We start from the raw sequence: 144179 nt of genomic DNA, 5'->3' as shown, positions 1-144179 counted from the left end.
ATTTCGAGATTAAAGTTGACATTTCGTGCTTTTTTCCCCACTGTGTGCCTTTTTTTTTGTCTGTACCCTAATAAGCTTTCATACGACACTCAGACGGTCCGCTACGACTCGCTTTTTCACGGCGACTTTGATATGTGATTTCTTTTTTATTTCGGGCACTGTGCGACTTTGTGACGTTGAGCCTTCGAGTTTCTCCGACACTCTGTCACTCGATCAACTTTCTTTTATTGATTATCCCACTGTTTAAACCAACAAATAGTATGTTTTTCCTTTGCCTCCACTTGGTATTCGCCGAAATTCTTATATTTTCTCCCGTGCTTTTCCCATTGTCTTTTCACAGAAGGCTATTTATATTGATTTACATATTCAAAGAGGCGTAATTCTGGGAGGAGTTGGGGCGGGACAGAAGGCGCGTGCACGTGCGTTTCTTTTCACGCAAATCGGGATTTATGTAGTAGAAGAACGTGAAAGTTTGCGTGCGCACAGATTCCTGCATCTGGATTTTTCTGTGCGTACGCACAATCCCGCTTTTGTGCTTACGCCATGTTATAGTGTGAGTTCTACGCACGGCGTTATACATGAGGCCCCTGGATTGCAGTAACTACAGGGGGATAACACTGCTCTCGGTGCAGGGTAAGGTCCATGCTAGGGTCGTCCTCAATAGGATCCGTGATCACTTGTTCACCTACTAGCAACCGGAACGGTCTGGTTTTACGCCTAAGAGGTCTACCATCGACCGCATCCTGGCACTGAGGGTTCTCATGGAGCACAAACATGAATATCAGCAGTTTCTTTGCAGCCTTTGTCGATTTTCATAAAACATTCGACTCAGTTGATCGAGCTGCCCTGTGGGACATCCTGAGTGTTCACGGGATCCCCTCAAGGTTGCTGGATATCATGGCCGGCCTGTACACTGGTACTGTGAGTGCTGTGCAGAGTCTAGGCAGGACCTTTGTGTTTTTCCCAGTTGATTCTGTAGTTCGTCAGTGTTGTGCTCTGCTCCTACTCTGTTCAATGCTTGTATGGACTGGGTGTTGGGCAAGGTCAGGGGGTCCAGCGGCTGTGGGGTATCTGCTGGTGAAGAAAGATTCACTGATCTCGACTTTGCTGACGATGCTGTGATCTTCATGGAGTCAATGGAGGCTCTGAACGGGGCGCTCAAGAGACTGAACAAGTAGTCTGAATGTCTGAGCTTGTGAGTGTCCTGATAAAAACCAAGAGCCAGGCCTTTAATGACCTCTTGGGCACAGCCATCAGCAGTGTGTCTGTCTGCGGAGAGTGTCGACCTTGTCATTGAGAGGTTTACTTACCTTGGCAGTGACATTCATGTGTCTGGTGACTCTTCCTATGAAGTCAGTAGACAGATTGGGAGAGCATGGGGGGTCATGAGGATACTGGAAAGGGGTGTGTGGTGCTCTCGATATCTGCAAAAGGACGAAGGTCCAAGTCTTTAGAGTCCTGGGGCCTCATGTATAACGCCGTGCGTAGAACTCACACTATAACATGGCGTAAGCACAAAAGCGGGATTGTGCGTACACACAGAAAAATCCAGATGCAGGAATCTGTGCGCACGCATACTTTCACGTTCTTCCACTACATAAATCCCGATCAGCGTGAAAAGTAACGCACGTGCACGCGCCTTCTGTCCCGCCCCAACTCCTCCCAGAATTACGCCTCTTTGAATATGCAAAGCAATATAAACAGCCTTCTGTGAAAAGACAATGGGAAAAGCACGGGAGAAAATATAAGAATTTCAGCGAATACCAAGTGGAGGCAAAGGAAAAACGTACTACTTGTTGGTTTAAACAGTAGTAATATCAACAAAAGGAAGTTGATCGAGTGACAGAGTGTCGGAGAAACTCGAAGGCTCAACTTCACAAAGTCGCACAGTGCCCGAAATAAAAAAGAAATCAGATATCAAAGTCGCCGTGAAAAAGCGAGTCGTAGCGGACCGTCTGAGTGTCATATGAAAGCTTATTAGGGTACAGACAAAAAACATAGGCACACAGTGGGGAAAAAAGCACGAAATGTCAACTTTAATCTCGAAATTTCTTAAAATCGTTTATTTTACTACCGTAGTTTCTCAAGTAGCATGTTGAATGCTTTTTTCTGTGTTTGATCTTCTATGTGCTCTATGTGTGTGAATCACTACGTGCTTCCGTTCTTTCTCTTTCTCCGACAGGACACAGAATCCATTACATTCGTGATATTACAGCTCTCTGAATAATTAAAATACTGAGATGTATACGTGATATCATTTTCATGATGATAGGAATGAAAGCATGTTATTAAACATGGGAACACGGTGGCACAGTGATTGTTCATATCTCACGCAAGAGGCTTGCTGCGCCATGCGCGACCTTCGATGAAATAATTTATTACAGAAGTACTGTCTCTTTCAAACGTACTAACCTCCAATTCCTGTCCATACTTTTCTTTCTCCAATCGCCACACAATCAGCTCTGTAATAGACGTGAAGCCATTTGTAACCTTAGAATGCCGATTCTTCAAAACTTTTAAGGAACATTGAAATATCTTCGTAGTACATGTTTAATTATTCTATTCGTCTATCCTTCCAGTGTCGCGTCAGCACCAGCAAGAATACAGCGCAAGGCAGGAGCTATCCGTGAACTAGCTAGCGCTGCGGCACCGTGTCCTCACATGTTTAATTATTAACAATGCAGATTATTTAAATGAAGTTTTATCTGTATACTATAAGCAACATATTTTGCTGCATTTCATCTTAAAAATGATATTGTCATCATACGCGCTTTATAAAGTAGCGCAGGTTGTGCAATATTATAACTGTAGTGCAAGTTTACAGTGAGGTGATTGAGTGCGTTTATAGTTCTTGGGATGAAACTGTTTCTGAAACGCGAGGTCCGTACAGGAAAGGGTTTGACGCTTTTTGCCGTGGTTGAGGTAGTGTGTACTTGAAACTGTATACCGATAATTCTCTTTCCGATCATCTGCTGCTGTGATTCACACTCAGATACAGTGATATAAATACTCCGAGTGGTGCAGTGAGAGTAATGTGGAAAAAGATGATCTGCTGTGGCAACCCTTAACGGGATCAGCTGAAAGAAGATGCAGTGAGCGTAACAAAGCTAAAGCAGTTATGGTATTTGGAATACTATGGCTATTCCCTGGACCATTATATTGCTACAAGTTAATTACAATCAGATGCATTACACTAATAAACAATATGCAGTTAATTTCAGTGTATTTATAAAGCCGCGCCAGGAATGTGGGTCTAAGAAAGAAAGGGTGACCACACAGGAACAGTAGCACTGCTTTGACACTGGGTGCCGCCAGTCTGCAAAACCGGGCGGATAAATTGCGTACGCCAAGGAATGAGTTACCGTGGAAATGTGCGTGGCTTTACGCCAAGTTTAGGTTTTATACATCGCGATTTGAGCGTGGAAAGGTTCGTACGCAACATTTCTGTGCGTACGCACTGTTTATACATGAGGCCCCTGGTGATTCCTATCTTGCTATATGGTTACCAGATTAAATGGATCGATTCTTTTCAAATCTGGCGTGGGAATTCAGCCCACCTTTGGCAATTTGGTCACCTCTGATAGCATCACAGATACATAATTTAATAAATTATACATTATTTCAATATATGGACCACCTTTTGCCTTCAGAACTTCTGTAATTTTTCATGGCATACATTAAACAAAGTGTTGGAAACGTTCCTCAGGGATTTTTTATCCAGTGACCTGAGACAAAGACTGGACTCCTTTGGTACTGTGTCTCTCTGGAAAATCCTTGGGTACCGCAGGTTTGACTTTGTGTTGCTCGTGGAGTCCCGAATGAGGCACATGACCTGCAGTGTGAGGGAGCGTCAGTTACGGCACTACAGCCATGTGGCGCGTTTCCCCGAGGGTGATCAGCTCGTAAGATCCTCATTGTTGGGGACCCGAGTGGCTGGAGCAGCGCAAGGGATCACCCACGTAACACCTGGCTGCGGCAGATAGAGGGTCATTTCTGGAGGGTGGGACGGGACCGTGTGACTGCCTGGGGGTTGCAAACTGGGATCCCGAGTTGTTTCATTGTGTGGTGGGTGCGGCAACACGCTGTACCAGTGCATGCTCCCCAACTTGACTTGACTTGACATCCGAATGTTGCAACAGAAATCGAGACTCAACAGACCAGGAGACCATTTTTCTAATCTTCTGTTGTCCAATTTTGGTGAGCCCGTTAAAATTATACAGTAGCTTCAGGTGCCTGTTCTTAGCTGACAGGATTGGCACCCGGTGTGGTCTCCTGCTACTGTAGCCCAGCTGCTTTAAGGTCTGACGTGTTGTGTGTTCAGAGATGCTCTTCTGTACACCTTAGTTGTAACGAGTGTTTATTTGAGGTTATGTTGCTTTTCTATCAGCTCACACCAGTATGGCCATTCTTCTCTGACCTCTGGCATCAACAAGGCTTTTTCACCCAGAGAACTGCTGCTCACTGGATATTTGACCCATTCTCTGTAAACCCCAGAGATGGATGAGTGTGAAAATCCCAGTAGATCAGCAGTTTCTGAAATACTCAGACCAACCTGTCTTGCACCACCAACCATGCCACCTTCAACTTTACTTCTCTCACCTTTCTTCCCATTCTGATGCTCAGTTTGAATTTCAGCAGGTCGTCTTGACAATGTCTACAGGCTGAAAAGCACGGAGTTGCTGTCATGTGATTGGATAATTGGATATTTGCCTTAACAAGAAATGGAACAGGTGTACCTAATAAATTGGCCGCTGAAAGTTTGTGTGTGTGTATATATACAGTACTGTGCAAAAGTTTTAGGCAGGTGTGAAAAAATGCTGTAAACAAAGAATGCTTTCACAAATGGAAGTGTTAATCATTTATTTTCATCAATCAACAAAATGCAGTGAATGAACAAAAGAGAAATCGAAATCAAATCAATATTTGGTGTGACCACTCTTTGCCTTCAAAACAGCATCAATTCTTCTAGGTACACTTGCACACAGTTTTTGAAGGAACTCGGCTGGTAGGTTGTTCCAAACATCTTGGAGAACTAAGCCCAGATCTTCTGTGGATGTCGGCTTCCTCACATCCTTCTGTCTCTTCATGTAATCCCAGACACACTCGATGATGTTGAGATCAGGGCTCTGTGGGGGCCATACCATCACTTCATACCAGGACTTCTTGTTCTTCTTTATGCTGAAGATAGTTCTTAATGACTTTGGCTGTATGTTTGGGGTCGTTGTCCTGCTGCAGAATAAATTTGGGGCCAATCATACGCCTCCCTTATGGTGTTGCATGATGGATAAGTATCTGCCTGTATTTCTCAGCATTGAGAACACCATTAATCCTGACCAAATCTCCAACTCCATTTGCAGAAATGAAGCCCAAAACGTTCAAGGAACCTCCACCATGCTTCACTGTTGCCTGCAGACACTCATTATTGTACCGCTCTCCAGCCCTTCGACGAACAAACTGCCTTCTGCTACAGACAAACATTTCAAATTTTGACTCATCAGTCCAGAGCACCTGCTGCCATTTTTCTGCACCCCAGTTCCTATGTTTTCATGCATACTTGAGTCGCTTGGCCTTGTTTCCACGTCGGAGGTATGGCTTTTTGGCTGCAACTCTTCCATGAAGACCACTTCTGGCCAGACTTCTCCAAACAGTAGATGGGTGTACCTGGGTCCCACTGATTTCTGCCAGTTCTGAGCTGATGGCACTGCTGGACATTTTCTGATTTCAAAGGGTAATAAGCTTGATGTGTCTTTCATCTGCTGCACGAAGTTTCCTTGGCCGACCACTGCGTCTGTGATCATCAACGTTGCCCGTTTCTTTGTGCTTCTTCAAAAGAGCTTGAACAGCACATCTTGAAACCCCAGTCTGCTTTGAAATCTTTGTCTGGGAGAGACCTTGCTGATGCAGTAGAACTACCTTGTGTCTTGTTGCTGTGCTCAATCTTGCCATGACATGAAACTGTCTTCCACAACCTCACCTTGGTAGCAGAGTTTGGCTGTTCCTCACCCAGTTTGAAGCTGTTTCTGTTTCAGTTAATGACTGTGTTTCAACCTACGTGTGACATTGATGATCATTAGCACCTGTTTGGTAGAATCGGTTGATCAGACACCTGACTAGAATCCTACAAAATCCCTGACTTTGTGCAAGTGGACCTATAAGAATTGATGCTGGTTTGAAGGCAAAAGGTAGGAACACCAAATATTGATTTGATTTAGATGTTTCTTTTGTTCGCTCACTTTGCATTTTGTAAATTGATAACAATAAACAATCATTATTTATATTTCAGAAAGCATTCTTTGTTTACAGCATTTTTTAACACCTGCCTAAAACTTTTACACAGTACTGTATAGAGTATATACAGTCATATGAAAAAGTTTGGGACCCCCTCTCAGCCTGCATAATAATTGACTCTCCTTTCAACAATAAAGATATCAGTGGTATGTCTTTCATTTCCTAGGAACATCTGAGTACTGCGGTGTTTTCTGAACAAAGATTTTTAGTGACGCAGTATTTAGTTGTATGAAATTAAATCAAATGTGAAAAACTGGCTGTGCACAAATGTGGGTCCCCTTGTCATTGTGCTGATTTGAATGCCTGTCACTGCTCAATGCTGATTACTTGGTGTGATGAGCTCGTTAAGCCTTGAACTTCATAGACCGGTGTGTCCAATCATGAGATATAAAGGGATTTAAGGAGGTCAATTACAAGTTGTGCTTCCTTCCCTTTGACTCTCCTCTGAAGAGTGACAGCATGGGATCCTCAAAGCAACTCTCCAAAGATCTGAAAACAAAGATTGTTGAGTCTCCTGGTTTAGGGGAAGGCTACAAAAAGCCATCTCAGATGTTTAAACTGTCAGTTTCAACTGTAAGGAATGGAATCAGGAAATGGAAGGCCACAGGCACAGTTGCTGTTAAACCCAGCAGGTCTGGCAGGTCAAGAAAAATACAGGAGAGGCATATGAGCAGGATTGTGAGAATGGTGACAGACAACCCACAGATCACCTCCAAAGACCTGCAAGAACATCTCGCTGCAGATGGTGTATCTGTACATTGTTCTTCAATTCAGCGCAATTTGCACAAAGAACATCTGTATGGCAGGGTGATGAGAAAGAAGCCCTTTCTGCACTCACGCCACAAACAGAGTCGCTTGTTGTATGCCAATGCTCATTTAGACAAGCCAGATTCATTTTGGAACAAAGTGCTTTGGACTGATGAGACAAAAATGGAGTTATCTGGTCAGAACAAAAAGCGCTTTCCATGGTGGAAGAAGAACATCGCATTCCAAGAAAAACACCTGCTACCTCCTGTCAAATTTGGTGGAGGTTCCATCATGCTGTGGGGCTGTGTGTCTAGTTCAGGGACTGGGGCCCTTGTTAAAGTCGAGGGTCAGATGAATTCAACCCAATATCAACAAATTCTTCAGGATAATGTTCAAGCATCAGTCACAAAGTTGAAGTTACGCAGGGGTTGGATATTCCAACAAGACAATGACCCAAAACACAGTTGGAAATCTACAAAGGCATTCATGCAGAGGGAGAAGTACAATGTTCTGGAATGGCCGTCACAGTCCCCTGACTTGAATATCATCGAAAATCTATGGGATGATTTGAAGCAGGCTGTCCATCAAATTTAACTGAAATGGAGAGATTTTATATGAAGAATGGTCAGAAATACCTCCATCCAGAATCAGACACTCATCACAGGCTATAGGAGGACAGCGTCTAGAGGCTGTTAGATTAGCAAAAGGAGGCTCAACTAAGTATTGATGTCATATCTCTGTTGGGGTGCCCACATTATTGCACCTGTCTAATTTTGTTATGATGCATGTTGCATATTTTCTGTTAATCCAATAAACTTAATGTCACTGCTGAAATCCTACTGTTTCCATAAGGCATGTCAGATATTAAAAGGAAGTTGCTACTTTGAAAGCTCAGCCAATGAGAAACAAAAATCCAAAGAATTAAGAGGGGTTCTCAAACTTTTTCATAGGACTTTATATACATATTCACATACACACACACATACATATATACAGTATATATATATATATATATATATATATATATATATATATATATATATATACTGTATATTTATTTATTTATACATACACATACATACACTGTGCAAACGAAGGTCTGCGATACAGTTTGCATATTTATAGCTAGAGATCCACAAAGGGAAAAAACAAGTCTCATATCTTAAAATATACTGCTCAAATGTCTCTGAGCAAACAATCAGAAGCAGACTTCATGAGGGTGGCCTGGGGGCCCAATGTCCTCTAGTGGGCACTGTGGAGTTTGATTGGCATTTACCATAGAATACCAGAATTAGCAGGTCCACCACTGGCAGGCGCCCTGTGCTTTTCACAGATGAGAGCAGGTTCACCCTGAGCACATGTGACAGACGTGGAAGGGTCTAGAGAAGCCGTGGAGAACGTTATGCCGCCTTTAACAACGCTCAGCATGACCGTTTTGGTGGTGGGTCAGTGATGGTCTGGGGAGGCATATCCATGGGTGGACGCACAGACCTCTACAGGCTAGACAACGGCACCTTGACTGCCATTAGGTATCAGGATGAAATCCTTGGACCCATTGTCAGACCCTATGCTGGTTCCTCCTGGTGCACAACAAGGCCCAGCCTCATGTGATGAGAGGATGATGGAATTGATCCCATTGACTGGCCCCCCACACTCACTCGCCTGACCTCAATCAAACAGAACACCTCTGGGTGGGACATTATGTTTGGGTCCATCTGACACCTCAGACTGTCCAGGAGCTCAGTGATGCCCTGATCCAGATCTGGGAGGAGATCCTCCAGGACACCATCCATCGTCTCATTAGGATGTTGTCAGGAATGCATAAAAACATTGGGAGGTTGTGGGGCATACAAACTACTGAGTACGATTTGGAGTTGCTGTAGTGAAATTTCGGCCAAATGGACTCACCTGCCTGCCTCGTCATTTTGTTCCCTTTGATTTTCGGGGTGTCTTTGAATTCAGCCCTCTGTCCGTTGAACATTTTCATTTCCATCACACAATGTGCCGTCCTTTTGTTCCTAACACATCACCAGCCCATAGCAGCAGAGAGAGCCAGCAGGATATTTTTTCCCATTGAGATCTGATGGCTTTTTAAATTGTTCCTTTAATTTTTGTGAACAATGTAGTTTTTTTATTCATATTCATGTTTTATTTTATTCCACCCACCCTCCCTTAAAGAAACTCCCTACACCTACTATACTATATATTAACTTTGATTCCTGTATGTCTAACCATTTTGGATGATGACACCTGGTTGGTTGTCGAAAGCTTAGGTGTAAAAAAACTCTTAAGATACGCGAATCATTTTCTCCTTTTTGGGATCTCTGGCTACAGATATATACTGTGTATATATATATACAGTAATCCCTCGCTACTTCGCGGTTCACTTTTCGCGGATTCACGACGTCGCGGGTTTTTAAATACAAGTGATTGCCCGCCTATTGCTGAAGTTACGTTCCAGACCCATCAGCGATATGTGAAAATCTGCGATATAGAAAAACATTTTTATAGTTTAAGCCTTAAAATACCCATCCCACATGCTTTAAACACATGTAAGCTTATAAAACACACTTTGTTAACACACATGATATGTGGATGTCGGGCTAAGGATATGAGTAACATCTCACTATTATAAAACATTTTAACTTCACGCAAGACAAGACAGTGAGGCAGGAAAATAGGTGCTGTACAGGCTTTTAAATTATTGACACGCAGAGCGACAAGCAGCACAAAGTCCACTTCTCCTTAGCGTTCATTCAGCTCCCCACCCCCTTGACAATGTGAACTGCGCCTCTGGGGAGGGGGGTTTGAGCAAATGTGCGTTCAGCCCGCACACACCCACACACACCCACACATACACTCCTCCTTCTGAACGTGCAGAGCGACAAGCAGGCATTTTGGCAGAAGCAGCACAAAGTCCATTTCTGCTCAGCGTGAGTTCAGCTGCCCCCCTTCACAAAGCGAGTGCAGACACATTGACGTCTGATCGCTGCGTGCAGTGTGCAGTGTTGGTCTGAGGTGTTTAAGAATGTAGAAAGTGTTTAAGAGCATAGGAAGTGTTTATAAGAGTGTGGGAAGGGTTTATAAAGCCTTAAAATATGTATAAATAATAAAATAAATATAGGTCGCTACTTCACGGATTTTCACCTATTGCGGGGGGCTCTGGAACGTAACCCCCGCGATAGGTGAGGGATTACTGTATATATATATATATATATATATATATATAAATATATATATAGGGCGGCACGGTGGCACAGTGGTAGCACTGCCTTCTCGCAGTAAGGAGACCCTGTGTGGAGTTTGCATGTTCTCCCCGTGTCTGTGTGGGTTTCCTCCCACAGTCCAAAGACATGCAGGTTAGGTGGATTGGTGATCTTAAATTGTCACTAGTGTGTATGTGGGTGTGTGTGTGTGTGTGTCCTGTGGTGGGTTGGTGCCCTGCTTGGGGATTGCTTCCTGCCTTGCGCCCTGTGCTGGCTGGGATTGGCTCCATCAGACCCCCGTGACCCTGTGTTAGGTTATAGCAGGTTGGATATTGGATGGATATATATATATATATATATATATATATATATATATATAGGCGGCAAGGTGGCGCTGCTGCCTCTCAGTTAGGAGACCTGAGGTTCGCTTCCCGGGTTCTCCCCGTGTCTGCGTGGGTTTCCTCCCACAGTCCAAAGACATGCAGGTTAGGTGGATTGGCGATTCTAAATTGGGCTTGGTGTGTGGGTGGGTGTGTTTGTGTGTGTCCTGCGGTGGGTTGGCACCCTGCCCGGGATTGGTTCCTGCCTTATGCCCTGTGTTGGCTGGGATTGGCTCCAGCAGACCCCCGTGACCCTGTGTTTGGATTCAGCGGGTTGGAAAATGGATGGATGGATGGATATATACAGAGTCTCCCACTCTGTGGGCCATGGTGGCATTGCAGTGGGGCCAAGTCCAACCCTGAACGAAAACCCCGACCTCCCAAACTCCCTGGCTCTGACAATCTCGCTTGATTCATTAATTCCAGTGGTTCCCAAACTCAGCTCTGGGGACCCCCTGTGCCTGCAGGTTTTTGTTCCAATAAGTGATAATAATTTGATAATAACTGATCTCATTTAGTTAGCTGACCTTTTTTTTTTCCTTCCTCTCCTCTTATTCTGCATTCAGAAAAGCACAGCAGTCTGATTTTTACATTACGATACATTTAGACATTTTTTTTTGTGCTACAGTGTTAAATGCTTAACTCTTTTTTGTGGTTTTCCAGTTATTTTCCCCTCTTTCTGTGTAGTCTGCTGCTTTCATTTTATCCTAATAGTGACGATTAAAACCAAGTAAAGCAGACAATTGGGCGTACAACACTAAATGATGAACGGCTGCAGGTGCTTCAGTAATTACTCAGTAAGGAAAGGAAGTGGAAATCAAGACGAACATAAATAAAATGTATAAAAAAATGACAGTAACCAGCAAAGAGATTTTAGATAAGTGTGGTACACAATGTGTCAAGACGCTCCAGCTAGTTTGGTAATGGCACGTTTGCGTTTCCAGTTAGATCGTGTGAGAGACGCCCGGAACACAGACAGAGACGGACTCCGAATGTCCCAAAACAGTTTTTCCTGCACACAGCACAGTGCACCAAACAACCCAACCTCACACTCCTTTCCTTTCTCTTTATTTTCTTTTTCCTTTGCCACCTCCTCTCCTCTCCTGTAAGCTCCACTAATGGAGTGATATAACACTCCAGATGTGCTCCAGGTGCTTTGTGATGATCTTCCGGCAGCACTTCCAGTTGTGACGCAAGTGCAGCAATCCAGGGCTCCACAATCCTCCAGGTGCCCCCTGGCGGTGGCCAAACGCCTCAACAGGGTTGAGCTTTTAAGCTCTGATGCCATGACCCCAATTCAGACCAGGGCGGCTGCCCTCGCGTGGTCATGGAGCGATATTGTCCCTCTCTCTCAGCTGGTCAGGATCTCCAGCCATCTGCCACAACAGTCATATTAATTTCCTTTAGTCATTCGTTTAAGGTACAGTCAGAAGGTGGATGTTGCTGCACCCTCGTCTGTGCGTTAGGCAGATTTGTCGATTTAGATGTTTTGAGTCCTGAAATCTGCATCTCCTGTGGCTCTTCATTATCCTCTCCCTTTTGATTGAGTGTGGCACACCATTTACTTCAAATGCATATTTTGCAGTTCACATTTTCATGTCACAGATACCAATTCTTTCAAGCTTACAAGCACTCTGACACTATCGACGTAGAGCAGGGGTCACCAAGTCCAGTCCTGGAGGACCACCGCGGCTGCAGGTTTTCATTCAAACCCTTTTTCTGAATGACTGACCTGTGTTTGCTAATTCACTTCTTTTGAACTAATTTTAATTGATTCGCTCTTGAAGACTCAGACCCCTTAATTAGCAGCCAAACAATACTGAGATACAAAATGAGCCAAAACAACTGGTGTCCATCATACAATATCTGAAAATAAAGAAAGAGGAAGGTCACAGGAATGCTGATCTGCTCAGGTCCACAAAACATTTTAACAGAAAAGAGAAAATCAACAATTTCAGAAATATCTGCTAATGCACCACGAGAACAGCAACAAACCACAGAAATAAAGAACGAGTTTAATTAATTACAAGAATCGGCACCTCATTAAGCAGCTGGTTGGAATGAAATTGGTTGGAGTTTGAGGCCCTGACTTACAGTCATGGCCGAAATGATCGGCACCCCTGGAATTTTCCCAGAAAATTCACCATTTCTCCCAGAAAACTGTTGCAATTACACATGATTTGGTATATAGTGATCCCTCGCTATATCACGCTTCGCCTTTTGCAGCTTCACTCCATCGCGGTTTTTATATGTAAGCATATTTAAATATATATCGCGGATTTTTTGCTGGTTCGCGGATTTCTGAGGACAATGGGTCTTTTAATTTCTGGTACATGCTTCCTCAGTTGGTTTGCCCAGTTGATTTCATACAAGGGACGCTATTGGCAGATGGCTGAGAAGCTACCCAGCTTACTTTTCTCTCTCTCTCTCTTGCGCTGACTTTCTCTGATCCTGACGTAGGGGGATTGAGCAGGGGGGCTGTTCGCACACCTAGACGATACGGACACTCGTCTAAAAATGCTGAAAGATTATCTTCACGTTGCTATCTTTTGTGCAGCTGCTTCCTGAAACGACATGCTGCACAGTGCTTCGCATACTTAAAACCTCGAAGGGCACGTATTGATTTTTGCTTGAAAAACAAACTCTGTCTCTCTCTCTCTCTCTCTCTCTCTCTGCTCCTGACGGAGGGGGTGTGAGCTGCCGCCTTCAACAGCTTTGTGCCGCGGTGCTTCGCATACTTAAAAGCCAAACAGCCCTATTGATTTGTTTGCTAGAGATTGTTTTCTCTATCTCTGTGACATTCTCTGCTCCTGATGTGCACTCCTTTGAAGAGGAAGATATGTTTGCATTCTTTTAATTGTGAGACAGAACTGTCATCTCTGTCTTGTCATGGAGCACAGTTTAAACTTTTGAAAAAGAGACAAATGTTTGTTTGCAGTGTTTGAATAATGTTCCTGTCTCTCTACAACATCCTGTGTTTCTGTGCAAATCTGTGACCCAAGCATGACAATAGAAAAATAACCATATAAACATATGGTTTCTACTCTGGAACGCAACCCCCGCGATGGAGGAGGGATTACTGTACATGTTTATTTCCTTTATGTGCATTGGAACAACACAAAAAAACAGAGAAAAAAAGCCAAATCTGACATCATGTCACACAGAACTCAACAACCAGGCTGGACAAAATTATTGGCGCCCTCAACTTAATATTTGGTTGCACGCCCTTTGGAAAAAATAACTGAAATCAAGCGCTTCCTATAACCATCAACACGCTTGTTACACCTCTCAACTGGAATTTCCGACCACTCTTCTTTTACAAACTGCTCAAGGTCTCTCAGATTTGAAGGGCGCCTTCTTCCAACAGCAATTTTGAGATCTCTCCATAAGTGTTCAATCAGATTTAGATCTGGACTCATTGCAGGCCACTTCAGAACTCTCCAGCGCTTTTTCTTCAACCATTTCTGGGTGCTTTTAGAGGTATGTTTGGGGTCATTGTCCTGCTGGAACACCCATGACCTCTGACGCAGACCCAGCTTTCTGACACTGGGCCCTACCCCAATATCTTTTGGTAGTCTTCAGATTTCATGATGCCTTGCACACAGTCAAGGCATCCAGTGCCAGAGGCAGCAAAACATCCCCAAAACATCTTAGAACCTCCACCATGTTTGACTGTAGGTACTGTGTTCTTTTCTTCGTAGGCCTCATTCCGTTTTCTGTGAACAGTAGAATGATGAGCTTTACCAAAAAGCTCTACCTTGGTCTCATCAATCCACAAGATGTTCGCCCAGAAGGATTTTGGCTTCCTCAGGTAAATTTTGGCAAACTCCAGTCTGGCTTTTTTATGTTTCTGTGTCATCAGTGGGGTCCTCCTGGCTCTCCTGCCATAGTGTTTCATTTCGTTCAGATGTCGACGGATAGTTCGAGCTGACACTGTTGCACCCTGAGTCTGCAGAACAGCATGAATATGTTTTGAAGTTGATTGTGGTTGTTTATCCACCATTCAGACTATCCTTCATTGCAGTCTTTTATCAATTTTTCTCTTCCGTCCACGTCCAGAGAGATTAGCTACAGTGCCATGTGTTGTGAACTTCTTGATTATGTTGTGCACAATGGACAAAGGAACATGAAGATCTCTGGAGATGGACTTGTAGCCTTGAGATTGTTGATATTTTTCCACAATTTTTGTTCTCAAGTCCTCAGACAATTCTCTGCTTTTCTTTCTGTTCTCCCATGTTTAGTGTGGCACACTCAGACACACAACAGAAAGGTTGAAGCCACTTGTCTCCATTTTAACTGGCTTCAGGTGTGATTGCTGTATTGCCAGCACCTGTTTCTTGCCACAGCTGACTTCAAATGATCATCATATGCTTGAAATAAAACGATTTACCCACAATTCTGAAAAGGTTTTTGGAGTTCTGTGTGACATGATGTCAGATTTGGCTTTTTCTCTGTTTTTTTGTGTTGCTCCAATGCACATAAAGGAAATAAACACGTGGATACCAAAAAACATTTGTAATTGCAACAATTTTCTGGGAGAAATGGTGCGTTTTCTGGGAAAATTCCAGGGGTGCCAATAATTTCGGCCATGACTGTATATATTAACAAATAGTTGTGCCCATAGCACTGACACCTGCTGGACACCCCTGTTAACATCGCCCATTTCTGATAAGATTCCTTGCCTCCCATGCCTGAACCAGTTATGCATCCATCTACACACAACAAATTTAAATGTTGACTTTATTGTGAAGGAATGAAGCCCTTCAGCTTTCCTCTTGCATCCCAAACACGTGTGTTAACTTCCCATTCTAAACTGGGTGTATGTGAATGTGAGGAACTGGTGGCCCATCCTGGATTGGGGCCAGTTTTGGGCTTTATGAGGCTGGAATAGGCGCCTCCTCTCACAGATTGATTGGATTTAAAGGAATTGAGAAATGCTAGTGCATAGTTGAGGCTTTACGTTTACATACACCTTGGCTAAAATTTCCCATCTTAACACATCACATTACCAAATGTTTTTAATTTTCATAAAGCACTGATTAAGAGCGATTTATTTCAGCTTTTAAGCACTAAACTGCAACAACACTTTCACCTGTGTGTTTGTGTTTTTGGCTGTCCACTTCTTGAACCTCCCACTCTTCAGTGAGTGCGTACATCAAGTTGACTGTCCCTTTAAACTGCAAGGATGACTCCAGGAATTGATGTGATTACTTTTAGCAGCTTCTGATTTGCTAATTGTCGTACTTTGTGGTTCTTTGAGACACCTGTGGCTGTATATGATGGGCCTAGTTGTCGTAGCTGTATGCACACTCTGTTCCAGATTTGTGTCAGCCAGCTGCTTCACTTCCACCCGATTATCCGATCACTTTAAGACGTACCCAGACTTGGGTCTGACAACGCAAGATTCATTTTTCAAACGCTGTGACAAATGTCAAGACCTAAAAAGGAGAAGGGCTTCAAACTATACAGTGCATCCGGAAAGTATTCACAGCGCATCACTTTCTCCACATTTTGTTATGTGACAGCCTTATTCCAAAATGGATTAAATTCATTTTTTTCCTCAGAATTCTACACACAACACCCCATAATGACAACGTGAAAAAAGTTTACTTGAGGTTTTTGCAAATTTATTAAAAATAAAACAACTGAGAAATCCCATGCACTGTATGTTTCAAGTTACATCTGCAATTCTGAAGGATAGATCGGGACATATTGGCATGTTTGTGTACCAGCTAAGGCTAACGTTGTGATACCGCTAAGGTTACGTGTCTGTCAGTCACTGTTACAATCTTCCTAACATCTATGTCAGTTTCAAACAAGGATTCAGAGAAAGGAGAGGTTGCCATTAGTGCTCAGTGGTTCCATCCATCCATCCATCATCTCACCCGCTATATCCTAACTAGAGGGTGACGGGGGGTCTGCTGGAGCCAATCCCAGCCAACGACTCTGGGAGGAAACCCACGCAGACACGGGGAGAACATGCAGACTCCATGCAGGGAAGACCTGGGAAGCGAACCCAAGTCTCCTAACTGTGAGGCAGCAGCGCTACCCACTGTGCCACCGTGCCGCCCTCAGTGGTTACAAATGTTACAATTTAGAACTTGTGTCTAATATGAACTTACAAGTATGAGATTACATTCGGCTTCTTTAAAAAATAAAAATTGAATTTCAGTAATTATCCATTAAACTTTATTCAGGTGGATATGTATTGTGATGCCCAAGGGGTGTGTACAGCCACCGTAGCCCAGATACAGACAGGCAGGAGACGGGTTTAGCACCCAGCCCACGGTTTATTTATACCGTCCCCAAATTAATAATAATAATTCATTACATTTATATAGCGCTTTTCTCAGTACTCAAAGCGCTATCCACACAGGGAGGAACCGGGAAGCGAACCCAAAATCTTCCACAGTCTCCTTACTGCAAAGCAGCAACACTACCACTGCGCCACCTGTGAGGACGAAATTACCAGCACACAAGGCTCACAGCCCAACGCGCAGTACCTTCTGCCTCCACTCCTCCTCAGGTTTTGTCCTCTTCCTCCCGACTCTGGCCGTTGACTTCTGCTGACCAGCCCCATTTTATGGGGCAGCCAGAAGGGCTCCAGGTGCCCAACAAGTTTTTTCCGGCCGCACAAATAGGGCTGTGAAAACGGCCATGGACCCCAGCAGGGTTGAGCTCCCATGCTCGTGATCCGTGGCCAAGGGGGCTGCCCTCTGTTGGTCTCGGGTAGAAACGGTCTTGCCAATACTCTCTCCTCCAGTCCTTCCATACTCGGGGCGTCCCTGATGTCCGCCTCAGAATGTAAGCATAATACTTAATAACATGAGGCGGCTGGACATCATACCTTGTAAAAAAAAACGAATGTCTCAGGCTGAGCCAGCAAAACAGTGAATGCCAAACCACTGCTTCATTGTAAGGGTCTCAACTTGCTTCTCCTCTCTAAGAGACATGTTCTCCTCAAGCGCTAGGTCGACAACTGCTGGATCCAGAGCCAAAGTGTAGTTGTGGTCCCCGAGGATTTTATCCTCCTCCTTCTCACCTGGTGTTTCGTTCTCTGTCCAGACGCTTTCTCCTCTAGCAAAACCCCGGTCTTGAAAGTGGAACAAAGAAATTGTTCCCACTCAAACAACGCAGGAACCAGTCCCTTCTTCAACAGTCACCACCCGGTCTCGGACTCCTCTGTTTTTTTGCAACTAAAAACTCCAGTTTGGCAATTAACCGTAAAGCTCTCTCTGTCAGGATAGCGATGATCCATTTACATTGGGTTTCCACACCTGAGGGAAATGTATAAAAACTAAGGACCTTGTTGTGTTTACTGGAAACTGAACAGAAAGGTACACAACAATGCTAAGCTGTGGAGCACTCTGTACGATGAAACTTAAACTGCTTTTTCTCGGACATTGTCGCCACTAAGCAAAACTCACAATGGAAGTGACTGAGCTAGCTGTGATTTCATTGGAAGTACGTCAGCACTACCTTGTGCGTGTAGAGAATTTAAAGATGCGAAGATCAGAGGTGCTCTTGAAAACCTGGTCTGACAGACAGCAAACTTCTGATTACGATGAAACATCTAAAGTTGAAAAGTCTCTTAAAAAAACCCCATTAGATATATAAATGAGACCTGTAATAACAAAAAAAAAAAAAAGCGGCGTGCGGCATCAGATTATACATTGGCATTCAATGGCATCAATGAACGAGTGGGAAACGTGAACAATACTGTACGTCGTCGCAGGTACTGTGAGTGCCCTACGTCAGGGGTCGCCAAGTCCGGTCCCGGAGATCCACCGAGGCTGCAGGTTTTCATTCTGACCCAGGGGTGGGCAAAGTCATTCCTGGAGGGCCACAGTGGCCGCGGGTTTTTGTTCCAACCCAGTTGCTTAATTAGAAAATAATCCTTGCCAATAATTACATTTCATGGCTTGTTAGTGCTTTAACTCTGCTATGTCAAGTCATTCTCATATTCTAGATCTTTTTTCCATTCTAAGGATATCATCCCAATACTTGGAAGTGTAAAACGGATGGGTAATTCTCAATCCTTCACTTTTTTCTCTTCTCTTTCCTTCCAAGTATTTAATTAAACCAAATAGTGCACGATAAATACACACAGGCGTAAAGGGTAACAAGCAAAATGGATAACTGCTGGTTTCTTTTGTCATTTGCATCTTATTGCTAATAAGGAGCAATTAAAAACCAAGAATGCAGCTGTTTAAGACTTAAATAAGCAATAAGGGTTCAAAATCTTAATGAGGGAGATAACTAAAATGAAGCAGACGTGTTTCTAGACCAATAAGTGCTTCTTATTAAGCAAACTGGGTTGGAACAAAAACCTGCAGCCACTGCAGCCCTCCAGGAATGACTTTGCCCTCCCCTGGTCTAACCCTTTCTTTTAATGTTTCCCTGTTTGTGCTGTTAATTAACTTCTTGTGAATTTATTTAATTGAATTGTTATTTTAAGATTTGTTCCCCTGAATTTCTTCATCGTTCCTCTGATTTGCTTCATTTCTTTCCTTAATTGGCACCCGAACAGAAATGAAATGTGAAGTGAGGGAGCCGACAGAAGACCAGCTACAATCATGGCTGAAATTATCAGCACCCCTGGAATATTCCCAGAAAACGCACCATTTCTCCCAGAAAATTGTTGCAGTTACAAATGTTTTTTGGTATCCACACGTTTATTTCCTTTATGTGCATTGGAGCAACACAAAAAAACAGAAAAAAAGCCAAATCTGACATCATGTCACACAGAACTCCAAAAATGGGTTGGACACAATTATTGGCACCCTTTCAGAATTGTGGGTAAATCGTTTTATTTCAAGCATATGATGCTCGTTTGAACTCACCTGTGGCAAGAAACAGGTGCTGGCAACACAGCAATCACACCTGAAGCCAGTTAAAATGGAGACAAGTTGACTCAACCTTTCTGTTGTGTGTCTGAATGTGCCACACTAAACATGGAGAACAGAAAGAAAAGCAGAGAATTGTCTGAGGACTTGAGAACAAAAATTGTGGAAAAATATCAACAATCTCAAGGCTACAAGTCCATCTCCAGAGATCTTCATGTTCCTTTGTCCACTGTGCACAACATAATCAAGAAGTTCACAACACATGGCACTGTAGCTAATCTCTCTGGACGTGGACGGAAGAGAAAAACTGATAAAAGACTGCAATGAAGGATAGTCTGAATGGTGGATAAACAACCACAATCAACTTCAAAACATATTCAAGCTGTTCTGCAGACTCAGGGTGCAACAGTGTCGACATCTGAACGAAATGAAACGCTATGGCAGGAGAGCCAGGAGGAACCCACTGCTGACACAGAGACATAAAAAAGCCAGATTGGAGTTTACCAAAATGTACTTGAGGAAGCCAAAATCCTTCTGGGCGATCGTCTTGTGGACAGATGAGACCAAGGTAGAGCTTTTTGGTAAAGCTCATCATTCTACTGTTTACAGAAAACGGAATAAGGCCTACGAAGAAAAGAACACAGTACCTACAGTCAAACATGGTGGAGGTTCTAAGATGTTTTGGGGATGTTTTGCTGCCTCTGGCACTGGATGCCTTGACTGTGTGCAAGGCATCATGAAATCTGAAGACTACCAAAAGATATTGGGGCGCAATGTAGGGTCCAGTGTCAGAAAGCTGGGTCTGCGTCAGAGGTCATGGGTGTTCCAGCAGGACAATGACCCCAAACATACCTCTAAAAGCACTCAGAAATGGTTGAAGACAAAGAGCTGGAGAGTTCTGAAGTGGCCAGCAGTGAGTCCAGATCTAAATCTGATTGAACATTTATGGAGAGATCTCAAAATTGCTGTTGGGAGAAGGCGCCCTTCAAATCTGACAGACCTTGAGCAGTTTGTAAAAGAAGAGTAGTTGGAGATTCCAGTTGAGAGGTGTAACAAGCTTGTTGATGGTTATAGGAAGCGCTTGATTTCAGTTATTTTTTCCAAAGGGTGTGCAACCAAATATTAACTGGAGGGTGCCAATAATTTTGTCCAGCCTGGTTTTTGAGTTGTGTGTGACATGATGTCAGATTTGGCTTTTTTTTCTGTTTTTTTGTGTTGCTCCAATGCACATAAAGGAAATAAACATGTGGATACCAAAACATTTGTAATTGCAACAATTTTCTGGGAGAAATGATGCATTTTCTGGGAAAATTCCAGGGGTGCCGATAATTTCGGCCATGACTGTATATACATACACACATATGTACACACATACACACATTACTGGTCAAAAGTTTTAGAACACCTCAGTTTTTACAGATTTTTTGGGCATGAACACAGCTTAATGTCTTAATGTATCATGAAATCAAGGCAGAGAACCAATTAACAATGGCAAACAAAAACAAGTCAAGGAATTATTAGGAGTACAAAATTGTATTCAAATTTTTAATTAATCAATCAAAGTAGCCTGCACCTTTTACTGATAAAACAGTCAAACTGTGGTAGCCCTTTGGAATCAGAATGCCAGTCGCCAACTCTGCCTCCAGCCAAAGAACCCCAGACCATCATACTTCCTCCTCCATGTTTGACAGTTGGTGTCACACACTGAAGAACCATCACCAACATCCTGCGTGATGAATCAAAGATTTCAAATCTGGATTAATTGGTCCATAAGACTTTCTTCCAATCTGCAGTAGTCCACAACTGGTGTTTCAAGGCCCCATTTTGTCCTTAAAAGGGATGGCTTTCTTGCTGTTATTCACCCTGTCAAAAAAACTGACACCTGCTTTTTGTTTACCTGCATTATTAAGCTGTGAGGCACCTGTGGTCACGCAAGACCACAAGCATGAGGTGACCCTCAGAAACTTGTCTTCTGATTGGGTTGTGACTTTGGTCTGCTAGATCGCTTCCTATTAGAGTTACTTCCAGTTTCCAGTTGTGTTTGGATTGTGTAGGACACCACTTTACTCACTGAAACTTGCTTTTTGCAGTTTCTCTAAATGAGAGAATTCTCACTTGAGAGGGTGTAGGAACATGGAACAGGCAGAGGGTTTTTAACACTAGAATTACCAAAGCCTACAAAAAAAACTTGTAAATCCAGCCCACCTTAAATCCGTTCGCACCTCTCCATCAGCGTCTTTTGTCCTGTAAATGTGCCGATAAAGACAAGCAGCAAGCAGCCTGCTATTCCATCCCCCCATACGCTGCAGACCGTGCACACAGTTCTCCCAGCTCATGCCTTGTGATTGATTATCTGGGAGTGAAGTGCTGGAGTTTTAGAGTGGAAATAAATAATAGATTGTTATGTGTGTTCCGTTTCTACAGTAACTAGGGGGCTCCGCCCCCTGCTCGCTTCGCTCGCCAACCCCTGGTCTTGGGTAACCCGAAATACATTTGAAAGAGATTACTGTCTGTCTTGGTAATTGTTACATATGTATCATGTCCACTGTCACGATATCTGTAGGTCTATGTAATACTGTATATGTAAATGAGAATAGCAGTGTAAGTGTTATGTTATGCAAGTACAGAATGTCTTTGAGTTTGCGCAGATCTATGTATGAGATATATTGGAGTGTAAAGGTGTAGATGACGTACATAGGATATCTTTATACACAACATTTGTAGTAAAGATGGTGTGTTGTCCTTGAATGAGTATTACTTGGTATGGAGTTATTATAATCTTAAAATCACTTATTTACGTTAGTTGAGCTCTTTCGTTTCTGAGCCGTGGCTACTTCGCTTGCGGTGTATAGGTGCATGTGCCCTCTGTACTATCTTGGGTGTGACCATGCTGTGTTTTGTGGACGTGTGGGGACTCCGTACTTTCTCTGGTTTGACTGTGGGGCGGGACGCCGAAGCCTCTTCTGTTTGTGTTTTCCGTGAGTACATATAGTATTGTATTACTGTAATGTGATTCACATATGCTGTGGAGTCCGGATCTTTGGGGCTTCTGTACTATCTCGGGTTATTGCTTGCGGTGCTTTATAAGCTTGTTGTAGGCGCCTGCACCTTCCGTACTATGTCGGGTTTGACTATCCTGTGTAGTGTGGACGTGTAGGGTTCTGTACTCTCTTTTTGTATCTCCGTCAGTCGTGACCGTGTCTCCATTAGTTATACGTTGTTTACCATTAGTAATATGGATATTTGCACTTACTGTTAATACGGAGCGTTTTCTGTGGTTGTACTGTCAGTAATGCATCACTGTAATGTCATTCACATATGCTGTGTAGTTTGGACGTGTGAGGATGCCATATGTTTAATACGGAGCGTTCGTTTATTCTTATTACCCATCTGGTGTCGAGCCTGTGTTTTCTGTGGTTGTACTGTTAATATTGTATTACTGTAATGTGATTCACATATGTTGTGGAGTCTGGATATTTGGGGCTTTTGTACCATCTCTGGTTTTTGCTTGCGGTGTTTTAGACGCGCGTGGACCACACTGTAATCCATATTACTAACCCAAGAACTGTAATGTGATTCACATATGTTGTGGAGTCCGGATCTGTGTGGTTTCTGTACTCTCTCGTGTTTATGCTTGCGGTGTATTAGAAGCGCGTGGACCATGCTGTGTAGTGTGCACGTTTAGTTGAGAAGCACGTTGTAGGCGCCTGCGCCTTTTGTACTTTCCCGCGCCTTCCGTACTATCTTTGTGGACCTGTGGGGCCTCCGTAGCCTCTTCCATTTGACTCTGGGGTGCTTGATTAGATCCTGCCAGGTTTTGAAAAAATTTTGTACAGATCTGAGAATTTTTTTTTTCCAATTTCAAATTATATAAAACATCGGTTTCCCACTGACTTATCAGAGGAGAGTTAGGATTCTTCCAATTTAACAGAATAAGTGTGCGTGCCAAAAGTGTAGTGAATGCAATCACCGTTTGCTTGTCCTTCTCCACTTCACATCCATCTGGAAGAACACCGAACACAGCTGTTAATGGGTTAGGAGGGATTGTGACCCCAAGGCTGTCTGAAAGGCACTTAAAAATTTTGGTCCAAAATGATGTTAGGATGATGTTGAGGAACACTCAATAAAACTGAATAAAATAAAAAATCAAGTGACGGTGAGATACAAAGAAGGCAGATTCACCACAGTTTTGTGTGTGTCAGCTTTTATCCATCCTGATCAGAGAATGTCCAGTTCCATTGCCTCAAAACACCACTCACATCTACAGTTATTCCCAGTTTCAGATAAAAAGTAACAGCATCAGATCCCTGGGTGGGAAGTAGTATGCATCGTGACCGAGAGAATAAAAGTGAAAAAAAAAAAAAAAAGGTAACTTTTACAAGTCCTAGAAATGTACACTGGCTGTTACAGATGCAAACCAAATGCATGTGTTTACTGTATAATAATAACAATAAAAGCAGCTCACAACTGAAAATGGTAAATATAGTTGGCAGTCAGGATCGAACCGGGGCCTCTTGATTACATGTCAGCAAATCTTACCGCTACGCCATGTTAGTTGTTGTATCGTCCTTGAACCTTTTGTGAAAGGGTTTATTTGATATTTGGACTTCAGGCTTCACACATTATATAGTTTATGCCTAAATTTTGTCATTTATTACTAAAATATGAAAAAAACGTTTGTTTTAACAATGTGTTTACACAGATTATTGTAGAAATGGAACACATATGAAATGCATGTGTTACAAATAACTATTATTTCCACTCTAAAACTCCAGCACTTCACTCCCAGATAATCAATCAAGGCAGGAACTGTGAGAACTTTGTGCACGTTCTGCTGGGTTGGGGGGATGGAATAGCAGGCTGCTTGCTGCTTGTCTTTATCTGCACATTTACAGGACAAAAGACGCTGACGGAAAGGTGCAAAGGGATTTAAGGTGGGCCGGATTTACAAGTTTTTTCATAGGCTTTGGTAATTCTAGTGTTAAGTAAACAGAATTTGTAACACCTGTGCAAATTGTTTGCTTCACTTGTAAAGTTTCATTTACTTACTGCAGAACATCTGCATAGGGTTTAACCTATTAGGAGTTCCCTGAAAAAGGCCCATTTGTAAAATTCTGAAATTTCATTTATTTCAGTTTTTGCCAACTTAAACTTTAAATTTAAACCTCTATCAGTTTACTGCTTATCTTTTCACCATTTTAGGTCATTAATTGCATTTCAACTGCTTAAATTTGAAGAAAAACTGAGGTGTTCTAAAACTTTAGAGCAGCAGTCTATATATAAATAATGATTTGGATAGGAATATAAGGAACAAGCTGGTTAAGTTTGCAGATGACAACAAGATCTGGAAACTGTTGAATCATTACAGAGGGACTTGGACAAGATACAGGCTTGGACAGATCCATGGACGATGACATTTTATGTCAGTAAATGTAAAGTATTACACGTAGGAAGTAAAAATGTGAGGTTTGAATATACAATGGGAGGTCTGCAAAATTTAAAGTACCCCTTATGAGAAGGATTTAGGAGTCGTAGTAGACTCGACAATATCAACTGCCAGACAGTGTTCAGAAGACATGAAGAACGGGAGCAGAATGTCAGGTTATATAGCGTCTTGATGCATGGAGTACAAATCCAAGGAGGTTCTGCTTAAGCTTTATAACACACTGGTGAGGCCTTATCTGGAGTACTGGGTGCAGATTTGGTCTCCAGGCTACGAAAAGGACATAGCAGCACAAGAAAAAGACGAGAGAAGAGCAATAAAGCTGATTTCAGGGCTACAAGGGAGGGATAACGAGGAAAGATTAAAAGAGCTGAGCATTTTCAGTTGAAGCAAAAAAAAAAAAAAATTTAAAATGTGTACATCTAGAACACGGGGACACAGTTGGAAACTTGTTAAGGGTAAGTTTCACATAAACATTAAGTTTTTCTTCACACAGAGAGCCAAAGACACATGGAATAATTGACCAAGTAGTGTGGTAGACAACAGTACTTTGGGGGCTTTCAAAAGTCGACTTGATGCTTTTTGAGAGGAATTAAGCGGATAGGACTGGTGAGCTTTGATAGGCTGAATGACCATATCTTATCTTATCTAGACTGTTCTAATGTTCCAATTTAAGAAATGTTCGACAGAGTGAGAAACTTCATTTTTAATAAGGACTAGGTGCGGCATTCAAACCTAGGGGGGTGGATTGTTAGAAAGCAATGGTAACCACTTCACATCTAAAACAGATTTGCAAAACCACAAATAAAGGTAAATGTAAAAAAAGTCCATGGCACATCTTACATACTTACAGATGCAGGGATGTGACGTCATTCCATCACAGTGCACAATGATCTGGAAATCTGTAGGTGTCAGCTCAGATATCATTTAAGAGGCCTTTCCTTTAACTACATAGATATGCACATATACTGTACACATAAAGGGTCTCAACTGTTGTATATAAAAGAAGGCCACATTTTATAAACAGAGGCCTACGTTTTTCACCTGAATAAACTACAAGGAAAAGCCAATGGGAAACAATTCTTTATTCTAAGGAATGCAGATAACAACCTAACTGTTTGCAGTTTTATGTTCACGGAAAGTGATGAAAATTTGCTGTTACTAAAATTTCCAAAACCAGGACTTAATTCCTTCACAATAAAGTTAACATTTACATTTAAGAAATATATATATTTTTTAATTAAAATTTGTCAACTTGCCAACCCCCTCAAAAATAAACAATACTTGGCTAGTGCATACATTTTGCTGACCAGTCTTTTTGCCTCTGTTAAATTAAAATAAACAGTGGATGCAGGCAAGTATAAATAAGGTTCAACTGCTGTAAAAAAAAAATAAGAAAAACGCAGAGCTTTTCACAAACATTAACACTCTCTAAAAAAAGAAGAGCTTTTGCTGCCAAATTTGGACAAGTACTTACTTTGTGATTTCTGTTCAAATCTGGCAACAGGGACTACCAACAGTCCATTTCTTTGCACGTAATGTTACACATGGCAAGATATTTTTGGGTTTATGCAGAAAACCAGCGTTAAACCATTCAAGCAGAGTGAGCCGACATTTTCCTTATAAGGACAGTCAGCTTGTAGCTGCTTGATTTTGTCTTTTGGTGTACAGTTATATAGGAATTGTAAAAAAAAAAAAAAAAAAGAAAAGACAAAGATTATATATGAAAAGAGCTGAATCTCCAACACGAGTGGCTGATCAACCCATTAAAACTGGTCAAGAGTTCTCTGGACTCTCTTAAACGACTTTTAAGCAATTTTATTCAACTTCTGAAAACAAGGCACATTGATGCTACTGATGTGATAATATTGCAGCAAAAATTCAATGACATAGTTGTTCTGAGGCAACTAGGTACTGCGCTATTTATTAGATATACTTTAAAGATTAATTTCCTAGCCAGAACCTGGGAGCCATTTCTACTTATGACTTTATTTATTAATGCCAACAAATGCTTAAAAATATCTTCATGAAAAAGACAAAAAAACACAATGTTACCGTCCATAAAAAGCCTCAACGCGTTTTTGTTGGACACAATGCTAAATCAAAGATCAGCACCTTAGGTGATTGCACATTCACTCTCTACACGGTACACAAATATCATTTTAATTTCAAACAAAATCTGTAAAAAAGAACTACAGATCGTGACCCATTTATTCAGAGTCAGGAGTCGGAAGTTTATCCTGGTCATGTCAGGAGCATGGTTAGCGGATGTTCGGCACAGTGGGGCTCGACCCTCAGATGTTAGAAAGGCGCTGGCAGCAAAACTTCTTCTAGATATATTTTTTAAATCTGAAATGTCAAAAAAAAAATGCCCAAAAGGATCCTTTCTTTAGTTAAAATATTGTCATTATTTTTGCTCAGCACTCACACAAATCAAAAAAACAAACAAACAAACAAAAAAAAAAAATCACAAATATAATCTATTTAAAAAAATATTATTTAGGCTTGTTGCAGAATAAAATAATTATTGTCTAGCATGGGAAATGACAGACATTTGTATTCACAGTGGTTTATGAGGAATTTAAACAAAGATGTGTTCCTTATGTGCAGAAGCAATGATATATCCCGATATTATTGATGGACCGTTTTCAAAATGAGATTCAGTCAAAAAAAAAAAAAAACTGTGAAAAACAGAAGTTTCATCAGCAGACCTCCAAAATAACCACTAAAATTTGGTTCTAAAATACTGACAAAAATTTTGACAAGTGGTAAGCATTTTGCAAAAATGCACCGTCTTTATATAAAGTCCAACCTAAAAAGTGTAACTTTTTTATATATATATATATATATATATATATATATATATATATATATATATATATATATATATATATATATATATATATAGTTTGGCAGATCACAGGATGAACAGAAACAGAGAATTGAAAAATGATTTTGTTGTGAACGAGGAAGGGAGTAAACCAAAACCAGAACAAAACATAAAATAGAAAAACCACTTAAGTCATTGAAACATGGCAGACATCCAAAAACTTTTGCACAGCTACATCATTCCCAATTGCATCAATGTATTAGCATACGCCATTGGCTTGACATTTGGATGAGGCTGTAAAATAGAGAGAGAGAAAGAAAGAAAATGAGAAGCATTCAATGTCACACCCATATACCCCACCACAGGTTAATAATGACCAACACAAAATCTGAAAACTACATAAGAAATGATCTGACAAGGAAGAAGAGTTGGGCACACTTACCACAGCTGTGAACTGATGAAACTCTGGTATAAGATTAGATCCCCTGAGGTGGATGTACGCCCCTTTATTTCCTATTTGATCACTGAGAAAAGCAAAAGATAAAACTTTCATTAGCTTCAGCGAATGCTCTATTTTGATTTCAAAGGTAATTATTTGAAGAAACTCTCAGGGCTGCAAAAGGCAGCTGTTATATCCAAGTAGACAGTTTCTACTGCAATAACATTTGGCCAATAACTTCCTAAAACATTTTTTTAACCATTTAAAAAAGTAACAATGTGACAATTCCGAGAACAAAAATGTAGAAAAGACGTCTGCGAATCCGTGTACTAGCGGCTACTGACTCTCCTTCTGTAGCTATGCATTTAGCTAAATGACATCACCATGTGATAGTTGGTATGATAAGAGAGGTCCGTGGTGAAGCACGATTTTGAATAAATAATCGGGAGTCCCAGAGCACGCTGACTCTAGGCGGATTACAGATGGATTCACACACGCCACTCCACGGTTGATTGGGGTGCTTGGCTAATCGTGTATTTCACATGTAAATGTGATCAGGTCAGTGAAGTCCTTCATTCATACCTCGGAGCAGGCAGAGGAAATCGCCTGCAGCCAATTGGTTCTATAAAGAGAGTCTGCACAATGAAATGACTGGTCAAGGAAGAAAGAAGGCATGAAGGTTAAAGGTAAGTGAAATGTAAAAAGGGCAGGAACAGGAAGGGTGCCGTTGATGGATGTGAATGGAAAGCAGATGAACAGGAAAGTGAGTCCTGTGGAAGAAGCAGATGGCCAAAAGCTCAAAAGGTGTTGGAGGGGCCACTCATGCTGCCCATCATATGGGCAGTAGCGACTAAGTGCTCTGGGTGGCTACCAAGAAAGCCCAACAAACTGTGGTGTGGAGGCAGCAAGGAGCAGAGCTCAATACTGCGAATGCTGCGAGACTGACAACAGGGACCCAAGCAAGATGTTATACGTAGATGTCTACGCCATTTGGTGGATGTCTCCAAGTGCTGAGGAATCCAGAAAGGATAAGATTGGGTTGGGTTTTAGTTTGAAAATATGACCAAACTGAATTTGTAATTGAATAGCCCTGTCCTAAATAACTGGATTTAAGGGATTTTTCAAACTAGCAGTTTTCTTGAATTCATATAACTAGTCTCCAATCATGCAATCAGTCATTCACCCTATTTAAATGCAGAAAAGTCATCACTCTGCTCTGCTGTTTGGTGTTACCGTGTGTCCTACACTGAACATGGACCAGAAAAAAGCAAATCAGAAAGAAAATGACAGACAAGCATAGTTAAAGATAAAGGCTAGAAGACCATCTCCATGCATGGCCCTTTGACAACATGCAAATATTTTTTTAAGATGGGATTGTAGTCAGCCTTCCAGGATGAGGACACAATGGAGGGAAAAAAAAAAAAAAAAAAGCAGCCAAAACACAAACATTGGCTTTTGTTATTATTACCTTTTTTTATCCCATTACATAATTAGTTTAGAATAAGTTTCAAGTGCACTCGGTGAGTGCAATGAGTTTCAGTTTGTACTGTCCGAAAGTTGTAAGAGGAAGCAAAATGATGGCATAATAAATCGTTTTTTTTTTTTTTTTTTTTAATACCGTGATGTACATAGTCCTTATAAAGAAAAAATTAAAAAAAGAACGCTTTGCATTCATTCTCCAATTGTGTCAGACATGTCCATAGATGTGCTTATAAGCATCCATTGGCTTGCCCATACCAACAATGAAATGAATTGCACCATTTTTAAATACCAAAGTAAAACTTATTTAGTGCTTTGAAGGAGAAACCACAGGACATTTATAGGATGGGCAAAACAACAAACTTCATTGTTAATTACAGAACCTCAAACTCTAATGTGTCATTTGATTTGTTTCTGAAGCCAAACTAATGTCCATTCATATATTCCCTAAAATGTGACAAATGTAGTTGAAAGCAGTATCATATATTTGAAAGGTACACTGGTAAGTGTAATGCAGTCTACCAGTTAACCTGCAGGTCCAGTTAATACTCCACCTCTGTACTAGTACACAGGCTAAGAAATAACAATCACTCACATAAAAAAATATTTGAAAACAGAATATGTACAGGCATTATGAATCAATGGATTAATATACAGTTGACAAGATTACTGTCTAGCATGAAATCAAAGTTTGGACAAATGGTGGAAAAAAAAAAAAAAAAAAAGAAGAAAAGGACAGATCTGGAAAATTATAACTCCAGGATTTTGTGATTTTTGTGACATTTTAAAATTGAACCAATCTGACTCATCCGTTATTCTTTGGCAAGTTTTAACCAGGTAATGAGGTAAATATAAATTTTACAATAGCAAACATTGCAAACCTAACAGAAAAATTATATGACAATGCAGATTTTAAAAGCATGTTGTTACAAAAATAGACTTTATTTAAATTAAAATACTAATCATCTCAGAACTCACAAAAAAAAACAACACAGACATATTGAGTAAGCAACTCAACTTGAGTAAGTTGAGGTTTAGCGCATTAGAGAAGCTCTTTAAATAAATATAAACAAACGCGCGCACACACACACAAAAATGTCAGCACAAACCAGAATGAATAAAAACCTATGACTTGGCTGTCATAGTGAGAGCTATACAGACGTAATGCTGTTGGTATGAAGGAGCCCCAGTCACATTTCTTGATACACTTCTGCAGAATATTTTATTGGGTGAAAGTTCTCAGTGTTGGTGTGTCAGAGAGGGGATGTGCAGCATTCTTTATAATGGCACTCAGTAGCAAAGGAAAGAATGAAGGCAAAACTATCTCCAGCAGAGTTATCACATCATACTTTATAAACCCATCCATCCATTTTCCAACCTGCTGAATCCGAACACAGGGTGGTCACTGGGGTCTGCTGGAGCTAATCCCAGCCAACACAGGGTGCAAGGCAGGAACCAATCCTTCGCAGGGCGCCAACCCACCGCAGGACACACACACAAAGCACACACTAGGGCCAATTTCAGAATCGCCAATCCAACCCACGCAGACACGGGGAGAACATGCAAACTCCAAGCAGGGAGGACCTGGGAAGCGAACCCAGGTCTCCTTACTGCGAGGCAGCAGCGCTACCACTGCGCCACCGTGCCACCCTACTTTATAAACCTTATGTCAAAATCCCCTAAAGATTATAAAATTTCCCCCATTTGTTGTTACACTGAGGGGGATGCCCATGTTCATCATACATTAGAATTTGCATTTGCAATTTAAAGAGAAGATCTTGATAGAAGTTGTAATTATTTTAAATTACACAAAATATGTAACTTACCAGTAATTGGGTGCAGAGAAGACTGTGATGCACTTGCCCGCATGAGTGACCTCATATCCCTCTGCCTTAACCTCATGGCTGCGGATAATATATTCTAGTTTGTTCTGTTCAAGGAACTTTCTGGTTACATCTGGACCAAACTGGCAGCTGACGCCCCGCTTACTAACAGATCGACCATCCTATGGACAGAAAGATAATCCTGTGATTAAAAGGTAATGGGGATGTGCTGCTTATCTGAAGTAAAACACTTTTCCAGACAAAGTTTGGCATTAGGTCTGCTATGCATTTCAATGATGGATCTCAATAAATAGTGCTGTATGTAACTAACAATAGAGGTTTTAAATAAGTACAGCATATCAAATAATCTTGGACGAATGCCTTCAAGATTCTAAATGTACATGAATAAAAACTTGGCACCACCAAAGCAAATAATGTTTTCAGAGTAAGATACAACAAGTCTTGTATGAGACAAAGAACAATTCATATAATAACTACGTCAATAAGTTTCTTCAATTAAATCTTACCTGGGGTTGGGGATCAGACCATAGCAAATCACACATTGGTCCTGTTACAACAACAAAACAAAAAAATCCTGTTAAAATCTGGGTCCTTCATGTAACAGCCACTGCATTATCAAAGATTTAAAAAAATAAAAGCAAAAATAATTTCAGACAGAACTTTACTTGTGCCCAGGCAGAAACGTATTATTATTTTTTTTTTTTAAAGGAAGCTCTATAAATAAGCAAATAAACAGATTTAATCAAACGCAACTCATTTTCTCCATTTGTGGACCTCTAGCTACATATATATGGTCCTAGGGTTACGACACAGTTCCGTTCCTACGACAGTGATGTAACCCGAATTGTGGTGTAAGTCGAAACATACCCTAGCCTAAGTCACTTACCTATCCTAACACAGTTGTAAAATAATAATCTAGAACATAAAAGCACAACTAAGCCACAAAAAAAGGTAAATGATATACTGTACTGTACACTGTACAGTAGTAACAGAAAACATGACAAAAAAGACTGGACTGGCCAAATGTTCCATTCTAGCTTTATAAAGAAAACTAGAGGGGTGGGAATTCTCATACATAGAACAGTTCCATTTGTAGCATCAGAGGTAGTGTCGGACCCTGAAGGGAGATATGTGATGGTCATGGGCAACTTATATAACAGTAAAATGATTTTGATAAATGTTTATGCACCCAATGTTGATGATAAGGAATTCATGCAAAATCTATTTGCATCCATTCCCAATGTGAACACTCATAAAATTATAATGGCTGGGGACTTTAATTGTGTTTTAAATCCACTCTTAGATAGGACTCCTGTGACAGGGGGGACGACATCTAATACTGCAAAGATAATTACACAGTTTTTAAATGATCACAACTTATCAGACCCCTAGAGGTTTCTTAACCCAAACTCAAGAACATATTCGTTCTACTCACCAGTGCATTATAGCTACTCAAGAATTGATTATTTTTTTATAGATAATAATTTCCTGCCTACAATTAAATCATGCAAATATGACACAATTGTTATCTCTGACCATGCCCCTCTAGTCTTGGAGCTAAAATCAATAAGCCCCTCATACTCACCTCGCAGATGGCGTCTTAACCCTCTTTTATTGGCAGACGAGAACTGCACAGAATTTATATCCAAACAAATCAGCTTCTTCCTAGAGACAAACACGTCCACAGAGGTTTCTGCAGGAACACTCTGGGAAACTCTAAAGGCCTTCTTAAGAGGCCAGATTATTTCATATCTTTCCCATAGAAATAAATTAGAAACCAAGAAAGTGTCAGAGCTAAGAAATGAAATTACTAGAATAGATGAAGAACAAGCCAGGCGTCCAAGTGAAGCTCTTCACAGGAAAAGGCAGGCCCTGCATACAGAACTTAACATCTTAACAACTAAAGAAACTGAACAACTTATTTATAAGTCTAGACAGCATTACTATGAACACGGAGAAAAAGCTAATAAGCTTTTAGCTCAACAAATTCATAAACAAGAAGTTCACAATGCAATACCAGTAATCACCAACAAGAATGGAGAAGAAATCATCGACCATAATAAAATAATGCACACATTTAGAGATTACTATAAGTCTTTATATTCCACTGAGCCCAAAGAAGACAACACGCAATCTAATGCATTTCTGGATAATTCACAAATACCACAAATAGATGCTTTAAGTGCTGAGGAACTGGATAAACCTCTAACGCTAACAGAATTACTAGACGCTATAAAGTCACTACAAAGTGGGAAATCATCAGGCCCTGATGGTTACCCCGTAGAGTTTTATAAGAAATTCTCCACTCAGCTAGCTCCACTCTTATTGGTAACATTTACAGAAGCTAAAGACCACCAAATACTACCTCAAACATTTCGACAAGCATTAATCACCGTCTTTCCTAAACAAAATAAGGACTTGTTACAATGTGCATCATATAGACCAATTTCACTCCTGAATAATGATGTTAAGATACTCTCAAAAATCCTAGCTAGAAGGATGGAGAAAGTGCTGCCCTCGGTAATATCACAAGATCAAACTGGATTTATTAAAGGCCGACATCTATCTTCAAATCTCCGACGCTTGTTTAATGTTATATATTCACCAGCAAAATCAAACACCCAAGAGATATTACTATCATTAGACGCAGAAAAGGCATTTGACATGATCGAATGGAATTACCTTTTCACTGCACTGGAGAAATTTGGGTTTGGCCCGAATATTTGTGCTTGGATCAAACTACTGTATACCAGTCCAGAAGCTTCAGTTTGTATTAATAAAATTTGCTCAGACTACTTTAAACTAGAACGTGGTACCAGACAAGGATGTCCCTTGTCGCCACTGTTGTTTGCAATCGCTATTGAACCACTGGCGGTTCGCTGCCGAAATTCTTATCAGATAAAGGGGATTGTCAGAGAAGGACTGGAACAGAAAATTTCTCTATATGCAGATAATATGGTCTTATATATATCGGACCCAGAAAACACTGTCCCTGCTGTTTTAACAGCACTAACAGAATTTCAAAAGATATCTGGTCTTAGAATTAATCTGAATAAAAGTATACTCTTTCCAGTGAACTCACAAGCATATAATATTAGATTAGACACCCTACCTTTTATCATAGCAGATCAGTTTAAATACCTAGGGGTAAATATCACAAGTAAACATAAAGCTCTTTATCAACAAAATTTTGGCGTCTGTATGGAAAAAATTAAGCAAGACTTGCATAGATGGTCAACCCTTCATCTCACTCTAGCCGGAAGAATTAACATTGTTAAGATGAATATCCTTCCTAAACTTCTCTTTTTATTTCAAAACATTTCAATATATATCAATAAATCGTTTTTTAAACAGTTAGATTCAATAATAACCTCATTCATTTGGAACTCAAAACACCCACGTATCCGAAGAGCGACCCTACAAAGACCTCAGGCAGAAGGTGGCATGGCTTTACCTAATTTTCAGTTATATTACTGGGCAGCAAACATACAAGCCATAAAAACCTGGACACAAATAAATGCACATACCCAGGCTTGGTCTGCAATAGAAGTAAAATCCTGTAGTACTTCTTTATATTCCCTGCTCTGCTCTCCAATAAATGAAAGTTATCGCAAATATACTAATAACCCAATTGTGCTTTACTCACTCAGAATATGGAACCAAATTAGGAAGCATTTTAAGATGGAAAATCTTTTATTAGTGGCACCTCTGCAAGGGAACCACCTCTTTCAACCTTCGCAAGTATATCCAGTTTTTAATACCTGGAAAAGTTTTGGGATTAAAATGCTCAGAGATCTTTATATAGACAACATATTTACATCTTTTGAACAATTACGTTCAAAATTTAACCTCCCAGCTACACATTTCTTTTACTATCTTCAAATTAGAAATTTTGTTAAACAGAAATTGCCCGACTTCCCCCACCTTGCACCCTCCACAATGCTGGAAAAAATACTGTTCAATTCCGAGGAAACAAACACTATTTCCGCAATATATAAAATCTTATTAGAGTCCCTACCTTTCAAAGACCCAAGAGGACATTGGGAAGAAGATCTCTTAATCAATATATCAGAAAAGGAGTGGAAGGTAGCAAAGCAGAGAATTCACTCGAGTTCTATATGCGCAAAGCATAGAATTATTCAACTAAAAATTATATATCGAGCTCATCTGTCTCGCTTAAAACTGTCCAAAATGTTTCCAGGCCAGGATCCAACCTGTGAGCGCTGCAACCAAGCTCCTGCCTCACTGGGTCACATGTTCTGGGCCAGCACCAAAGTAACATCATTTTGGACAAAAATGTTTAAGTGCCTCTCAGACAGCCTTAGTATCACAATCCCTCCTAACCCATTAACAGCTGTGTTTGGTGTCCTTCCAGATGGACTGGAATTGGAGAAGGACAAGCAAACGGTGATTGCATTCACTACACTCTTGGCACGCAGACTTATTTTGTTAAATTGGAAGAATCCTAATTCTCCTCTTATAAGTCAGTGGGAAACCGATGTTTTATATTATTTGAAATTGGAAAAAATCAAATTTTCAGTTAGAGGATCTGTACAAAATTTTTTCAAAACATGGCAGGATTTAATCAATATTATTTTAGAATAAGAGAAATAACTATTATTGCATTTAACTCCCTTCTCCATCTCTCATTTATATAGATATTTACTTCTCCCCTTCTTTTGTCTAATGTTGCCTTATTAAAAAGCTTAAAGAAATTTTCCTTTAGCTAAGCTCTCCTTCTCAGGGGTGGGGTTTGATTTGTTTTCCAATTTGTTGGGTTATAAATTGATCTGTTTGTATGGAATGATTACAATGAAAATTAATAAAATAAAAATATTTTAAAAATGAGTGTAAAAAAAATTCCTTTATTCCTGTGGTTGTCTTGTACACTGGAAGGGGCATTGCAAGGTGGGAGAGAGTGACCTACTGGGAGGAGGAAGCTGGAGATGATTCTACCTGTACTACAGGTGTTTCATCTCGAGAAGCAGCTGATGTAGAGGGTACAGGATCTGTTGCAGGCCTCTCTACCTTCTTAAAGAATTGTTCCAGGCTAGTCTGGAAGGTTGAGGACTTCTGATCTTCCAAAACATTGCAAGGCATCCATAACAGCTCTGTAGACCTTACTTAATCTGTCATCACTGGGGTCCTCAGCCTGAAATTTTGCCAACCCATCCTCTATTACAGAAAAACTTTCTGCCAAACCCTTGGTGGTAAATCTCTTGGGTTCTGGGGTTTCTATTTATTCCGTTTCAATCAGTTGCTTCTCCAGCTGAATGAGGTCTTCAGCAGACAGCTCCTCTCCATGTGATGCCAGTATCTCTGTGACATCCTCAGCCTCCACATCCATATTAACCTGTTTACCCATGGCAACAACCTTCTCTGTTACAACCTCCACTGACTCCTCAAAGCCATGGAAGTCATACACAAACTGGGGGCACAGTTTTTTCCACACTCCATTTAAACGGGGTGGAGTGGTGGCTCTGAGGCTAAGGATCTGCGCTGGTATCCTGAAGGTTGCCGGTTCGAATTCCCGTCACTGCCAAAAGAGATCCTACTCTGCTGGGCCCTTGAGCAAGACCCTTAACCTGTAATTGCTCCAGGGGCGCTGTACAATGGCTGACCCTGCGCTCTGACCCCAAGGGGTATGCGAAAACTAACAAATTTCTAATACGAGAAATCGTATAAGACGAAATAAAGAACAAAAAAAAAAAAAAAGTTTGTTCACCTCACTTCATCCCAGGCAAAAGCAATGTTTTGTAAATGTTATAAGACTTCCAAAAGTCTTTGAGTGTCAAGTTCTTTTCCTTCTCAGTTGCATTACGAGCCATAACAAATGTCCTCCGGAGGTAGTACGTCTTGAAAGAGGCAATGACACCTTGGTCCATGGGCTGTAAAAGGGCAGTGGTATTAGGTGGAAGGTAAACCACCTTGACATTAGGATTAAAGTCACTCAAGGGAGCAGGGTGACCTGGGGCATTGTCCAGCACTAGCAACACCTTAAAAGGTAGTCCCTTGCTAACACAGTAGTCCTTCACTGCTGGCACAAAATGGCTGGAAAACCACTCCTCAAAAATATGAAGTGTCACCCATGCCTTCTTGTTAGACCTCCAGACAACAGGCAGTTGACCCTTCCAAATGCCCTTTAGTGCCCCTGGATTCTCTGCCTGGTACACCAACAGAGGCTTGAGTTTGAAGTCACCTGCAGCACTCCATCCAAGAAGCAAAGACAGTCTCTCCTTGCCAGCTGTATGGCCTAGTGCTGTCTTCTCCTCCTTGGCGATATTGGTCCTGTTAGGCATAGGCTTCCAAAAAAAGTCCTGTCTCATCAACATTAAACACTTGTTCGGCACAGTAGCCCCCCTCTTTAATTAACTCAGCCAACCTATTAGGAGATGTGCTTGCTGCTTTCTCATCCCCACTAGCAGCTTCACCCTGTACCTTAAGGTTATGCAAGTTGGCACGAGCTTTAAAATGCTTGAACCAACCCCTACTAGCCATAAACTCTTCACTTTCACTCCCTTCCCCCTTTTCACTTTTTATTGTCTGAAACAATCGTTTAGCCTTCTCCTGAATCAACATTAGACTTACTGGTATACACCGCTGATGCTGGTCTTCCAGCCACAAAATTAGCAATTCTAAATTGTGAATTTCCCCTTGGGATTAATAAAGTATCTATCTAACTATCTATCTTTCCATTTCAATAATTACGCCACTTTGCTGTTTAGTAATCACAGTCAATTTCATAAGGACTGACCCCTTTACATGCTCTAGGATACAGTCTTTATCCTTGAAAATTGTTGCTACGGTAGAGCGGTTAAGGCTTAGCATGTGGCCGATGTTCGTTGCTGATTCTCCTTTTTCTGATCTCTTTAAAATATCTAATTTCACTTCCATCGTGATGACTTTTCTCTTCTTCAAAGTACTACCATCTTTTGTTTAGAAGCCCTGTATATGTATGTGTATATATATATATATAGCTAGAAATCCACAAATTGAGAAAATGAGTCACGTATATTAAAATAGTTTTTTGTTCCTAAGCTTTCAACAACCTACCAGGTGTCATCATCAGAGGAAAAATGATTTGACATGCAGGAACGACTGGCAAACTGACTGAGGATTTAAACAGATTTCAATTTAGCTTAAAGATAATGATCAAATTTACTGCACAAAGGCATCTGACATTCCAAGTGCAATATGAGAAGCCATCAGCAGCAAAACAGATCTGACTTTCTATCTGTTTCACCCAACCCACAACATCAACTGTTGTTTGGCATAGAATACTTCTCTTTCACTCTTAAGTGTCCAGAATATAATCTTTATGGTATAAAATAGGTGAACAGTACAAAGAGGAGTTATGTTTTATGAATTGAGAAATTAGTATTTTTGAACATCTGCATAAACTAAAACTTAAAGTGTGATCAGATCTTTATGTATGTCATAAAAAATAGAAGAGAACAGGATAAAACAGCAAACAAGAAGTTGTACTTATTAATTAATTCATCAAAATGATCTCACTATTAAATGTCTTTGTCATTAAAAATTATCTGAATCTATGCTTAATTTAATATGAAATAATTGTTCAAAGGAAGTGAAACATGTAACGGGTTAGCGTTAGTTCCTCAGGTTCATTACAAAAAAAAAAAAAAAAAAAGAAACAGCATCTCTAGAGAAAGACCAGATAAGAGTGACAGAACACAACAGTAAGGTATTAGTTTTTAAGAAAGGCTGAAGGCGCTGAATCTTTTCAGTTTAAGCAAATGAAAAATAACAGGTGACATGATGGAAGTTTTCAAACTCATGAAAGGAAATGACACATGCAATCCAAGGGATCAGGTGTTAGAAGGGGATGTTGATATAAAAAAAAACATTAATACCCTGAACCCTTTTTTTTTTTTTTTAAAGAAGATTTCCCATCCCATTGCCACCTTCTTCCAAAGAACATGCCCTCCACATCACCCCTACTACAGCAACAACTCTTACCACGTCACCTGGAATGGCCAGTGACAAGACCACCTCTGACCATCAAGTATTTGCTGTCCATAACTGAAGACCAAGTAAGGAGACAACTGAGAAGGCTACACCTAGGAGAAGCAGTGGGACCAGATGGAGTCAGTCCTCGAAATCTTAAGCTCTGTGCTGACCAACTTTGTGGGACCGTCCGTCACCTAATCAGTCAGTCCCCAAGGGTCCAGAAAGTGCATCAAGGCTAGGAATTATTGTGAATACACAACTGTCTGATAGATGAGCAAAGATTTTATTCCAATAAAAATAAGAATAATAAGAAGAAAATAAATCAAATAAGAAGAAAATGAATCCAAGGAAGGAGGTACATGACAATATTACTTAAAAAAGAAGGGTGTGATGCACAATACTATTTTAAGTCCTGATACCAACAGTCTTCCATATATCATTTATTCCTACCAACTCCAAGGTACAAAATATATGATTGACTTGTAAGGAAGTGATTGACAGTGACCTCTCAGCCTTCAAGTGTCTCTTGCATTGGTACCATTTGCTGTCAAATTTCTTTTTTGTTGGCGGCAATTAGTGGTAACTGATGCATAGAGCAAAGCAAACAGGAAGAAATGAATGCATGATTTATTTCTTCATGGTTAACCAAGCAAGTGGAAGTCTCATAGTATATGGCATGTTTATGTACAATCTAACTGTAGAACTATAAGATAGGCAGGACACTATGCCCTGCTTTAAATTAAATCGCTTAAGGACTTTTTTTAACCTGAGCCTACTCTATTCCAAATGAACAAAGTTTCAATTGCATACGATTTTTTAAAGAAAGATTTGTTGATACTGGTACATTAGCAGTTACTGTAAAAGGTAGAAAAATGAGCAATTCTGTCATTCTGACAGGTGTGAAAGCCCCATTCAAAGGGCGAAGTTACATGAGAAATGTGGAGGAAAGACATTACCTCCCAAATCACCATGCATATATAGATTCCCTTCTGTAGGGGATTTATTGTTTAATTTTAATGTACTGAACTGTACAACTAACAGCACAAGATACACTTTACTAGCAAGCTCAATGGTTAAACACCATAAAGGAAGCCAACTGCCAAACAGTTGCCAGACGGTACATTGTGTTGTATTTCTAAATATTACTATATTCAATACTTCCTGGAAAAAGTATTCACATTACTAATTACTTTACTTGTACATTACTCTCTAAACTTCGGTAAATATGTATTAATTGGAAAGTACAAGGAGAACACTTACATGTCACTTCAGTATTCAAAATAAAGAGGAAATAATCAATAACAGTAAATATGAATTTAGCAGTTAAACAAGTAAACGGCTTCAGTAACATTAGCAACATGCCATTTCAAACATGTGAACATGCATTAGTGAGGCCTTTTATTTCACATAAGATTTTTTTTTTCTTTTGGAGAATTTCTTAACTATTACAACTTCTGGTATTCACTTGTGCACTATGCACTTATATTGCACTTTACAGATGGGGTTTGTGAGTCGAACACTGTAAAATCTAATACAAGTCTAGTCTTCACTTATGTCCAGCATTGTTATCCTAAATGTGTCATGTGCACAGCCTGTACTTCACTTTGCTGATTCTAATGCACACAAAGAAGCAGTCAGTAGGACAAAAACTAAACTAATAATGTTTGGCGTGATTTATGTCATTGAACACTTAAATTATATTATCTGGTTGAACAGGTCAATTATCTAGAATGCACTGAAAACAACAAAGTCAAACATGTACTTACAGTCAGAAGTTTGGGTTGGACAGCAAAAATATAAAGATAGATAAAAAGTGGGCTCTCGGATGGTGGTGCTGCAACGGTGAACCTTGGCAACTGTCACTACTTTCAGCTTGATTTGTGTGCTCACACTTCTAATATTAAGTGCTTTGGTTGTTGTGCATTCACCTGTTTTATGATTCTGAACAGATCCTTTCACCTAATTATTCTTCTGTCCATTGCATAATCAAATTTGTAATGCAAACCTGTGTTAATTATATTCATCATGCCTTTTTTGAAGTTCTTTTCTGCCCACAAACCAAAGCTGAGCTTTACAGGGTGGTAAAGCACAATAAACTACAGCCCCACAATGTTGTGCACTCTTGTGTGTGTTTAGGAAGCAACACACTAACACACGCCTGACATTTTGACTCTTTTAAAAAGCAGTTGAGACACCATGAGGAAATATAAAACAAAAACTATAAGGGCAACTGTGTTTCTATTGGAGACAACTGAAGACTCCGTAATTTCAGTAAACATATAAATGACCAGGAGATCTAGAAAGTCTTTGCATGCCACATATTCCAGCAAAAAATGGGTGCTGACTCAGCTGCTTTTTGACATGATCAATAAAGCATGCTTTTTATACAAGTAGAAAGAAAATTAAAACTATTTTCTAATCAAATACTAAAAAGGGGTAAATAACCAAACAACTCAGATGAATGCCATGTTTGGTAGAATGTTGCATGTAATGGTACAACAGTTGTATCTAAAGAATAGCATGAATTGTGAATTGTTGAAGCAAAAAAAAAAAAATCAAATTTTGATTAATAAGCCAACATGTGAAGGTCCCTCATGTCCTCTGTACAGCACTACTTGAAAATTTATTCCATGATGTACTCTGCTCTCTGTGTGAAGAAAAACATTCAAACTTTAGCCTGAAATTTACCCTTAACGAGTTTCCAGCCGTGCCCCTGCATTCTTCTGGTTGAACTCATTTTAAAGTGACAGCCTGGATCCACTGTACTAATTCCTTTCAAAATTTTAAAATCTTCAATCATGTCACCTCTTAGCCTCCATTTGCTTAAACTGAAAAGATTTTATTCCTCATACCTCTTAGTCCTGGAATCACCTCACTTCCTCTTCTCTAGACTTTATTCAGCACTGCACAGTTTTGTGACCCACAGACCAAAACTGTAGACAGAACTCCAGATAAGCCCTCACTATTACGTTATAAAGGGTTAGTGCCTCGACTTGTATTCTTCATATTGTGATATACAGTCATATTAAAAAGTTTGGGAACCCCTCTTAGCCTGCATAATAATTGACTCTCAAGAAAAAAAGATAACAATATGTCTTTCATTTGCTAGGAACATCTGAGCACTGGGGTGTTTTCCGAAGAAAGTTTTAGTGACGCAGTATTTAGTTGTAGGAAATTAAATCAAATGTGAAAAACTGGCTGTGCACAAATGTGTGTCCCCTTGTCATTGTGCTGATCTGAATGCCTGTCACTGCTCAATGCTGATTACTTGGTGTGATGAGCTCGTTAAGCCTTGAACTTCATAGACAGGTGTGTCCAATCATGAGATATAAAGGTATTTAAGGTGGTCAATTGCAAGTTGTGCTTCTTTCCCATTGACTCTCCTCTGAAGAGTGACAGCATGGGATCCTCAAAGCAACTCTCAAAAGATCTGAAAACAAAGATTGTTGAGTCTCCTGGTTTAGGGGAAGGCTACAAAAAGCTCTCAGAGGTTTAAACTGTCAGTTTCAACTGTAAGGAATGTAATCAGGAAATGGAAGGCCACAGGCACAGTTGCTGTTAAACCCAGCAGGTCTGGCAGGCCAAGAAAAATACAGGAGCGGCATATGTGCAGGATTGTGAGAATGGTGACAGACAACCCACAGATCACCTCCAAAGACCTGCAAGAACATCTCGCTGCAGATGGTGTATCTGTACATCGTTCTACAATTCAGCGCAATTTGCACAAAGAACATCTGTAGGGCAGGGTGATGAGAAAGAAGCCCTTTCTGCATTTACGTCACAAACAGAGTCGCTTGTTGTATGCAGATGCTCATTTAGACAAGCCAGATTCATTTTGGAACAAAGTGTTTTGGACTGATGAGAGACAAATTGAGTTATTTGGTCATAATAAAAAGCGCTTTGCATGGTGGAAGAAGAACACCACATTCCAAGAAAAACTCCTGCTACCTACTGTCAAATTTGGTGGAGGTTCCATCATGCTGTGGGGCTGTGTGGCAAGTTCAGGGACTGGGGCCCTTGTTAAAGTCGAGAGTCGGATGAATTCAACCCAATGTCAACAACTTCTTCAGGATAATGTTCAAGCATCAGTCACAAAGTTGAAGTTACGAAGGGGTTGGATATTCCAACAAGACAATGACCCAAAACAGAGTTGGAAATCTATAAAGGCATTCATGCAGAGGGAGAAGTACAATGTTCTGGAATGGCCGTCACAGTCCCCTGATTTCAATATCATTGAAAATCTATGGGATGATTTGAAGCAGGCTGTCCATGCTCGGTAGCCATCAAATTTAACTGAACTGGAGATATTTTGTGTGAAGAATGGTCAACAATAACTCCATTCAGAATCCAGACACTCATCAAAGGCTATAGGAGGACAGCATCTAGAGGCTGTTAGATTTGAAAAGGAGGCTCAACTAAGTATTGATGTCATATATCTGTTGGGGTACCCAAATGTATGCCCCGTCTTAATTTTGTTGTGATGCATACTGCATATTTTCTGTTAAACCAATAAACTTAATGTCAATGCTTAAATACTGTTTCCGTAAGGCATGTCATGTATTAAAAGGAAGTTGCTACTTTGAAGGCTCAGCCAATGATAAACAAAAATCCAAAGAATTAAGAGGGATTCCCAAACCTTTTCATATGACTGTATAACCCAACATCCAATTAGCCTTCTTAATGGGTTCTGTATGCTGTATGGATGTTGATAGCGACCAGTTCACAAGACTCCTAGGTCCTTCTCATAAGGGGCACTTAAGTTTTAGACTTACACATAACTCGAGTTTTACAAAAAGAAAAAGAAAAAAGTTCAAAACAAATCAATACCCACACCTGAGAAAGAGAGCTAGGCCAGCAGTGTAAAACTTTATGCTAGTAAAGACAAATGAATAGATAAAATAATAAATGAATAAAGATAAATGGAGTAAAAGAAGGGAGAGAACCTGCTTCCTCAATTTAAATGCTTATTAAATGATTAGATCCTGCCAGGTTTTGAAAACATTTTGTACAGATCCTCTAAGTACGAATTTGATTTTTTCCAGTTTCAAATAGTATATAACATCAGTTACCCACTGACTTAGAGTAGGTGAGTTAGGATTCTTTCAGTTGAGCAACATAAGCCTACGTGCCAATACTGTAGTAAAGGCAATCACAGTTTGTTTGTCCTTCTCCACTTTAAGCCCTTCTGGAGGTACACCAAACACAGCTGTTAGTGGATTAGAAGGGATTGTGACATCCAAGGCTGTCTGAAAGGCATTTAAAGATTTTGGTCCAAAATTATGTTAATTTGGTGCAGGCCCAAAACGTGGCCGAGAGAGGCCAGAGCTTGATTGCAGCATTCGCAGGTTGGATCTTGCTCTGGAAACATTTTGGACAATTTTAAACGAGAGAGATGCGCTCGATATATAATTTAAGTTGAATAATTCTATGCTTTGCGTATATGGAGCTCGAGTGAATTCAGTGCATTGCTACTTTCCACTCCATTTCTGAAATATTGAGTAAGAGATTATTTTTTTTTTTTTTTAACATTTTATTAAAAACAAGTAACATTCCATACAAGCAAGTCAAACTTGACAAAAACTAAATTCAAATCAACCCTCCTGAGAAAGAGAGCTAGGCCAGAGTAATACTTTAAGCGTAGGAAAAAAAAAAACGAGGGGGATCCTTTTCCCCAATTTAAATGCTTATAAATGTTATTAATTAGATCCTGTCAGGTTTTTAAAAAGTTTTGAACTGATTCTTTAAGTGAGAATTTGAGTTTTTCCAATTTCAAACAGTATACAACATCAGTTACCCACTGACGTAAAAGAGGTGGGCTAAGATTCTTCCAATTGAGCAAGATAAGTCTACGTGCCAATAGTGAAGGGATGAGAGAATTATTCTACTTTTACATAACTAGTGATCCCAATCTTAGGACACAGTGATTGAACCTGTTACTGAAATAAGATGATAATGTTATATTGATGTAGCTTACAAAACTCAAAAGGAAATCTTAAGACTATTTTGTCTTACCTGAATCTGGTGGTTGTCTGTTCCTGTTTATTTTCCTAATATCTTCAAGTGTTATGCCATCTTCACTGAAGAGGCCTCCATGCATTACCTTAAATACAAAAACATCTTAAGAATGGAATGTTAAAAAAGCAATGAAGCTTAGATCAAATATCAGGGGAAAATAAAACAAAAAACATTGTGTTGTTTGATATCAATACCTAAATAAAAACAAACAGTTTGGGAACCACTGGGTCAAGGCAACCTAAAATATCGTACCATCTGGTCATGGCACCCCACTGGTATAAAGCTAATGCCGCAAAGTGGAGCATGATCTTAGATCTAGGTTACTGGCAGCAGTAGTCAGATAGCACGATTTCATATAATAGCAGACCTGTTAATCAATCAAGTGCTTAATTCTAGCTGACCTCAAGAAGCTTCTGTGATAAAATGTCACATGATATATCTAGATGTTGGCTACTGACCCCATTTTTTTGGGATGCCATCTCCAGAAATGTAAATGTTTTGATGTACTACCAATTTTTCAGTCTTAAATTGTTAACTACTGAACTTTAAGTAGGCACAACTAGAAGTGATATTTACTTAATTCTCCCCCTTCCCATCAAGTATTGCATTTGGGGTATTTTAATAAGCAATGAAAGATTATTTTATGTGGTTGTGTGTCTTAATTCTTTTATGTAGATCAAATACTTTTTAATTAATTATTTTAAATATAAGTACAGTGATGCAGTTTGATAAGTAAAAAAGAAAAACCTAAAATTTTTATAGGTTTAAATTAGAAAAACTAAACATTTACAAGGCCAGTATGGTGGTGCTTGCTACTGCCTCACAGTAAGGAGACCAGGGTTGGAGTCCCGGATCTTCCTTGCGTGGAGTTTGCACGTTCTTCTCGTGTCTGGGTGAGTTTCTTCCAGGTGAATTGGTGACGCTAAATTGGCCCTAGTATGTGGTTGGTGTTTGTGCGTTTGCTCGGTCATGGCCTGGCGCCCTGTCCAGGATTTGTTTGTACCTTGTACCCTATGCTGGGTTAGAAAATGACTGATTATACATTTACATATGAATTTTGGTAAAAAAATAAGTAGAAAAATAACTCCAAGGGTATGTACGATGTCAGGTCAATAAACAGGAACATAATTAACTCTTTTAGGGCAGGTGTCAACTTTCGTCGACAGGAGGGGTTGAGGGCGCATGTCGACAAAAGTTGACATCCAGGGGTAGAGGACGACAATCAGCTGTTAATGGCAACAAAACTCACTGTTACGTCACAGGCATTCCCTCTCTGCTTGGAGAAATGTTAGATTCATTGACCAAGATGGACATCACACAAGGGAGCAAAGCGAGTGCAGAAAAGAAAATACTCAGCAGACGATATTTTGCTTATTATTATCGCTGAGTCGGACTCTGATTTTTCAGAATCTGATTTTGTTGAGAGTGAGGAGGAGATCGAGCAAGAGAGTGAGGAACTGGAATCAGCTGATCGGACACCAGCCGATGCCGCCCCAGCTGATCAGATGCCAACTGAGCGCATTCGCGCAGCCGATGTACATAAGGCAAGGTTTGCATGGAAGGAATACCCAGACATTGATCCGTGGGAGCCAAACTTGCTACCGGACTTCACAAGACAACATGGCTTGCTATTCGACACGACAGATTACCAGTCGCTGGTCTACTTCATGCTGCTCTCTCCCGATGCTGCTTTTTAGCTACTGTTAGACGAGACAAACAGGTATGAAGAGCAATTTTTTGAATCGTGGGCTGCTTGCACCGCATTCTCGTTTTTCAAAATGGAAACCCACAACAAAAGACGAGATGAAGGGCTTTGTGGCATTACAACTAGAGATGGGACTAAACTGGTGATATAACTTCAGGGACCATGGTCCAAACGTGCTTTGACCCCTGGTGGCTTTGGACAGGTTATGCCGCATGATGATAGGTATGTGCTGCTGCAAAGTTTTATTCACTTCTGTGAAAACCAGAAGCAAATCCCAAGGGGTGAGCCAGGCTATAACCCCATGTATAAAGTTCAGCCCCTGCTTGACATTGTGGAACCAAGATATAAACAATTTTATCGGCCTGACTGTGATTTGTCTGTGGATGAATCTATGATAAAATACAAGGGACGCCTTTTTGTCCGCAAATATATGCCAGACAAGCCCACAAAGTATGGCATAAAGGATTTTGTACTGGCAGAAGCAAACACTGGTTTCTGTTACTAGTTAGGGTGGCTGATTCCCAAGCTCTACTGATCCTGGACTATGGAGGTGAGGAGCATGAGGGTGTTACCTCAGTCACCATGTCCGCAGAAGGAGAATTTGAATTGTCACTGGTGATGGACACAGAAGAGGAGAACAAAGCTCGTTGAATGAGACAAGAATGAAGTCTCAAAGAAGTGTAACTGAAGCCCTTCAGAGCATGGGAACTCAAGTTCAGCAGGTGTGTTCCCTTGTTTACGATTGTACAGCTGCTAGTGTACCACACAGGTACAAAACCCCTGCTCTGTTCTATAACTACACTGATAAAGGGCTACTTTTATGCAACAACTGAAGAACATTGAGTTTATTTACTTAAAAACACAGCAAGATCATTTAAAATGGTCTTTAAAACTGGAATCGATTTTGTTTATGAAGAGTGTCAACCTCACCATGCCTGCCCTGGTACTGCCTACAGTTTGAAAACCTTTGCTTTAAATAATTTTCTACTTTTTAACTTACAAGCACTTTGCCATTAATGCACTGTGCCAAAGGCAACCACTGGAAGACTTCACTGAACAATTCAAACATTTGTGGAGTATATTTGGCCTTTACTTCTCCTTCAAATCCATACATTTGGTTCATGTTGTCAGTTTCATGATTCCCTGCAGAGAGATAGAGAGCAGAGAAAATCAAAAAGAGACTGGATGACTTGTATAGCATTTTAAGCTATGAAAATACATTAAAAAGCTCTAAACTACTACACATTATGCAATTATATAAAAATCAGCAATGCAACTTCTGAAATCTTATATAAAATGTATACAGGAAAATTTCACACATTCAACTGCTGCCAACTAATACTTGAAATCTATAATTATTTAAATCAATTGAGAAAGTGGGGACAACATGACAACTATTTTTATTATAAAATGTGACCTTTCCTCACTTCACTAGCCATACTATTTCAAATGTACACTATGATGGAGAGCAGAGATGGATATGCGTTTTGACCGGGATGGCTGCTGTTCCCTTTCCCAATTGGAAGGCCAATACAATGAATGAACAGGCTTTCGTTTCAATTCCTTCCAACCCACTGAATGTCACTGTAAATCACTGATTTTTTTTTTTTCATTTGGAACTTGACAACATTAACCTGAGGAGCAAATGAATACATTATATTCTACAACTGTGAAAATTACGTTACTCCCTTAGCAAGAATGTAGAGAAACACACAAGATGGAACTGGAATGTGATACTTATTGCCCATAGACTGATAAGTGAATAATAGTGTTGTAGCACAATCCCACTTTTGGATGTATATCACTTGGGACTTAAAATCTGAAGCACTCAGCATATAGCCACATTACTCTGACTATGAGTATGAGTATGACTATTATATTCTGTAAGTGCCTTGAGCATGGGAAAGGCGCTATATAAATAAAATGTATTATTATTATTATTATTATTTACCTTTAGGTAAAAGATACAATAAATGTGTTTGTTTAACTGCCTGCCTTGTTTTCAAGTAATCCATCCATCCATTATTTAACCTGATTTAACTGGTTGTGGAGGACTATCATCATCATTGGGAAAAATACCTCTTGCTTAAATTTATACCTGTATGAATGTTCTACCACGCAGGAATGACTAAATGATGAAAACAACTGGAGATGCTGTGGTGAATGTTATCCAGTGATGGTCTGAAGGGTTGTACAGACCTCCATGTGCTAGACAGCGGTACCCTACAAGCTGTTGGATACCGGGATGAAATCTTCAAATCCTTAGTCAGACCTTGTGCTGATGCAGTGAGCCCTGGGTTCCTCCTGGTGCAGGACAATGCCCACCCTCACGTGGCCAGAGTGCGTAGGCAGTTCCTGGATGATGAAGTCATTGATGTTATTACCTGGCCTGCATGTTCCCCAGACCTGAATGCAATTGTAAACCTCTAGGACGTTTATGTATCGGTGCATCCGACACTACCAAGTAACACACAGACTGTCCAGAAGCTCAGTGATGGCCTGATCCAAGTCTGGGACAAGATCCCCCAGGAAACTATCTGCCGTCTCATCAGGAGCATACCTAAACATTGTTGAGAGTGCACAAAAGCACGGTTGGCCATACACACTACCGAGTTACATTATGAGTTGCCTTTAAGAAATTCACACGAGTTGGATCAGCCTGTGATTTCAATTTTTGGTGTGATGTTGAATCAAGCCCTCAGAGGGTTGGTGATCTTGGTTTCCATCGACTGTTGTTACATTGTCTTGTTCTCAACATATTACACGGTTGAATATTTTGTTCATTGAGATCCAATGTGTGATTTACGTTTTCTCCTAATATTTAAATGTGTTATATAAATTCCCTAATTGAAAAGACATGCTCTGTTAGATTTATTCAGTGTGCCATGTTGCATTAACAAGAACATGTTGGACTCTACCAGTTGGTATTAATAAAGGAAGTCCAAGCTGGAGTTCATTTATAACAATGGCTTAAGACTCTAATAACCGAGGTTTTTCCACAACAGTTTGATAAGATATGCACTACCAGTCAAAAGTTTTAGAACAAACCCATTTTTCAAGATTTGTTGAAGTTTAAGCAGTTCAGGTACAGTGAACAGCCTGAAATGGTAGAAAGGTGAGAGGTAAATTGTCAAAGGTTAAAAACTGAAAACTATAATTTATAGTTAGAACAAATGCCTTTTTTAGGGAACAAGTAATGGGTTAACAACTTACAACAGCCATGGAAGACAATAAAAACTTGAAAGTTGATACAAACAACTCCTACAGGTGTCCCAAATTTTGTTGAGTACTAACAGACCCTTCTGTCTTATAAATGTTGGATCAAACTGTTTTCCTATACCCTCTGAAGTATTACTTGGACAGTAATGCACTACGTATTATTATCATAATGGCAAGAAAATAGCAATTAACAAAGGAAGACCTACGCCTAAAAATGGTAGGTCTTCTCTTTAGAGAAACCACAAAGGAACCCAATGTGTCGGTGTGTACAGTTTCCTACACCAGCAAAAGGAACTTGGAAAGTGGAGAAAACTAACAGGAACAGACCTGTCAGACCCAAGGCCATAACAGAATAAAAAGATAAATTTGTAAAACACAACAGCTTGTGTGATAGACACCACACAGGACAGTGTTCGAAGTAAGCAAGTGTCACTTTGAACTGTGAGGAGAAGACTCCAAGCTGTAGGTTACAGTGGCAGTAAGAAAGCCATTGCTCAAATTGCAACATAAGAAAAAGAGGCTTGCTTAGGCCACGAGTCTGAACATACTCTTGAAATGAAACCATGCAACACAAACAATTGAAGATGTGAGTTCCAAAATCTGCTAATTACACCTTTGGTAAAATTTAGTGAACACGTGATTGTGACTTTTCATGCAGTTGGTCATGCGCCGAAAATATGTTTGAGCTTCAAAACCTGCTAATTGCAACAGTGTAGCGCTATAGTTTTAGGGATTTAGTTTCAAAATCTGCTTACAGACCAAGATTTTCCTATTTATCTCCAAAATGTATCTTTTGTACTTAGCTGATTTCGGAACTGAGCTCTTCAATTGGAAATTGTACAGCTTAGCTATTAAGCTGTGCTTGAAGCTGTTGTCCCGTGAGGCACCTATCACCCCAGCTGCTGACTCTCAGAAGCTTGTCTTCTGATGCTCATGTCAGAGTTTTCTCCAGTTTCCAAGATCCTTTTGATGGTGTAGTGTAAGAAACTGTACTCGCTAATACTCTGCCTTTCTTTCCAATTTCTCCAAAGGAAACACTTCAATTAACTTCCATTGCTGCGGAGAGGTTGTTAACCTATTACTTGCTCCATGGAAAAAAAAGCATTTGTGCATAATTTTGAAAAATATATTTCCGGTTTTGTTAACCTAATTTTTTTTTTTTTTTTACACCTCTGGCAGTCTACCACCCAGCTTTGTGCCATTTCAGGTTATTCACTGTACTTTAACTACTTAACTTTACAATTAAAAACACTGGAAAAATGGGGGTGTTCAAAAGCTTTTAACCAGTAATGTACATATTCACAAATAAACAAAAGTACAAGCATAAATATATACATTTTTTTTCTTACCTCTCAAAAGATGGAAGCAATCAGGATATAGCAGCTTGAACCCAAACAAGGTGAGGATGACTTCTACAGAAAAAGAGCCTCTGTCTACAAAATCACCATTAAATAACTGATGTCTAAGGTAAGGAAAACTCTGAGAAACATAGTAAACAATAAATTACAAGGCTTGAAAGGGAAAAAAAGGAAATCGATCAAATGAACAGTCAGTCATTATCCAACCCGCTATATCCTAACCAAACTAACAGGCATTAGATTTTATTTACTGTCGTGCTGTTCTTTGTCACCTGTTCAGTTTGTCTCTAGGGCTCCAGAAAGTGCCGCTGCTGTGGACAACATCCTGCATTGTTCCTGTTCTAAAGAAGGCAAGCGCCTCTTCACAGACCAGTTGCACTTACAGTACGTCTCATATCAAGATGACCTCTCAGAGGCTGGTAATGGACTATATGAGTCCTCTTGCGGTAGACCACCTGGACCCACTGCAGATTGCCTATTGGACAAAGATTAGAGTGGAAGATGTAATTATCTGTCGCACCACAAGGCCTACTGTCACCTGGACAAAGCTGGCCGCATTGTGAAGATTATGTTTTCTTGATTTCTCCACTGCGGATGAGCCTACAGATCCTTGATAATGGACTACCAGTCAGACAGACCGCAGTTTGTAAGACTTGGACTGTGAGCAGCACTGGAGCACCACAGGAAACAGGCCTGTTTCTTTTAGTCCTCACTCTGTACGCAACCAATTACAAATATAACACCAGGTCATGTCATTTGCAGAACTCTCAGATGGTTCTGCACTTATGGGATGTTTTGATGAGGGGGTGAGAAAGAGTATAGGTGGAGAACTTTGTTTCTTGTTGCAAAGAGAAGTGTTTTTACTTTACCAACAGCAAAACCAAGGAACTAGTTATAGATTTTCACCTCACCAAAGAGCTTCTATGTCCGGTCACTAAACAGGAAGTGGTTGTAGAGATAGTACACTTGTACAAGTACTTGGGGGTCCACAACAACAACAGGTTGAAGTGGTCTCAAACACAGAGGAACTAGAGAAGAAAGGGCAGAGACTGTGTTCCTTTAATGTGGAAAGTGACATCCTTCACATCTTCTACAGCTCTGTGATGGCCAGTGCAATTTTCTACGCTGTGGTGGGCTGGGCTGGTCACATCACTTCAAAAGAGGCCTACCAAATTAACTAGCTAATGAAAAGGGCAGGCTCCGTTATTGGACATACTCTCTACCACCTGGAGGTGGTAGCAAAGGGGAGAATTGAACCAAAACTGACTGCCATTGTGAACAATGCTGTACATCCTCTCTCTGACACACTGACACTGATCGTTCAGCAAAAGTGTGCCAGAAACACTATGGAGTCTCCTTTATTCCAAAAACAATATGCCTGTATAGATAGCGCCTCTCAGTGATTGCCAAGTCAGAAGTTTTCTTTTCTATCTTTCAGACTTTTTCTTCCTTTTTAGTCATTCTGGTGAGTATTCAGACCATAGTGTGTGCATAAATATATTTATCTGTTTATGGTTTTATTTAAAGAGCTTCTGGAAAATACTAAATTTCTCCCTTGGAACAAATAAAAGTTGTACCTATCCATCCATTATTCAAATAAATTAAGCTGTTATACATACAAAAAACTCTCTCTCTCTGTCTGCATATCTTCTTCTATAATATGCTACTGTGGCTGTTCGTTTGTCTGTCCAGGATTTTAAATCACCTGTAGCTCGTAAACCGTTTCACCTATTGACTTGAAATTTGGTACACATATACTACGTGACGTCTACCATCCGCTTTCGGGGGGGGGGGGGGGGGGGGATGATTTTTATTACTCTTCATTTTTATTTTATTTTATTGTAGAATCAACTCTCGGCAGTGCACAGCAGGGTGGCTGTGCGATGCATGCGTATGGGTGCCGTTCTCATTCCCCACCACCTTCACTAATCATTCTTGAGGCAGAGTGAAGACTTAAGTGTCAGCTTAAGTGAAAAATTAAAGAAAACGTACTAAAACTAACTTAATCAGTTTTAACGTGAAAAGATGCCGACGAAAGAAGAGAAGCAGTGGGCCGCTAGGGTGGAGAAAAGAAGAGCTGCTCAGGAAGCAGCAAGCGCAACAACCTCTAAGCAAACGAATGCTAAACATACAGAGAAAGAAAGAGGAGGAAAACTAGGAATGCAGTACGGCGTTACTGGTTTTATATAATGTGTGTACATACAGTGCATCCGTAAAGTATTCACAGCGCATCATTTTTTCCACATTTTGTTATGTTACAGCCTTATTCCAAAATGGATTAAACTCATTTTTTTCCTCAGAATTCTACACACAACAGACCCCATAATGACAACGTGAAAAAAGTTTACTTGAAGTTTTTGCAAATTTATTAAAAATAAAAAAATTGAGAAAGCACATGTACATAAGTATTCGCAGCCTTTGCCGTGAAACTTGAAATTGAGCTCAGGTGCATCCTGTTTCTCCTGATCATCCTTGAGATGTTTCTGCAGCTTAATTGGAGTCCACTTGTGGTAAATTCAGTTGACTGGACATGATTTGGAAAGGCACACACCTGTCTATATAAGGTCCCACAGTTGACAGTTCATGTCAGAACACAAACCAAGCATGAAGTCAAAGGAATTATGTGTAGACCTCTGAGACAGGATTGTCTCGAGGCACAAATCTGGGGAAGGTTACAGAAAAATTTCTGCTGCTTTGAAGGTCCCAATGAGCACAGTGGCCTCCATCATCCGTAAGTGGAAGAAGTTTGAAACCACCAGGACTCTTCCTAGAGCTGGCCTCTTTGGTGTGAATGCCAGGCGTCACGTTTGGAGAAAACCAGGCACCGCTCATCACCAGGCCAATACCATCCCTACAGTGAAGCATGGTGGTGGCAGCATCATGCTGTGGGGATGTTTTTCAGCGGCAGGAACTGGGAGACTAGTCAGGATAAAGGGAAAGATGACTGCAGCAATGTACAGAGACATCCTGGATGAAAACCTGCTCCAGAGCGCTCTTGACCTCCGACTGGGGCGACGGTTCATCTTTCAGCAGGACAACGACCCTAAGCACACAGCCAAGATATCAAAGGAGTGGCTTCAGGACAACTCTGTGAATGTCCTTGAGTGGCCCAGCCAGAGCCCAGACTTGAATCCGATTGAACATCTCTGGAGAGATCTTAAAATGGCTGTGCACCAACGCTTCCCATCCAACCTGATGGAGCTTGAGAGGTGCTGTAAAGAGGAATGGGTGAAACTGGCCAAGGATAGGTGTGCCAAGCTTGTGGCATCATATTCAAAACGACTTGAGGCTATAATTGCTGCCAAAGGTGCATCGACAAAGTATTGAGCAAAGGCTATGAATACTTATGTACATGTGATTTCTCAGTTTTTTTATTTTTAATAAATGTGCAAAAACCTCAAGTAAACTTTTTTCACGTTGTCATTATGGGGTGTTGAGTGTAGAATTCTGAGGAAAAAAATGAATTTAATCCATTTTGGAATGAGGCTGTAACATAACAAAAGGTGGAAAAAGTGATGCGCTGTGAATACTTTCTGGATGCACTGTATGCTGTGTAATGTTTAAACCACAAAAATAAAGTTCAGCTCCACTATTCAAACAGGCTATAAGCTATTGTGCCTCTGTTTGAGACAGAAAATCCTGGAATAAATCTTAATAAATGGGCTGTTGGCTACCAGCCGAAGAGCGAAAGCTCACCAGTTAGCAGACTCTCCTGTGATTAAAATCAACAGATGTCACAATGTATTACCTCAGATAAACAAAAACACATGCAGAGTTTGTTTCTATCTTCTTAACTGACTTGGTACAGCTTTACCATTTCTTTTCATTTGAGTCTAATAACAAACCTTTCTTTTTAGGAAGTAGAATCTTTCCTTAAAGTTGTTTATGAAAGTCTATGCTTCTAGCTTAAAGATCATTAAAAAAAATGGATAAAGCAAACCACATACTCGGAGCACCAAACAGCTCAAATATAATCTGTGAAGAAACAACAAACCCTTTAAGAAAGAACTGCATCCATGATAAAAGGTTGCATCTCATTTAAGTTCAATTCAAATTTTATATTATGCCAAGGGAAAAATGCTGTTCATCAGCACATCACAATAAAGGCAAAACAAGTTTTGTACAAATAAATAGTAAATTGGAGTACATTTATATTTTATATAATCTTACGGAGGTAACAAAGTTAATTCTAGAATAAAGAATCCGCCATTTACTACCAGGAATGAAAATTATAGGAACAACAAGATAGGCAAGGAGCCAAATATTAAAATAAACATTACTGACAATATTAGGAGCAGCAGAATGAAGAAACATTTGAATCAATTATTTTCTACACTTGTCGATTTTGAGCTTCTGACTTGGTCCCAAAGGTTCAGTGTTTGAAAGTCGTGGCTAAATTCTGTCTGACAAAACATACTCGGCTTTCCGCCACACTTTCTTATACATAGTTTTGGCAAATTCAATTGCTGGGACAGTACTGTTTTGTTGCACCTTTCCACAATTCAATTCATGCGGTTTGGACACTTGCACTGATTTTTGATAAGTAAGAAAGTATAGCATATAGTATATTAAAATGGATTAGATTTATAAAAAGATGACAATTCATGTGAGACAGCACATCAGTTGCAATAACATTTGCTGCGGCTTGCCACTGCTTTATTTTACTGATTACCCATTCCTTTTAGTCATTAAATACTGTAATGGTTACCCCACTGAACTGTACGTTTTCTGAAGCTTCCCAAGTATACAAAGTAACCCATGTATCTCAAAGAAAACAAAAACTGAAAGAATATTAATAGAATAAAAAGATAGATGCCATGAAAAAGGGCGGAGTGGTGGCTCTGAGGCTAAGGATCTGCGCTGGAATCCCGAAGGTTGCCGGTTCGAATCCCCGTCACTGCCAAAAGAGATCCTACTCTGCTGGGCCCTTGAGCAAAGCCCTTAACCATCAATTTCTCCAGGGGCGCTGTACAATGGCTGACCCTGTGTTCCGACTCCAAGGGGTATGCGAAAACTAACAAATTCCTAATACAAGATTTGTATAAGGTGAAATAAAGAACAAAAAAAGGATACATATGGGTTGGTCTCAGAAGGTAAGCCATTTAATTCAAATATATTCAGCAAGTCATAGTACTGGCCATGTGTGTCACCACATATAGTTATTTTGTCTGCCTAAAGGGGAAAAACAGATAAAACAAAATCATTTTTGTTCATGCACTGTTTGAATGGGGAGCAGATTATTAAACAGTTTTAGATCCAGCTGAGCTGACTGCAAGAAATAGACATCAACATAAAAAAGAGTGGACTAAAGATTTTGCTCTTATAATTCCATGCACATACCTGGAATCATCTGGACAGACACAAACTATCAGCAAATCAAAAAAAAATGGTCAAAAGTTTTAGAACATCTCAGTTTTTCCAGGTTTTCTTCAAATTTAATCAGTTGAAATGTAATGAATGACTTAAAATGGTGAAAAAGTCAGCAGTAAACTTTACATTTAAAGTTTAGGTTAACAAAAACAGAAAAATAGGAAATTACAGAATATTACAAATGGGCCCTCTTCAGGGAACAAGTAATAGGTTGCAACCTACAGATGTTCTTAAAGCAATGAAAGTAAATGAAGTCTTGCAAGTGGAAGCAAACAATTTGCACTGGTGTCCCAACGTCTATTACTTTAGAGCCCTTCAACTGATTAAATGTGAAAAAAACTGAGGTGTTCTAAAACTTTTGATCAGGAGTATAGTTTCAGGGCATACAGTGCATCCGGAAAGTATTCACAGCACATCACTCTTTCCACATTTTGTTATGTTACAGCCTTATTCCAAAATGGATTAAATTCATTTTTTTCCTCAGAATTCTACACACAACACCCCATAATGACAACGTGAAAAAAGTTTACTTGAGGTTTTTGCAAATTTATTAAAAATAAAAAAACTGAGAAATCCCATGTCCATAAGTATTCACAGCCTTTGCTCAATACTTTGTCGATGCACCTTTGGCAGCAATTCCAGCCTCAAGTCTTGTTGAATATGATGCCACAAGCTTGGCACACCTGTCCTTGGCCAGTTTCGCCCATTCCTCTTTGCAGCACCTCTCAAGCTCCATCAGGTTGGATGGGAAGCGTCGGTGCACAGCCATTTTAAGATCTCTCCAGAGATGTTCAATCGGATTCAAGTCTGGGCTCTGGCTGGGCCACTCAAGGACATTCACAGAGTTGTCCTGAAGCCACTCTTTTGATATCTTGGCTGTGTGCTTAGGGTCGTTGTCCTGCTGAAAGATGAACTGTCGGCCCAGTCTGAGGTCAAGAGTGTTCTGGAGCAGGTTTTCATCCAGGATGTCTGTGTACATTGCTGCAGTCATCTTTCCCTTTATCCTGACTAGTCTCCCAGTTCCTGCCGCTGAAAAACATCCCCACAGCATGATGCTGCCACCACCATGCTTCACTGTAGGAATGGTGCCAGGTTTTCTCCAAACGTGACACCTGGCATTCACACCAAAGAGTTCAATCTTTGTCTCATCAGACAAGAGAATTTTCTTCCTCATGGTCTGAGAGTCCTTCAGGTGCCTTTTGGCAAACTCCAGGTGGGCTGCCATGTGCCTTTTACTAAGGAGTGGCTTCCGTCTGGCCACTCTACCATACAGGCCTGATTGGTGGATTGCTGCAGAGATGGTTGTCCTTCTGGAAGGTTCTCCTCTCTCCACAGAGGACCTCTGGAGCTCTGACAGAGTGACCATCGGGTTCTTTCTCACCTCCCTGACTAAGGCCCTTCTCCCCCGATCGCTCGGTTTAGATGGCTGGCCAGCTCTAGAAAGAGTCCTGGTGGTTTCGAACTTCTTCCACTTACGGATGATTGAGGCCACTGTGCTCATTGGGACCTTCAAAGCAGCAGAAATTTTTATGTAACCTCCCCAGATTTGTGCCTCGAGACAATCCTGTCTTGGAGGTCTACAGACAATTCCTTTGACTTCATGCTTGATTTGTGCTCTGACATGAACTGTCAACTGTGGGACCTTATATAGACAGGTGTGTGCCTTTCTAAATCATGTCCAGTCAACTGCATTTACCACAGGTGGACTCCAATGAAGCTGCAGAAACATCTCAAGGATGATCAGGGGAAACAGGATGCACCTGAGCTCAATTTTGAGCTTCATGGCAAAGGCTGTGAATACTTATGGACATGTGCTTTCTCAATTTTTTTTTTTATTTTTTTAATAAATTTGCAAAAACCTAAAGTAAACATTTTTCATGTTGTCATTATGGGGTGTTGTGTGTAGAATTCTGAGGAAAAAATGAATTTAATCCATTTTGGAATAAGGCTGTAACATAACAAAATGTGGAAAAAGTGATGCGCTGTGAATACTTTCCGGATGCACTGTATATGAAATTCTGCACCTGTATTTAGGCAAAAGAAATGTCAATTATATCAATAAATAAAATAGTGATGGAATTTATCCTATAACTCAAGAGGAAATAAACAATATATAAATCACATACAACACATTGTAACAGAATGTTACAAAACAATACAATTGTTCTTAAAGTAATACACATTAAAAAATACATTTGGTAATAAAATTCAACATTTTATGTGAAATGTGGCATATCCAAGCAAATGAATGTGTTCAGATATGCAATAAATAAAAAGAGGGTTCTGTCCATCTTTGTTCAAAGACATCTTCTAGCCCCAATAAAAAAAAACACAAAGTCAAAAGAGAACAGAAACCAAGCATCATTACAGAGTCCAGAAAGTTATCTTGCCAACAGTTCTTTGCATAATGCATCTCCCCAGCTCTAAACACAACATCAAGGCATTCATCCAGATTATTTTACTTTAAAAAGCTTCGCAATTGTTCAATTGTTGGAGTATGTGGTCTCGTGTGTTCACAGTCCTGGGAAGGTTGGGAATTAAACCAGCACCAATTCTTAGAAAGGTACACTCAACCATGTAGAAATAAAGCCAATAATTAACGTAAAACATCCATGTGGGAGGAAACCCCAACACAGCCATGGTGGGAAAATGCAAAGCTCATATAGAAAGTAACAAAGATTTGAATCCTCCCAGAAAACAGTAAAACAAAGATCAAATGTCAGATCTGCTTTTAATTTAAATCAACAGGATATTAAAAAATGTCGGCACTTCCCACATTGCCCATCCCCCTTTACCAGTATCTTATATAAAACCAGTTCTTTGCTCCGAGGCTATGGATCTGTGCTGGTATCTGGAAACCCCATTATTGCCAGAAGGGATCCTATTCCGTTGGGCCCTTGAGCAAGGCCATTAATCTGAAAATTGCTTCAGGGGCTGTACAATGGCTTACCCTGGATTTTGACTACCAAAAAACAATTTCCCCTCTGGGATTAATAAAGTACATCCAATCAAATAAAAAAAAAATAGAAAACAAAAACTTTTCAGCTAGTTTAACAGCTATGTTAACTGATGTCCTTGGCAATTTATTAATGAATGCTTTGAGATACAGCGTGCACATACTCAGGTGGCCACAAACAGCATTCTCTAGATCAGGGGTCTCTAAGTGTGCTAAGTGTAGAGTGCTAACTGTGGCTTCAGGTTTTCACTGCAACTCTTTTCATTAATAGTGTTGAATTTCTGCTGTTCATTAACTTCTTTTCCTATCATTTTAATACCTTTTTTTTTTTTTTAAGATTCAGTCCTATAAATTGCTTAATTTATTCCTTAACAAGCACACAAATAGAAATGTGATATGAAGTGAGCCAACGGATGAACAGCTAAGTTTCACTCCAACCAGCTTCCTAATCAGAATCCAATTCTTGTTGTTGACTAAACCTGTTATTTAATTTCATGGCCTTTTGATGCTCTTATTCTGCCACAGGAGGCATTTCCAAAACGGTTGATTTTTCTTTTTTCTAAGAATATCATCAAAAAGTTTTTTTGTAGATCTGAAAAGATTAACATAAATGAGACCTTCAACTGTCTTTATTATCAGATATTGCATGATGGATACTGGTTGCTGGTCATGTGTTGGCTCATTTTGAATGTCATTATTGCTTGGCTGCTAATTAATAATAAAAAAAAGAAATAATGAAGAGGTCAGACTTAAATAGCAAGTTAAAAGTGTTAATAAATGGCAAAAACTGGTCACTAATTAAGAAAAGGGTTAAAATGAAAACCTGCAGCTGCAGTAGTACTCCAGGACTGGAGTTGGGAGACCCCTGCTCCAAATAACCCAATAATGGCAAACAGTGGACAGCGGTTTGAAACAATGAAGGTTATCATTACATTAGCTACAAAAATAAAGACAAGAGAACTACACACCTACCTTAAGGGTGTATATTGCAAGTCAAAAGGAATTTCATGACATCCAAGCTGAATAAAAGTATCTCCTGCCAAGTATAGTAACTTAATGCATGAAACAGGCATGCTGACAAACACAACACTGTTTCTCAAATTGCAGTCCACAAAATAACTAATAAAATGTTAGGCATTTGATAAATATAATGTATACAGTAATCCCTCGCTATATCGCGCTTCGCCTTTCGCGGCTTCACTCTATCGCGGATTTTATATGTAAGCATAATTAAATATATATCGCGGATTTTTTGCTGGTTCGCGGATTTCTGCGGACAATGGGTCTTTTAATTTCTGGTACATGCTTCCTCAGTTGGTTTGCCCAGTTGATTTCATACAAGGGACGCTATTGGCAGATGGCTGAGAAGCTACCCAACTTACTTTTCTCTCTCTCTCTTGCGCTGACTTTCTCTGATCCTGATGTAGGGGGATTGAGCAGGGGGGCTGTTCGCACACCTAGACGATAGGGACGCTAGTCTAAAAATGCTAAAAGATTATCTTCACGTTTCTACCTTCTGTGCAGCTGCTTCCTGAAGCGACATGCTGCACGGTGCTTCGCATACTTAAAAGCTTGAAGGGCACGTATTGATTTTTGATGTTTGTTTTTCTCTCTCTCTCTCTGTCTGCTCTTGACGGAGGGGGTGTCAGCTGCCGCCTTCAACAGCTTTGTGCCGCGGTGCTTCGCATACTTAAAAGAACAGAAACAGCCCTATTGATTTGTTTGCTTTCCTCTCTATCTTTCTGACAGTCTCTGCTCCTGATGCGCACTCCTTTGAAGAGGAAGATATGTTTGCATTCTTTCAATTGTGAGACGGAACTGTCATCTCTGTCTTGTCATGGAGCACAGTTTAAACTTTTGAAAAAGAGACAAATGTTTGTTTGCAGTGTTTGAATAATGTTCCTGTCTCTCTACAACCTCCTGTGTTTCTGCGCAAATCTGTGACCCAAGCATGACAATATAAAAATAACCATATAAACATATGGTTTCTACTTAGTGGATTTTCTTATTTCGCGGGTGGCTCTGGAACGCAACCCCCGCGATGGAGGAGGGATTACTGTACTCTGTGTACTACCAGTCGGGTTAGTTTCTTCTCTTTTGTTCTCCATTTCACATATTTTAAACAATCATCAAGTGGTATCTGATTAAAATGCAAAAAATAGTGACCTTCATTAAACAAACCAATGAAGCATCAAAATAATGTACAACCTTTACAGACAGTACAGCCATGTATGCATGCACTGTCAATATATCCAACAAACACTGTTATCCAATGGCCAATCGAATCTTGACTGTTACCCTACACCACTCTGCCCAGTGCATCTGATTTTAAAGGGGAAAACAGTAATCTAAATGACAGACCTTTAAAACACATGCTGAGACCACCTGCACCAAGCATGAGCTTAAGCACACAAGTTTACACTTGTGCCAGCCAATCCCATAATGTTCTGAGCCAATAAAAATTATTGTGAAGCTTTGAATCACTCATTTTGTATATACTGTCAAAATGAGTGTAAGTCACTCATGACTGCTTTGCTTAGTTGCATTAAAGCTAGAGGGTTAGATTGGTGTGAGAATGGGGGGGGATCCTTTTAAGTAATGGAAAGATTTTTGGATCATGTGTCTACACCATCAAGTAAAAACAAGCCAACTGAAGCTTAAAAAGAAAAAAATGGTGATAATTATATATAGCTTGGTTTTGTGAGTCCTCAGTGTCAGCAATGACTGCTATCATTTTTGATATTTGTGATTTGTGATTTTGGGCTATACAAAAATAAACTGTATTGTATTGTATTATATCAAGACAAGTACAGGACACGTTTGCATGTAGAGGATGATCTCAGAGCCTGCCTATCATAATTCATCACTCCCAGAATTAAGAAACTATGCAATCAGACCCCACTTATTTACCAGGTACATGATCATTCAAAGTACAGTCATGGCCGAAATTATCGGCACCCCTGGAATTTTCTCAGAAAATGCACCCATTTCTCCCAGAAAATTGTTGCAATTACAAATGTTTTGGTATACACATGTTTATTTCCTTTATGTGCATTGGAACAACACAAAAAAACAGAGAAAAAAAAGCCAAATCTGATATCATGTCACTCAAGACTCAAAAACCGGGCCGGACAAAATTATTGGCGCCCTCAACTTAATATTTGGTTGCACGTCCTTTGGAAAAAATAACTGAAATCAAGCGCTTCCTATAACCATCAACAAAGCTTGTTACACCTCTCAACTGGAATTTCCGACCACTCTTCTTTTGCAAACTGCTCAAGGTCTGTCAGATTTGAAGGGCGCCTTCTCCCAACAGCAATTTTGAGATCTCTCCATAAGTGTTCAATCGGATTTAGATACGGACTCATTGCAGGCCACTTCAGAACTCTCCAGCACTTTGTCTTCAACCATTTCTGGGTGCTTTTAGAGGTATGTTTGGGGTCATTGTCCTGCTGGAACACCCATGACCTCTGACGCAGACCCAGCTTTCTGACACTGGGCCCTACATAGTGCCCCAATATCTCTTGGCAGTCTTCAGATTTCATGATGCCTTGCACACAGTCAAGGCAACTAGTGCCAGAGGCAGCAAAACATCCCCAAAACATCTTAGAACCTCCACCATGTTTGACTGTAGGTACTGTGTTCTTTTCTTCATAGGCCTCATTCTGTTTTCTGTAAACAGTAGAATGAGGAACTTTACCAAAAAGCTCTACCTTGGTCTCATCTGTCCACAAGACGATCGCCCAGAAGGATTTTGACTTCTTCAAGCACATTTTGGAAAACTCCAGTCTGGCTTTTTTATGTTTCTGTGTCAGCAGTGGGGTCCTCCTGGCTCTCCTGCCATAGCGTTTCATTTCGTTCAGATATCGACGGATAGTTTGAGCTGACACTGTTGCACCCCGAGTCTGCAGAACAGCATGAATATGTTTTGAAGTTGATTGGGGTTGTTTATCCACCATTCAGACTATCCTTCGTTGCAGTCTTTTATCAATTTTTCTCTTCCGTCCACATCCAGGGAGATTAGCTACAGTGCCATGTGTTGTGAGCTTCTTGATTATGTTGCGCACAGTGGACAAAGGAACATGAAGATCTCTGGAGATGGACTTGTAGCCTTGAGATTGTTGATATTTTTCCACAATTTTTGTTCTCAAGTCCTCAGACAATTCTCTGCTTTTCTTTCTGTTCTCCATTCTTAGTGTGGCACACTCAGACACACAACAGAAGGTTGAGTCAACTTTTCTCCATTTTAACTGGCTTCAGGTGTGATTGCTATATTGCCAGCGCCTATTTCTTGCCACAAGCGAGTTCAAACGAGCATCATATGCTTGAAATAAAACGATTTACCCACAATTTTGAAAAGGTGCCAATAATTTTGTCTGGCCCATTTCTGGAGTTCTGTGTGACATGATGTCAGATTTGGCTTTTTTTGCTGTTTTTTTGTGTTTTTCCAGTGCACATAAAGGAAAAAAACATGTGGATACCAAAACATTTGTAACTGCAACAATTTTCTGGGAGAAATGGTGCGTTTTCTGGGAAAATTCCAGGGGTGCCAATAATTTCGGCCATGACTGTATATGCAAACACGTGACGTACATTAGAACAATTTGGACGAGAAGAGGCCATTCAGCCCAACAAAGTTTGCCAGTCATATCCAGTTAATTCTACTAAAATAACATCAATTTGAGTTTTAAAAGTCCCTACTGTCCTACTTTATACAACACTTCTTGGTCACTTATTCCATGCGTCTATAGTTGCAGTTCCATTAACTTCCTTAATGTGAAATTTTAAATTGTAAAATAAAAAAAATAAGAAGAATAATGGAAATACGTGAATTTCAAAAAAACTCTCCAAACTTACAATCAAGTTTATATGCTCACTTGAGGTGGTTTTTCAGGCGATTCGACAAAGCAGTAATTCACAAAACTGCAATGGAAACACTTTTTTTGCATTTATGTCACATGACTTGAATACATTTTCAAATTCCTGTGCAAATGTAATGCAGCTCATATAGCAGTATCACGAGCACTACCGGATGACCCAACACCATAGATGTCCAGCCTTTCCGGTTAACATAATCCCAATACCCGATAATTGATGCACAAATAGAAATATGTGACCTGTCGATTGCACCATACACCTGAGGTACTGAGTGTGCCTCGTAATTGCGCTGCAAAAAATGCTGTGACTCTTCCACATAAGGTAAAGTGATGTATTGCCTAATTAGTTTGGAGCATATGGCCTGACAAACCCCATACACACACCACCGAAGAGTGTTTTTGTTCAAACCAAAAGTCTCAGTAACAACCCTGTACTCCTCACAGGTAGCCAGTTAATAAAGCATGATGGTTATGCACTTCTCGGTCGGAACTGGTTCCCTTGTGCTATAGCAGGTGGCATAAGAGGGCCTACTGCGCTGCATAATTCCATGACTATTGAGCTGCTCACCCTAAAATTTTCTACCCACAGCTCCTCAATAAAATCACTGTATATGATTTCAAAGAACTCCCTAATACATGGTCTCTGCCAAGTATAGGGATTTCGCCTTCCCTTTATTGTATTCACTCGCTTTCATTGCCTCCAACTAAAAACGAAAATGCCAAATGCAAATGCAATTGAAATAACAGAACCAACACCCATCATATTGGTCATCATATTTAATTTCAGGTGATAAAACAAACTTTATTCGCATAAAATCACTCAATGGAAATGCAGACAATTCGCATTTGTGTTTTGTTGACTTTTAAGAAGTATCGCTTCCGTTTTGAACATAACTGCAATGGAAATGCGGCTTATGATTCTCTGTGTGAAGAAAAACTTCCTAATGTTTGTGCAATATTTACCCTTAAAAAGTTTCCAACTGTGTCCCTGTGTTCTTGGTGAACTCATTTTAAAGTCACAGTCTTGATCCACTGGACTAATTCCATTTATAATTTTAAACACTTCAGTCAGGTCACCTCTTAATCTTCTTTTGCTTAAACTGTAGAGGCTCAGCTCTTTTATTCTTTCCTCATAACTCATCCCCTGTAGCTTTGGAATCAGCTCAGTTGCTCTTCTCTGGACTTTCTCTTGTGCTGCTATGTGTTTTGTTGCCTGGAGACCCAAACTGTACCCAGTACTCCAAATGATGCCTCACCAGTGTGTTATAAAGCACTGTAGTGCATTTCTAAATCTAAACAATCTGACAAAGTGTTTTACTTTCACTAGTTCTATACTCATATTTCTCCAATTTTAATATCACTTCACTGGCTTCCAATTCAAAAAAGAATTTTTAAATTTAAATTGATCACTTTCAAGGTTTTCCATGGTTCTGCTCTAAGTTATGTAACAAAATTGTTGATACCGTATCAAACTATGAGACCCTTAAAGTTGTCAGATGAAGGCTTACTTACTATTCCCAAATAAAGACCAAAGACGACAAAGCACTTTCTGTGATGGCCCCTAGACTTTGAAACAGCTTATCATAAAACATTTCATCAGCCGAGTCTCATTTAAAAAAAACACATTTTTACCGCAAATAATTCCATAATGAACAAGTTTCTTAATTTGTATCTGGTTGCTGGATGAATTGTTGGTTAGATTATATTTGTTTGTGAATTTATTATTTTTAATCATTTTAACCATTTTGTCATTTAATTTTATTTCTACTAAATTTCCTTTCCTAGAGTTTATTTATTCTGGATATTATTATTATTATTATGATTTATTTACAGTCAACCCTTGATATACGACCGGCCTGACAAGCGAACAACTTGGTTTATGACCAAAATTTTTGTTTTGAATTATGACCCAACGTCTTGTGTTACGACCCGAATGCGGTCATGTGTATCCGCTTGTGTGATTGTAAACAAACAGCCGAGAGTGTTTGTAAGCGTCAGTTGGAGCCCAGATACATGTGTTTGTGGACGTAATTTCGGTCAGTGCAGTGATTTATATAATTTATTTCGATAATTGCTAGGGAAGGAAGAGAAGGTAACGAAGGTAAAGAAAGCAATTACAATCGAAACGAAGAAGGAAATTGTGTGGAAATATGAGAGTGGCGTTCGTGTGACCAATCTCACTAATATGTGCAGCATGTCGAAATCCACTATCTCGACAATTTTACAAAGAAAAGATTTGTATAAGGAAGCTCCTTCCAAACAATAACCACCTTCCATTTTATTCTCCTCCTCCTTCCTTCCTGCAAGCCAAATATGTCAACTTAAATGGTGAGTACAGTATGAAATTGTTGTTTCTGGTAGGCTAGGCACTTTTTGGTTAGTACATTAGAAAAATTATTGGTGTTTTTGGTAAATTATGCACATTATACAACCCTTTTTTATTAAAAAAAGTTAAGTGTTGCTGTGGGAGGTTCAGAACACATTAAGGGCATTTCCATTATTTCTTATGGGAAAAATAGTCTTGACTTACAACCAACTTGAGTTACAACCAGCCCTCGCGAACGAATTGAGTTCGTAAGTCAAGGGTCCACTGTATTTCATTTTTTTAACCTATTATATTTTATACCTATTTTGTGTTTTCCATGTTCCATGTGAAGTGTCGCCTAGCTTGAAAAGTGCTATATAAATAAAATTATTATGATGCATTTTGTGATAATAAATTATTTGTTTGGCTACTACATTGTCTCAGCATTACTACTGTTGTACTAGTCCAGAAGTTAATCTTACAATTGTAGCAGGTGAGCAGAGGAGAAAAAGCCACAAATAAACAAATTCTGGTATTACATATGAAAGTAGAATAAAAAGTTTCATACATGTATATTCTGTCATTTTAATAGGTCCACAGGCAAATTAAAAGTTTTAGACTTCAGGTTCCTAGTTCTCATTAGCGTACCCGGCTAATAAAGAGAATTCTGATTCCAATTCTGAAATCCAGCTACTGACATGACCATTCACAAGTTACTTCACCTGCTTGTGCTCCAATTCGAAAAACAAATGAAATGTAGCCAAATGTATCTCAAAGTTGTAGGCTGCCTTGGATAAAGATGTCAGAAACATAAGTAAATGTCTTACAGACCTTAAACTAGTTTTGTACTATATAATGAAAATGATTTGAAAGGCCTGCAAAATTGAGTGTATGGCTATTCTATTGTTTTGCTTTGCTAGTTCTGGATGGAAATAAGCTACTGTATACTAATTGACATTTACCAGAAAACTAGCTGTGCTACCTGGCTTCACCTGGGAAATTTCCAAGGACAATGTTACTGTGCCAATGGTCAATCGGGTGTATCAGAAGTGACTAAGTACTTGTGTGTATGCAGTATTGTAATTTTTTTTTGTTTTTTTAAACCATGTGCTAGTATTAGTAGGTCACTGAAGCCATTCATTTTTGAACATCTTGCATATAATTGCCTACGGCTAATAGATTCCGGCCATAGATGAATTTGTGGTTCTCCTGCTGACTGACCTTGGCTTTTGTCGATGGTCATTGCAAAGCACAATTTTGCCAGAAACTGTGTTCTCCCAAACTGAAATGGGTAATCAGTAAGAAATAATAATATATACCAAAAATTCACATCATTATCCGTTTATAAAAAATAATAATTCTTTACATTTATATAGCACTTTTGTCACTACTCAAAATGCTTCAGTATGTGGGGAGCCACTTCAACAATCACTATAGCATCCACCTTGATGATTTGACTGCAGCCATTTTAAGCCAGTACGCTCACCACACATTAGCTATTAGGTGGTGAAGTAGTGAGAAAGACTGCTAATTAGAGACAGGAGATGATTAGGGGGCCAGAATGACTATGCGATTTAGCCTGGACTTCAGGATACACCCTACTCTTTACGAAGGATGCCCAGGGATCTTCCCTGATCACAGAAAGTCAGGACCTCAGCTTTACATCTTATGTGAAGGCCAGCGCCATTTTTACAGCACAGTGTCCTCTTCACTGCACTGAAGCATTGGGATCCACATGCAGACCACAGGGTAAGCACCCCCTGCTGGCCTCACCAAATATGTCTTCCAGCAGCAACCTAAGCTTTTCCTATATGGTCTTCCATCAAAGTACTGGCCGAACCTGAACATGGTTAGCTTCAGGTGGATGACCTGTTCTGAAGTGCAGGTGGTATGTTTATATCACTAACTCGAGCATTCCTTTTCAATTTTTTTGTCATTGGAACGTTCAAACATCAATTTTATTTTGCAATTTGTTTCTTAAAATTTAATAATAGGGATTTAATCTAAAATCTATAGCCAGACATTAGAGTAAAACACGATTCTGTGTTAAAACTTTAACTTTCTACAAGAAACAATGATGTTTACAGGCTGCACATTTACGCGGCACATGCAATGAACTTAACATTTTTATTTTTGTGTTGTCATAACCCTGCAAATTTATTGTAGTGGGCTCTTCGTGAGTAGAAGTGAAGAAGACCTGGGAGTCGTAAATGTACACAATCAGTTTAAGAGCATTTTATGAAGGAGTGAGGCTGAAACAGGAGAGAAGTTAGGGCTGTACAGAAATGATTATACAAAAAAATAATATTGCAAACTACTTTATGTATATTGTCTACCCCCTCTCTGTTCTGACTTTGGAGGACCGGTTAACAGTGTAAGCGTTTAAGCTGACCAAAAGAAGCCATCGCTCCCAGCTTGTCATAGACCTGAAGATATGATTTCCCTATCTACTTGACCTCTTTCCCTCCCTTTTTGCTTCTTGCAAAGCAAACACTTAAGTTCTCATTCACAGTGCATGGCACCCGAGTTTCATATAGTGCTTGCTAACCAAACCTTTCTTGAGCTTCTCCAAGCATCCCTCCTCCCACTTCACAACTCACTGTACATAGCTAATGTGACCATGTCTCATTTTCCCATTCAGAACACCTCTCCTTCACTCATCTACCTACCGTATTCCTCAGTACCACTCTGTGAACCCCACTCGTTGCTTTTGCTAGGGGCCCCGAGTATTGTATATTAAGGCTTTGGCATATTTCACCTTTATAAGACTTTGGGGTGTGTCACTTTTTATACTGGGATTTGACTACAGAGATTTAGATAAGAATAGCAGACCCTTAAAAATGTTTTAAATGAATAATTTATCAATATTCTTCTGACAGTTCAGACTTAGTGCGGTATTACATCAGTTTTAGCTTAGATTTGAGAAGTGGCATTTTTAAAAGGTCTATTACTAGACAACTATAATAACCTATCTTTAAGGGGGTGAAGGAATGACAACCTTGTAGAATTAGGTTAAATTTTGAAGACGTATCAAAGTGACAGAATGAAGTTTTGAAAGTAGACAAGAAAGCATATTGAAAGCATAGGCTTAATAATGACTCTAAAGTTACTTCAAGGAAAAACGGAATATATGGTAGATTTGAGGTGCAGGATTTCATAAATTTGCTGAAGATTATAAAAGAAATTTTTTTTTTTTTTTAAACTGTATTTAATTGTGATAGTATGTAGGTGTAAGAGATGCGCAGAAGCCCATGTAATAACATTATGGTTGGTGGTGAGCTTTCTACGGATAGAGTGCATCGAGAAGTCATTTTTGTGCAAGGCATGGATGTCAACCACTTATGAACTTTAAGTAAGGTAATGCCACAGAATCATAAAACCATGTGGGAGCTTGAATAAGTAGAAAAGTGGGACAAAAACAAAATCTTGCAAGACACCACAGGAGGAAGGTGTCAGGGAACTAGACTCACCACCAAAGATGACCGACTACATGCGGCTAGAGATGCTAGAGACGCACAGCCAATATGGGCAATTACATCTAATTGGTGGGATCATGGGCATGTTGACGTCTTCCTTATAAAACAAGCACCTGAAGATAAAAGCCAGAAAGTACAGCAGATTACAAAGAAAAAAAAAAGTCTGACGTGTTGGGCAAACGATTTCCTTATATAAAGCTGTAATTTCAGCAGCAAGTTATCTGTAAGCCGGTATTTAACCAAAAAATCATAATTTCATGAAAACAATTGTATAGCTATTTTTCCAAATTATGCACAAAAATGTTTAAAAATCACTAGGTCTGCAAACACAATCAAAAATTAAAGGAGTTCTAGCATTTTATTGCACTAATGAACAGAGTGATTATTTTAATCCACAGACAGACTCACTTCCTGACACATACAGTATAGAGATCCGTCTAAAAGTTGTGCTTGGGGATGCCTTAAACAACTGTTGAAATTGAAATTTTAAACCTGTCACAGTAATACTTTCGTAAATACTGTATAAAACAATGATATGTATCAAATATATTGTATATATTTCTATGTCTATTGTTGAAGAAAAAAAAAATATTTTTTATAATCCAATGTGGCCGTATGATAGGTTTCCAGTTATGGCAGGATGCCTGGTCTGAGACAACTGGAAGAATACTGGATTATATGATCAGTTAACCTTTACTTAAAGACACCACAATCACAGATCAAGAATAGAGAACAATACACATTAGAAACACAAAACAACTGAAAAAACAAGCATCTTAATCAAGTATATTACAATCAATTTTAAAGAATTATGAGACACCAAAAACTGTTTTAGTAGGGAGCATCCACCCTGTTAGCTTAATTATTTAAAGGTTTAGGGCAATATGATGAAAAATGAACAGCCTCTGATAGATAGTTAAAATAAGGCGCCTTTCTAATCAAAGTGAAAGGGTGTGGGAGGGTCAGGTATCATAATAAAATAATGCATTACAAGATATTTATTGATTTGTTGACTTACTAGCATGACACTTGTGTTGATATTTGGAAATGAACATGTTCAAAATGTTTTGCTTACTTTTAGTGACGGTACCACAATCTGGCGAATATAGGAAAGGTTATAGAGAAGGCAGAATATGAAAAGTTTTCTTGTAGTTAAAAGTGCAAGAACTGTCAGTTTTCTTTTTTTTTTAACCCCATATTGTCATGATCATTATTTTTTCTCTGCTCAGCATGATGAGGGTTATGGCAGCAATATACTAAGCTGATCTGTCCAGTTCACCTTCTCTCCTGGGGAATGCCCAGGTGCTCCAAGGGACAGTTGAGAGACATAAAAATCACTCCAATGTGATGCCCTTGAGCTTTTATAATTATTTTGCTTATAACTGTTTCGACTAAATTATTATGACTGTAGAAAATACATATTACAATACACATATAAAAGTGAGAATATTTCAGTGTTAACATTTGACTATTTATTTAACAATTAACCTGATTACAAACCTCTAGGACTGGATGGGTAGACTATATTAACCAGAGGGAAATTTGTTTGCAGCAGGAAAGTACAAAACATAAGGCATTGTTACACAGACACAAGAAAACTGTGACTGTCAAATCAGACATTTTCACTGTTTTTAATATTTAGTTATTCTAGCTTGTGTGTATATATATTCGTTTATCTATGTATTTATTTAAACAGCATCTTTATAAAGCCAAATTTCCCCATGGGGATGGATAGATAGATAGATAGAATAAAGGTACGATAGATAGATAGAATAAAGGTACGATAGATAGATAGAATAAAGGTACGATAGATAGATAGAATAAAGGTACGATAGATAGATAGAATAAAGGTACGATAGATAGATAGAGATAGATAGATAGATAGATAGATAGATAGATTGATAGATAGATAGATAGATAGATAGATAGATAGATAGATAGATAGATAGATAAGAAAGGCACTATATAATAGACTGACAAGGCACTATATATCGATCTAAAATAGTCCAAGACACAATAAATTACAATCAGTGTTATTGTATATACACAAACTTCTTCTTTGTACAAATCTTAACAGTACACAATAATAATTCAGAATTCAGCAGCATCCATACAAGTATCAGAATTCTAAATTTTTATAGCCCAGGGAATATGCTCTTAAATCTATTGCTCTTCACCCTTGGTAACCTAAATCTCTAGCCTGATGGCAACAGCTGAAATTTAGACAAAAAGAAGATGACGACAGAATTGAGTCAGCCTTCTTTTTGACTTTCTTGCAATACAGATCAGTGACTGGCGGCTGCTGCAAACCAATAACTTTACCACTAATTTTTACACTAGTGTTAAGATGCTTTATATTCTTAATGCTGAACTTTTCTAACATTCTTGGCGTTAACCTCAAGCATGACTTGGGCTCAGAATTCAATGCAATTACATTTAACCATGAGTCAGGCTCGAAATAAATGTGTAATGATCCACTTTACATTTTTAAGCCCAAATAACACTCGGGACAGAATCCTGCTGTTACCTAGTGAATGAAATAACATCATGCTGCAAATAAATCAAGACTATTTCTATGTGTTTTGCCACGCTAAGGTAATTCATTAATACTTCATTAGTTGTGCAGAGCAAAAAACACAACAGCATACAAAAAACGTAGACAATTTTAGATTAAACTGAAGCTGAATCATTGCTCAATTCAAATCAAAGTGATGACTATGTGAATTGGTCATCATACATTGACACCAAATGTGGAGCTGATGCATGATGTGGCACTGTATGACTAAACCACCATAATAGGACAAGTAAATTCAGTCATGTGAAGCTTCAGTGTGGTGTGATGGTAGCTGTGTGACAAAGAGGCAAAATAACTGCGACTGAGTCCAAGGACATGCAAGACATTTGCCCCCTAAGCACTGCTCACAATGTGGCAACTGTAAATGTTCATGTCAGGGGAAATGTGGAAGTCACATTAACAATAAACAATAAAACAATGGGCACATTACTCATGCAGATTAGGCACTGATATTCTACCCTCTCATGTACAAGTATTAGCAACAAAAAAAGGCATAGCAGGGCTACAAAAAGTCCAAAGAACAGCAGCTAAGCTGATTTCAGGACTGAAGGGGTATGAGTTATGAGAGAAGATCGAAGCAGCTGCAATTAAGAGCAAACAAGAACACTGTGACATAGTTGGAAACTTGTGAATGGTACGTTTTGCACAAATGTTAGAAAGTTATTCTTCACACACAGACACAATAAAATAAATTACCAAAGTAGTATGATAGAGAATAGGACGTTAGTCAGTCAAAACTCAATTTGATATTATTTTAGGAACATTGGGTGGATAGGATTGACAAACTTGACCTGTTTTTGTCAAATGTTTCTAATTTGAGGAGGATTACGGGTATTCACATATTAGAAGGAGTGTGACATTTACTGCTAGTACCAAATTAGATCAGCAGGGTCGCAAAAATGTTCATTATGACCAGGAGAGTTGAATCAATGTAATCTAATCTGGAATGGAGAAAAATATCCACTTTAATTGTTATGAATTAAATGTATTAATAATATAAAGTTATTGATTTAGACTACCAGATTTTTACTTTAATTTGAAACAGATAAGGAGGTACAATATTTACAAAGTGATTCAAGGCATCTCCATTAAGTGCTTTTCAGTTTGACTGGAAAGGATTTGTCTTTGTACTTCCAACTATAACACCAGGTTATGTCACTTGCACAGATCCTCAGATGAATCTGCACTTATGGGAGTATTGGTAAGGGGGATGAGATGGAGGTGAGGAGTCAGGGGGAAACCTTTGTGTCTTGGTGCATAGGGAACTGTCTGCATCTTAACAACAGCAAGACCAAGGAACTGGTTATCTATCGACTTTCTTCCTCTATGTCTGGTCAATATTCAGGGAGTGAATGTAGAGTTGGTCCACTCCCACAAGTACCTGGGGTCCACATCAATGACAGGTTGGACTAGTGTCAGAACACAAAGGAACTATATATAAAAGGATAGACCCGGCTCTTCTTCCTTAGGAGACTGAGTTCCTTTAATGTGGAAGTGACATCCTTCACATCTTCTAAAACTCTGTGATAGCCAGTGCAATTTTCTACTCTGTGTTTGACTGGGCTGGTAACATCACTTCAAGGGAGGCCCACCAAATTAAAAAGCTAATTAAAAGAGTAGGTTCAGTTATGGGACACACTGTGGTCCCCCTGGAGGTAGCAGCACAGGAGAGGACCATTTTGAACAATGCAGAACAACCTCTGTCCGACACACTAAAACTGATGATTTTCAGACAACAAATTATTCAGCAGATATGTGTCAAGACACACAACTGGGGCTCATTTATACCAAAAGCAATACGCCTGTACAGTGCCTCACTGAACTGAGACGGATAAGTCAGAAGTTTTCTTTCTTCATTGTCATTTTGGTGAGTTTTCAGACCATTATGTATTTATTTAAAGAGTTTGTGTAAAAGGCCAAATATCCCCATGGGGACTAAAAGTTCTATCTATCCATAATGTAAAAAAACTTTAACAATGCTTTATGTAGAGCTATGAAATAGGCCAAGCAGAGGACAATGTGTGGAAAAAAAGAGTGTAGCAGAAGCAATGCAACTTAAGGCAAGAAACATCTGAACGGCTTGAAAAGAGTAAAAGATTAAAATAAGAGCAGTAGCTACTCCCCCAAAATAAAGTGGCAATTAAAACTGCTTAGTAAAAAAATTACCCAACTGAACATTACTTAAATAGTCATATTGAACACCTCTTACCAGTACTTAAGAGACATACCTCTTTCAATGTAATTTCTACAAGACTAGGAAGTTTGGCCAATACTTCTTTTACTTGTACCAAAATCTGAAAAGGAATATCAAAAAATTGTATTAGGTTCAATAGATGGGTTACTTTCATTTAAAAATCTGAGAAAAATTCAACTTAAAAATCACTAAATTTCACTAGTGAGATATAGTAAAAATTGCACAATGGCAACACAGAATTATCCAAATATAATACTGCATAATAAGATATACCAAAGAACTTCCACCAAAGACTCATTTCTTATTCATATTGAAAAAGTAATTATGTTTATGCAGTAATGATTTCAAACTAGTGTAAAATATTAACCTAAACATACAGGATTCATTAAAAACAAATATGGACTTACATATTTAAAATGCAATACAGGCAGCCCCCGGGTTACGTACGAGATAGGGACTGTAGGTTTGTACTTAAGTTGAATCTGTATGCAAGTCGGAACAGGTACATTATTTTAACAAATGCTATTGTTGACCGACTGTAACCAAGTGCTCTGCCAATGAATGATGGAGTTTCACCTCTTTCTGACCTTTTTATTATTTCTACTTTATTTTCAATGGTGAAGGTTTTTCTTTTCTTTACTGTATCACCAGCACTTGCATCAGATTTGTGTTTCAGAGACATTGTTGAAGGGTGAAGACAAAAGGTTAAGATGAGCTCTTCTGCACAGCACTATACAGCTATCACAGCAGGAAGGCACCAGTCGTCAACACGTCTGATGTATAGGGTTGTCCAGATCTAATTATGCAATTTTCATTATGCTATAACTTATTCAGTTTATTACATAGAAAATCACCCGAAAAATGAAGAATCGTCTTTGCGCCGAACTGGAATCGTCCCTGCATAAATCAAAGTCATCCAGACGATCTGGATCTGCATAATTAGATCTGGACCACCCTGTACTGACAAGAGACAACTTCCTGCTATGTGCGTAAATGTACAAGCAGGCTTGCTATTGAGATTGAATGGGGGCGGCGAGGGGCGGTTCATCGCCAGCCCACCTCACAGTCACCTCCACTACAGTATGCTGCCTGCAGTGTACGCAACACCACCGCCCCCATGCAACACACAGCCATCCGAGGCACACTACAATGCTACCCCCCGCTGTCCCGTTCAGCCACAACTGGATCACTGCTTGCAGCATTACTAGCCGCACACCTAGAACGAACGGGGCAGCCGTGTGTGGTGGGGGGGCAGTGAAACCGCCTGCCGCCAGGAGCCACCCGAGGGACACTACACTGCGCGAGACAGCGAAATCGCCCCCCTCCAGCCTCCGTCCAGCCACCGCTTGCGGCGTCCGCAGGCCAAAGATGATGGAGCGGCAGTTACTAAGGCGCATGCGTCGCAGCTGCGGCCCCGTTCGTAAGTCGTAGGTCAGATGTCCATAACCTGGGGACTACCTGTAGTTAATCGCCGATCATCTTGTCACATTTTGAAGTGTCAAGGCACTTAAAGTCGAGGGGCTAGTTTATAACAAAAAAAAAATTAGATTAATTTTGGTTTAAAATGGAAGTAAAAACTATCATAAAGCTCAGATAAAAACATTTAAAGGATGTGGCATGTTATTTAATTTAAAGGTTCATTTTAGCATATTGAGGTAAACTATTTTCATTTAATAGCCTAGCATGTTAATTAAAACAAGATGTATTTTAGCATACTGCTGAAGTATCTTGAATTTTCACAGTTGTGTTGTCAAGTACAAACAATTAATGATTATGATGGCATAATGAATTACTCCAATCTTACATAACATGAAACAAAAAATCTCCGAACACTTTGATAGATCTAACAATGGATTGATATAAACATTATATATACAGTAAATCCTCAATGTTTGCGACTTCAAGTATTCGCACTATTTTATTCCTAACCTCATTTTTTACTTCTGTGTTTGGCAACTGTGCAGATTCGCAGGCTTAAGCAGCTATGCAAAATATAGGAATAAATCAGAGGCGCAATGTATGCAAATTTGGGGAGCGGCTGGTATCCTACTAGGATATTTTTTACCAAGATGTTAGCACAAAGAGACACAGAACAAGTAAGGAAAATATTTTGTATGTTACCAATTTTATTTTGTATACTGCACTCTATGTGTTATTTCAAGGTGCCTGTACAGTGATCCCCCGCTATATTGCGGTTCAGCTATCGCGCCCTCGCTACATCGTGGATTTATTAATATTATTATTATTATTATTGCTACTACTAGGGGGCTCTGCCCCCTGCTCACTTTGCTCGCCCACCCCCGGGTTTGGTTTACCGGATAAACAATTTAAAGAGTGTTATTTTCAAGGAAATTGTTACATACGCATTATTTTTATTTTTACTTTACAACTTTTGTAAAAACAGTATCTGTCCTTTATTTCCTGCCCCGGGCATGGTTAAATCTCTTTCTCGCAGGACTTATAACACTCCTCGTGTTTTGAAGGGGGGGGGGGGTCTGAAAGCACGCTGAAGAGATGCAATCGGTTCAGCTGGTGTCTTGCTGCTGGCCAGCTGTGTGTTGTGCTTGTCGCGCTTTGCGTCAATCACTTAAAAGCCTGTACAGCAGCTGTCCTTTTGCCACTTCACGTCTTTGCCACTAGCGTTCTGAAGGAGGAGGAGGAGTGGGGAGGGGGGGCGTTGGTGTGAGGGCTGAATGCACGCTGGCTTGCTGCAGCTGCTGCTGGCAAGCTGCGTGTTCTGCTTGTCGTTGTTTTAAGAGCTGGGAGCACCTGAAGTGTGTCTGCCAAAAGCATTCCAACAACTGCCAGGTTAGATGTCAGTGAACTTGTTTTAAATTGTAAGTAGAGCGTGACGTGCAAAGGTCACCATCTCATGGGTTTTGCTTCCTAAGGTTGTAATGTCTAGTCTCACGTGACGTCAAAGTGTCTCTCCAAGATGATCTGGTCTCGATTGCTTCGCTCAACCCCCCCGGAGGCACACTACACTCCTGCCACTTCGCGTCTCTCCGGCTCGTGTTGTGGGGGGTGGGGTGGGCATAGGGGCTAAACGCACACTAAGCAGAAGTGGACGGATCAGCTACTGGCTTTGTGCTGCTTCTGCCAAGATGCCTATTCTGCTTGTCGCTCTGCGCATCGATCATTTAAAAGCCTGAGCAGCAGCTGTCCTTCTGTCTCACTGCCTTGTCTTGCGTGACATTAAAATGTCTCTTGCGGAATGTCAAATTGTCTTCTGAGAAGATCAAGCCTCTTCTCCCTGGTCTCCCTGCCAAGATTTTTTTTTTATTAAAGAGAGATGCTACTCATATCCTTAGCCCGACATCCACATATCATATGTGTTTACAAAGTGTGTTTTAATAAGTTTACATGTGTTTAAAGCATGTGGGAGGGGTATTTTAAGACAAACTATAAAAAAAAAATGTTTATTTATATGGTCTTTCTATATTGCGGATTTACACCTATCGATGATGGGTCTGCAACGTAACTTCTGTGATAGGCGGGGGATAACTGTATTATTAAAAGTTCATATTATAAGAAATAATGTTTTGTTATATAGAAAGAATTCTATGCAGAAAAGTATTTTCAGCAATCTCATGTGAAAGATTAGTTTTTGGAGGTCACAGAAACCTAACCCCCGATTTTCTGTAGGTTCAATGTATTAACATTTGTGTCTTTGACTTTTGTGTCATTTTCTAGCAATGTTAACCCTGTGAAAGTTGAGGACTGCCTATACACCGTGTTTTTCTGTACAAAATTTATTACTAACCCTGTGCTCCTCTTATACAGGTGTCACCAATAAATAAATGTCAAAAATCTCTTTTCACGACAACAAAGGAATAGACACATTTCTTGTTGAACCAATATAAAAATATACCCACAAAAAAGTATAAAGAATTTTAAACCAATCACATTTTTTAAACTTACAATAAGAAGTACAAGGTCACAACACTGTTGTTTGCTTTTCATTACAAGGTAAATTATTAATATGTGGTGAGGAATGCATTTCTGATGAGGCAAGGGGAGATCACATTAGTTTTACATCTCAAAACAGCTCACAATGCATTTTAGATGGAAGGCATGTCACATTTAAGGACTGGAGGAGCGGAGTTTGCTGCATTCAAGGTTTTTTTTTTTTTTAGGGTTTTACTGCAGTATTTGTAGTATGCAATTACTAGATAAAATCGGGTTTAAACATGTCTTTACTGTTCTACTTAGTATTATTCTTTATGTTGCTTCAGACTGATTTTCTTACATTGAAATTGCTTTGTTGATGATCGCAACTGTGATGTTGCTAAACCACTAGAGCATGAAGCATAATTGTAAGAGTCAATCCTAGAAAGTTTTGTGTTAAATTCACATAACTGGCTGCTTGATTTGAATTGAATATCAGTTTCACATAGTTACTTAGATTATGGTATAATGTTATGTTAGTTAGGAAATAGTGTCACTGCTAGAAGCATGGACTGTTAGTTTAGAAATAGACCATTAGCTTACAGTTTTCTGACCATTTTAGAAAGTGTGTGCGCAAAACGAGAAAGTATTTTAAGAACAGGGAAAAATATGAACATGTGAAACATCCGTAATGTAATAAGCCACCAAGAAAAGTAACATTGCAATAATGCATGCTACGTTCCGATCACTGTAAACAGAAGTGAAAACAAAATCTAGCCCGGTGCATTCTTTAACTGCCTTCTCTGCCTTGTAGCGCAGTGGTAGTGTTGCTGCTTTGCAGTAAGGAGACTGTGGAAGATTTTGGGTTCACTTCCCGGATCCTTCCTGTGTGGATAGCGCTTTGAATACTGAAAACACCGGTATATCAATGTAATGAAGTATTATTATTCTTATGCGTCCAGCGCTCTCTCTCTCACGCGCACGTGTGTGTGTGTGTGTGTCGCTCGCTGCACATGTTCCTGCAGGCATACCAGTAAGTGAATGAAAAGATGGAACTCTGGAGAGAGCAACATACAACTCTCCATGACTGAAAACTGGTTTTGGCAGATACATGCATATCTTTTTGAAAGTTTGGCCCTGTGCCTTATTAATTGTCATCGCAAAAGCAAATCTAACAGGAAATTGTCTTCGTGTAAAAGTAAAAGGCAAATTATCCGCGACAAACAAACTGTTTTACACGCTGCATATAAACCCGCGGCGTAGTATACGCCGCATAATCATGCCAATGTTTTCATAATCACTTAATGTTTTTTAAGCAGAGGGAAAAAAATGAACATTTGCAAAATCTGTAACGCTGCTTTCAGTAAGTACAATGCACACGCGTTTAATTTGTCAGCCACTTTTTGCCAGCCATCTTTTCTGGTTTGGGCGGCTTTTGCAGTGTTACCGCTTGTGCATATTAAATCCTGAAATCCTTCGAGTAACTAATTAACTAACTAACACCCACCCACCCAGCTTGTGTGAAAAAAATACGCCCGTTCTTTCATCACTTTGTTGCAGCCTATCAAAGACTTGCTGATCATGTTTTCTAGACTCAATATACATTGGTTTTTCACTCAGCGCGGGGGCACGCACTCATCTCGGATTATTACATCCTGCTAGACTAATCTGCTACACGGCTGCGTTTGAAAAACCAACTTATCCCGGATGAGTTTCACCGGCATTAATGATTAGGAATCTGGTTGGAACAAAACCCTGCATCCACAGGGGTTCACCAGGGCCGAGTTTGGGAAACACTGCTGAAACCGACTCAGGTGAGGAGTTGGGGCGGGCAAAGTAGTTGCAGCTATTGATTATTCAGTGTTGTTTGCCTGGGTGTCTGATCTGCTCGACGGGATCAGAAATAAAAGGAAAACAATGTGAAGGCAATGTCACAGGTGATCCTGTGGTATAGCGGTTCCACAGCTCCCCTTCAAAAGGCCATTTTTAAATAAATAATCCTCGCACTCACAGCGTAGCGAGGGGCGTGGAAGTGTGTCTGAAACGGTTTCCGGGTGGAGTCGTGCTGCGGGCATTTCTCCCCTGTGCAGTGTGCGAGCGAGTGAGGAGAGAGAGAAAGCCGGTACGTTAAGAGTGAGCGAGAGCAGGCTCGAAGACAATGTGTTCCTGTGGTATAGCGGGTCCATAGCTCACCTTCAAAAGGCCATTTTTAATCAGGTGACTGACAGTAGTGGAGTCAGGCACAGAGAAGGTCAGCTGCTGAGAGAGCGTCAAGACTGTTGCAGGGCCTGCATCGGTGAAGCAGGTGAGACGCTAATGAAAAAGAGGCACAGGGCTTTTTGGTTTTTAAAGACTGCTTCCTTCATTGTGTTTTAACCTCAGTTTTAAAGGATTGTTTTAAGGATCCCATGGGATACCCCTCGTAAACTGTTTTACACGCTGCATACAGCCATTCACATCCGCGAGAAACATCCCTCTATGAACAGTCAACGTGGCTCAGAGGTGCATGTGGACTCTAGCACAGACGAACATAAATGACGCCGTATTTTCCGAGTCGTCGCGTCCAAGTTGGTAGGCGTGGCTCTGCAAGTTGTCGTCGTATCCAATGGTCTTAGAGTTGGTGGGCGTGGCTCCGTCCTGCATGCACCATGGGTGTCTTACTTGTCAGCGGCTTAGTGAATTCTATATATATATATATATATATATATATATATATATATATATATATATATATATATATATATATATATATATATATATATATAGATGCATAACCTTAATTTTCAATTCAAAAGTAATGTACAAACATACAGTACATATGTCTATGGATTTTGTTAAAGATGCTTTTACTGTTCAAGAAGCAACATAGCCTACATATTTATTTTAAGTTTTGTCTTCTCACCTGGTAAGCACATTTTCTGTGTAGTTTTTTTTGTTCCTTAAACCACTTCATCATTTCCTTCATAAAGGTCAATGTGACCTTTCCATCTTCCAACTTCGGTCCACAATAATCATCTTCAATTGCTAGAGAAGGAGAAAAAAAGGAAAAAGGAAATGATCAGAAGTCTTTATCAGATTGCCCAATTGTGATATTATGGGAATTAATACAATCTGACTACTTTCTGACTTCATTGCTCTTCAATATTTCTGGAAATGGGCAGGGTGAGTCCATTAGCAATATAACATGAATAACTAAACCCTTGAATAAATTATCTTTAGAGCTGAAAAGCTCTAAAAGCTAAATCAAACAAATTCTGCAAAACACTCATAAAGAATCAGAGAGAACATTAGTGTTTGGGCCCAAGTATAAATTAGCATCTAAACATGGGTACATTTATGTAATATGGGCCCTGAACTGTGAAAAGGAAATAATGTGGCTTCAAAAAGTATTCAGACCTCTACAGTTTTTTCATTATTTTGTTATGTTGCAGCTTTGTGCAAAAATCATTTAAATCCATGTTCCCCCCTCATCAAGTAACACTCAATACCTCAGAATGACAAGTGAGGACAGGATTTAGGATTTTTTTGCAAATGTATTAAATGTAAAAAAACAAACAAAAAAAAAAAAAACACATTGCCACTAGTATTCAGACCCTTTGCTATGGCATTCAAAATTTGGCCCAAATGCAACCCATTCTCTTGATCATCACTGAGATGCTTCTACAACTTCTTTGGAGTCCAAAGTACACCCATGGTCAATTCAATGGATTGGACAGAATTAGGAGAGGCAGCCATCTACCTATAAAAGGTCCCACAGTTGATATTGTGCATCAGAGAAAAAAACAAAAACGCAGCAGATAAAAGTATATTTAACTAAGAAATGCACTCAAGACGATTATTTTTAATAATCCCACATTCACTATAATGTGAATGCTTTCCTGTATAACAATTAATGAACGGAGAGATATTTTTAGGTTCCATTTATGATAAAGCTTCAAACTACCTTGTTTTTTCTGTCTGCTTAAACAAATCTATGTCTTTACGTATGGTCATTATTTAATGAGAAATTTGTAAAGTGTGTAGTTGCATTTACCTGTGAACGTGTGAGACTGAACTCAGTGAAGAGTGTTATACAAACTTAACGAGAGAAGACAGACATTAGCACTGCCCTTTCCAAGGAAAAGCCAGTACAATTAAAAAGGGTAAATATATGATTCTGATTGCTCAAAAATATAATTAATGCATAACCTTAATTTTAAAAATCAAACTCAGGGTGGAGGACTATAGGTAACTTCATTTGTGGATATGTTTTAATTCTAAACACTTATAAAGCAGACCTAAATACCAACTATTCAGGACAAATTTAACATGCACTGGAAAAGTTGAAACATATTTATCTTCTAAACATTGCAAAGTTAAACTTAAACTGTATACAAATTTTTCAAGAAACTGAAAAAAGTTATGATCATATTTTCTATGTTTTTAAATTTAAATTGAAACCCCAAAAGAGTGAACTTGAAAATACTCACTCATACTCTCTATGTCCAGTGAATCAACCACTGACCGCTTGAGCTCGTCACTGGCGATGGCACGTTCAAATGCTTTTTGCTTGACTATCTTACTGCACTCTTGATACTTCATCTTGGCATCCTTGTCATTTGGTCTGACTTTTACAACCTAGGAGGCATATAAAAACAAATATACACTAAAGGACACACATCAAGAAACTTGAGGTAATCCCTCAGGACCGTTTAAAATGAGAAATACGCACACGTGTGTGTAATGGAAAGCACCTAGAGTTTGCAGTAAAGAGTGTCTCCTTAATTCTTTTGTGAGTACTATAAAAACAGATAAAAATGAAATAAAACAGTAAGCAATTACTCCATTATACCGTGAAAACAGTAAGACATATCAAGTGTGAGCAAATACACAAGATTACCTTTCACTTGGTTATTTAACTGCATTAAACAAAGACGAACATAAGGAAAATAAGAAGTGCTTAATGAAAACTGAGTAAAAAATGCATAAAGTTGCTGACATTGTTAAAATAAATAAAACCACTCTGCACCTCTGCAAAAAGAAGGGGGCAAGAAAAACCGCAAAAATAAGTATCCAGATGGAGCCATCTTGAAGTTAAATTAGAATAACTAGTGACTCAGTCATCTCCAGATCTTAGTGAAGTAAAAAACTACAGGAACTAAAGACCTTTACTCCTTCTACATTTAAGTTCCCATAGTGGAATGACTCACAAGTTGCACCCTATTGGTCTACATCCATTATGAAAAAGAACTGAACAACCTCTGCTCTCTCAGGAACAAAAGAGTTCTGTGAGATGGGTTGCTGTCATTCCATTGTCTGTTACAGGACTGGGACACACTGAGTTGCATCAGGAACCCGAAAAAGGAGAAACAGCCCGACATTTTGTAATCCTGTCAGACATCACAAAAGTTACTATCATAGGAAAATATTCCACAGTATATTGCTCATGTGCCTCGGGTTTGATGGATGAAGTCAGCCTCTGTATAAAACAGCCATCCGACCCTTGCAGAACTGATATTGGGGAGGTTTGGGTGAGGTGCATGTGTGCAGTAAAGGGACCAGGGGGTACCTATGGTGTTTCCTGTCTAATGAGCCAGTCTTTCGGATAAAATGGAGGTGGGGATGGTTCCCTTTGGGATTTCAAGTCCAATGGGCATCTTTTGGTCTCCTTTGGGATTTCCAGGAGGGAAAAATTTACCATACTTACATTTTTACTCAATTTTACTGTAAGAATGTATGTCTAATTAATAACAATAACACAAACAGTGAAATGGTACACTGCACTCTATATTGAAATTGCACAAAATACGTGCATACAGTCATATGAAAAAGTTAGGGAACCCCTCTTAGCCTGCATAATAATTGACTCTCCTTTCAACAAAAAAGATAACAGTGGTATGTCTTTCATTTCCTAGGAACATCTGAGTACTGGGGAGTTTTCCAAACAAAGATTTTTAGTGAAGCAGTATTTAGTTGTATGAAATTAAATCAAATGTGAAAAACTGGCTGTGCGCAAATGTGGGTCCCTTTGTAATTTTGCTGATTTGAACGCCTGTCACTGCTCAGTGCTGATTACTTACAACACCAAATTGGTGGAATGAGCTCGTTAAGCCTTGAACTTCATAGACAGGTGTGTCCAATCATGAGATATAAAGGTATTTAAGGTGGTCAATTACAAGTTGTGCTTCCCTTTGACTCTCCTCTGAAGAGTGACAGCATGGGATCCTCAAAGCAACACTCCAAAGATATGAAAACAAAGATTGTTGAGTCTCCTGGTTTACGGGAAGGCTACAAAAAGCTATCTCAGAGGTTTAAACTGTCAGTTTCAACTGTAAGGAATGGAATCAGGAAATGGAAGGCCACAGGCACAGTTGCTGTTAAACCCAGCAAGTCTGGCAGGCCAAGAAAAATACAGGAGTGGCATATGAGCAGGATTGTGAGAATGGTTACAGACAACCAACAGATCACCTCCACAGACCTGCAAGAACATCTTGCTGCAGATGGTGTATCTGTACATCGTTCTACAATTCAGCGTAATTTGCAGAAAGAACATCTGTATGGCAGGGTGATGAGAAAGAAGCCCTTTCTGCACTCACACCACAAACAGAGTCACTTGTTGTATGCCAATGCTCATTTAGACAAGCCAGATTCATTCTGGAACAAAGTGCTTTGGACTGATGAGACAAAAATGGAGTTATTTGGTCAGAACAAAAAGCACTTTGCATGGCAGAAGAACAATACCGCATTCCAAGAAAAACACCTGTTACCTCCTGTCAAATTTGGTGGAGGTTCCATCATGCTGTGGGCTGTGTGGCTAGTTCAGGGACTGGGGCCCTTGTTAAAGTTGAGGGTAGGATGAATTCAACCTAATATCAACAAATTCTTTAGGATAATGTTCAAGCATCAGTCACAAAGTTGAAGTTATGCAGGGGTTGGATATTCCAACAAGACAATGACACAAAACACAGTTGGAAATCTACAAAGGCATTCATGCAGAGGGAGAAGTACAATGTTCTGGAATGGCCGTCACAGTCCCATGACTTGAATATCATCGAAAATCTATGGGATGATTTGAAGCAGGCTGTCCATGCTTGGCAGCCATCAAATTGAACTGAACTGGAGAGATTTTGTATGGAAGAATGGTCAGAAATACAATGGGGCAAAAAAGTATTTAGTCAGCCACCAATTGTGCAAGTTCTCCCACTTAAAAAGATGAGAGGCGCCTGTAATTTTCATCATAGGTATACCTCAACTATGAGAGACAAAATGAGAAAAAAAATCCAGAAAATCACATTTTCTGATTTTTAAAGAATTTATTTGCAAATTATGGTGGAAAATAAGTATTTGGTCACCTACAAACAAGCAAAATTTCTGGCTCTCACAGACCTGTAACTTCTTCTGTAAGAGGCTCCTCTGTCCTCCACTCATTACCTGTATTAATGGCACCTGTTTGAACTCGTTCTCAATATAAAAGACACTTGTCCACAACCTCAAACAGTCACACTCCAAACTGCACTATGGCCGAGACCAAAGAGCTGTCAAAGGACACCAGAAACAAAATTGTAGACCTGCACCAGGCTGGGAAGACTGAATCTGCAATAGGTAAGCAGCTTGGTGTGAAGAAATCAACTGTGGGAGCAATTATTAGAAAATGGAAGACATACATGACCACTGATAATCTCCCTCGATCTGGGGCTCCACGCAAGATCTCACCCCGTGGGGTCAAAATGATCACAAGAACGGTGAGCAAAAATCCCAGAACCACACGGGGGGGACCTAGTGAATGACCTGCAGAGAGCTGGGACCAAAGTAACAAAGGCTACCATCAGTAACACACTACGCCGCCAGGGACTCAAATCCTGCAGTGCCAGACGTGTCCCCCTGCTTAAGCCAGTACATGTGCAGGCCCGTCTGAAGTTTGCTAGAGAGCATTTGGATGATCCAGAAGAGGACTGGGAGAATGTCATATGGTCAGATGAAACCAAAATAAAACAATGTGATTTTCTGGATTTTTTTTTTCTCATTTTGTCTCTCATAGTTGAGGTATACCTATGATGAAAATTACAGGCCTCTCTCATCTTTTTGAGTGGGAGAACTTGCACAATTGGTGGCTGACTAAATACTTTTTTGCCCCACTGTACCGCCATCCAGAATCCAGACACTCATCAAAGGCTATAGGAGGACAGCGTCTAGAGGCTTTTAGATTTGCAAAAGAAGGCTCAACTAAGTATTGATGTCATATCTCTGTTGGGGTGCCCAAATGTATGCACCTGTCTAATTTTGTTATGAGGCATATTGCATATTTTCTGTTCATTTAATAAACTTAATGTCACTGCTGAAATACTACTGTTTCCATAAGGCATGTGATATATTAAAAGGAAGTTGCTACTTTAAAAGCTCAGCCAATGAGAAACAAAAATCCAAAGAATTAAGAGGGGATCCAAAACTTTTTCATATGACTGTATATTCAGAAACAGATGTTCAGTGGAAAAATGAAATACATAAATGATTAGTAAATACATATAATAAAGTTCAAGATGTAATTGTTTTGCTAAATTCTGATGCGTTAAGTTATGCATTATTATTTATTGTTTGTACATCCATACATTCTAATTCTCTTAATCAGAGCAGGTTTATCTCAACTCTGACCTATGCTCATTTAGCCCATTTTGATACACACTACTGGTCAAAAGTTTTAGGACGCCTCAGTTTTTCCAGTTTGTCTTAAAAAATGACATAAAATGGTGAAAAGATAAGCAGTAAACTGTCAGAGGTTTAACTTTAGGTTAGCAAAAACTGAAAAAGGAAATATCAAAATAATACGCATGGGCCTTCTTCAGGGAACAAATAATAGGTTACGACCTACAAATGTTCTGCAGCAATTAAAGCAAATGAAGCCTTGCAAGTTGAAGCAAACAATCTGCACAGGTGTCACAATTTCTGTTGATTGCTTAAAACCCCTCTGCCTGTCTTAAAGCAGGGTTGGAACAGACTGTGTTACTACACCCTCTGAAGCATTACTTGGGCAATAGTCCAGTGATAATGGCAAGAAAACAGCAATTAAATTAAATGAGGCAGAACATTACTACCCTTATAAATGTAGGACATTCACTTAGAGAAATTGCAACAAAAAAAAAAATATCAAAGTGTCAGTGAGTCCAATGGTGTCCGACACAATCTATAGGCAATTGGAAGCTGGAAGAAACTCTGATAGGCAGACCCAAACTCACAACGCAATCATATGACAACTTTCTGAGGGTCACCAGCCTGTATGATACGTCAAAAAACTTAGGTGTTCTAAACATGTTGACCAGCAGTGCACATCAAGTGCACGTTTGACCGGGTGTGTATTTCTCCATTGCGGTACAAGACTGTGAGGCACTTAGTGTTCATCTCACTTACATATATATATATATATATATATATATGCGGCACGGTGGCGCAGTGGTAGCGCTGCTTCCTCGCAGTTAGGAGACCTGGGTTCGCTTCCCGGGTCCTCCCTGCGTGGAGTTTGCATGTTCTCCCCATCTCTGCGTGGGGTTCCTCCGGGCGCTCCGGTTTCCTCCCACAGTCCAAAGACATGCAGGTTAGGTGGATTGGTGATTCTAAATTGGCCCTAGTGTGTGCTTGGTGTGTGGGTGTGTTTGTGTGTGTCCTGCGGTGGGTTGGCACCCTGCCCGGGATTGGTTCCCTGCCTTGTGCCCTGTGTTGGCTGTGATTGGCTCCAGCAGACCCCCGTGACCCTGTGTTCGGATTCAGCGGGTTGGATAATGGATGGATGGATTACTGATAGTTGCACTATTACTTTAAGACTTCAAGCCCAGGTGCATTACACAGTATTCACCAAATTAAAATAAAATAAAACAAGTGCAACTTGGTGATGACATCTTTACCAACTGAACCATCATTTAGGCAAACTGCATTAACATGGACCTTGCTTCAAGCTAAGCTATATACATAAATAATAAAACTGCAACTTGCATTTATAATGCTATTTGTGGTATAGCCCTACGGAATCATATTAGGGCCACGGTGAAGAAAAAAAAAATTCGGACACAGGGATGAAAAAAAACAAACTATATGTCGAGAATAAAGTCGACATGTTGACTTTATTCTCGACATTTCCACTTTAATTTTGACGCTTATGTCAAGATTAAAGTTGACATTTCCACTTTAATTATAAAATAAACTATGAGAATAAAGTAGAATGTCATAAACTAAACTTCATCCTAAAATCAATGTTTAATTTATTAGAGATTTTCTCAAACCCCGTCATAAGTTAATGTAGCATATTAAATGCTGTGTGTTGTGTTGCTCGACCCAGTTGTTAATCACTATGCTTCTTAAACTGACTTCCTCCTCACTAAGAGGAGGCATTGGCAGCAATTACCGCACAGAATCCTTTCACTTCATGTAATTCCTGCTCTCTGAAAATTTAGAATGCTAAGATAAATACTTGATATCATTTTCATGATGAAATGCATTAAAGCAGGTATTAAACATGCACGGTAGTGAGGCGGTAGTGCTGCTCCCTCGCAGTAAGGGGTCCCAAGGTGTATGTTCAGTGTAAAGAACTTTATGGGAGGTGTGACGAGGCTTGAAAAAACGCAATGTATGAATGGGTATCGCAAAGGTTTAACTTAAATATTGTGTAAATGTTGGGTTTGTGATCTGGTGGTCGGAGACACGAACACAGAATTCAATGGATGTTCTTCTGAGCGGGCTTTCTTTATTGCACGCATGTTGTCTGTCCGATGTACCAAAACCCCAGTTCCTATCCTTCCTTTCTCTTTCTTCACATAACCAATCACCACATGTGAAATTAAAACTAGTTATAAACTTAGCCCACGGAGTTTTCAGAACTTTAAAAATGTCTTCGTTATACATGTTTAAGTATGCCATCCATTCAGGGTTGCGCCCATCCCAGTAAGCATTGTGTGTGAGGCAGGAGCAAATCCTGAATGAGTCGCCAGCACATCGCAGAGTGAATACGAACAAAACATACACTAGCAGGGCCAATATAGCCTTTCAAAACCCCACATTCTACATGACTTTGAAAGGAAACTGCAGCACGCCGAGTAAACCCACCAGAAAAACATGCAAATTCAAGGCAGGGTAAACCGAGACATCTTTGCTGCGAGGCAGCAGTGCAATCTCCATGCCCCCACATGATTAATACATGCTTTAATGCATTTCAACATGAAAATGATATCAAGTATATATCTTAACATTCTAAATGTTCAGAGAGCAGGAATATCATGAAGTGAATGTATTCTGTGTGGCGATCGCTGCGGCGCCTTCTCGGTACAAGAGGAAGTCAGTTTAAGAAACACGTACCGATTTAACATGGCTCGGGGAACACTTAATACAAAGCATTTAATGTGCTATATAACTTATGACGGGGTTTGAGAAAATCTAGTAAATTAAATATTCATTTTACAATGAAGTTTAGTTTACGATGTTCTACTTTAATGACAAATTACGAGAATAAAGTTAACATGTCGACTTTAATCTTGACATAAACGGTGAGAATAAAGTAGAAATGTCGAGAATAAAGTCAACATGTCGTCTTTATTCTCGTCATGTGTCGAGATTAAAGTCAAAATGTCGTCACACTATTACACAGTACCCAGGTACATTACACTGTATTGAAAACACATAAAACAAGTACAACTTGGCTTGCAGTATTATCCAGTAGTATAGAAACAGCATCCACACATTTGAACATAATGGTCCACATCCGACCTTTTAAATCCAAAGTATCTCCAGGCAACAGACGGGACTCCTTTTTTTTTGGCAAAAGTTCTTCTGTATCATCATGTTCAACTTTATCGTCAGCTACAGCTTCAGTTTCGGAATGCTCTCTGTCCATTTTCACTGTGCAATACCTACACTACATATTTAGCGGTGTAGCAGTGATAAAGAGCCCCCGCACAACTCATCTGTGATTAGTGGTTTAGCAGTGAAAAAGGTCCCCACTTGAACAGTTTCCCGCTGCACCTCGTTCCGAACGTCATTTAGGCAATTTAAACCGGTGTTGTGGTATAAGAAAAATCCGTATCATAACAAAAATAAAAAACAGTTTTCGGTATGAACCGGTATACCGCCCAGCACTAGATCTAGTCTACAGTTATTTCAATTAATTTCTATCTTTTTCTATCTGTAGGTTGTAACCTATTATTTGTTCCCTGAAGAAGGCCCATGTGTAATATTCTAATATTTCCTTTTTCGGTTTCTATCTTTTAAGCAAAAAAATTTTGCATAGTTATTTAACTATAGGGCTCCAGGCCTATCCTGGCAGTAACCAAGCAAAATCAAAGCCAGGAACAAATTATTTGCTGAACACCAGTCCATCACAGACCACAGCAAAGCACATACTAAAACATGAAACCCTGATTTTTTCCTTTAAATTTTTTTTTTTTTTTTTAACTCCTTGCTACCATTTACATGCTGTTATAGCCATCCTCTTCAAATGCCCCTGTTTGAGTTTACAGCAGTTTGGCTTTCTGGAATTTTCATGCCACTCCCAAGGTGAAAGTCACATAAATATTTATAGAATGGAGCTTAGCTATTGTGTGTTCATGGCCAATATGGAATTAAATCTCCTATAACTGAATCTGTGAAGCAGCAGGTCTTATCACTGTACCATCATACAGAGCTGCTGTGAGGAGCCAGGTCAATCTGCACAAAATACAAATTCCATATATCCAGATGTTCGCCACAGATCACTTATTAAAGTTGTAACGCTAGTTTTTCCTTGAAACCACTAAAGGATATGGTTGAGTTAGCTTAGCTTCCAGGAATACCACAATTATAGAAAAAGCTGGTTTAAAAAACAGATCTTTTTATTCCATTGAATATATTTTATTAATCCCCGAGGGGAAATTGTCTTTTCGCATGATCTCTGGAGTGCAGAGAACACTGTAAGCCATTGTGCCATCTGTGAAATAAAAGTAACACATTTTACTAAAAGATACAAACTGTTAAATGTATACAATTGGTATGTGAAGGACAAGTTGTGTGATTATTTCATGTTATTTTTTTATGGAGGTGGTGGGCAGATTTCAGGAAAAAAAAAAAAAAAAAACAGCAACAAAACAACAAATTGGCTTGTGCACATCTTTCATTCTCCCCACTCTGCTTTAGCATGCACGCTGTTCTGAACAAAACTTAGATACACAACTGAATTACATAAACAATACTAAACAAGTGAGAAGGGGCACAAGTGTGCCCGATAATGGACTGGCCACCAGTTTAGGGCCTTGTTTCTGCCGTGTACCCACACAATCCTGAAGATGACTAAGTAGGCATGGTCATGAATGGAAAGGTACCGTATGTCTACCCTTTCCATTTTAATTAAAAAAGTACTTCTTAACAGAGATACTCTGAATTGGCCACAAAGTTTACACAAAAGTGTTTTACTCCAAGTGATTTATAGGACCAATTATTACACATTAAACTTCCTTGTTAATGCAGCCACTGTGGCAGCACCTTAAAAGCCAGCACACTGCAGTCTCTAAACGCCCACACGGTACGTGCAACATGCATAAAATATGTCAACATTAAAAACACAGCCACAATTCTCACTAGTCACTGCAACCTTTGTTGAGAAATGTGCCGACGTGAAAAGAATCAACTGATTAATATTGATCTCACAGTTAATGATTATTAGTTTTGCCTTTAACAATGCCAGAAATTAATTCTATAGTTTGATAAGGTTCCCAATTTATTTTAATTTACCTTTCTTTTTAGGAGGGAGTTCTGGCTGTTAAACGTACACTACCAATCAAAAGGCTGCAGACACACAGAAATGTTCATGTTTTTGATAGAAACTTGTACCTTTTTTATCAAAATATTAAATTGACTTAAAATTTCAGGCAAGGAATTATTATTGTTGCTAACTGCTATTACTGCTTGAAATGAGTATCTGTCACATGGAGCAACCTCGATTCTGAAGAGAAAAAAAAAACAAAAAAAACACATGGATTGCCAGATTTCCTGAGAAAGCGGTTTTATTTTGGCTATTTCTGAATCCAGAACTGAACCTTAAGTCAACAGAATAACAGCTTTAATCTGTGCTAATGCAATTGCAAAAGGTTTCTCTAATAACCAACTAACATTTGACTATTTTAGGATAAGCAAGGGCAGTTGATGTTTAGGTCAGTGAAGGAATGGCTGCTGAAAATGGGCTTTGCAATTCAATGTGAACCATAAATTAAAAACCAGTCATTTAAAGTGGTAATAGCCATTAGTAGCACCCGTAATGTCTTGGCTATATTTTTAAATCAATTTAATGCCATATTGATTGAAAAAGGTACGCATTTCTATCAAAAACATGGGAATTTCTGGGAATTTCTAACAGCCAGAACCCTTCCTACAAAGAAAGGTAAGGAAAATACAGTGGGAGACTTACCAAATTATAGAATTAATTCTCAGTTTACCTTGCTTAAAATTAATTGGTACATTAACACCAATCAACAGCTGGAAACTTCTCCTATAGGGAAAGGTAAGGAAAACAGAGTGGGAGCCAATTGAGGTGGTTCAGACATCTGATATGGATTCCTTCCAGACACCTCTCTGTGGAAGTTGTACAGGTACAACCATAAGGGAGGAGATCCCAGGGGAGACCCAGGGCTCGCTGGGAGGATTATATCTCCCAGAAGGCCTGGGAATGCCTCAGGACCCCAGAGTATGAGATGGCAAGTGTGACTGAGGAAAGGGATGTATGGGCCTCTCTGCTAAGATTGTTGCCCCTGCAACCTGGTGGATAAACAGTGGAAAATGAATGAATAAATGAGTAGACCTCACTCAGGCAACAGCAGTAAATCTGTCTACTGATAAACAGGCTACTATTACTTTACTCTTGTGGCTTTACGTCAAGTTTTAAATTGCACATACCACTACACTGCTGAGGTTTATAAAAAATACACAAGCATTCCGAAAGTAAGGGTCCAGCTCTTCAGGAAATGAAGCAAATTTAAGGCTGTCTCCCAGATACAACACCTTTCAGGTTTGTTACAGATTTAATGTATTGCTAAATTACAACTATTCAAATTAAAATGAGTGCCTAGTAATTAAATGTGTAAATTGTACATAATAGGAAAAGAGAAAAAACTGTCATAAATTATCTTCTAAGCAAACTCAGGTACTGGCGGTGGCATCTGTGTGACAGAAAGATAAAATCTGAGAAAAAGTATCACAAGCAAATTGTTAGTGGTTAACAAGGAGTGGTGGTATTGCTGTATTTAATGAGGACATTAACTTATATTCACCTGATAACACAAAGACATTTCACAAAATACTCACTGTCTCATAATCCTTCAGTGCTGCTTTGAACTTCCCAAGGGCCATATTTGAAGTGGCCCGACGATAGTAACCCTTAATATAGTTCTTGTCAAGTTCCACTGCGTGGGTTGCGTCAGCCAATGCATAGCCATAACATTCAGTACGCAAATAAGCAAGACTCCGGTTCCCAAAGTAGATGGCATTGTCTGGGTTGATCTCCAGTGCCTCCGTGTAGTACTTGATGGCGTTTTCATAATCCTTATCTGAAACAGGAAAATTACAGTAACTATTTTAATATGGCGCAGTTATTGTTTAACACTTCCAAAGGATTTAAAGGTGACCAATTACCCATTATCCGCTCAGTGTGCAAACAAATTGATCAAGAATTAATAATAATGGGGAACTAAAAAAGATGGGGAAAATAGAGGTCATACAGAAGAGAAAAGTTTGTCAAAGAAGAACGTTTTGAGTTGAGATTTAAAGATGGAGAAAGTGGAGCAAACCCAGAGACACTGAGGAAGACAGTTCCAGAGTGGAGGGGCCATAACACTGAAGAACCTGCCTCTCAGGGTGGAGAGTCTGGTGTGTGGGATAGGAAGGAGATTACTGCACGAGGGCCTGAGAGAGTGACAAGGAGTATATGGAGCTATGAGTGGAGTGAGGTAGACAGAGGCAAAGGTTACGTAGGGGTTTGAAGGGGAGAAGCAGAACCTTGAATTTAATCCTTGACAGAACCGGTAACCAGTGAAGTTGGGAGAGAACAGGGGAGATGCGAGCAGAACGCTTTGTGTGAGTGAGGACTCTGGCTGCAGAGTTCTGAATGTACTGTAGCTTCTGTATAGATTTAGCAGGGAGGCCAATGAGGAGGAAATTATAGTAATCAATACGAGACATTATGAAACAATGAAGCAGGGTCTGAGCATCATTAAAGGGCAGAAATTGACAATAGTCGAGCAATATTACAGAAATGAAATTTTGGACAGAGTCAACTTTAACAAGTAATGTGTAGACTCTCAAACAGACTTTTGATGAGGAGATCCATGACAAATGTTGATACATGTAGTTTAGATCAATATAGGTTAAGACATGGGAAATAAATTATTAAAAATAGGATATCAGCATAAATTTACTTTATTTTAAACACGGCAAGGTAACACTACACTGTTATGTAATTACATTTGTTCCTCTTGTCTCTATAATTCAGGGTTTGTTCAACAAGTTAAAACAAAACTTAAAGCAATGCTTAATATTAGGACAATTAAAACAGAAGACGCCCATTACCCTTTGCTTTATCTGAGCATAATTCAAGCCATTTTTTGTCAATTTAAGCATTTCTTTGAAACATGAGCATGCTAGAATACTGTTGTTCTTGCATGTAATATTTTCACTAGTTTCAAATAACATTAGCAGAACTTTAGAAGGCGCTGTCATACTTTTCACTGAATTCTCTTTACTCCCGCAGAACCAATTTCAAGAAAAGCAGATCACACTTTTGGGCTTTGACTTACTCTATAGGTTATCAAAGTGAACTTTAAATTAAAACACTGTTTTACTGTGACCTAACCTCTAAGACACAGGAATTTAAACCACAAAGCTGTTGGTTCAATTCCTACCTCTGGTTCAATGCGTCACTTGTGCATCATGGGACTTAAGGACATGTTTGTAGTCTGACAGACTCAGGATTAAACCCATTTAGTCTTGAGCAGAGGAGACGCCATTGGGACTTCATCCAGGTACTTAAAATCCTCAAAGACATTGATAATGGAGATCCAGCAAAAGTCTCTCAACTTAAGGGTGAATCACATAATAATTCTTTGCATTTATAGAATGCTTTCCTCACTACTCAAAGCGCTTAGCAATTGTAGGATAAGGGCCTTGTTCAAGAGCCTAACAGAGCAGAGTCCCTTTTGGCATTTTACGGGATTCAAACCAGCAACCTTCTGATTGCCAGTGCAGATCCCTAGCCTCTGAGCTGCCACTCTGCCTACTCAACATACTTGAGGACATCAGTGGAAATTAAAGAGAAATGCATTTAGGATTGAAGCCAGGAAGCACTTCTTTATGCAAAGACTTATGGAACTCTGGAACAAAACTACCAAGACATGGAGTTTAAGCAAAAAACCTTGACAACCTTTAAGAAAAATCTGGATTAAATATTATGATAGCCTAGCTATTAGCTAAACAAACAGGCTTGATGGACTGAATGGTCTCCTCTCATTTGTCAAATTTGACAAAACTATATTACTGGTGAGCTAAAAATTAGAGGAAAATGTGCAAACATATTTAAACATAAAACACAAAATGTGCACATAAAAAGACATAGGAAATATAATTTTGTGTCAGTGTATTACTGTCATTAAAGTTTTTACACTCAGACTTGTATGTCCACTGTGTGCAATATGCGAGTCGACCCCTTTAAGTGTATTACCCTGAGACCTGTGCGGTTCAACTGGATAAGAAATGCTTCCCAGTAGGACGTTTAATTCGGAAGGCTACTCAAAGTCAGGAGAGCCACACCAACCCTGACCTCATAATACAAGACAGCTTCACCGTGCAACAACAAAAGTGAAAGCTACAGTATTGTACAGTTGATTAGCTCTCCTGTCTATTTGTGTCTCATTAAATCAGTCGTACACACAGTACTGTCTATCTGTGGACAAGTTTCAATAGTGTTTGGATGCAAAAAATACTGTGTAATACGTTGTTCAGTAGTTTGCTGTATCTCCTGGAGGCATCTGTATTGTTTTTCTGAATGATTTGCTGGAACACTGTCTCCAATATCTGACTTTTAAGGGAAATGGAACACAGCATAAGCCACTTCAAATGGCAAGAGAGTAAAGGATTAAAATTTAGCAATGACTTTAATGTTTATATAAAAATGGCTTTCAGTCCTTTTACACTGGTTTTAGTCAGATATTGACTTTTTACTAAAGATAATGCTTGCTACTGTGCACACTGATGGAAACCTCAATTAATAATATCTAGCAATGCATTTGCTCATTCTCAGTAACTCATTTTAAGGAACATATATCTGAGAATGTCTTGTTCTTCTCCACTGCTACCTGCCAAAGTACTCTGCTGCTTTGACGGAATCTTGTAGGACTTCCCATCTCATGTAAATAACACTTCATTACTTTATCACATTTAAGTCCATCATGGCAGAGTGATGGCTCTGAGGCTAGGGATCCACAATGGCAACCAGAAGGTTGCTGGTTCAAATAGCATAATTTCCAGAAGTGATTCCACTCCACTGTGTCTTTGAGCAAGACCCTTTACCTGCAATTGCTCCATCCTGGGTGGGTCGTTAACCTGCATCCAGCCCAGCAAGTAGGCCCTCTAAGCTTCAGTGAAAACTTGGGGGGGGGATTGGTGGCAGGATTGGCACCCCAGTTGCTATAACAAACCTGACACTGTTCCATTCTATATGAACTAGTGTATTGCTGAGGCATGATTGCACTTGGGTCCTAAACTGGGATCTTGAGGTGCTTTGTCATGTGGTGCGTGTGGCAGGTGGTCCCAATACCCTCCCACCCCCATTTAAGTCCTGTAGAAAGCTTAGATGGGGCTGAGCAGTCTTGTGGCTTTGGAACTCACTAGACATTCATTTTCTCCAGCACCTTCACAAGTTGGCATTTTTGTTTAACGGACTGCTTGGGTCATCTGACAATAGCATATGTTAACCATTACAGATTTACAAACTAAGGACTCTGACGTTTTACTTCTGTTTTAAGTTTTTTTTTTTTTTTACTACTTGTAAAAAAAAAATCTATGTCAGAAAAGGTATTATAGAGAAAAAAATGTCACGTTATTAGATTAGATGAATGTCTTTTGATGTATGCAGCAAGCTGCTCGAAATGGTCTACCGGTCTATAGTAGCCAGTGTTGTTCTATACTGCAGTCTCCTCGTGGAACAACTTGAACTCAAAAGAAGCACAACGCCTAAACAAACTAATCAGGAAAAAATGCTCCATCACAGGATGAACCCTAGACACACTGGAGCTGTTGTGGATAACGAGAATGGTGGCAAAATTAAATGCCATCATGAAAAAGCCCTCCAGGAGGCATTGTCTTGGAGCACCTTTACCCACAGGTCCATTTCACCGCACTGTGCTACAAAGCACCTCTGCAGGGGGCCTTTTCTGCTCACTACTATCAGGTAATTCAATGCTTCATGCCGATGCACTGTTTAAGTTCATTTTGAAATATCCGCACAATATACATGTACTTTGTTTATCGAGTGATTGATTGACTGATGTAAGTATCAATGAGGCAGATTACCTGCATTGTGAGGGTTCATCAGTTACAGCACTACGGCTATATGACGCGATTCCCTAAGGGTGATCCAGCTGGCAGGATTCTCACTGTTGAGGACCCAAGCAGCTGGACCAGACCAAGTACTACCTGGCTGTGGTAGACAGATGGTCATTTCCTGAGGGTGGGACTGAACCACATGTCTGCCTAGAGGGTTGCCAACCAGGATCCTGTGCTGTTTTGTCATGTGGTGGTTGCAGCAACACGCTGTACCAGTGTATGCTCCCCAACCTGACCTGATTGATTGAATTAATTAATTGGCTGTATTATTTGTCCTGCGAGTCTGCACCCTTTTTTTTTCTGTTTCTGCCGCTGCTTACAACTGAACTCTCCCTTGGGGTTATTAAAGTTTATCTAATCTCATCTACAAAGTATTGAATTAAAAAGTCTGAGGATTCCTATAAATTAGTTTTTTCAGTTTTTAGTTTTGTTAAGCATTTCCAAGCCTTTCTGAAAACGTCACTTTGACCATTATGGGTTGTTGATTTTAAAAATTACAAATTTGTCTATTTAAAATTAAATCTATTAACACAGTAAAGCATGCTGAAAGTGAAGGGATCGGAGTACTTTCTGAATCTGCAACACCCACCAATGGGAGCTCTAGTTAAAATGAAATTAAGTAAAAACGGAATATAAAAGGATGCACCTCCATCCCTCTACACTGATGCAGATTAAATCACTACAATCAAAACTGATTATACTTTATATAACAGGCCTTGAGCTAAATAAGTTTATTCATTCATTCATTCCCAGACTTCGAAATAAGCATTTCACATTAACTTGAATAGTTTATTTGGTCTCCGACAGCTGGCCCATCACAAATGTAAACAGGTCAGCTACACAGATGACGCTTTCAGTCTTTTTGTTATAACGAGAAACTGGACAAACGATAACTCGTCCACTTTAAATTATAAAAGTAGTCGATGACATTTTCAAGAGTGCTTCCGGAAATGAAGAGGCAAGACGACCTGCTTCACATGCTCAGAAGATCGCGACCACAGATTAACAAGTGACAGCGTGGAAAAGTGATCTTTGTAAAAGAGGCGGACCAGCACAGAATGAGGAGCTGCCATCCGCGCACCCCGAGGAAGCCAAACATGTGACGTGATGGCCAAGAAAAGTGAACACCACGCGGAAGGAAACCGGAAGATCATGCCGACTTTTTAAAACTGTCATCATCCAAATTACAGGGGCGAGACAGCGAAAGGCGTAACTGAATGCACTCCTCGTGGTCAATGCAGGAGAACATTCTCGGCGCAAGCCCGCGACCGAAAAAAAAAAAAAGGCGACACCATTACAATGACAAGCAGGCGGCGCCACTACTCGTGAACGCAGCCGGATAAGAAAGCCACCTCCAGTAGCTCTTCCGAGCTCCCTTTCAGTCGAATCACTACTAATGAATAAAGCTCGAACCAGAACAGCATGCAATTCACCCGGCTTTCTCGTGCCAGGCATGCACAAAAACAGTACTAAGCCCCTCATTAAAACATTTACCACCACCATCCCCCCGACAGTTCGCTTTTTATTTCCTTCAATGACAAAACTAATGTATTAATTAGCATGTATATGTGAGGCCATCATAAAAAAAAATCACCTTTAAAGTAGTTATTCGCCTTCTCCTTGAGGGTCTCCGCGCTCCGCTCAGCCTCCGCCATCATTGCACTGCCGCAATCCGCCATGCTGGGCACGCGCAGTCGCAATGTACGCAAAACACGCGGCCGCCAACTGGTGTTACCATGGAGATCAGAATGCGCGCGCGCTTACGGGGTCGCTCTCATTTCTGCGAGGCGTGCATACCGTCTATAGAGCGCATGCGCCTTTGCTCTTAAGGGCAGTTACAATAAAGTTTATTCTTCATTTTTAATTACTATAAGACTGAGCTAATTATGCTGTATCTCTTTAGCAGTCGAGTAGGTGGAAAAGTAAAAAGTCTGGACAAACCTAGAAATGTTCATGTTTTTGATAGAAATTGTTGTCTTTTCTTCATTTCTACTTGGCTAACTTTTTCATTCAAATGTAATGTGTGGCATGTGAATTTTTTTAATATTTATATTTAAGTTTTGGGCGGCACGGTGGCGCAGTGGATAGCGCTGCTGCCTCACAGTTGGGAGACCTGGGTTCGCTTCCCGGGTCCTCCCTGCGTGGAGTTTGCATGTTCTCCCCGTGTCTGTGTGGGTTTCCTCCGGGCGCTCCGGTTTCCTCCCACAGTGCAAAGACATGCAGGTTAGGTGGATTGGCGATTCTAAATTGGCCCTAGTGTGTGCTTGGTGTGTGGGTGTGTTTGTGTGTGTCCTGCGGTGGGTTGGCACCCTGCCCGGGATTGGTTCCTGCCTTGTGCCCTGTGTTGGCTGGGATTGGCTCCAGCAGACCCCCGTGACCCTGTGTTCGGATTCAGTGGGTTGGAAAATGGATGGATAGTTAAGTTTTAGTTTCTTACTAAATATTAGGTTGCTGGTCATCCTGATGTGTTCATTGATGACATTCATATTAATGACATCTTAAATAGGAGTTTAATATCCTCGATTACTGGATTACAGTAATCCCTCCTCCATCGCAAGGGTTGCGTTCCAGAACCCCCCGTGAAAAGTGAAAATCCACGAAGTAGAAACCATATGTTCATATGGTTCTTTTTATATATTTTAAGCCCTTATAAACTCTCCCACACTATTATAAACATTTCCCGCACAATTATACAGCATAAACCCTTTGTATTCTCTTAGATATTAGGTAAGATTAGTTGAAATTATGTATGTAAATACAGTTTATATACAGTAAAACCTAAATATTATTTTAAAGATATCGAGTGTCTCCGATATCACATATGTTACAGCCATTACGACAGACAGGCCACCAGCAATAAATACGTATAATGCAAGAAAAATTGTATACAGTAAAATATGTGTACAGTGACACTAAACTATGTACATGTAATAAGTACTGTACGTAGATAATTATGGTTACTCACCAACAATGACACGACGACTTGTCCGATAACGATGAGTTTAATTTTACTGCACAACAAAGGATAGCGTTACAGCTCTTCTAAAGGAGCCTCTTCAGGCGACTGTGTAGCACCGCCATTGTTCTTCTTCCATCACTCTTCAATCCAAATCCCTAAAGCAGATTCCATCCAGACTACTGCCTTATCACGTCCACTTGTAACTCGTTTTGCGCCCTGGTTAAAGGACACTGCGGCTGTAGATCTTATATGCTTTTCCTCCTTTTTAAATAAAAAGAATCATGGACTCATTGATGCCGTAATGGTGTCCTGCAGCGGTGTAGCTGTTCCCTTCCTTCAACATATCCAAAACTTTTACCTTTTCTGCAATCATTTGCATCTTCTGTTGGCGCTTGGACACGGCCCCTGAATGCAGTAGCAGGAGCACGTTAATGCTGAATGAGTGAGATGAGACTTCCTGGTTAATGCAGCACTCCGTCGCTGAGCCAATCAGCACACAGGAACTTAACTGTGTGCTCTGATTAGGTAGCTTCTCAGTCATCTGCCAATAGCATCTCTTGTATGAAATCAACTGGGCAAACCAACTGAGGAAGCAAGTATCCATTGTTCGCAGAAACCAATGAAGCAGCGAAAAATTCGCGTTATATATTTAGATATGCTTACATATAAAATTCGCGATAGAGTGAAGCCGCGAAAGTCGAAGCGTGATATAGCGAGGGATTACTGTATACTTTTTAACCTCTTTATTGGCTCATGGATAGGGAAGTGTTGTGTTTTTTATTTATTTATATTTAAATTAAGTCTTTGACCTTTTGAATACAGGAACCAAATTGCCAAATAACCTCTTCCACGTATAAAATAAACTGATTTCCACCTATTTTTTATTCAGGCCTATCCCAGCATAGGAGAGTGTCTAACCCAACCCACAATTACAGCAGCCCAAGTAAGCAGAGAGCTGAGGAGACTTTGTGCCAGCAAAGCAGCGGGTCCAGATGGAGTATCGCCATGACTGCTGAAGGCCTGTGCGTTGGAGCTGGGGAGTCCTCTATAGTGCATCTTCAACCTCAGCCTGGAACAGGGGAGAGTCCCAAGGCTTTGGAAAACATCTTGCATCACCCCAGTCCCAAAGGTATTACGTCCTAGTGAGCTGAATGACTTCCGGCCTGTCGCTCTGATGTCGCATGTGATGAAAACCATGGAGCGGCTGCTGCTTCACCACCTGAGGTCACAGGTCCGCCACGCCCTTGACCCTCTGCAGTTTGCATACCAGGAGAAGGTGGGAGTGGAGGATGCCATCATCTACATGCTACACCGATCCCTCTCCCACTTGGACAGAGGCAGTGGTGCTGTAAGAATTATGTTTCTGGACTTCTCTAGCGCCTTCAGCACAATTCACCCTCTGCTCCTTAGGGACAAGCTGACAGAGATGGGAGTAGATTCATACCTGGTGGCATGGATCGTGGACTATCTTACAAACAGACCTCAGTATGTGCGTCTCGGGAACTGTAGGTCTGACATTGTGGTCAGCAACAGAGGAGCGCCGCAGGGGACTGTACTTTCTCCGGTCCTGTTCAGCCTATATACATTGGACTTCCAATACAACTCGGAGTCCTGCCACGTGCAAAAGTTCGCTGACGACACTGCTATCGTGGGCTGCATCAGGAGTGGGCAGGAGGAGGAGTATAGGAACTTAATCAAGGACTTTGTTAAATGGTGCGACTCAAACCACTTACACCTGAACACCAGCAAAACCAAGGAGCTGGTGGTGGATTTTAGGAGGACCAGGCCCCTCACGGACCCCGTGATCATCAGAGCTCCCTGTGTGAAGAGGGTGTAGACCTATAAATTCCTGGGAGTGCAGCTGGATGATAAATTGGATTTATTTTTTTATTTTTAATAAATTTGCAAAAATCTCAAGTAAACTTTTTTCACGTTGTCATTATGGGGTGTTGTGTGTAGAATTATGAGGAAAAAAATGAATTTAATCCATTTTGGAATAAGGCTGTAACATAACAAAATGTGGAAAAAGTGATGTTCTGTGAATACTTTCCGGATGCACTGTAGTTCTTCTGTTGATAACATTTTGTGATGAAATTCTTCAATAAGATTTGGACATAATACATCTTCTTTAATTGGGAACTTAAAGTGAGGAAAATTTTAAAATTTATAACAGCTGAGGGAGCAGGAACTGTGTCTGTCAAAAGCATTCACACGAATGAGAGGTGAGAGGACCGTGGTCTTATTTGAAAATATTTGAAAGGAGGGTGTGACTTGAAAAAATCTCAAAGCAAAAGTCTCATCTCGCGGGACTTGAAAAACTCTCTCCTCCAAAAAGTCTCGTCTCGTCGAAGGATATTTTTTTATATAATGGAGAGATATAGGATTTTTATTTTGTTCTAGAAGCATTTCATTAAATCTGACCTTGACAATGGTTTGTTTAGAAACGTGAAGCTGTTAACTGTGCTTATATGCATAGGTGATAGCTGATAAATTGCAGTCCATACTTTATCCCACTTCAGTTATCCTTTTTATATGAAGTATAGCCTTGCTACTGTCATACCTTTTATTTTAAGATGTTGTCTTTCATGCTTGCCTCCCTCCAGTGGCGTAGCTAGCTTGCTGAAGGCCCCTGTGCTGCACCCTGAGGTGGGCCCCTCCTGTCTAGCATAACTGTTAGTAATTTATCCATCCATTTTCCAACCCGCTGAATCCGAACACAGGGTCACGGGGGTCTACTGGAGCCAATCCCAGCCAACACAGGGCACAAGGCAGGAACCAATCCCGGGCAGGGTGCCAATCCACCGCAGGACACACACACAAACACACCCACATCATGCATACACTAGGGCTAATTTAGAATCGCCAATCCACCTAACCAGCATGTCTTTGGACTGTGGGAGGAAACTGGAGCGCCCGGAGGAAACCCACGCAGACACGGCGAGAACATGCAAACTCCACGCAGGGAGGACCCGGGAAGCGAACCCAGGTCTCCAGGTCTCCCAACTGTGAGGCAGCAGCGCTACCCACTGCGCCACCGTGCCGCCCGTTAGTAATTTATTCACAACTAAATCCTAGGGGCCGACTGGGCAGTGGTGTCTGCGTCACTATCAGATCACATGCGGGTGACAATCAAACCGGCTCTCTAAATGGAATTTGTAATAACTTTTTTAATCGCTTTATTACAGCAGCTGTAAGTTAAATTGTGGGAATGGAATGTGGGAGGTGTGGGTAATAGTAGTAGTAGTACAGTAATCCCTCGCTATATCGCACTTCGCCTTTCGCGGCTTCACTCCATCACGCATTTTATATGTAAGCATATTTAAATATATATCGCGGATTTTTCGCTGCTTCGCGGGTTTCTGAGGACAATGGGTCTTTTAATTTCTGGTACATGCTTCCTCAGTTGGTTTGCCCAGTTGATTTCATACAAGGGACGCTATTGGCAGATGGCTGAGAAGCTACCCGGCTTACTTTTCTGTCTCTCTTGCGCTGACTTTCTCTGATCCTGATGTAGGGGGTGTGAGCAGGGGGGCTGTTCGCACACCTAGACGATACGGACGCTCGTCTAAAAATGCTGAAAGATTACCTTCACGTTGCTACCTTTTGTGCAGCTGCTTCCTGAAACGACATGCTGCACAGTGCTTCGCATACTTAAAAGCACGAAGGGCACGTATTGATTTTTTTATCTCTCTCTCTCTCTGCTCCTGACAGAGGGGGTGTGAGCTGCCGCCTTCAACAGCTTTGTGCCGCGGTGCTTCGCATACTTAAAAGCCAAACAGCCCTATTGATTTGTTTGCTTTTCTCTCTCTCTCTGACATTCTCTGCTCCTGACGCGCACTCCTTTGAAGAGGAAGATATGTTTGCATTCTTTTAATTGTGAGACGGAACTGTCATCTCTGTCTTGTCATGGAGCACAGTTTAAACTTTTGAAAAAGAGACAAATGTTTGTTTGCAGTGTTTGAATAACGTTCCTGTCTCTCTACAACCTCCTGTGTTTCTGCGCAAATCTGTGACCCAAGCATGACAATATAAAAATAACCATATAAACATATGGTTTCTACTTCGCGGATTTTCTTATTTCGCGGGTGGCTCTGGAACGCAACCCCCGCGATGGAGGAGGGATTACTGTACATAAATATATGTAAGATGTGGACACGCTTATTTTTCCAAGGCAACTTTGCGGAGGAAGATGATTAAAATGTAACGTAAGCTAGAAAGTAGAAACTGTTCTGTGCTATAAAATGAAGCCATTTCAATTTGTAATGAATTAAAACAACAGCACCGGCTGACAGGATACTACTTCACAATCGACCTGTTTTACACAAGTTCTGAGAAAATGGACATCATAAAGTGAGGTGTCAATCTTCTTCTTCTTTCGGCTGCTCCCGTTAGGGGTTGCCACAGCAGATCATCTTCTTCCATATCTTTCTGTCCTTGTCATCTTGTCCTGTTACACCCATCACCTGCATGTCCTCTTTCACCACATCCATAAACCTTCGCTTAGGCCTTCCTCTTTTCCTCTTCCCTGTGGTTCCAAGAAATTTGTGGAAATTGCCTTTTGTCTTTATTTGTTTCTCCATTTTGAACGGTTTCAGCAGATAGCACCTGATCTGAAGCCGTTGCATCGCTACTTTCAGACTCTGTAGTTGCAGCCATTTCACTCGCTGCACTGTCTGCATAACCTGCTTGTGACCGTTGCGACAATTCACCAGCATCAGCATTCTCAGTTACTACTGCTGGCCCTTGCTCAGTTTTGAGAAGGGTCCAAATCTTGATAAGCTTAGCGTTTTAAAATTCCTGTTGAAGGCGTGACTTACGTCTAGCAGCACCACTCTTATACTGTTTGCCGGATCAGCTGATACTGGCTGACATGGTGTTGTATGGCGAGAGTATAAAAACCATTGTAAGAAAGGAGCTATATATGCAACCGACCCGACACACACTGACAACGGAGGCACGTTAAAACTAAACCAAAAGGATTTATTTTTCTTCAGCTGGGGGACACGTCTTCCCCATGCCCCTCAGCCACAGCACAATCCCAAATGCAGAAAACCAAAACAAAAGGCACACTCCTCTCTTTACCACCACTCCTCCCGGAAAGCATTGTTGTCATCGTCGTCATCGTCGTCCTCCTCCTCCTCCTCCTCCCGACTCAGGCTCTCGGAGTGGTGGCTGGTGGCTCTTTTTATAGCTCACCCAGAAATGTTTTAGATGCTTGACCACCTGCTTCTTATTTGACCTCTGGGTGTGGCTCAACTACGGCCTAGATGGACCCAGGAACCCCTGCAGTGCCTCCCGGTGGCCAACCCGGATCCCAACAGGGCTGTGAAGAACTCCATTTCCCATGGAGCCCTGCAGGTATCTGAGGCACCAGAGTCACCTAGGGGGGTTGCCACCAAGTGGTCTGGGGGAGGTATTGTGCAGCCCATGCTTGCTCCCTTGGAACATAAACAGAAGGGGCGTGGGCCCCAGCCATCCGTCACACCATCCCATTGTTCAAATATTCTGCATTTGCCGACTAAAGGGGACCACAACTTAACAACAGAATTGCTATGATTTACCGTTTACGAGTTTGAATTTCGAGAACTGTTGACATCAAATCAATGTACAAAAGTAACAGTTATTTATGATAATAATGTATATTTAGGGCGGCACAGTGGCACGGTGGGTAGCGCTGCAGCCTCGCAGTTAGGAGACCCGGGTTCGCTTCCTGCGTGGAGTTTGCATGTTCTCCCCATGTCTGCGTGGGTTTCCTCCGGGTGCTCCGGTTTCCTTCCACAGTCCAAAGACATGCAGGTTAGGTGCATTGGCGATTCTAAATTGTTGCTAGTGTGTGGGTGTGTGTGTGTGTGTGTTGCGCGCGCCCTGCGGTGGGCTGGCGCCCTGCCCGGGGTTTGTTTCCTGCCTTACGTCCTGTGTTGGCTGGGATTGGCTCCAGCAGACCCCCGTGACCCAGTAGTTAGGATATAGCGGGTTGGATAATGGATGGATGGATGGATGGATGCATATTTACACTATTCATGTGACATCCTTCAAAACTTCTTCCGTTCACGTCCACTATGGCACACCAAAGGTCACCAAATTTGGGATTGTGCATTTCTCTGTAAGGCGGACTAGGACGTGTTGTGCCTCCAAGCCTCCAAACTCCCAAAGTCTAAATTCATGTAAACTGTAGGCCTGCCAAATATGTAATATTATCATGGATTGGATTGGACATACCTGGCGATGGTGCAAACATGTCACTAAAACTGTGGATTATTAATGCAATGAACTGTGCAAGTACTTTAAGTTATTAAAATAAAAAAAAAATCTATATTGCCCCAAGTGGGCCCCGCCCCCCAAGCTCGTATGCTCTTGTGCTTTGCACAGTCTGCATAGTCCTTTGCTACGCCACAGCTTCCCTCTTTTGAGAGATTCAGCAAGTGTGGAAATGTGGCACATTGACAGACAACGACAGGCTGCTAAGTGTGCAAGGACTGGATGAAGTAAACTCTGATTAACTCCACTGACTGTTTCAGACCCTGGGTATTGGAGTTTGCATGTACTCTGTATATACTGTAGATAGTACATTTGAAAGGTTAATACTAAGTTAATTATATTTATCTTGCAAAGTACTGGGGGTTTAATTCAGCTTACCCAAATTAGAGCACTCCCTTTTATATGGGTAATTATTTATTTTTCACCTACTAATAAACACAATAAATAAAGTGTGTTTTGCTTTTTGAAAAAATCCATTCATCCATTGTCCAACCCACTGAATCCGAACACAGGGTCACGGGGGTCTGCTGGAGCCAATCCCAACCAACACAGGGCACAAGGCAGGAACCAATCCCGGGCAGGGTGCCAACCCACCGCATTTTTGAAAAAATAAAGAAATTAAAATTTTTTTAATCAGGTTACCTTTAAACTATTTTTCAAGTATAGTCAAGACATTACTACAAAAATATTTATTTCTATAGCACTATTTCCCATCCATCCATCTTCCAACCTGCTGAATCCGAACATAGGGTCATGGGGGTCTGCTGGAGCCAATCCCAGTCAACACAGGACGCAAGGCAGGAACCAATCCCAGGCAGGGTGCCAACCCACCGCAGGACACACACGCACACACCCTGACACCAAGCACACACTAGAGCCAATTTAGAATCACCAATCCACCTAACCTGCATGTCTTTGGACTGTGGGCAGAAACCGGAGCACCTGGAGGAAACCCACGCAGACATGGGGAGAACATGCAAACTCCACGCAGAGAGTACCCGGGAAGCAAACCCAGGTCTCCTTACTGCAAGGCAGCAGCTCTACCACTGCACCACTGTGCCGCCTGCACTATTTCCCAAAATGCAAAAAAATATGTGCAAGAAAAGAAAAATGAAACAAGAATAATAAAAAACTAGCAAATCGTGTTTGCGAAAATTTTGCAAGAATAAAAGTGTTAGAGTTAAAGATGTTAAGATTTGCATTGGGTGTGATGAGGATGGACTGGATTAGAAATGAGGACATTAGAGGGTCAGCTCAGGTGGGACGGTTGGGAGACGAAGTCAGAGAGGCAAGATTGCGCTGGTTTGGACATGTGCAGAGGAGCGATGAGGGGTACATTGGGAGAAGGATGGTAAAGATAGAGCTGCCAGGGAAGAGGAGAAGAGGAAGGTCTAAGAGAAGGTTTATGGATGTGGTGAGAGAGGACATGCAGGTGATGGGTGTAACAGAACAAGATGATGAGGACAGAAAGATATGGAAGAAGATGATCCGCTGTGGCGGCTCCTAATGGGAGCAGCCGAAAGAAGAAGGAGAATGAAATGATGATGAGGGAGAGAAGAACATCACACCTTACAGCAAGAAAGGAGATTATTGTAATAAGTAGTGACTTGTGCAAGGACTCAGTATTAGAATAGTCACATGACTAGTATGGGATGTTATTAATGTCATTTACAACAGCATGAATATTTACAATACAAAGTGTAAGGTGAACAGGTTAACAGAACATATTGGATAAGAAGGGAAATTCAGAGCACACGTAAGTCAGTATGTGTGAAGTGTGGCCGTCAGGTAATGTGGTATACCGACGTCTTTAATAATTGTCGGAAAACGCAATTTGTTGCATAAATGTTATTGTCAGTGAAAATATTTCTCTGCGTGTAACCTGTAAGTAGTTGTACGTTTAACTCGGGAAAATGTAGTTATGGGTAAAAACAGGGCTTGGCAAATAAACTCTGACGTTATTAAACATTTGTCGTTGTGACTTGGTGATATTCATACAATCTGCTAAACGAACGGGGAACTGCCTGCTCTGTAATGTAAAGGGAATATCTGGTTTTATGGAATCCCCGTAATTTTTCCCTCGTAATGTTTCTTGTTGTCTCACAGTTTGCCACTGCTCTTCAGAAAGGTTGTGTGTGTAATTCATTATTCGTTCACTGTCGAGGTGCAAGACTTGCTGCCGCTGATCTTCAGATAATGTCGCTCTGTGGTTTGTCATACGTTGTCTTTGCTGTTCTAAGGCAGCTATTCTCAACCTTTTTCTCCTTGTGAACCCCTTCAAAAAACCGGAATAAATTGATGAACCTCCTGTGTAGTCATTACGATATACTACAGGTTTATCCTTGTACGTTGGATGTTTTGTTTCAATGTGTCTACGAAGAAGTGATGGTTTTAAACTGCTGTTGGCCAGGACTTCATTACAAATTACACAAAGCGGTTTAGGTTCTGACTCATCCCCAGTAAAATAAAAACCCATTCGTAAATAGTCGCTGTCATATTTTCGTTTCTTCTCTTTTGTCTTACTATGTTCACCAATTATTTCCTTGCTTTCAGTCTGGAGAGACGGTAGCTCACTACAACTTTCAGTATCGTCACCCTGTGTTGGTACCAAATCAGGGACTGAAGTAGAAGAAGAAGCAATTGATTGCTCGTCCAATTTTTTGTCAGACTTGATAAAACTACCCCTTTTTAACCATTGATCCATAATAGAATTACGGAGTAATAATTATTCACTTTCACGTTCGACGTGCGCACGTTTAAGTAAAAAGTCTTTATCGTAATTTATTTACACACACTATGCGCCACCAATTTATCTTATTTAAATCACTCGTGGTTCTTAAGCGCGGCGTACGATTCACTTCGACTCTACTCTCCCTTGTCTGATCGCGGCATTTTTATATCAGCAGACGTTATTCTTGTTCTTTCGAGCGTATTCTGGGTTCTCGGTTCGCTGAATTGGAAATTTCCGGATAATGCGAGAATGTACACGCATCACCAGCAGCGTAGCGTCTCATAGTGTTACAGATTGTTACCTGTTGCGACTCAATTTTACGGAATCTTCCATCGCAATGCGTAAGTGACTGAGGTAATATTCATGAATTTGACATTTAATTGATTTGTTCACCCATTTTTATTATTGTATTATTAATAGTACTGTGAATATATTTTCCTACATTTAATGTTTCGTTATATTTTTTACGTTTGGAACTTAAAATTCCGCCATTTCAATATTTTTTTCACGAACCCCTTTTATAAAGCACGCAAATCCCTGGGGGTTTGTGAACCACCGGTTGGGAATCGCTGTTCTAAGGCATCTCGCCTGTGGTGGTTGGTCTGGTGTGATGTCAATGTTTCTGCTTCTGTGCTTTGGTGTGAGTATGTTGGCCGGCGAGATCATTTCTGTTGGTCACAGCTACACTGTATGTGCCTTTTCATTTTATTGGGAGGCTTACGTTGAAGTGAAGGTGTAAAATGGTAGTGTCATAATACAGTTTCGGACAGTAACAAAGTAGGCACTGAATAAACAGAACAAATTCCACAGTCAATAATTGGTCATATTGAAGAATTAAATACTTGAAGATAAGCAGATTCCTCTCTATTGTTGTGGAGGGATAGAGTAGTTGTGCAACCCTTGTTTATGTCAAGCACAGACAGACACAAGCAAAATAATACAAGGTGTAAAAGAACGTGTGTCTCAACACACGAAAAAAGGTTTGGGGCAGCCACCCATATATTGTCCCTGGCCGCAAAAGGGTATTGAAATATGATGATACGTGATCTCATTCAGTTCCAAAATTGCACTGCCGAAGCAGTGATATGATAGCAGCTTTAAAGGCCAAAACCAGAAGTGATATCATCTGTGGCCGGAACCGGAAGTGATGTCCTTTGTGGCACCAAAACCAGAAGTGACGTCTTGCGTGGCACTGGAGCTGGAAGTGACGTCATTTGTTGCGCTGGAAACAGAAGTGACATTGTTGATGATAAATCAGGTTTTCCTGTATGTGGCCTGCAGAAATAACAGAAGTAGGTTTAGCGCACCATGCCACTCCCTGGCCTGGTGGGTAATTACCTTCACTAGGTCTACTCAGCTTCCTCCTACTCGCACGTGTGTGACAAAGGATAGCAAAAAAAACTGAATATGGGCTTACATAAAATAGATATTTCATTAGAGAGATAGATAGTGTGGTCTATAGAGGGCGCTATCGCTCCCTTCAACCCTCAGATCAGACGCCAAACACCAGGTAAAAGTCCAAATATTGAATTTATTTTGACTACACAGTGCACAAAGCACCCTTCTCTCCACAACACTACAATACAATAATCAATCTCCACTCTCCCAGACACGTTGCCACCCTTCCACCCAGCTCAGCTCGACATCTGGGATCTCCCACAGTCCTTTTATAGTCCGTGACCCGGAAGTGCTCTTGAACCCCTGTCCATGTGACTTCTTAGCACTTCCGGGTCAGATCCAAAAGTCTTCTTTTCATCCCGGAAGTACATCATTCCTCCTGTCGCTGTGACTAAGACGTACTTCTGGGTTATAGGGCACGTAAGAGTCTCTGGGCCTCCCTGCAGCATCCTCTAGCGGCCCCCATGGTATCCAGCAGGGCTATGGATAAAAACTCCATTGTCCAGGATTCCCTGCTGGTCTTCGGGGCACCTCTGGTGGCCTGGGGGTATTGGCCAGGATGAAAGGCCAGCCATATCCCACAATAGATAGATAGATAGATAGATAGATAGATAGATAGATAGATAGATAGATAGATAGATAGATAGATAGATAGATAGATAGATAGATAGATAGATAGATAGGCATTATATAATAGATAGATAGATAGATAGATAGATAGATAGATAGATAGATAGATAGATAGATAGATAGATAGATAGATAGATAGATAGATACTTTATTAATCCCAAGGGGAAATTCACAAATTTCACAAATTAGGAGAAAAGTAATAATAATAATAATAATAATAATAATAATAATAATAATAATAATAATAAAACATTTTATTTATATAGCACCTTTCCCATGCTCAATGCACTTCACAGAGTTTAAGAAAGAATGGCAGGGTATACTGTATATAGCATTGTACAAACCAGATAAATAAATAAAGAAGATTAAGACAGTAAATTCAGAGAAAAAAAAGCCTAACAGACAACATAATTGATGGTCTCTCACACACACACACACACACATACACACAGGTTACATGTGCATCTTGACAGAGAGGTAAACTGAGAGAAAGGTAATAAAGTCAAGTAGAGCTAAAAGCCTTCCGGAACAGATGAGTTTTGAGTTGTTTTTTAGAAGAATTCATGGAGTCAGCTGACCTGATTAATTTCGGTAGGTCATTCCAGAGTCTGGGCGCTATACAGCTGAAGGCCCTGCTGTCACCCATGGAGTGTAGATTAGTGAGGGGCACAACAAGATTACCAGAATCAGAGGACCTTAGTGGGCGGACAGGCACATAGTGATGGAGAAGGTCACTGATGTAGTTTGGCGCAAGGCCGTTTAAGGTTTTGTAGGTTATTAGTAGGATTTTATATTCGATTCTGTAGGACACAGGGAGCCAGTGAAGACGGAGCAGGGTGGGTGTGATGTACTCGCTGCTGCTGGTTCGAGTAAGGACTCTTGCAGCCGAGTTTTGAATAAGCTGGAGTTGTGATAGAAGATTAGAAGGGGCACCTGCCAGTAGGGAATTACAATAACCGATGCGGGATGTGATAAAAGCATGGGCAAGTTTCTCAGCATTAGAAAAGGAGAGGAAGGAGCGAACATGGGATATATTACGGAGGTGAAAGTAAGAAAGTTTCTTAATGTGATTTATGTGGGCGGCATAAGAAAGGGAGGAATCAAAAATGACACCAAGATTCTTTGCAGTAGAGGCAGGTCTGATGAGATCACTGCCAAGATGGACTGGGAAGGAGCTCATTTTATTAAGTTGCACTTTAGTCCCAATTTGTAGGAGTTCAGTTTTGTTGCAATTTAATTTTAAATAGTTCTGCTCCATCCAGGTATTCATTTCACTGAGGCAGGTTGTGAGCTGAGAAAGTTCTGATGAAGTTCTACTGTTAGCATTGAAATAAAGTTGAGTATTGTCTGCATAAAAATGATAACCCAGTCTATAGCTACAGATAATATGGCCAAGAGGAAGCATATAAATACAGAAGAGAAGAGGGCCGAGGACAGAGCCCTGAGGAACTCCTCGTATGACTGGCGTTGAGCTGGATCTGCTGTTGCCAAGACTAACAAACTCTTGCATATCAGTCAGATAGGACTTGAACCACTGGAGGGCAGTGCCAGAGATACCCAGCATGTTCTCCATTCTGGACAGTAGAATGTCATGTCTGACCTGAGTGTCAAATGCTGCACTGAGGTCTAATAGAATTAATATGCTGGTTTGTCCAGAGTCTGCTGCCATAAGCAAATCATTGGTTACCCGTAGCAGAGCAGTTTCACAGTTTGCCCTGAAACCAGACTGAAAGGGTTCCATCAAATTATTAGAAGTTAAGTAATTGGTGAGTTGGGAAGCTACAACACGCTCAAGAACTTTTGACAGAAAAGGTAAGTGGGAAATAGGCCGGAACTTTTTAAGATTGTCAGCATCAAGACCAGACTTTCTTAACATTGGGGTTACAGAAGCGATTTTAAAAATGATTGGCACAAACCCAGTGTCAAGGGATGAGTTTATTATGAGTCGGGGTTATGAAAGCAGGATGAAATCAGGATTTAAGAAGTGTGCTGGGGATGGGGTCCAGTACACAAGTAGTCGGCCTCATCTTACAAAGCAGGTCATTAACAAACACAGATGTGACTGGTGAGAACTTAGAGAAGGAGCTGGATGGAGTGGGAAAACAGGGAGAGATATAAACAGATCATGTGTTTATGTTAGTTGAATTATTTAGATCTTTAATTTTGTTACGGAAAAAGTGGAGGAATTCCTCACAGACTTCAGTAGAAGAGGTAGTTGGACCAGATGCGGGTTTGAGTACTTTATTAACTACAGAGAACAAAACCCTTGGGTTGTCGTGGCCACTTTCTATTATTCTGCCGTAATGGGTGTTCTTGGCAGCAGTTAGCGCTTCTCTGTAAGCTCTTTGGCGGTCAGAGACACCAAAGTAGAGTCCTTATATACTAGCCCATCCAGTATTATTATTATTTTGATTATTATTATTATTATTATTATTATTGGTTATTTTAATTAGATTGTAAGGGCTAAACAGCTCACAGCTACTTTGTTAAGTTTCGTTAAAGCAGGAAACGATGCCATTGCAGAAGTGAGTGGTAGCTAACACAGACACCCCTGCCATGTAAATAGAACTTTCGTAAGAGAAGGGGGGCATGTTTCTCTAGGCAAGCTTTCAGCTCGGTAAAGGCCCCCTGAGAGGTATCGGTTTTTCTTTTGTTTTCCTATAGTGTTTCATTTGTTAATGTAATAAGATTTTTTTAATCCTAAATGTAAATTTTTTTGTATTATGGGGCATGCAGGTGGTGAGACCCTATACAGTGCATCCGGAAAGTATTCACAGCGCATCACTTTCTCCACATTTTGTTATGTCACAGCCTTATTCCAAAATGGATTAAATTCATTTTTTTCCTCAGAATTCTACACACAACACCCCATAATGACAACGTGAAAAAAGTTTACTTGAGGTTTTTGCAAATTTATTAAAAATAAAAAAACTGAGAAATCCCATGTCCATAAGTATTCACAGCCTTTGCTCAATACTTTGTCGATGCACCTTTGGCAGCAATTACAGCCTCAAGTCTTGTTGAATATGATGCCACAAGCTTGGCACACCTATCCTTGGCCAGTTTTGCCCATTCCTCTTTGCAGCACCTCTCAAGCTCCATCAGGTTGGATGGGAAGCGTCGGTGCACAGCCATTTTAAGATCTCTCCAGAGATGTTCAATCGGATTCAAGTCTGGGCTCTGGCTGGGCCACTCAAGGACATTCACAGAGTTGTCCTGAATCCACTCCTTTGATATCTTGGCTGTGTGCTTAGGGTCGTTGTCCTGCTGACAGATGAACTGTCGCCCCAGTCTGAGGTCAAGAGCGCTCTGGAGCAGGTTTTCATCCAGGATGTCTCTGTACATTGCTGCAGTCATCTTTCCCTTTATCCTGACTAGTCTCCCTGTTCCTGCCGCTGAAAAACATCCCCACAGCATGATGCTGCCACCACCATGCTTCACTGTAGGGATGGTATTGGCCTGGTGATGAGCGGTGCCTGGTTTCCTCCAAACGTGACGCCTGGCATTCACACCAAAGAGTTCAATCTTTGTCTCATCAGACCAGAGAATTTTCTTTCTCATGGTCTGAGAGTCCTTCAGGTGCCTTTTGGCAAACTCCAGGTGGGCTGCCATGTGCCTTTTACTAAGGAGTGACTTCTGTCTGGCCACTCTACCATACAGGCCTGATTGGTGGATTGCTGCAGAGATGGTTGTCCTTCTGGAAGATTCTCCTCTCTCCACAGAGGACCTCTGGAGCTCTGACAGAGTGACCATTGGGTTCTTGGTCACCTCCCTGACTAAGGCCCTTCTCCCCCAATCGCTCAGTTTAGATGGCCGGCCAGCTCTAGGAAGAGTCCTGGTGGTTTCGAACTTCTTCCACTTACGGATGATAGAGACCACTGTGCTCATTGGGACCTTCAAAGCAGCAGAAATTTTTCTGTAACCTTCCCCAGATTTGTGCCTCGAGACAATCCTGTCTCGGAGGTCTACAGACAATTCCTTTGACTTCATGCTTGGTTTGTGCTCTGACATGAACTGTCAACTGTGGGACCTTATATAGACAGGTGTGTGCCTTTCCAAATCATGTCCAGTCAACTGAATTTACCACAGGTGGACTCCAATGAAGCTGCAGAAACATCTCAAGGATGATCAGGGGAAACAGGATGCACCTGAGCTCAATTTCGAGCTTCATGGCAAAGGCTGTGAATACTTATGGACATGGGATTTCTCAATTTGTTTTTATTTTTAATAAATTAGCAAAAACCTCAAGTAAACTTTTTTCACGTTGTCATTATGGGGTGTTGTGTGTAGAATTCTGAGGAAAAAAATGAATTTAATCCATTTTGGAATAAGGCTGTAACATAAAAAAATGTGGAAAAAGTGATGCGCTGGGAATACTTTCTGGATGCACTGTACGTATTTTGTATTGCAGTGAAATAAACCTTTACAGACCTGTTGGACAACACTTTTTGTGGCCACTGTTTAATCTAAAATCACGGCTCAGAGGGCTAACCAAAATGGAAGTGACAGAGTCACTGCTGAAACTTGTTATTCTGTTCGATTGAGTAGTAAGGTGTTGGCATTCCTATAGTTAAGTTCTGGGTGCAAAGATGGCCCAAAGGAAACAGCTTTCTCAAGAAACATGTCTATTGTGTTTTGCAGAATAAAGGTTATTCCATGTGATAGATTGCCAAGAACCTGAAGGTTTCATATTGTAACACCACTGAAAAGTTGCATCAGTGAGAGTTGAGTCACCCATAGTATATGCTGGCATTCTATCACCAGCGACAGGGGCACCTATAAAAACAGCAAACATGCAAAGTTGCAAACAGAATTCCAGCAAGTGAGGCAAAGTCGAACAAAGTCATCTTTTTAAGGCTAGTGAGCCATCTCGAAAGAACCTTGTAAAAAACAGTTAGATCCATTTTGGCACTTGTCACTGCTGCTACATTGGTGTCAAGAGTGGGATGAGGAGACTTACTGTCTGATATGGCCAAGCACTGATCTCCACAAAAATATAAAATAAACCTGTTGGGCTCTTCTGAGGAGTTGCTGGAGTGTCTAGCTGTGAATTTCTGCAGAGAGAAGACCCTAATTCTATCATTATTTTCCAAAGCTTCTTTTTATCTGTCACAGACAGTTCCCCCAAAATAGGCCATAAATGAAAGAGTCAGAATGCTCTCAATATGACATGTGTAGAAGTTCTGTAAGATGCTTGTTGAAATGTTCATTTTGCTCAGCCTTGTTAATAAATAACTGTTTGTTTGGCATTTTATATACAGTAGATATTGGCACAGACAACACAGTATGGCTGGCGTCCCGGCCAGGATCAATGGTTCCTTATCTGGCCAGGAGGCCTTTATAATGGAGTGACGTGGAGGTCGGGTTGGTTTCTGACAACTTTTCCAGCCAGGAGGTCATAATAATGGAAGAACAGAGGGAGACAGTCGTCTGGGTCCAGGGATTCCCCTGATACACTGGATGGCAGCATCCCCCTGGTTGAGGTGCCATTTGTACAACTGCTGGTAAACATGGAAGCTTTACTCATGATGGGCAGCCCTGCTGGTGTACTTGGGTGCCACCTGTGGAAGCTGCTGACCAGAAGTACTGCTGGGTGTAACATTGAAGTAACCACGTGAGTCTGAGTCAGAAGAGGAGAAAGATAACATTCTAATGGGAGGAGTGGAGAAGGAAAGAAAATAAATGAAAGAAAAGAAGAGAAAATAGTAGTGCAGTGCTGACAATGAAGAAGCCTCTTCTGAAAATAAAATAATTAATTTCAACCCAGGACTGTCTGTATGTAGTTGTGTCTGGGTGTTCGAGCTCGGTGGCACCCCCTGCAGAACATAATATATTGTGTGTTTTCATTAAAATTCAAGTTATCATCCAATATGGTTCCCAGGAACTAAAAGCTACTAACTTTTTCACTAATTCTTTGAAGGCCCAGAGGCACAGCTGCATACGAGGATAAGGGCATCAGAGTGTTTGTTGTGAGAAACAAAGACCTTACAGGTCCTCAGTTGGCTTCTTCCTTAAACACATGGCAAATTCCAGCGCCTCCTGTAAAAGAGAGAAGATAATTCTGGCATACTGACCTTAATACACTTTTCCAGTCATTTTCTGTCCAATGTCTGCTTGTGCTCTTTCGCCCAAATATAATCTTTTCTTTCGATTTGTCAGTTTCACATATTGCTTTTTCTCTGAAACTCTGCCAAAAAGGAAAGTGTTATTCTTAATTCCTCCATCTCCTGCAAAGATCCGGAGAAGTTTCCACCTCCAATATGAAGGTGTCCTTGTGAAAAACTGGATAATGCCAAGTTCAAAGGAGCCATCTTCAGTGATTGTGCAGTGCTTTGTTGATAGACATGTAGCCTCCGTGGTCCCATAAAAGAGGACACAGCGCACGGCAGCAGCTGACAAGATCTACAATGAACACCATAGCCATAGAGGAACAATAGCAAGTATTTATATAGCACAGTTCTACACATGAAAGTGCCTTATAATAGTAAAAGCCAAATAGAGTGATAAAAAGAGTAATGGTTATTTGTGAAAAGTTATATAAAACAGGAGCAATAAAAGACAGAATGAACATCTTAATAACAAACTCTATGGTCAGAGGGCCAGGGAGGAGAGGAAATATAGGAGAGGGGGAAATCTGCATGTGTCCACCCTTGGGACAAATTAAGATCTATCTATCTATCTATCTATCTATCTATCTATCTATCTATCTATCTATCTATCTATCTATCTATCTATCTATCTATCTATCTATCTATCTATCTATCTATCTATCTATCTATCTATCTATCTATCTATCTATCTATCTATCTATCTATCTATCTATCTATCTATCTATTGAGGAAGAGAAAACATTATTAACTGTAATGATTATAAGTATCCATCCATCCATTATCCAACCTGTTATATCCTAACTACAGGGTCATGGGGGTCTGCTGAAGCCAATCCCAGCCAACACAGGGCGCAAGGCAGGAAAAAATCCCGGGCAGGGCGCCAGCCTGCCGCAGATGATTATAAATATTTAACTCACAAATACCTAGGACTGTATTTTGTATTAATCATGCTGCAGAGAGCTATATGATTTTTTACTTCTATATGATTTGATCTTCATTTAGGTAGAAAAGGAATTAAGTTTATGCACAGAATATGAGACTGGTTTGCATTCTTTTATGAGAAAATGCTGACCTCTTGATACTAACAGAACACCCTATGATATTATAAATCAATGTGATAGTTTCTGAATTCCCGCTTAAACTTATTTGAGCCTATTTCTTAAAACTGTTAATGCTCTGATAACCTCTTTATCTGAAAGAAGCAATGTACACATTCCAATTCAGGGAGTAGTGAGCTATTATAATTTATGTACAGTATAACCTCAAAATGAACTGCCATGTATATTTTTTTTGTTTAATACATGAAGAAGGTATATAGAGGGAGGCCCCACGTTAGGCTGCAGGCTACAAGCAGGCTGCTGGCAGGCTGACGGTCTGTAGCTTCCTCTCACCAAAAATAAAGAACTTGATTTTTATTTTATCTTGGTGTCCGTTTCCTTGTCATTCCCGACTTTCAGCGTCCAAACTATCTATCTATCTATCTATCTATCTATCTATCTATCTATCTATCTATCTATCTATCTATCTATCTATCTATCTATCTATCTATCTATCTATCTATCTATCTATCTATCTATCTATCTATCTATCATATAGTGCCTTTCACATCTATCTATCTATTATATAGTGCCTTTCATATCTATCTATCTATCTATCTATCTATCTATCTATCTATCTATCTATCTATCTATCTATCTATCTATCTATCTATCTATCTATCTATATATCTATCTATCATATAGTGCCTTTCACATCTATCTATCTATTATATAGTGCCTTTCATATCTATCTATCTATCTATCTATCTATCTATCTATCTATCTATCTATCTATCTATCTATCTATCTATCTATCTATCTATCTATCTATCTATCTATCTATCTATCTATCTATCTATCTATCTATCTATCTATCTATCTATCTATCTATCTATCTATTTGTTTTGCCACCTGTCATACATGGCCATCTGAGATGTGGTTTGGACCATGTAAGAGAAATCTTTTCTTATTTTGCTTTAGCAATTTAAACTCCTAAGGTCCCATTGTCCTTTAACTGCTTCATGCTGGTACGTTTCCAATGTTCAGCTGTTGCCCTTGAGCAAGTGCCAAAAGACAATTATATGATGGTGCATTAGATTTTCTTAACATTTCCTAGTATTCCATATATTAGATTAAATTGAACTTTATCGTCATTGAACACAGTGCAAGGACCATCACAATGAAATGCAGTTTTGAATCTAAGCAGAAGTGCAAATAGTAGTCAGTTACAAGTAATCAGAAAAAAAAAACTTTAGAAATATATGCAGCAGTGAGTAAGTCATGAGTTTATCCAGAATGATTAATGAAAGTTCAGATATGAATATGAATATTCAGAGTCCAAGGCTGTGCATGAGCCTGGAGTTTGAGTTCAGCAGGGTGACGGCTACAGGGTAGAAGCTGTTCCTGAGCCCGCCTGTGCTGACATGTCAGATCCTTTACTGCCTTTCGGAAGGTTAACGATGCCACAGCTTGGGTGAGAGGGGACCCTGATGATGCTGTGTGCCTTACACAGGTGCTGTTTACGCTGGATGTCCTCCATGGCAGGTATTGAGACACCAATTTTAAAAACCCCTTGCAGAGACTACGGTCTGAGAGTGTGATGTGTCCATACCATACTGTAATACGATTGATCAGAGTGCTGTTGATCGCTGTCACACACGCGCGCTGGTTTAACAACCTAAAGCCTTGTGTGATTGTAATTTACAGCCAAGACATGAGTGCGCAATGTGTAACAGCGTTCTCTCTTCTTCTTCTCCTCTTGCAGAAAGGAAGATTGACACTTTACCAGCCGTGACGTCACTTCCGAGGTCAGACCACCTGGACCCACCTGTTCCTCTCAGAATCCAGCTCAACAGGAAACAATGCCATCTTGGGTAGACCGATTGATTTATATGACGTCTCAACCTAGCACTACACCATGTTTTATTTTATTCCTTTTGCGTACCTTTCAATAAACCGGGGTGCCCCAGACTCTTTATCTTGTGCTTTTGTTTTTATTCACATGGTGCAGTGGTGAAAGTTCACTAGAATCTGATGAGACAGTTGGACTGTCCTCAGCCTCCTCAGAAAGACAAGACGTTTCTTTCTGTGCCTTGATGACCAAGGTGGAGATGTGGAGGGACCACAAAAAGATCTTCGGACATTTGAACGCCTATGAACTTAAACACACACTCAAACCTCAGTCCCATCGATGAAGATCGGAGTGTGCCCTCAGACTTTGGACTTTTTGTAGTCCACAATGAGCTGGTTTATCTACATGATGTTCAAGGCCAGTTTATTGTTGGTACTCCACATTGTGAAGTTCTGGACCTTTTCTCTGTAGGCTGACTCGTCGTTATTACTGATGGGCCTTACTTCTGTGGTGTTGTTGGCGAACTTAATGATTGTTTTAGATACATGCATTTGGACACAGTCATAAGTGAAAAGGGGGATAGAATAAGAAGCTCAGCACACAAACCCATGGGGCACCACAGTTCAGGGTCAAAGTGGAGAAATTGTGGGTGTCTAACCTAACAGAGCAAGGAGTCTGAGTGTCTGGGCTTGCGAGTGTCTGGACAAAAACCAAGATCCAGGTCTTTAATAAGCTCTTGGGCACAGCCATTAGTAGTGTGTCTGTCAGTGGAGAGAGTGTCGACCTCGTTGAGAGGTTTCCTTACATTGGCAATGACCTTCTGAGATGATGGAACTGCTGATGGCAGTGGTACAATGATTTCCAAGGTGTGTAGAAACCATCTGATCTGCTCAAGTTCCAGTAAATGGTTCCAAACTCATTGGATGGCGTTTCATTCTACAAGAAGATAATGATCCAAACACACTGATTTTCAAAGCTAAAAATGGGAAATACTTGAACAGCTAAGCCAGTCACCTGATTTCAATCCAACTGAGTAGGACTTCCATATGCTGAAGATGGAAATTTAAGGGGGCAAGTCCTCCAAAACAAGCCGGAGCTAATGATTAGAGGCTTGGCAGAGCATCACCAGAGAAGATCCTCAGCACCTGCTATCTATCTATCTATCTATCTATCTATCTATCTATCTATCTATCTATCTATCTATCTATCTATCTATCTATCTATCTATCTATCTATCTATCTATCTATCTATCTATCTATCTATCTATCTATCTATCTATCTATCTATCTATCTATCTATCTATCTATCTATCTATCTATCTATCTATCTATCTATCTATCTACCACAGCGTGTAAAACAATTTGTTTGTCGCGGATGTGAATCGCTGTATGCAGCGTGTAAAACAGTTTGCGAGGGGCATCCCATGGTCTTAGCAGCGTCTATACTTCGATGTGAATTGCTGTATGCAGCGTGTAAAACGCTGTATTGTATGTTGCCCTCTCCAGAGTTCCATCTTTTCATTCACCTAGAGTCGTATCCTCAAAACCAACCCCATTTGGACAACTGTGTCGTTCAGGAAGTGTTCACCCATCAATACATAATTATGTGGCGTATGCTACGCCGCGGGTTGGCTAGTTATTATTATTATTCTCTTTATCATGTAGGTTACTTTTCAAAAATTTGGAAATGCCCCAATCAACCCACCATCAGTGAGTATAAGTCCTCCCCACCCTGCTTTGCAATTATTCCAGTTGGCTGGACCTCATCAGCCATCCGCCCCCTGCTGGTTAAGTTGAGTTGAGGTTTAAAGAGCCACCTCATCAGGTTGGATGCCCTGCTTTCAGAGGTATTTATGGCAGGATGTTTTTGTTTAATGTCTTGTTTTAGCCAGCATTTCTCCCCTGGTTGGGGTTCAAGGTTATGTTTCTTGTCTGTTTTGTTCATTTTTGTGTTGTGAAAGAATCAGTCTCAACACACGAAAAAGAGTCTGGGGCATCCACCCGTATATTGTCCCTGGCAGCAAAAGGGTAATGAGATGAAGCAGTCAGTGTTCTATTGAGTTCCAAAACTGAACTGATCTTAGTGGTGAGATGGTGGTGGTTTTGTCAAAAGTGGAAGTGATGTCGTCAAAAGGCCAGAACCGGAAGTGACGTCATTCTGGGTGCCGGAGCCAGAAATGGCATTGTTGCTGTTAAATTAGGCAGGTTTTCCCATATTTGGCCTGCAGAGATAACAGAAGTAGGTTTAATGCACACCGCCACCCCCTGGCCTGGCAGGTAATTACCTCCTCTTGGTTCACACAGCTTCGTCCTAATTGCACATGTGTGTGTGTGAGTGTGTGTGTTTATTTATTGTGTCCCATATGTTTTGTGGGTGGTCCCCGATGAGGCTAGACCACTTGTCAATCACCACCAGGAGCTGCCCTACACCCTGTATATTGGAGGGTCTACCATACTTCCTGGTGGTTCATTTTGAACGTGAAGTGGAGTGTTTCCTTGTCGTTTGCTTTGCCTTTTTTGCTTTTCTCTGATTCCCTGGAATTTTTGAACCTGTGCTCTGTTTATGATTTCACTTTGGGGTTCTGTATTGAGATTGTATTCAGGCCATCCTTAATGTGCTTTAAGGAGCTTCGTTAAGTCCATCGTTAATTCTTTCAGGGCTGATGTCGACTTTTGTCAAAATTCAGGGGTAGAGGAAGGTAATCAGCTGTAAACTGCGACAAAACTCGTCCTTACATTTTATTTCGACTCTCTTTGCTAGAAGGAAAGTTACATAGCTTTGTTGATTTGACCTTGATTCCCTATGTGTGCATGAGTAGCGAAGAGCAAACCACCTCCATCAACATCTGGCGAGAGACCAAAGCGAATGTGCAAAGCAAAATACTCCGTGGACGTCACTTGGATTTCACTTGGATGTTATAGATTGTTATAGATTTTTGTGCGTGTTTTGTGTTTCAAGGCTGAAAAGCAAAAAAAAATGGGAATATTTCAAAGGGGGGGGGGGGGATTCTTTTCTATACTCACTGTGTGTATATATATATATTCTTTTATACTTGGCCCGGCCCTTCTGGTTCACCAGCTATATGAAACCTATCTGTCCAGAAGGAGGCAACTTCTTTCACCAGAACGACACAACGGACGGAGCTCCTGTCTAATAGACCCTAAAATGTCTGGCTAGAGCCGAATCTTTTTTTGTTTTTCATTATGCCTGAGAGCAAAAAGGATAACACCAAGAGGCGTTCTTTTTTTTGGCCAATTCAATTAATTAAACCAGTTGGTGTTCCAACTTTTATGCTTGCGTGACATGTTATTCCTGCACCTGGTCACAGTATTTACAGTATACCTGTATATGCTTTTCTCAAAGATTTTTTTTCCAGGGAAATTCTATACATTGCCACTAGGTGGCACCAAAGCTTCATTCATGCTATCAGGAAGGCACTGCAGGGGGAAAAAAAATCCTGCAGGCAGAGCCAGAACATTCTTGAACTCACTGACTCTGGGGATTTGGAAGATTTGCTCTTTAAATTGATGTGCTAAATGCCCCTGAGGGCTTCACAGTCGACTTTGATCCAGAAGTTCAAGGATTCAAATATTGTGCAGGGATAGCAATGGGTATTAGATGTACTGACCTCTGCTCGTCCTGCTGTGTGAATCATTTTGCATCTTACGATTCTACGACCCCTAAGGGATTTGGTCATTTGGATCCTTGATTACGGGCACAAAAAAAGAAGTCGACACCTGATCTACATCTCTTTTCTGTTTTGAGTTTATCTTTTATTTCAAACCCATTCAGCATCCTTAAGAATGCATCACCTTGTGTTGGAATACTCAGAAACTAAATTCCACCATGCTCTCATTTTACAATAAACGTAAAGCCTGCCAATATTGTACACCGCTCTAGCTGCCTCCGGGTGACCTTCTGCTCCTTATCTCATGGAGTCGTCAGAATGTAGGACGGATAAATTTGGTGCTTTAGGTCATAAAAAATATTTTAAGGATGACCTGTGCTGTGAGCTGAAAACCTGCTCACTAATCTCATGGGAATTTCTGGCAGTAGCACGGCAAAGATTCTCAAGAAGTTTACTTATTGTTATATAAAGATATAGATGCAGTGATTGGACGCCTCCCAGAGGTCACCGTGACCTGTAAATAAAAGGGCAAAGGAGACTAAAATATTGAAGAAGTAATAGAGCTGTATAGCTGTTCTTGTCAACATGTCTCTGGTATCAGGTGATGTTCCAGTCAAATGCAATAAGACTACCATCACACAGGTCTTAATAAAGCAAGGACTTGATCAAGTCCATTTTTTCAGTTACTGGCCAATTTCTCACCCATTCTTGGCTACGGTACTGAAACGGACTGTTGCCTTGCAATTAAAGTCAGCCCTCCTTATCCGCAGGTTTGATATACCATGTTCAAAATTAGAAAAAAAAAACTGAAATATTCTCAAAAAAGAACATTTGAAATTCCAACATGTGGCGCTACATGATAAATACGCACAAAAACGACACGTGCAGGCTGCTGCATCACGACATTCCCAAGCCTAGTCATCCTTCAGGCCTTTATGTTCCCTTTCTGCACTTAATTGAGTTTATGCTTTTATATAAGTTCTGTGTTTAGGTGGTCTTGGGACTATATACCTGTGGATAAGGTGGGCCGACCTGTAATTTCCGATGTTGAAAGGCACCAGTGGTTTGAGTCATGTCTGGTTTTATGACTAAGCACAGTAGGGAGGCCATCCTCTAGACAATTCTAGAGAAGGCAGTCATTATGCAGTTAAATGAGCACCTCAATAAACCTGCTTTTCTTGATAAATTTCAGTCGGGTTTTAGAACAAATCACAGCACAGAAACTGCACTTGTTAAAGTAGTAAATGACTTGCGGGTAAATGCAGACAGAGGCCATTTATCTGTTCTCATCCTCTTAGATCTGAGTGCCGCATTTGATACCATTGATCACAATATTCTTAGAAATCGCCTTAGTTAATGGGTGGGCCTCTCTGGCAGCATCTTAAATTGGTTTGAGTCCGAACTGGCAGGCAGAAAATTCTTTGTTAGTTGTGGTAAATATATTTCAAAGACCCCTGATATTCTATATGGTGGTCCACAAGGCTCTATCCTGGGTCCGCTGCTCTTTTCGATCTCCATGCTTCCGTTAGGTCAGATTATCTCGGGGCATAATGTGAGTTACCACAGCTATGCTGATGATGTTTTTATCAATAGCACCTGATGACCCCGATACTCTTGATTCACTGACACAGTGTCTTACTTGTGTTTCTAAGTGGATGAGTAGTAATTTTCTCAAACTAAATAAAGAGAAAACAGAAATTTTAGTGATTGGCAATAATGGATATAATGAGGCTATTATAAATATAGTCAAGAAGTCAAGACGGAGGTAAAGAATTTAAGGGTAACTATTGACTCTGACCTGAATTCTAAATCACATACGAATCAGATCACTAGGTCAGCATTTTTTCACTTAAGAAATATAACAAAAGTTAGACCTCTTATAACATTGAAAGATGCTGAGAAATGAGTTCACACTTTTGTTTTCAGACGACTAGATTACTGCAATGCACTCCTCTCAGGAATACCCAAAAAAAGACATCAATCGATTACAATGAGTGCAGAATGGAGCTGCTAGAATCTTAACTTGGAAATGAAAATCTGAGCACATCACCCCAGTCTTGATGGCACTATACTGGTTACCTGTGTCATTCATAATTGACTTTAAAATACTGCTTATGATTTATAAAGCCTTCAATAATTACCTCCATCTTATATATCGGAATGTCTGACACCTTATATTCCAAATTGTAACTTTAGATCTTCAAATGAGGGTCTGCTTAGAATTCCAAGAGCTAAACTTAAAAGAAGTGGTGAGGCGGCCTTCTGCTTTTATGCACCTAAAATTTGAAATAGCTTGCCAATAGGAATTCGCCAGGCTGAGACGGTGGAGCAGTTTAAAACACTGCTAAAAACACATTACTTTAACATGGCTTTCTCATAGCTTCATTTTAGTTTAATCCTGATGCTCTGTATATTTCAATTAATTAGCATTATTATTCACTAGACAAAGAGCCCGTTTCGACAACGTAGATGAAACGGGCACGAGTGCAATAGTAATAAGTATAAGCACCACAAACCTGTATATAGGTGTATTTAATGAATGCGTAATTAGGCCTGGAGCTGTAGTCGAAATTGTCTTTCAGGCCTCTAGAGCTTTAATCGAAGTCGCCTTTCTCTTTGCATTTTTGCAGCCGTAAATCCACCGCCTGCCGCGATGTTGGTCGAAGTTGCCTTTCTCTTTGAATTTTCGCGACCGTAAATCCACCGCCAGCCGCGATGTCAGTCTCATAAGGTTTTTCGGGCAGCTGCGCAGAAGGCGACTGCACATTCGGCTTCGGACAGATGTGAGTGAGTGAGTGAGTGAGTGAGTGAGTGAGTGAGTGAGTGAGTGAGTGAGTGAGTGAGTGAGTGAGTGAGTGAGTGAGTGAGTGAGTGAGTGAGTGAGTGAGTGAGTGAGTGAGTGAGTGAGTAGACTGGCGAATTATATATAAGATGGTGGCTCCAAAATCCATACTAACCCCTACTTTCTCTTCTGTTCTTTTTCTGGTTTTCTGTGATGTCGATCTGCACCACCACCATCTGATCAAAGCACCGTGATGTCCCTACATTGATGGATTAAAGGCCAGAATTCCACATGACCATCATCATCAAGTCCTTCCATGAGAACCCTGAATACCATGAGGACTGATTGAGGTCATTTATGTGAGGTAGAATGTCTAGAGGGGGCTGGGTGGTCTCGTGGCCCTGGAACCCCTGCAGATTTTATTTTTTTTTCTCCAGCCATCTGGAGTTTTTTTTTTTTTGTTTTTTTCTGTCCTCCCTAGCCATTGGACCTTACTTTTATTCTATGTTAATCAGTGTTCCCTAATTTTAATTATTTATTTTGTCTTTTTTCTCTTTCTTCATCATGTAAAGCACTTTGAGCTATATTGTTTGTATGAAAATGTCCTATTGAAATAAATGTTGTTGTTGTTGTTGTTGTCTTTGTAGAAACTGTGAAAGACCTTCTTATAGCTGCTGATCAAATTAAAATGTAGGGGCAGTTTTCAAGCAGATCTTCATACAAAGAATGTCTACAGATAAAGGTGATCTGTTTGATGAAGTGGCACCTCAAACTGACACAGTGTATTCATGCTCATAATCTTAATGAACAAAAATGCAGGTTTGTCACGTAGATAAAGTGAGTCCACCCCTACATTTATCAGCACTTCAGAATCAGGTGTTCCATCATGAGGTGTCCATGATCAGAAACTCCTTAAGGAATATGCAGGTAGATATACTTGTTGTCACAGGCGCGTATGAGGTTTGCCTTACAGGCTAATCTGAGGTAAGTGCTACCACTCCGGACACCAGGGGGCGTGGCCACTAATGGTAACATCTCCCTTTTCTAACCACAGCCCCGAGAAACCGCCCACGGAGGAGAAACTGACTCCGCCTCCTGCAGTCCCTCAGCTATAAAAGAGAAAGACACGGCACGTCTCACTCAGCAGAGAGCGGACCGATGACTGGAGCTCCTACCTGAACTTGAAGTATCATAGAAAAAAAAAAAATCAAAGAAGCCTCTTATTTAATTTTGGTTAACCTGCTTTTCATTTTAACTTTATTGAATGCGCCAAAGAGCGCCCGTTTTGATTAATTGTAACAGGGGTGACCTGGTTGGCACCCCAACACTTCCTCCATTACCAGTGTGCTCCCTTGGTCAACACTGTCTTATTTAAACTACAGATATAAAGGGTCCGGCGTTCTCTTTGTTGTTGACGTGTGTGGTGTCGTTATGCAAAGATCAAAAGATCTCCCCCAGGCACTTCAGAAAGAAGGTTGTGGATGTCTAGGAGTCTGGCAAGGGATTTACAAAGATCAATAAAATATCTGAAATCAATCATTCAACTGTAAGGATAATCACCTACAAGAGACGCAGATTTCAAATGACTTATAAGAAATGTCCGGCCCAGCAAATTCAACCCAAGAGCTGACTAAAAGATGTCTCCAAAAATCCCAAAATTTCATCTCAGAGATATGCAGGTAACTCTTGCAACATCTGTTGTCAAAGTGCTTACATCTACAATTAGAAAGAGATTTCACAAATCTGACCTGCATGTGAGGTGTCCATGATGAGCATCAGAGCAAGAGTACAGTTTGCCAGGCAAAGAGCAAACCTTCTTGAACAATGAGCTCTAGACAGATGAATCCAAAATGGAGTTGTTTGGCTACAGTAACAATCGAAACGTTTGGCATTGTATCCAGCAGGGGGCGCTCTTTCTTCTCTGGGATGTGTTTTTGATACAGAACTGACTAGAACTGATACCATCCCTTTTAGTACCCATGGTGGAAAATAATGACAAGAGAGAAATATACAGGGTGGCACAGGGAAACTGGGAAATTTTGGAACGAGGTGTTGGCCCTGGGGTGTCAGCAGTTGTTTGTGACCAATGCATCCTCATTTAGAAACCCCTTGCCATTAGTTATAATGGAGCAGTGGAGTGGTGCACAACGAGAGTTTGCCGTGAAAGCCTTTCATAAGAATGGTGATAGTGTGACTGCTGCGCAAAGGGACTTTCGGCATCATTACCAGTTAGGACGTCCTGATTGTGTTCTGTCTGCTCGTGCAATTACAACATGGGTTTGTAATTTCGAAGAAATGTGTTCAACCTGAAGAACAGCCCTTTAGACGAGAACAGGCCATTCAGCCCAACAAAGCTTGCCAGTCCTATCCACTTATTTCTTCCAAATAAACATCAAGTCGAGTTTTGAAAGACCCTAAAGTCCTCCTGTCCACCACACTACTTGGTCGCTTATTCCAAGTGTCTGTCGTTCTTTGTGTACAGAAAAACCTCTTAATGTTTCTGTGAAATTTCCCCTTAACAAGTTTCCATCTGTGTCCCCGTGTTCTTGATTAACTCATTTTAAAGTCACCGTCTTGATCCACTGGACTAATTCCCTTCATCATTTTAAACACTTCACTCAGGTCTCCTCTTAATCTTCTTTTGCTTAAACTGTAAAGGCTCAGCTCTTTTAATCTTTCCTCATAGAGAATATTGAGGCTGTTCAAACTGCCATCATGAGGAGCCCTCGCCGCACTGTTCGACAACACACATCATCGCTACAGTTGGCGCGACGAAGCGCGCAAAGAATACTGCAGGAATGTGCAGGAACTCAAACCCAATGAACATGTGTTGCGTCAACAGTTTTGTGAGCAGTTGTTGGCTAAAGTAAACAAGACGGCAATTTCATTAACAACTTGTGGATGTTGGACGAAGCCCAATTTCACCTTAATTTCACCTTTCACTTGGTGCCACAGCCCACTTGTCAAGTTGTTTTGCCTGCCTAAGGTAAAGTCATCCCTGATTGAGGATCGCAGGAATTGTGGGAAGGAGGGGTCCTTTCATCGGATTGGCTGGCCCAGCACCGTTTCAGCTGTGGAATGGCCAATAGGGGGAGGCAGCTTGATGGATGAGGTCTCCAGGACTCTAAATATATCCAATTCTTCTTATGTGATATCATCTACTGTTAAATTCTACTCTGTACTTCTATAATTTTTATTTTTATACTGTATTGAGGATTTGTTCTGTTCTGTGTATTGTATTGTATTGTATTGTATTGACCCCCTTCTTTTTGACACCCACTGCACGCCCAACCTACCTATAAAGGGGTCTCTCTTTGAACTGCCTTTCCTGAGGTTTCTTCCATTTTTCCCTACAAGGGTCTTTTTGGGTGTTTTTCCTCGTCTTCTTAGAGATTTAAGGCTGGGGGCTGTCAAGAGGCAGGGCCTGGTAAAGCCCATTGCGGCACTTCTTGTGTGATTTTGGGCTGTACAAAAATAAATTGTATTGTATTGTATTAAGGGCGGCATGGTGGTGCAGTGGGTAGCGCTGCTGCCTCACAGTTAGGAGACTCGGGTTCGCTTCCCGGGTCCTCCCTGCGTGGAGTTTGCATGTTCTCCCCGTGTCTGCGTGGGTTTCCTCCCACAGTCCACAGACATGCAGGTTAGGTGGATTGGCGATTCTAAATTGGCCCTACTGTGTGCTTGGTGTTTGTGTGTGTCCTGCGGTGGGTTGCCACCCTGCCTGGGATTGGCTCCAGCAGACCCTCGTGACCCTGTGTTTGGATTCAGCGGGTTGGAAAATGGATGGATGTATTGTATTAAGAGATATGTTAATAAACAGACTTTCCGTTGCTGCACACAGGAAAATCCTTTTGAGCTCCACCACTTCAGGGTCATGCCATGAGTCAGTTTAGACCAATTTATATTATATAGTGCCTTTCTATGCTGAGTACCACCCCACAGCTTGTTTTGCTTGTAATTGCAGCACATTTGTTTGCATAGTGTTGCAACAAGTAAGATGGCAGGAGAATTGACTCTCTCGGGTTCAGCGGTGGTATTATATTTAGAGCAGTTTACATTTTATAGCGCCTTTCTGTACTGAATTCCACCCTAGTTTGTTTTGCATTTGCTTACATTGCAGTTACTGTATTTATATTGTTGTACAATGTGTAAGGTGGCAGGTGAATTGACCTGCTTGGGGTCAGAGGCGGATTTTATATTTAGAACAATTTCCTATTATGTAGCGCCTTTCTATAACAAACACCACCCTAATTTGCTTTGCATGTATTTGTAGTCCAGTTATTTTTATTCCACAGCATATAAGATGGCATCAAAGGGTGGTCAGTGGTGGGTATTATATTTAGACCAGTTTATATTACATAGCGCCTTTCCATACTGATCACCACCCTAATTTGCTTTTCATGTATTTGCAGTTCACTTGTTTCATAGTTCTGCAGTGTATAAGATGGCAGGTGAATTGGTTTTGCTCAGGGTCAGCGGTGAATTCTCTTTGCAGAACTACTTCTATTTATTGTATAGTGCCTTTCTGTAGTTAGCACTGTTGGTTGTAGTCTTTTCCTCAGGGTCATGGCACAATTCAATGGGCAAATTGTATTTAGACCAGTTTATATAGCAGCTTTTTTTTACCGAACACCACCCTATTTATAATGCAGTTATTTTTATAATTCCACAGCATATACAGTGGGACAAAAAAGTATTTAGTCAGCCACCAATTGCGGCACGGTGGCGCAGTGGGTAGCGCTGCTACCTCGCAGTTGGGTGACCTGGGGACCCGGGTTTGCTTCCTGGGCCCTCCCTGTGTGGAGTTTGCATGTTCTCCCCGTGTCTGCGTGGGTTTCCTCCGGGCGCTCCGGTTTCCTCCCACAGTCCAAAGACATGCTGGTTAGGTGGATTGGCGATTCTAAATTGGCCCTAGTGTGTGCTTGGTGTGTGGGTGTGTGGGTGTGTTTGTGTGTGTCCTGTGGTGGGTTGTCACCCTGTCTGGGATTGGTTCCTGCCTTGTGCCCTGTGTTGGCTGGGATTGGCTCCAGCAGACCCCCGTGACCCTGTGTTTGGATTCAACGGGTTGGAAAATGGATGGATGGATGGACCAATTGTGCAAGTTCTCCCACTTAAAAAGATGAGAGAGGCCTGTAAGTTTCATCATAGGTATACCTCAACTATGAGAGACAAAATGAGAAAAAAAAACAATCCAGAAAATCACATTTTCTGATTTTTAAAGAATTTATTTGCAAATTATGGTGGAAAATAAGTATTTGGTCAATAACAAAAGTTCATCTCAATACTTTGTTATATACCCTTTGTTGGCAATGACAAAGGTCAAACGTTTTCTGTAAGTCTTCACAAGGTTTTCACACACTGTTGCTGGTATTTTGACCCATTCCTCCATACAGAGCAGTGATGTTTTGGGGCTGTCGCTGGGCAACACGGACTTTCAACTCCCTCCAAAGATTTTCTATGGGGTTGAGATCTGGAGACTGGCTAGGCCACTCTAGATCTTTCTGGCTCTCACAGACCTGTAACTTCTTGTGTAAGAGGCTCCTCTGTCCTCCACTCGTTACCTGTATTAATGGCACCTGTTTGAACTTGTTCTCAATATAAAAGACACCTGTCTACAACCTCAAACAGTCACACTCCAAACTCCACTATGGCTAAGACCAAAGAGCTGTCAAAGGACACCAGAAACAAAATTGTAGACCTGCACCAGGCTGGGAAGAGTGAATCTGCAATGGGTAAGCAGCTTGGTGTGAAGAAATCAACTGTGGGAGCAATTATTAGAAAATGGAAGACATACAAGACCACTGATAACCTCCCTCGATCTGGGGCTCCACGCAAGATCTCACCCCGTGGGGTCAAAATGATCACAAAAACGGTGAGCAAAAATCCCAGAACCACACAGGGGGACCTAGTGAATGACCTGCAGAGAGCTGGGACCAAAGTAACAAAGGCTACCATCAGTAACACACTACGCCACCAGGGACTCAAATCCTGCAGTGCCAGACGTGTCCCCCTGCTTAAGCCAGTACATGTGCAGGCCCGTCTGAAGTTTGCTAGAGAGCATTTGGATGATCCAGAAGAGGATTGGGAGAATGTCATATGGTCAGATGAAAAAAACTCTACTCGTCGTGTTTGGAGGAGAAAGAATGCTGAGTTGCATCCAAAGAACACCATACCTACTGTAAAGCATGGGGGTGGAAACATCAGGCTTTGGGGCTGTTTTTCTGCAAAGGGACCAGGACGACTGATCAGTGTAAAGGAAAGAATGAATGGGGCCATGTATCGTCAGATTTTGAGTGAAAACCTCCTTCATCAGCAAGGGCATTGAAGATGGAATGTGGCTGGGTCTTTCAGCATGACAATGATCCCAAACACACCGCCCGGGTAATGAAGGAGTGGCTTCGTAAGAAGCATTTCAAGGTCCTGGAGTGGCCTAGCCAGTCTCCACATCTCAACCCCATAGAAAATCTTTGGAGGGAGTTGAAAGTCCGTGTTGCCCAGCGACAGCCCCAAAATATCACTGCTCTAGAGGAGATCTGCATGGAGGAATGGGCCAAAATACCAGCAACAGTGTGTGAAAACCTTGTGAAGACTTACAGAAAACGTTTGAGCTCTGTCATTGCCAACAAAGGGTATATAACAAAGTATTGAGATGAACTTTTGTTAGTGACCAAATGCTTTTTTTCCACCATAATTTGCAAATAAATTCTTCAAAAATCAGACAATGTGATTTTCTGGATTTTTTTTCCTCATTTTGTCTCTCATAGTTGAGGTATACCTGTGATGAAAATTACAGGCCTCTCTCATCTTAAGTGGGAGAACTTGCACAATTGGTGGCTGACTAAATACTTTTTTGCCCCACTGGAAGATGGCAGGTGAATTGACTCACTTGGGGTCAGTGGTGGGTATTATATTTAGACCAGTGTAGCTGCCAGAATATAAGGTACTAGCCATGTGCTCCCAACTACGTTGCACGTGTTAAAGTTGTCTGTGAAGGGCTCCCTGTTTAAACGCGGCTGCCAGTCGTGAACTGGGCCCTTGGTCGCACAGCATTATGATTTTTTATAAGGGAAACAAAATTACAAAACAAAACCTTGGACATTGATTCAATAGGAACGGCCTACTCGGAATCACTGCTCGAATAGTAATTATGTGGTGGTGTAGGAGCATTTCTGCTTCTCTCCGTTCACAGTCCGTCTCGTTTTCACGACGCTGTCGTTTCCTCTCAAGATCTCTTCTCAACCTTTCTCCAATCTCCCAGGTTGCTTTGTGGCAATCCAAAGAGTAAGGCAATATACATGGAGCAATGGTTATAAAAGGGGGACACATAGGTATCCAGGCTCTTTAAAGCATAAATAGGGATCACTTCACTGACATGTGAGCAAGCCACGGTACAACTGTGAGACACACAGCACTCGCCGGCTACAACGTAACAATAATAATTTCTGGAACGTGCTGTTACGTTGTCATTCATTTTACCCACTGTCTTTCTTTCATTCATATGTTACGTAGGCACGTACCTTTTATCTTCGGCAATCTCATTCTCTAACCAGGCCTCAGGAGCTAACCAGCGTAACACTGTCCACCACCCCTTTCGTTATTCCGGCACATTGTTGACATCCGTGAGTAACAACAACGTACTAAACTGGAAGGTGGTCTACGCATGTGTGGAATTCACGAACAAACAAAGATCAAGATCCAAATGAAGATTTTATATAAAGATTAGTTAATTCAAAGCACAACAATTTGTTTAGTTTGAATGTCTGTGTTTTGAGGTGTGACTGGAGTACTACAGTCTTCAGTAGTATAAGCCTGGAGGAGATTCTTAATGCAATGCCTATGTTTTAGCTGTCTCTCTACTGCCATCTAGTGCTTCTTCTTCTAATTCATTCGTGGACAAACAAAGATCAAGATCCAAATGAAGATTATATATAGAGATTATTAGGCACGGGTAAAACGTGTGTCGAAAGAATTCTAAAAGTCCAAACGTTCGTTTTTAAAAATATTTAGTGAGAGTTAAAAGCAAATAATCCACACAAGAATAAAGGAGAAAATAGTTATACACGTAGAATAAAAGGCAAAAAAATAAAAAGGAAAAAAGTATCTTCTATAAACTTAGCTTTTCTTCAAAAACTTTAGTTATTTCTCTACTTAAAGGTTCTTAATTTCTTCTTCTGTACGCGTTAAGCGTACGGTATGGTACTTAAATAAATAAGTATTCTTTACGTGTTACTTCACACATTCAAAGAGCCCGTAGGCCATCAAGCACAGTCACGAGCGTGAGCACGGTCACGGTTAAAAACCGTATGCCTCTACACCTTACACAAGGCAAGCCTGTCACTAACTGAAGAATAATGTTTACTTGAAGCAGTTAGAAATGGCAAGAATATACCAATACAATTCTATTTACGGGGGTTATAGGAACCTCCCATAGATTATGCATTGTCGTCTAATAAATATTCATAAATTTTATAGAACTAGGAAAATGGCTCTTACAACCAGTATATAGTATATAGCACCTTTTTATACCGATCACCGCCCTAACTTGTTTTTCATGTATTTGCAGTTCCCTTGTTTTCATCGTTCTGCAGTGTATAAGATGGCAGGTGAATTGGTTTCGCTCAGGGTCAGTGATGGGTATTTAGACCAGTTTATATTATAATATACAGCACCATTCTATAATGAGCTCTACCCTCATTTGCTTTACAGGCATCTCCTCTAAAGTTTTTCCTTATTTCTCAACTTTAAGTCCTGCAGTGTTTCACTTGCCATGTATCATGCCATGAGTTACTGGGGGGACTGAATGGTCCACCTTGCCTACCGCTTGTCTATAGTGCCACGCTGCCCATCAAAGCTCCCACCAGTTTTTCTCCTCATTATGACTGGCAGAGCTATGAGCTGATGTGGTAAATATTTGTGTTAGACAAATCGGTTCAATGAATTTTAATTAATTTACAATCGGCTTAAACAAAATCCACTCAGAGCTTCTTAAAAGCAGTTTTCTTGTGGCAGAAAAAAGAAAGGTGCTGCTATTTCAATTTCTCCGTGTAAATATAAGTGTTTGTTTGGAGAATGACACACACACACACACACATACACTGTGACAAACATTATGAAATTACAAATTAAGAGCCATGGGCTGCTTTGCCTCTCCACATATGAGTGTGTTACAACGTGTAAGGGTGGCAATGGGCTGGCATCCCTGCCAGGCTTGGCTCTTGACTTGTGGCAAAGTGTCAGCTCTGAAAGGCACTATAAATTAAAGATGTCTGCATTTCTCATCAGAACAAACTATAGAAAAGAATGGACTGATCTGTTAGAGGGGTCATATTAAAAGCCTGCTAAGGCCGCAGCCCCTAAAGATTGTGTCTGCTATGAACGGTGCTATATAGAATTGACGTTACAGAGTTCTTCTATGATGCACTTTTTCATATATTAAGGCTTAAGGAAATTTCTTTGGAAGGCTTTCAAAGGTGCTGTATAAAAATATGGAAGGTCCTGCAGGAAGGGCTTTGTTACATTATAGTGTTATGCTCCAAAAAAAATCACAGTATTAAAAAAGGGGTGACGGTTTCATTTTGAGATTGGACTTATCATGAAAGGAGCGGCCTAATAATAGAAAGAGCGGATAGCCTTCTGAATTTATACGTAGACACACTTATGGATTACAGCGGTGGGCTGGCGCCCTGCCTGGGATTTCTTCCTGCCTTGCGCCATGTGCAGTGGCTCCAGCAGACCCCCGTGACCCTGTATTAGGATATAGCAGGTTGGACAATGACTGACTGACTGACTGACTGACTGACTGACTGACTGACTGACTTATGGATTATTCTATAGCCCCTTAAGATTGTGGGTTTTATGAAAGGTGCTACATACAATTAATGCTGACTGAAAATGGATGGATGGATGGATGAATTGCTCCTCGATGCATTTTTTTCATATACGGTGCATCCGTAAAGTATTCACAGCACATCACTTTTTCCACATTTTCTTATGTTACAGCCTTATTCCAAAATGGATTCAATTCATTTTTTTCCTCAGAATTCTACACACAACACCCCATAATGACAACGTGAAAAAAGTTTACTTGAGATTTTTGCAAATTTATTAAAAATAAAAAAATTGAGAAAGCACATGTACATAAGTATTCACAGCCTTTGCCGTGAAGCTCGAAATTGAGCTCAGGTGCATCCTGTTTCCCCTGATCATCCTTGAGATGTTTCTGCAGCTTCATTGGAGTCCACCTGTGGTAAATTCAGTTGATTGGACATGATTTGGAAAGGCACACACCTGTCTATAGAAGGTCCCACAGTTGACAGTTCATGTCAGAGCACAAACCAAGCATGAAGTCAAAGGAATTGTCTGTAGACCTCCGAGACAGGATTGTCTCGAGGCACAAATCTGGGGAAGGTTACAGAAAAATTTCTGCTGCTTTGAAGGTCCCAATGAGCACAGTGGCCTCCATCATCCGCAAGTGCAAGAAGTTCGAAACCACCAGGACTCTTCCTAGAGCTGGCCGGCCATCTAAACTGAGCGATCGGAGGAGAAGGGCCTTAGTCAGGGAGGTGACCAAGAACCCGATGGTCACTCTGTCAGAGCTCCAGAGGTCCTCTGTGGAGAGAGGAGAACCTTCCAGAAGGACAACCATCTCTGCAGCAATCCATCAATCAGGCCTGTATGGTAGAGTGGCCAGACGGAAGCCATTCCTTAGTAAAAGGCACATGGCAGCCCGTCTGGAGTTTGCCAAAAGGCACCTGAAGGACTCTCAGACCATGAGAAAGAAAATTCTCTGGTCTAATGAGACAAAGATTGAACTCTTTGGTGTGAATGATAGGCATCACGTTTGGAGGAAACCTGGCATCATCCCTACAGTGAAGCATGGTGGTGGCAGCATCATGTTGTGGAGATGTTTTTCAGTGGCAGGGACTGGGAGACTAGTCAGGATAAAGGGAAAGATGACTGCAGCAATGTACAGAGACATCCTGGATGAAAACCTGCTCCAGAGCGCTCTTGACCTCAGACTGGGGTGACGGTTCATCTTTCAGCAGGACAACGACCCTAAGCACACAGCCAAGATATCAAAGGAGTGGCTTCAGGACAACTCTGTGAATGTCCTTGAGTGGCCCAGCCAGAGCCCAGACTTGAATCCGATTGAACATCTCTGGAGAGATCTTAAAATGGCTGTGCACCGACGCTTCCCATCCAACCTGATGGAGCTTGAGAGGTGCTGCAAAGAGGAATGGGCCAAACTGGCCAAGGATAGGTGTGCCAACCTTGTGGCATCATATTCAAAAAGACTTGAGGCTGTAATTGCTGCCAATGGGGCATCGACAAAGTATTGAGCAAAGGCTGTGAATACTTATGGACATGGGATTTTTTTATTTTTAATAAATTTGCAAAAATCTCAAGTAAACTTTTTTCATGTTGTCATTATGGGGTGTTGTGTGTAGAATTCTGAAGAAAAAAATGAATTTAATCCATTTTGGAATAAGGCTGTAACATAACAAAATGTGGAAAAAGTGATGCGCTGTGAATACTTTCCAGATGCACTGTAGTAGAGGTGCTATATACAGTATTACAGAGTAAAAAACAATTCTGTGTAAAGGATTGTCTTAATGCTGAATATTAAAGGTACTAAATAAAAAATGGAAAATTCTTCATGAAAGGCCTTATCACATTAACTCCTTCAGGGGTAGAGGATGATAATCGGCTGTAAACTGAGACAAAACTCACCCTTATGTTTTAGTTCGACTCTCTTTGCTTGAGGGAAAGTTACGTAGCTTTGTCGATTTGACCTCGATTCCCTGACCGTGCAGGAGTAGTGAAGAGTAAACAGCCTCAAAAATGGCATCACCATCTGGTGAGACTAAAGCAAATGTGCAAAGCAAAGTACTCCATGGATGTTTTTTTCTGTATTATCGCTGAATCAGACTCTGGCTTTTCGGACTCTGAGGTTGATGCAAGTGATCTGGAGAAACTGAGGTACCAGCATCAGCCTATTGGCCACCAGCTGATCGTGATACTGAACACGTTCGTGTAGCTGATATGCTGGCAGCAGTGTTCGCCTAGGAGGACCACCAGTTATGATGACAAGAGGTACAAACCATATTGCACCACACTGCAACTGCCACCGTCGCCCACCTGATGTGCAAAGACAGAGAGGTAGCCGGCCCGCCGTGCATTCTTGCTGGCCATCAAGCCGCCCCTGCACAGCCACTGCTGCCAGAGATGCCGAAAGGGCACCAACAGTAGCCACAGCATATAGCAAAAGATGCTTTATGCTGATTTATGTGTGAAACTAGTGCATTGTGTGCTTTTCAAAAAACTAAGTTTTTTGGAAAAAATATTCAGCCCTCAAAGAGTTAAGGCATTGTACTACAGAAAAACGCTGTATCAATACAAGCAGCACGATAATGTGCAGTGAATAATATACACGGTAATGTACACGATATACATTGTGATAAAAGGCACTATATTGGGCCCGACCCGACACAGACTCACACTGAGGCATGTGTAAAACACAAGAAAGACTATTTTTCTTTAGCAGGAGGGCACGTCTTCCCCATGAACCCCACAGCCACAACACAGTCCAAATAAGTACACAACACAGTCCTTTCCTCCCGGCACCACCACTCCTCCTGTCTAGCTTCGTCCTCTTCCTCCCGATTCTGGCTCCTGAGTGGTGGTTGCTGGCTCTTTTTATAGCCCACCCGGAAGTGCTCCAGGTGTTTGATCACCAGTTTCCAAATACACTTCTGGGCAAGGCTGTAGAGGTGTTCAGGCCAGCTCAGGGACCCATGCAGCAACCCCTGGTGGCCACTCCATATCCCAACAGGGCTGTGGAGAACTCCATCTCCCATGAAGCCCTGCGGGAAACTGACCACCATTGTCAGCCAGGGAGGCTGCCACCAAGCGTCCCGGGGGAGGTACTGAGACGCCCATGGTTGCTTCCCTGGAACATATGTAGAAGGGGCGTCCCGGCCGCCCACCACAACATATAATACACACGATAACGTGCAGTGAATTCACTTGACGTTTAGTTTTCATCCTCTCTCTCTGTACGTTTATCATTCATTTGCTCAGAGGTTGATGCGCTTGCTACTTCCTGAGCAGCTCTTCTTTCCACCACCCTAGCGGCTCGCTTCTTCTCTTCTTCCATTGGCATCTTTTCACATTAAAACTGATTAAGTCAGAGTTTGTACTGCAATTGCTTAGTATGTTTTCCTTAATTTTTCACTCAAGCTGGCACTTCAATCTGCTTCAAGAATGATTTAAGATATGAAGAGGTAGAGGAAGAGACGGCAAAGGTGGTATGGAATGAGAACGGCGCCCGTACACATGTGCCGCATGGCCATCCTGCTGCCCACTGCCGAGAGTTGATTCTACATGAAAATAAAATAGAAATAAAAAGAGGAATAACCTTGGAGGTCAATCATCACCCCGAAAGCGGACAGTAGGCATCCCGTAGTACATGTGTACCAAATTTCAGGTCAATTTGTCAAACGGTTTGCAAGCGACAGGTGATTTAAAATCCTGGACAGACAAATGGACAGCCACGGTAGCGTATTATATAAGGAGAATGGCTGATGGTTAGTTTTTGGTGCATAACAGCAAAAGGCCTCCTCACCACTTCTTTTATGCATGGCTCTTGGAATAATAAGCAGACAACATTAGAAGGTCTAAGGTTACGACTTGGAATGTAAGGGGGTAGGCATTCCAAACTATAGGAAGAAGCAAAATTATTTAAAAAGTTATATAAACGTACCATTTGTAGTATTTTAAAATCAATTCTAAAATACACGGGTAACCAGTGTAATAATGCTAAAGCTGGTGTGATGTGCTCAGAAGTTTCTTATTCTGTTTAAGATTCCTGCTGTTGTTTTCACTGCAAAACCAATGACGTCTTACTTAGGTAGTCCAGTTGGGAGTGCATTGCAGTAATCTAGTCGACTAAAAACAAAAGCTGGAATGACTGTATTTTCTCAGCATTTTGCAATATTATAAGAGGTCTAACTTTTGTAGTGATCCTTAAATGAAAAAATGCAGTTTTAGTAATCAGGTTAATGTGCAATTTAAAGTTTAGAACAGAATCAATAATAATAGTCAGTCATTTTCCAACCCGCTATATCCTAACATGGGGGTCTGCTGGAGCCAATCCCAGACAGCACATGGCACCAACCCACTGTAGGGCACACACCAAGCACAATTTAGGATCGCCAGTTCACCTAACCTGCATGTCTTTGGACTGTGGGAGGAAACCCATGGAGACACGGGGAGAACATGCAAACTCCACACAGGGAGGACCCAGGAAGCAAACCCGGGTCTCCTAACTGTGAGGCAGCAGTGCTACCACTGTGCCACCATGCTTTCATAATAGTAATTCTTTACATTTATATAACGCGTCTCTCAGTGAATGAGGAGCCACTTCAACCATCACCAATGTGCAACATCCACCTGGATGATGGGATGGCAGCCATTTTGTGCCAGTACACTAACCACACATGAGCTGTTAGGCAGTGAAGTGGTCAGAGAGATAGCCAATTAGAGGCAGGGCCAGAATGACTAAATGACTAGGCCATGGTGGGCAATTTAGCATGGATATCGGGATACATCCTACTCTTTACGAATGATGCCCATGGATCTTTAATGACAACAGATGGTCAGGACCTCGGTTTTTTGTCTCATTCAAAGGACGGCACAATTTTTACAGCACAGTGAGTGTCCCCATCAATGCACTGGGGCAGTGGATCCAACATTCAGACCACCAGGTAAGCGCCCCCTGTTGGTCTCACCAACATTATTTCCAGCAGCAACCCAAAGATTTCCTAGATGGTCTCTCATTCAAGTACTGGTCGGGCCCGGATGTTCTTAGCGTCAAGTGGATGACCTCTTCTGAAGTGCATGTGATATGGCTGCTGGATACTACACCTAAATTCTTTACTTTTAATGCTAAGAGATCAAGTTTTCCTTCACTATTTCCATTTTTACTAACAACTAAGATTTGGATTTGTTTCTTATTTAACCTGAGGAAATTACTACTCTACGTGGTGGACTGGCACCCTGCCTGGGGTTTCTTTCCTGCCTTGTGCCCTGTGTTGGCTGGGATTGGCTCCAGCAGACCCCTGTGACCCTGTAGTTAGGATACAGCAGGTTGGATAACGGATGGATGGATGGAAATTACTACTCATCCATTTAAAAATACAAGACAGACATTGGATAAGAGAGCCCAGAGCATCAGGATCACAAGGTGCTATAGATAAGTCAGCTGCATTGTTATGGTAGTTTAGAATTGTGTTTTGAGATAATGTGGACTTATGGGAGCTATGCTTATGGGTACTACTCCAATAATACTCCAATACCATGGACATCTGTGTTACAATCACATCTAAGAAAGATTTCTTACCCATTAAATAAGACTGAAACTAATTTAAGGTACCGACAGTGACGCAGAGCCATTGTGAAAGGCGATTCATAAGAACACCGTGGTCTACGGTCTCAAATGCTGCGATCACGTCTGAGAGAACAAGAACAGATACGTGACCTCTGTCTGCATTCCCTACTTTAAGGAGAGCAGATTATTTACAAGGATTTGTTCTAAAACTCGACTGAAACTTCTCAAAAATAAGAGTGTTTGTTCAAGTAGTCATTTAATTGAAAACTGCTTTTCTAGAATTTTACATGAAAGGGCAGGTTAGAAATCGGTCTAAAGTTGTCAAGTACAGAGGAGTCGAGATTCTTTTCCTTAAGCAGGGGTTTAACTACTGCAGTCAATTTGGGAAGACCCCCGTATCTAAGGACATGTTCACTCAC

At 40.5% G+C, this 144179-nt stretch overlaps 1 protein-coding gene across 1 annotated transcript; it reads right to left on the bottom strand.

Annotated features, from left to right (window-relative positions):
• Positions 1-27815: 27815 nt before the first annotated feature.
• On the bottom strand, positions 27816-100708 carry ppp5c (protein phosphatase 5, catalytic subunit). The gene is made up of 13 exons (XM_028795517.2): positions 100581-100708; positions 94697-94938; positions 83881-84028; positions 82314-82435; positions 75558-75623; positions 56844-56942; positions 51762-51867; positions 48194-48336; positions 45486-45573; positions 32009-32049; positions 31485-31663; positions 28183-28264; positions 27816-28034 (listed from the first exon to the last, which is right to left on the bottom strand). The coding sequence occupies exons 1-13, from the start codon at positions 100663-100665 to the stop codon at positions 27972-27974; spliced, it is 1464 nt and encodes a 487-aa protein (XP_028651350.1). The 5' UTR covers positions 100666-100708; the 3' UTR covers positions 27816-27971.
• Between the last annotated feature and the right edge of the window lie 43471 nt (positions 100709-144179).

Source organism: Erpetoichthys calabaricus, chromosome 1 (genome assembly GCF_900747795.2).
Source record: "Erpetoichthys calabaricus chromosome 1, fErpCal1.3, whole genome shotgun sequence".
Classification (NCBI taxonomy): domain Eukaryota; kingdom Metazoa; phylum Chordata; class Cladistia; order Polypteriformes; family Polypteridae; genus Erpetoichthys; species Erpetoichthys calabaricus.
This window is presented reverse-complemented; position numbering and strand designations above follow the sequence as displayed.

Bases quoted from the DNA above. Each gene is read 5' to 3' on its own strand.
- ppp5c (XM_028795517.2), bottom strand. From the start codon at position 100,665: ATGGCGGATTGCGGCAGTGCAATGATGGCGGAGGCTGAGCGGAGCGCG. The intron at 94,939-100,580 runs GTGATTTTTTTT...TTCCTGTTTCAG, and splicing joins GGCGAATAACTACTTTAAAG to ATAAGGATTATGAAAACGCC. The intron at 51,868-56,843 runs GTATCCTTTTTT...CTTAGACATCAG, and splicing joins CTTCTGAGACCAACCCATAT to TTATTTAATGGTGATTTTGT.